We start from the raw sequence: 144179 nt of genomic DNA, 5'->3' as shown, positions 1-144179 counted from the left end.
CAACAAAGGAAGGGGTTGCATGTTTTTTTTTAAACTTAGATCCTGCCCACTGCTGATTCCTACATCTTTGCACAGCGGCCATTGCCCCCGCTTTCCTGTTGAGAGGTTGACTTTAATGACAACGTTTCTACTGAGTAAAGCTGCAGTAGCCCAGACTGCAAGCGTTCTACCATCCAACCATTATTCAGCATGGCTATGTGGAAATCTGGAGAAGGAAAAGTTAGCAATTAAAACAAATTAGTTCCTTCAAGACGCTGTGAAAATAAATCACAGACTCACTTCAATCAACAGCTGTTTAGAAACGTTCTTATGAAATAATTGGTGAATAACTACTATTTGATGTGATTAGCCAAATGGGTGCAATTGCTTTGGAATATAGCTAACAATAAGTAACAAGTGTGAATCTCACATTCAAAACTTTGTGCTAACTGGCTGTGAGAGAAGAGAATCGCCTGTATCTGTATGTATGTTAACACATAATTCATAACTGGATTTTATGGTGGTGATGGAGAGTAGGAAGTGTGGAGCCAATTTTCATCCTAAGTTATTTCAGCTTCCTGGCATCACTCCAGCAATTGGGGCTGTTCTTACCTTTCTGGTGTTGTTTTATTCGATGTGATTTTAGTCCTCAGAATTACCCTCAAAAAATGATATCAGAACAATACAGAAGTACAGCAGAGGTTACGTCAGACAACCACAGAATTGTTGTTGCACAGAAGGAGACCATTTGACCCATCATGTCTGCACCGGATCTCCAAATGAACATCATGACTTAGTGCCATGCCCCTGCCTTTTCCCTGCACCCCTGCATTTTCTGCACGGTAGCACAGTGGTCGCTGAAGCTTCACAGCGCTAGGGTCCCAGGTTTGATTCCCGGCTTGGTTCATTGTCTGTGAGGAGTCTGCACATTCTCCCCATATCTGCGTGGGTTTCCTCCGGGTGCTCCGGTTTCCTCCAATAAGTCCCGAAAGACGTGCTGTTAGGTAATTTGGACATTCTGAATTCTCCCTCTGTGTATCCGAACATGTGCCGGAATGTGGCAGCTAGGGAATTTTCACAGTAACTTCATTGCAGTGTTAATGTAAGCCTACTTGTGACACTAATAAAGATTGTTATTATTATAAGTAATCATATAATGCCGCCTTGAATGCCTTGACTGAACCTGCCTTCACCACACTTCCAGGCAGTTCATTCCCCGCCTGAACCACTCGTTGTGTTCAAAGTTTTTTCTCACATCACATTTGCTTCTTTTGCAAATCACCTTAAATCTGTGTCCTCTCGTCTTGATCCTTTTACGACGAGGAACAGTTTCTCTGTCCAGCCCCCTCATGATTTAGAAACATCACAGAAAGAATAGGGCCAACCTGTCATGTCAGTAGTTGGCTCTTCAACTGCCTTCTCAAAGGTTATTTAGTTTCTTTTTTCCCAAAATCCTTTTACATTCTCCCTGTCCAGTACTTAACTATTTGACATTTTATAGTTCCTGTCTCAATAGCCACTTTTGACAACCATTCTATATTCTAATTCTTCAGCAATCATTTGTTAATGAATATGATTATTCACTGAAGCAACTCCGTGTTACTGTTCATTGGTTCTGTGTGTTCTTGTGTGGCTGATGAGTCCGATCTTAGAACCGCATCATCGACCGCACACTTGGCAGGTGTTTCTGGGAGCTGGGATGGGTCCTTGAACTCTTGATCACTGGTATCTCACCTCAGGCTCCTGCTCTAGGCCTTCTCTTGCCGTCAGGTGTCCTCAAAGAATTGTGTCCCATAAATCAGGAGGTTCTGCCAAGAAGGTCTCTTTTGAGCAAAGGTCTCCCAGGCATTAATGCCAACATGGAGAGGTTGGAAAGTTTTCTGTTCATCCTGCAGATGATATCAGAGTGGGAAGCTTGCTCTTGAAGATGAAGGATGGTGGCAATGAAGATGGAGAAAAGGATGGTGGCGATGACACATCCCTGCCTGACTCCAGCCTTGATTTTGAAGGTTTCTATCTTATTTCCAGCGATAAGGACTGTCACTGACATCTTGTCATGGAGGAGTCAGAGGACGTTGATGAATTGTTTGGACAGCCGGTCTTTGACAGCGTCTTCAATAGCACTTCCCAATTGACTGAGTCAAAAGCGTTGGTCAGATCGATTAAGGGCATGGAGAGTGGTTTATCTGACTCCTGGCATTTCACTTGAAGTTGCCAAGCAGTGACAGTCATGTCCGTTGTTCAATGGTTTGGTCATAAACCACACTGGCTTTCCGGAAGGATTTCTTCAGAGACTAGAAGAAGTCAGCTAGCGAGGATTCAGGCAATCGACTGTCCAGTGACTGAGAGTAGGGAGGTGCCTCGGTAGTTCCCACAGTCCGCTTTTTCTCCTTTCTTGAAGATAGAGGCGATGACGGCATTCCTGAGCAAAGCAGGACTTTTTTCTCTGTCCCAGATTTTCAGCAACAGCTGATGGAGAGGACGGGTGATCTCTTCTCCTTCAAGTTTGAAAATCTCCACTGAGATCCCATCCACACCTATGGTTTTTCTACTCTTCCTGTTTTTAATGGCGGTTTTCACTTCGTCCATGCCTGATGGGGAGTTGGAGGCTCCCCTGTGGGGGCCAGAATAGGTCGTGCCCGAGCCCTGTTCACGCCACTGTGAAACGCGACGGCGTTCACGATGGCGCTGGCACTTAGTCCTGGGAGCGCAAAATCCCGCCCATTGTTGGAAGTTCGCTAGCATGAATGACTCTTGAAACCGCTCATCCCTGATCTTTTTCGGAGCTGCTTCTTCATCTTCTGCTGCCTCTGGTGAAGTTTGCAGAACATAGAGGAGCAGATGAGCCAGTGGGCTGACCAGCAGTCATCTGCACTGGTCATCACTTTGGTGATGAGGGGTCCTTTTGGCCTTGGGATCGGATGATGATGAAGTTGATCATGTGCCAGTGCTTTGATTGTGGATGCCTCCAGGAAGTCTTGAACTTGCCTTTTTGGCAGAACAGTGTGTTAGTGATGACAAGTTGGTGTTCCATGCACTTTGCGGGCAGGAGAACCATGTTGGAGTTGCAATTCTCAATTCCTTCACTTGCGCTGGTTTCTTTCCAGATTTTGGAGCCCTTTCCAACCCTGGTGTTGAAGTCCCCAAGGAGATGATCTTACCTTCCTCAGGAATGTTGGAGAGTATGGTGTCCACGGTGGATGTAGGATCTCTTATTTTTCTCCCAAAAATAAGGTAACCAGTCGAGTTGATTGTAGGTGCCCAAAACACAGCAACACAGTGGTTAGCACTGTTGCTTCACAGCACTAGGGTCCCAAGTTCAATTCCTGGCTTGGGTGATTATCTGTGCAGAGTCTGTACGTTCTCCCCATGTCTGCGTGGATTTTCTCCGGGTGCTGTTTTCCTCCCACAAGTCCCAAAAGACGTGCTGTTAGGTAATTTGGACATTCTGAATTCTCCCTCCATGTACCTAAACCTGAATGTGACAAAAAGGGGCTTTTCACAGTAACTTCATTGCAGTATTAATGTCAGTGTTGTGACAATAAAGATGATTATTATTATTGCTAATATTCACTTAATACAGTTGCATAAGAAATGAATCAAAATTTAGATGAAAATAATACTTGTCAAGAGATAACAAAAAAATCATTAAAACATAAACATAAAAAAAGTAAAGAAAATACTTTTAAAAAAATGTAATTTCAACAGATGCTTCAAGAATTTCAGAAGGCTGTAATTCTCCTCAAAAATTATTAAGGAAATCCTTATCTATAGTTTAGTCCCTTACTAAATTTGCATTGGTTCTAACTCTCAGCTGAGACCCCCTGATTCGTTCAGAAAGGTGTCAATCACTCAACGGGTGATTAGTTAATTAGACATTAATCACTTCCGCAAGATTAATTAATAGTTCCCCGACAGTACAGTTTCCCATGCGCTTTCTCACGGTTAAAGCCACTAGCTTTACTTTGTTATTGGATTGTTGCAATTTTCTATATGTGTCTTCAGTAATAACCATAATAATAATCTTTATTATCAAGACAAGTAAGCTTACATTAACACTGCAATGAAGTTACTGTGAAAAACCCCTAGTCACCACACTGTCCGCCTGTTCGGGTACACTGAAGGAAAATTCAGAATATCTAATTCACCTAACGGCACAACTTTCAGAATTTGTGGGAGGAAACCGGAGCACCCGGAAGAAACCCACGCAGACACGGGGAGAATGTGCAGACTGCGCACAAACATGACCCAAGCCGGGAATTGGACATGAGACCCTGGCACTGTGAAGCAACAGTGCTAACCACTGTGATACCATGCCACCTTCGGAACATTGTTAGCATCTGCAGACATGACCTTGAGGGTTCAATATTTCACTCATTTTTTACAACATTGATTGTACTTTTTTGCAGACTCAGTATTTCTGGAAATCATTTGATTTCCCAGATGAATTCAGTTGATTTCTTAAAGGGCGCCAAACAATTAATAAATCCAACAGTGCAGCAAAAGTCTTCTTTGGACTCATCACTGGCATCAAGGGTTGGGGCATGGGTACTCCTGACCGTTGCCTGCTGGTTCTTGCCAAGTTGTAGACGGACGGTCATAAGGTGCTCGTTGATGCCAACAGTGAGCTCCAAGTTAACCAATATGTTCTTGATGGTGAATCCAACTCCATGCATCCTGGGCTGATCCTCGGGGTTTCTTCTCCAGAAGAAGGTGGAACCACCGCCATCTTCCCTCAACTGCCCTTTACCTGCTCTTCAGATCTCTTACAGGGCAGCAACGTCAAAGTTGAAGTGCCTGAGTTCATGGCAACAAAGACAGTTCTCCGTTCCAGTCGATTGTTTTGCTAATTGTCCATGAGGGTTCGCACATTCCAGGTTTCAAAATTCAGTATGACTTGTATTTTCTGACCGCAGGTTATGAGCCGGGTATACGGTGTTCCAACCTGGGTGGGGATGGAACATATTATTTTCAGGCACAATTTCTAGCCCTTTCTGCATCCGGGATGAGCAGAGTGGATCCTGAAGAGGGCTGCTCAGTCATGACGAAAGCTGCCAAAATGCTCTCCTATTCCTATTCCAAAAGCGATATGACTGACTCAAACCCCACCACTTACTTGCTGGTCTGAAGCTAGGGACTTCCAGATCTCACAGTTCTATCCCTGTCACCTCTCGCCGATCGCCACAGGACTTGTCTGTGTTGGGGGGAGTGTTGGTTTCCTCAAGATAGACACCAGGGTGTGAGACATCTTTTAACATGGGTATGCCGTTGCACATCAGCAGACACACTGTCCTTGACAGAGGGTAGGTCCAGTTCCAGTGGCAAGGGAACCTCGACAACTGGGGATCTCCCAACTGCAGCAGCCTTTATCCACCATCACAGCAATTAGAACATAGAACATAGAACGATACAGCGCAGTACAGGCCCTTCGGCCCTTGATGTTGCACCGACATGGGAAGTCAAAAGCTAAAGGCCATCTAACCTACACTATGCCCTTATCATCCATATGCTTATCCAATAAATTTTTAAATGCCCTCAATGTTGGCGTGTTCACTACTGTTGCAGGTAGGGCATTCCACGGCCTCACCACTCTTTGCGTAAAAAACCCACCTCTGACCTCTGTCCTATATCTATTACCCCTCAATTTAAGGCTATGTCCCCTCGTGCTAGCCACCTCCATCTGCGGGAGAAGGCTCTCGCTGTCCACCCTATCTAACTCTCTGATCATTTTGTATGCCTCTATTAAGTCACCTCTTAACCTTCTTCTCTCTAACGAAAACAACCTCAAGTCCATCAGCCTTTCCTCATAAGATTTTCCCTCCATACCAGGCAACATCCTGGTAAATCTCCTCTGCACCCGTTCCAAAGCTTCCATGTCCTTCCTATAATGAGGCGACCAGAACTGTACGCAATACTCCAAATGCGGCCGTACTAGAGTTTTGTACAACTGCAACATGACCTCATGGCTCCGGAACTCAATCCCTCCACCAATAAAGGCCAACACACCATAGGCCTTCTTCACAACCCTATCAACCTGGGTGGCAACTTTCAGGGATCTATGTACATGGACACCGAGATCCCTCTGCTCATCCACACTACCAAGAATTTTACCATTAGCCAAATATTCCGCATTTCTGTTATTCTTTCCAAAGTGAATCACCTCACACTTCTCCACATTAAACTCCATTTGCCACCTCTCAGCCCAGCTCTGCAGCTTATCTATGTCCCTCTGTAACCTGCAACATCCTTCCGCACTGTCTACAACTCCACCGACTTTAGTGTCGTCTGCAAATTTACTCACCCATCCTTCTGCGCCCTCCTCTAGGTCATTTATAAAAATGACAAACAGCAACGGCCCCAGAACAGATCCTTGTGGTACGCCACTCGTAACTGAACTCCATTCTGAACATTTCCCATCAACTACCACTCTCTGTCTTCTTTCAACTAGCCAATTTCTGATCCACATCTCTAAATCACCCTCAATCCCCAGCCTCCGTATTTTCTGCAATAGCCGACCGTGGGGAACCTTATCAAACGCTTTACTGAAATCCATATACACCACAATTTATTGGATAAGCATATGGATGATAAGGGCATAGTGTAGGTTAGATGGCCTTTAGCTTTTGACTTCCCATGTCGGTGCAACATCAAGGGCCGAAGGGCCTGTACTGCGCTGTATCGTTCTATGTTCTATGTTCTAATTGCTGTGATGGTGGATAAAGGCTGCTCTACCCTCGTCTACCTGTTCAGTCACCTTCTCAAAGAACTCGATAAGGTTTGTGAGGCATGACCTACCCTTCACAAAACCATGCTGACTGTCCCTAATCATATTATTCCTATCTAGATGATTATAAATCGTATCTTTTATAATCCTCTCCAAGACTTTACCCACCACAGACGTTAGGCTCACCGGCCTATAGTTACCGGGGTTATCTCTACTCCCCTTCTTGAACAAAGGGACCACATTTGCTATCCTCCAGTCCTCTGGCACTATTCCTGTAGCCAATGATGACCTAAAAATCAAAGCCAAAGGCTCAGCAATCTCTTCCCTGGCTTCCCAGAGAATCCTAGGATAAATCCCATCCGGTCCCGGGGACTTATCTATTTTCACCTTGTCCAGAATTGCCAACACTTCTTCCCTACGCACCTCAATGCCATCTATTCTAATAGCCTGGGTCTCAGCATTCTCCTCCACAATATTATCTTTTTCTTGAGTGAATACTGACGAAAAGTATTCATTTAGTATCTCGCTTATCTCCTCAGCCTCCACACACAACTTCCTACCACTGTCCTTGACTGGCCCTACTCTTACCCTAGTCATTCTTTTATTCCTGACATACCTATAGAAAGCTTTTGGGTTTTCCTTGATCCTACCTGCCAAAGACTTCTCATGTCCCCTCCTTGCTCGTCTCAGCTCTCTCTTTAGATCCTTCCTCGCTTCCTTGTAACTATCAAGCGCCCCAACTGAAACTTCATGCCTCATCTTCACATAGGCCTCCTTCTTCCTCTTAACAAGAGATTCCACTTCTTTGGTAAACCACAGTTCCCTCGCTCGACCCCTTCCTCCCTGCCTGACTGGTACGTACTTACCAAGAACATGCAATAGCTGTTCCTTGAACAAGCTCCACATATCCAGTGTGCCCAACCCTTGCAGCCTACTTCTCCAACCAACACATCCTAAGTCATGTCTAATGGCATCATAATTGCCCTTCCCCCAGCTATAACTCTTGCCCTGCGGGGTATACTTATCCCTTTCCATCACTAACGTAAAGGTCACCGAATTGTGGTCACTGTTTCCAAAGTGCTCACCTACCTCCAGATCTAACACCTGGCCTAGTTCATTACCCAAAACCTCGCCTCTTGTTGGCCTGTCAACATATTGTGTCAGGAAACCCTCCTGCACACATTGTACAAAGAATGACCCATCTAATGTACTCAAACTATATCTTTTCCAGTCAATATTTGGAAAGTTAAAGTCTCCCATAACAACTACCCTGTTACTTTCGCTCTTTTCCAGAATCATCTTCGCCATCCTTTCCTCTACATCCCTAGAACTATTAGGTGGCCTATAGAAAACTCCCAACAGGGTGACCTCTCCTTTCCTGTTTCTAACCTCAGCCCATACTACCTCAGAAGAAGAGTCCCCATCTAGCATCCTTTCCGCCACCGTAATACTGTCCTTGACTAGCAGCGCCACACCTCCCCCTCTTTTGCCCCCTTCTCTGAGCTTACTAAAACACCTAAACCCCGGAACCTGCAACAACCATTCCTGTCCCTGCTCTATCCATGTCTCTGAAATGGCCACAACATCGAAGTCCCAGGTACCAACCCATGCTGCCAGTTCCCCTACCTTATTTCGTATACTCCTGGCATTGAAGTAGACACACTTCAAACCACCTACCTGAACACTGGCACCCTCCTGCGAAGTCAAATCTGTGCTCCTGACCTCTATACTCTCAATCTTCCGTACCCCAAAACTACAATCCAGGTTCCCATGCCCCTGCTGAATTAGTTTAAACCCCCCCAAAGAGCACTAACAAATCTCCCCCCCAGGATATTGGTGCCCCTCAGGTTCAGATGTAGACCATCCTGTCTATAGAGGTCCCACCTTGCCCAGAAAGAGCCCCAGTTATCCAGAAATCTGAATCCCTCCCGCCTGCACCATCCCTGTAGCCACGTGTTTAATTGCTCTCTCTCCCTATTCCTCATCTCACTATCACGTGGCACGGGCAACAACCCAGAGATAACAACTCTGTTTATTCTCGCTCTGAGCTTCCATCCTAGCTCCCTAAAGGCCTGCCTGACATCCTTGTCCCCTTTCCTACCTATGTCGTTAGTGCCAATGTGGACTACGACTTGGGGCTGCTCCCCCTCCCCCTTAAGGACCCGGAAAACACGATCCGAGACATCACGTACCCTTGAACCTGGGAGGCAACATACCAAACGTGAGTCTCTCTCGCTCCCACAAAATCTCCTATCTGTGCCCCTGACTATTGAGTCCCCAATTACTAATGTTCTACTCCTTTCCCCCCTTCCCTTCTGAGCAACAGGGACAGACTCCGTGCCAGAGGCCCGTACCCCATGGCTTACCCCTGGTAAATCGTCCCCCCCCACAAGCATCCAAAACAGTATACTTGTTACTCAGGGGAACGACCGCAGGGGGTCCCTGCACTGACTGCTTCTTTCCAGTCCCTCTTACAGTTACCCATCTATCTCCAGTCTTTGGTGTAACTACTTCCCTGAAGCTCCTATCTATGACCCCCTCTGCCTCCCGAATGATCCGAAGTTCATCCAGCTCAAGCTCCAGGTCCCTAACACGGTTTTTGAGGAGCTGGAGTTGGGTGCACTTCCCACAGATGAAATCAGCAGGGACACTGACGGCGTCCCTCACCTCAAACATTCTGCAGGAGGAGCATTGTACTGCCTTCCCTGACATCACCTCTAGATTTAAAAAAAACAAGAAAAAGAAAAAGAAAGGAAGAGCTTACCTGATATTACCTCAAACCCTGCTCCCGCTGAAAGGTAAGCAAATTTAAAGGCACTCACTCACCTTCACGACAGGCCCCTGCTCCCGCTTCCCAACCACCGTGGGGTGGGGGGGTTGGTTAGAGGAGGAGGTAAGGTGGGAAACACTCACAAAGTGTTTCGGGTTTAACTGTCACTTGCCAACAGCCTCTCCACAAACCACCTTCAACTTAGGCTGACCGCACTGCACGTATGCAAATTTCCCCAGAACAGCTGATCAGTAGCTCTGCTCTGCTGCCCTCTGCTGGATGATTGCCTTCACTCAAACTCCTCGGGTCTCCTTCGCAGATTCACCTTCAACTTAGGCTGACCGCACTGCACGTATGCAAATTTCCCCAGAACAGCTGATCAGTAGCTCTGCTCTGCTGCCCTCTGCTGGATGATTGCCTTCACTCAAACTCCTCGGGTCTCCTTCGCAGATTCACCTTCAACTTAGGCTGACCGCACTGCACGTATGCAAATTTCCCCAGAACAGCTGATCAGTAGCTCTGCTCTGCTGCCCTCTGCTGGATGATTGCCTTCACTCAAACTCCTCAGGTCTCCTTCGCAGATTCACCTTCAACTTAGGCTGACCGCACTGCACGTATGCAAATTTCCCCAGAACAGCTGATCAGTAGCTCTGCTCTGCTGCCCTCTGCTGGATGATATTGATATCATATGAGTATCTTCCGCCTGATCCAATGTTGAGTTGTTTTGGATTGCGCTTTCTCTGGTTCCTCCCCTCCGACGTTACTGTCATGGGCGACCTGTCAGGAGCTTAAGACTCCAGAAGGCTCTGCTGGAGTCAGTGGAACATTCAACCCTCCCCACCACGCAAAGTAGCAATCTAAGGAAAGGATATTCTAATTACCCTTTGTGTAAAAAATGTCTTCCACCTTCTCAATTTGTCCTTCCAATGATAATCCTTTGCCTACTTTCATTGGTTAACAATTTGCCAACCAGTGTAAACGAGACCTCACCATTTTGCCTTTTCAAAGCTTTCTGACCTAGAAAACACAGGTCTTTACTTAATTTTCCAGTTAAAAAAAAGCTCCAACTGTTCAAGCCTTTCTACATAACTCTAAACCACTCATTCCTTGTATAATTTTACACAATCCTCACTGAATTCTTTCCATATGGTCTTGAACGAATGGTCAGAATGGTTTGCTCTACTCCAACTGTGGCCTAACATATTTCTCGTAAAATTTGGACTGAAAATTTCAATTCTTTTCATGCCTCTCTCCACGGTACTTCATTATGTAACTTGTACACAGATAACTGTGTGGAAAGTATCCGTGACATCCCTACTTCATTTGAAATTCTCATTGCAATGTTAAGCCTATAATTTTGAATTTCAAAGTCCCCAGCACCACGCAATAACATCAGGCAATCTAGATTTAACCCACCCAACCCCACCTGCACACACATACACAAAAACACGTCTCACTGTTTCCTGAGTTCCCAATGAATGGCGTGAGATTACAGAGCCATTGCATTCTGAGTCTTGCCAGGAACCACAATGAAATCATCACCATAGGCTCTAGATACAAGAACATAACAGTTTTTGCTGACCAGAGCGAATAGGGAAGCTCCAGTTCTATTGCCGTCACCATTTTATCGTGAAGAACATCCATTGAGAATAAACACCAAGAGAATATTTATCAGGACAGAATAAATCAATATCACAGAGTCCGTTTTTGAAAGCTTACCTTACAAATAATTGGACTGAATCAACAATACTTTCCAATTAATTCTTTCATAAAATTTATTTCAATTATATTGTATTTTACTCTCCAGATTCCTCAGAAATTGTTCATTTCATTACATAACGAGAAGTATGGAGTGAACTGGCAATGCGGGTTTTTGTATATACTGTGGAAAGTAGGAGCATAGTCGCTGGTTATGTGGGCCACATGATACACTTTATGCTAACCCTGCCCAAGATAGCTTGAACCTGACAATCAGCTGCCCATGAAAAGAAAACATTCATGAACAAGGCTGTATTCAAACCCAGAATAGTAAAGTGAGCTTGGCAACAGAAAACAAATTCCATTTTTGAAATACAAAACTTAACTGTAGCTGTTTCAATAAAATAAATTTAGATCTAAACTTTTTAAAATAAATTTAGAGTACTCAATTTGTTTTTCTAATTAAGGGGCAATTTAGCTTGGCCAATCCACCTAATTTTGCACATCTTTGGGCGGTGAAACCCACACAGACACGGGGAGAATGTGCAAACTCCGCATGGACAGTGATCTGGGGCCAGGATCGAACCCAGATCCTCAGCGCGGCAGGCAGCAGTGCTAACCACTGCGCCACCATGCCACCCTAAAACCTAAGCATATTAAGTAAAATTTAATAGTAAATTTGATGGTCCCAATTGTGGCCGGAAAGCCGGGGTCACCCCACCATGACCCTTTCCAAGAGTCTCAATGCAATTTTATCCCATCCTGCATGGGGTCAGGGCTTCTGTTTCTTTAAGAACAAAGAATCTACCTTTAAGAACTGCCAGCCAATTAGAGGGCCAGCAGCTCTTCAGTCCCAGTAGTGCCACCAGGAGCGATGGCCACTACTGCCACTTGCCAGCCAGGGCAAGCGTCAAGGGAGGAGGCCCCAGAACCCAGGAAAGTGTCAAGCTGCCAGAACCAATCAGGCAGGCCATGGCTAATGAGTGGGGATGATCATTGTTGAGAGCAGGGAAGGGTATTCCAGTGGGGGCAACCCTTATTACCAAAAGGGCCCTTCATGGGCCACTGGGGAGCTTATTAGAGCGCATAAAGAGGCCACCAGTTTTTAATGAGTGGCCACCCTTTGTGACATAGAGCACTGCCAGTGCTTCGGGCAGGAAAGCCATTCTCCCAAACCTGACTGAATTTCTGGCAGTCAGAAAGGTGATAGGCTCTCCAAATCTTCCCCCACCAGGGGTGGAAATCCCACCCCAGCCACCCCGGAGCTGCTGGGAAATCTCCACAGCAGGATGTGAGGGTACAGGAGGGGTGCCTTTCAGCAGCCTTCCCCTTTCCAATGCTTGGTCCCTCAATCAGGAACTTGACAACAAGTCACTCCCCCTTGGAGCAAGCGAACCCACCAGGATAAGTCCCCTCATCAGCCTCTGGTCCTTGAGTGGGCATTAATTGCTCACTTGAGGGCATCAATTGGCTCTAGGGAAAACCGCCCAAGAGTCTTCTCACTCTGGACTTAATTGAGACAGTGGCGATGGAATCCCATCTGACACCCTCCCACCCAATTAATGTCCCCCGATGCTGCCAAAATAGCCTCAGGGGCAGACATTAAATTTATCCCAGAGTGAAAATATTTAAATCAGCCCTATAGGACAGGAGCTTAAAATATACAAAACCTATTGGTTTGGGATGACTAAATCTGTGAGTGTAGCAATGTGCCTACAATATCAACAATCCCTTATTCCCAGTTGTGTCTTCACTATTCGATCTATTCATACAAAATGTATTGCACTACTGGGTCTGCTTCAGAAGAATCTGAGAGGCCTCAGAAGTGAAATGAACCCAGTAATTTACTGTTGCCGCTGTGATATTCTACTTATTGTACATCGTTGCTATTTAAGTCTTTGATGTTTTACTTGTTAGATTTTATGGTTCAATTTTGATGTAGTGACATTAATGGTTGTGGTTCCCATGGTGACAGGCCGTCAGGGTCTCTCTTATGGCCATGAAAATAAGGTCCAGAATGAGAAAGGTCTTTCAGCCGATCAAGCTTTTCGCATCAAGAATCGCCGTATCAGGCACCTCCCCCCACCCCTCTGTAGAATTATCCTTTGACACTACATTCCGCTCTCACCTTGGTGAAGGGGGGAACAAAAATCAGCCACTGCCCTAATTCAGATTGATGTTTCCTTGACTTTGTCACATCACCATGCAATGACTGCCAGCTACTGAAGGAAGTTTGTTGTGCAAAACATTTATAGGTTGCCCACCATGTGCACTGGTTTCAGTTTGCCTAGAGGTGTATTATCTTCATTTGAATTCTACCTGTCGCACCTATTAAACAAACAAGGATTTTATTTAAATATGGATTACAAGATAGTAAGTCGAGAAGAAAGATTAACACCGACTGCAAATGGAGGACACTGGATGGTACAAATGATCTCTCCATCTCTCTACATTTCCCCCTCTCTCTCTGCCTCACTCTCTTCCTCTCTCATGTAGGATTTTTGGTAATGTATGCTCTTGGGTGCATGATGGGAAAATCAGTCAAATAACAAACAAGTGCTTGAGCAAACTGAAATGGTTCAATTGCGAGTAACCTCCAGTTCTCTGCGACAGGACGTCAGGCATACTAAATCTTTTGGAAATGGGGACACAAGATAAAAGCATACATGCAGGAATGAATGGAAATAATAATCTTTATCAGTGTCACTAATAGGCTTACATTAACACTGCAACAAAGTTACCATGAAATGTGCAGTGAGAAGCGATTGCCATAAACGAGGATGATTGTGGATGATTGGTTAAGGGTGGAGGATGGGCTGTGAACGGAAAAGTGTCCAAGAGGAAGAAAGAGAAGAAGGGAAGAGGAAGGAAAGGACTTTGTGGTCGCAAACTCCTCTGTCCCATATTAAAAAGGGAAGTATATGATCCGAATGATGCTGTGTATTGCCTCCTAATGTATGTTAATCTCGGCTTTATAACAATTAAATGTTACTGCCACAGCCTTTCCTTGTCATATCTATCCCTGACCAAGACCTAAAGGGGCAAATCTTGCACTCACCTCACTGTCGTGCATTCGTCCCGCGATGAAATATAATAATTACACACCTGCTGTTTGACTGAGCTGCTGAAAATCTCAACAACCTAAACTGTCCACCAATTTTTGAACTAGGAAAACATTTTGCTCTATGTGTGCGGGCGGTCCGCGTTAGGCAAGCTGCCGATGCGGGGCACTATTTCGGGGGTCCACGTCCGCGGGCTGAGTCTGCCATGGAGCACAGCGCGGCCTCTGACCCGGAGGTGCAGGGGGGGGGGGGGGGGGGGGGGCATTGGCAGCTGGAGCTGCAAGCTCCACGACAGCTGCCTGCTAGCCCCCTGCAAGGCTGTGAATCTATGGCCTTTTGACGCCAGTTTTCCTGGCGTAAAAGACCACAGTGTTCACAATGGTGTAGTCCCAATGACATAGTCCCAAAACGGAGAATCCAGCCCCAGTTCTCTCATTCAATAGTTATCCTTCACCCGCTGCTAATCTGACCACAGCATTTAAAAAAAAAACATAAATGTACAGCTGGTGTCTGCTAGAAGTTTAGCAGTGCTGGGTTAATGTGGGGCAAGGAGTGGAAAGCGATTCAGTGTGTCATGAGCATGGTCAGGTATTTAAAAGAAAGCCGCATAAGGAGGTGAACTGCCTGTATGTGTAACTATCACTTCCATCTAAAAGCTGAACCGCCGTTTGGCCTGGCTGGCTCCATAAGCCTCACTGCCTGAAGGATCACTGTGTTAGATCTTGTCCTTTATGTTTTCCATGCCTCATGCATCACTGAGGTAGAGAGCATATTAGCAATCAACATGCTCACTGACAGCTGCTGCTCACAAAAATTGGATTCAAACTGAGAAAAAACACGTTACAAAATTAGCATTAGGTATACATTTTATATATATGTATATACATATATATATAGTATAAAATATAACCAATACTCTAGTGAACTGTGAAAACAGCATTAATGGATGTATAACACATTTTATTAAGACACCCCCTGTGGGACTGAATCAAGGTATGTAGTTGCTACAGGAGCATTCCATCAGGAACAGGCTCCCAGACATTCATATCACTAATACAGTGATCCTGAGGCAAACCTTGAGCATAATTCAATGGAGTCACTCTTACTGTGTCGACAGCTACATTTGTGTTATATGAGAAAAAGTCTGACATACACTAGGATTGTGAATTATTCATGAGTGCATTACACCATGGATATCTAGCAGTGACTACAAAGCAGTAATCTAATGGAGAGATTTGGATTGTATCATAAACCAAAAGACAAAGTTCAAGCAATTTAGAACCATCATTGGAATCCCCAAGATATCCTTCTGAGTAATTTTTAGTTGAATTTATACAATTGATGTACAATTGATGTTAGGGCATGATTTGATTCAGTTTGCGGTTTAATTTTTCACCAAAGGCCACTATTAATATGAATTTTCCTGGCCCTGTGATACTGAGCTGGGAGGAGGGGTGGGGGAAAATAGGGGCAGCCATATTGGGATGGCTCCTTGCCACATTTCCACCAGCAGGGAACTTTAGAACATAGAACAGTACAGCACAGAACAGGCCCTTCGGCCCTCGATGTTGTGCCGAGCCATGATCACCCTACTCAAACCCACGTATCCACCCTATACCCGTAACCCAACAACCCCCCCCTTAACCTTACTTTTTAGGACACTACGGGCAATTTAGCATGGCCAATCCACCTAACCCGCACATCTTTGGACTGTGGGAGGAAACCGGAGCACCCGGAGGAAACCCACGCACACACGGGGAGGACGTGCAGACTGTGACCCAGCCGGGAATCGAACCTGGGACCCTGGAGCTGTGAAGCATTTATGCTAACCACCATGCTACCGTGCTGCCCAACTTTGCCAGTGAAGACCTGGGAAATGGATGAGTTGCTCACTCACGAAGCCTCCAATTCACAGTGATTCTGGAGCCTCACCAGACTTTTGCTTCCGACAGAGCAGCAGGGGCTGCCTGCTCAAGGGAGGTGACCTTACTGTGACAGGCTGAGGTACCACCAAAGCCAAAGACTCCATGCCCCAATGCCAGGGCCAAGGCAGGAAAGGCTGCCTCCTTTGCCCACCCTGTGAATTTTTGACTTACCTCAATACTGTCGAGGGAACTTCCATTTTGAGGGACACCTGCAGGCTCAAAAGCAACCTGCCCTGCAGGGACTCAAGAGCTAGCCCTTTGAGTGGATCAGCAGCATCAAGAGGAACTGTTGCCATCTGTAAATGCTCAATGAGTTCAGAGGTGGATAACCAGGACGCTGCCTCCAGGAATATTGCTGAGCTGGGCCTGATTCCAGCAAGCCCAGACTCAAAACACCCATTTTGTCCCAAGGTCCGGGTTCCAATCCCCCAAGAATATCCAGTCACTCAGTCATTGTACTCATTATATCAGTGATGTTTGAGGAAACACAGACAGAATGACAAGAGAGAAGATCAGAAAATAAAAGAAGGAAGAGGCCATTCGGCCCATCGAGCTTGCGCTGCCATTCATTATGATCATGGCTGATCATCAAGCTCAACACCCTGATCCTGCCTTCCCCCCATATCCCTTGATCCCTTTAGCCCCAAGAGCTATATCTAATTCCTTCTTCAAATAACACAATGTTTTGGCATTAACTACTTTCTGTGGTAGCAAATTCCACAGATTCACCACTTTGTAGGTGAAGATATTTCTCTTCACCGTACTCCTAAAAGGTTTACTCCTTATCCTCAAACTATGACCGCTAGTTCTGGACTCCTTCACCATCGGGAGCATGATGTGCATTGCGATTTGGCGTCAAATTGGCACCTGCCGCGATTTGGCATCATAACTGATTCTCCGCCCAATCGCCTTTCCCGATTTTGTCATCGGAGAACGGCGAATCCCGCCCAATACATTTAGTTCCCTCATCCAAATCATTAATATATATGGAAACAGTTGGGGTCCGAGCACAGATCCATGCGGTATCCCACTAGTCACTGCCTGCTATCAGAAAAATACCCATTTATTCCAACTTTTTGCTTCCTGTCTGCTAACCAGCTTTCTATGCATCTCAAGGCACTATCTGTAGTCCCATCTGCTTTACACTTTACATATTAAACTGCTTTGTGAAACCTTGTTGAAAGCCTTCTGAAAGTCTAAATAAATCACATCCACCGGTTCTCCCAGGTCAACTCTACTAGGTGTGACATGATGAATGGCCAAGCAGCCTGGCTCCCAAAGGGGAGCAGACTAGCCTTGGTTAAAATGCCTTCATGAAAACAGATGAAGTCAGATGTGGCCATCACCAACACAGGATATTTTTACACATCAAAGCCATCTTTCTCTGATTACCTTCAATCAAAATGCCACACATCCATTGTACACGTGGATCAGACTCTAACCAGGCCGAGATTTTCACCATGACAGTGGGTTTCTCTGTCAGAGCAAAAGTGCCCAAAAATAAGAAGCCAAGCTCATGAATACAACACTTCCATTTTCAAGGAGGCATAAATGGGTGTGGGGGTTCACAATTCGCGTATGCATTGTTCATGGAGGCAGGTAATTTTAACAATTTAAAAAGGGCCTAACCTCTTTCAAAGGGGACCTGACCACCCCCCAAAGGCTTCCTGTGACCCAATCTAAATGGGTTCCTTGCCTCTCCAAAGGGGAAACCAGGTTATCCAAAAAATGCACAAAGTTCAACCCTGCTCTTACTGGGTCTACACTGCACACTTCAGGTTTCACACACCTGCAATACCCATCCGAGATGCCAAGAGAGAATATCAGACCAAACTAGAGTCACAGACTAGCATTACAGAACGTTGGCGGTTGTGGCAAGGTCTTAACAACATAATGGGATACAAAGCGAAGCCAAGCAGTATCTCCAGCAGCAGCGCACCCTTCCCCAATGAACTCAATGCATTCTATGCTCTGTTCAAGCAGGAAACCATCAAATCACTGTCAACTGCCCCAGCAGTCCATAATACACCCATATCCACCATCACAGCTTCCAGAGTCAGATTGGCCTTCCTGAAAGTGAACCCTTGGAAAGTGACGGGTCCGGACGGGGTCCCTGGTCATGCACTCAGAGCCTGAATGGATCAGCTGGCAGATGTGTTCGCGGACATCTTTAACCTGTCCCTACTCTATTCCGAGGTCCCCATCTGCTTCAAGAAGACCACCATCATACTGGTGCCAAAAAAGAACCATGTAACTTGCCTCAATGACTACCGCCCGGTGGCCCTGACTTCAGTTGTAATGAAGTGCTTTGAGAGGTTGGTCATGAAACGCATCACCTCCATACTCCCAGAATGCCTTGATCCACTGCAATTTGCATACTGCCACAACCGGTCCAGAGCAGATGCCATCTTCCTGGCCCGACACTCAACCCTAGAGCATATCGACAACAAGGACGCATACATCAGACTCCTATTTATTGACTACAGCTCCGCCTTCAACACCACAATACCAGCCAAGCTCATATCATGAGCTCCAAATCCTCGGACTTGGTTCCTCACTCTGCAAATAGATCCTCGACTTTCTGACCCACAGACCACAATCAGTAAGAATAAACAACAACACCTCCTCCACAATACTCCTCAAAACCGGGGCCCCGCAAGGCTGTGTACTTCGCCCTCTACTATACTTTCTGCACACACACGACTGCATGGCAAAATTTGGTTCCAATTCCATCTCCATGTTTGCTGATAATACGACCATAATGGGCCGGATCTCGAATAACGACAAGTCAGAATATAGGAGGGAGATAGAGAACCTGGAGGAGTAGTGTAGTGACACCAGTCTATCCCTCAATACCAGCAAAACTTAAGAGCTGGTCATTGACTTCAGGAAGCAAAGTACTGTACACACCCCTGTCAGCATCAATGGGGCCAAGGTGGAGATGATTAGCAGCTTCAAATTCCTAGGGGTGCATAGCTCAAAAGTCTGTACTGCTCCACCCACGTCGACGCTACCACCAAGAAGGCACAACAGCACCTGTACTTCCTCAGGAAACTAAGGAAATTTGGCATGTCCACATTAACTCTTACCAACTTTTACAGATGCACTATAGAAAGCATCCTATCTGACTGCATCACAGCCTGGTATGGCAACTGCTCAGCCCAAGACTGCAAGAAACTTCAGAGAGTCGTGAACACAGCCCAGTCCATCATACAAACCTGCCTTCCATCCATTGACTCCATCTACACTTCCCGCTGCCTGTGGAAACCAGGCACCACAATCGAAGACCCCTCCCATCCGGCTTACTCACTTCCAACTTCTTCCATCGGGCAGGAGATACAAAAATCTGAGAACACGCACGAACAGTCTCAAAAACAGCTTCTTCCCACTGTTACCAGATTCCTAAACGACCCTCTTATGGACTGACCTGATTAACAGTACCAGTTCCAGAGCCTTGAGGCATGCCTTCCATCCCATCCACCCCTGAACCGAGCATTCTCTTCACTATTTTTGGGTCACTTGCCATGATGTCTAATATAGCCCATGACCCACATCAAAAAAGCTGACATAACCACAGCCATTTTTAAAAGTCAGGTTTGCAGAGCTTGGAATTCTTCTAACTTTGGGCAGCAGACTAACAGATGAAAATCCATGCCAACATTTTCCATTGATCCTGCATTGAGTTTCTACCTTTATCTCCTGCTTATGTGGGCCTAGAAAACCTGTGGAACTGATTTTATCGTCAGCAGATTTCAGAGAATTCTATTACTGTCCTTCAAGTCCAGAAAATCTCAATGTATAAATATACACTTGGCAGCGAATGTGAACTATTTTCAGACTTTTTTTTATCATCCCCTAAATGCCAGATAAATCTGCTCCAAGGATCCTGCACTACTAACTATAAAAATGTAACTATGTCGCACATGGAGAGGCTTTGTTAAAAAAAAGCACGAAGCAAATAAAGGCCCAACACCACACTATTTTCATTTCACCCATCATTACCACTACCACATAAAGCAGGCAACACACTCTTTTGTCCATATTCAAACTCCTTGTTCCCCTCTCCAAACCACAGTGGAAACTCTCTAACAGGATTACAGAGAGGAATTTAAAAAAACATGCCACTATTTTTAACACACAGGCTTTCATTTGTAAAATTTGACCCAAGATGGAACTTTGCAACTTCTGCCAATTCTTGTTTTGTGCTTCTGGACAGAACACAAATAAAAATCTTGTTGATCCATTTGGGTACCGGGATGGGCGTCGGAAGCTAGAAAGATGGTAGGATTGATAGTTTTGAAGGATGCGATCCAATGAACTGAAGGGCCGGCTTCATCCAGGTATATTTGTTGATTCTACAAAGTGATCCTTCTGTAACCTCTAACTTTCAATTTCACCAGCTTTACAATCATTTTGGACTCTCCCTGTCTAATCATCAAAACTTCTATCACGGTTCTTCATAAATTCCCTTCTTGTTTCTCCTAAGGTCCAAAACATCTCCATTGCATTGAAACCTACGCTGCTCATTCCAATTCTAATTTTCTTCCTGCACCTAATGATGCACTAAGGCAGATTTTGTCTTTTTCCATAGATAGTAATTCCCAGAACAGGTCGGGGTCTGATGTCAAAGACTTTGGTGCACCATTAGCATCAAGCATGGCTGACCAGATGTTTCTCCCTCTCTTACTGCCACTCATTGGCATATTTGGAAGGGTTTGTAGGTTGACCAACAACCTGTTTGTCCATGTTATAAATGCACCTTCCTTCGCCATCAAGACCTAGGGTAGGACCCGAACCGAGAGCTTCTAGTTTAGAGGCAGGGACACTACATACTGCACCACAAAACCCAGCTGACTAACTGCTGTCTAATCAAAATCATAACTATCCAGTAACTGAGAACTATAGATTCTCTCAAATTCTCCATTCTACTTAGCATAATCCAAGCTTGGTGACATCTACTGCTTTATTGACCTCTTCTTCTTATCTGCTACCCTTTTCAGTAAAATGGCTACGGCGTTCCAAGTCTCTTGAATCAAAAATAAGAATTTTATTCACGCCATCAGAAGAGACCGATCGTCAGTAACAGCCAAGATCTTGGCTGTTTACTGGCGGCGGTATTCTATCTTCCCACCAGTTTCTCAATGAGATTTCCCATTCAAGCTACCCTATGCTGCCAGGAAACCCATGGTTGCGGTGGTCCAAAGGATGAGTTTTAATAAATAGAAAACTCCGACACGGTCCACTGATCTCGGCATCCAAACTGACTCCATTCCTGACACACACAGCTCCAATACAGCAACACAATTTGGGAAATCTCGCTTAAATATCTCTAAGTTGACAAGGTTAACTTTCTAGTGAAACAGGTTTAGAAACACCGATACAAATAGAAAGGTCATCTTCAAATGAAGAAATAGGGCTGGATTCTCCGCTTTGCGATGTTGGAGGCGAAAATCGTGATTAGGCAGAAAATTGCGTGAAATGGAAAAAAGAATTTTGCGCCCAGCGCCAATTACCCTGCCATGCTCCGGTCCCTCGCTGGCGGCAATATCAAGCCCCTCGCCAGCGGATGAATGCAAAACCGTCATTTGCAAGGATTTTTATATCATTAACGCTTGGACACTACATCCTCCACACCTCTGTGGTGCTCCTCCCTTCTTAGGCAGAAGATTTGTGAGTGCGAATTGTGCAGGTTTTTACAAGTCGGGCCTGGGTACCATGGCTGCGGAGGGGGAGCGGGAGACAAAAAATCCTTTCAAAAATCATCAATAATTGTCAAATTTGCTGAGAGAAAGGCTTCCCCGGGCAGTAGTGGTGAACAACATGGTGTCAAATCCATGGACTCAGGGTGTCTCCCTCGGGATCGGGGTAGCCTGACTCAGATCGCCATTGCTGCAATACATGTTTTAAATGCTCAATTTGGGGTTACTTACAGCTCCTGGCTGCTCACAATGCTGAGTGCTGCCGGTGTTCTTTGAATGCTCAGAGAGCCTCTGGTCATCTGGGAGTCCTACGAGGCCACCCCTCCGGACACTCTCATACCCCAGCTGTTTCATCAAGGGGATGGGCATGACCAAGCTCAATAAGGAGCCCTGCTGGTGTTGGCATTCCTCCGAAGGGCTGCCCACTGCAGAGGAATCAGGGGATCAGCAGAGCTTACCCCAACCAGAGAACACCTGTGCCGTGGCCTTTGGAACCCTCCCTGGTTGTCTGCTCCTTTCAGGGCAGAGACCCCATCAGTGACCCCCACCCCTCAGGATCACCAACTATCTCCTCCAGGTGAGGCTAACAGCGCTGACTGTCTCTGCCACAACCTCCCTGGTGCTGTTCAGGAGTGCGGGCTTGAGTCTGCAGCCCACCCTGGAAAATAGGGTATCCCTCCTCTCCTCACTGGTATGGGACTGTGGATCCACCTCAGACTCCCAGCTACAGGGGGGCGTGACCTCTTGAGGCATCTTCATCGCTGCACTGAGTATGTGATAAGTGAAGCGCTTAATAACAGCTCCAGCTAACAGATTCTTGGCCGTGAACTCCAGCCCCAGCGGTTACAATGCCCGCTAGGCCGGGAATTGCTCTGAATTCGTACCGGCAGAATGCTGGCTCATTTGCATGTCCTCACTGGCTTACAGAATAGCACCCCCAACAGGAATGAGAATCGCACGCTATTCAGTCCCTGCGGCAACACTTACTTTATCAGAAGATGCGTGCCATTAATTGGCAGTTACCAATACCAGAATTATATTTTAAGGTGAACTGACGGTTCGAAGCAGGTGGCTGTCAAACAAAAATGGCCATGAGCTCAAGGTTTCAGTATGTTTTTCTAAAAACCCACAAAGTTTGTGAAGATCAAAAGTTAGCTGGGAAAATGCTCAATTTGCAGTTTGCTTGACTCAAAACAATTCTCAATAAGCAGTCACATGGAAAAATTCTTGTTAGCCTGTCTCACATTACAAAAGCCACTGATGTGTGCTGACATGAATCATTTTTTTTTCAAAATTTCTTTTTCATTTAAAAGGGTAAAATGGATGTTTCGACAGAACTATCAACTTGGATTTTCCGCAGAGCCGGTCAACGTCCTTCTGAGAGAGCCGTTCTGCATCCAGGCCACGACATTGATAAATTTCCTCCTCTAAACAAATCAATAAAACTCTCTCTATCTACTCTAAGCTGCGCTACTCCAGCAGGGCTGGTAATTACATTGTCAAACTACTGTTTCACACTGATTGACTGTAACCCTCTTTCCTTGCTGGCATTTGATTGGCAGCTAGTTTATGCTGCTTCTTGCTGATTGGCAGCTGTTTTAACTAATGCCAAAGGCAACAGTTAAATTCCCCAATCTGTAACAGCCATCCGAGCCAGTTCTGTCACTCAGAAAGAATTCTGGGAACCTCTGTCATATTAACATATCAAAGTGATTGTCTGACAAGCTGGCTATAGGTCTTTGTGATCAACTTTAACTTGGGGACTGCTGCGGAATGTTCCAGACTTTTCCTCAAAAACATATTCAAGTGAAGTTTGAAATACAGCTGAAATGTTTTAACATTATTTACTTAATGATTTTCTTTTGTGATAGGAAAACAAAAAAAAAAAGTTAGTATGAATTATTGTTTTCATTACAGAGTCCCAGAGGACTGATGTCAATTCGAACTAAATTAAAAGCAGCCATTGGAAAAAAAACTTTACTCTCTCACACAGTTTTGGCAAACATTACAAATCCATTAAGTGGAGATAATCGTGTATCCTTTCAATGTTTTAAAGGAATGGAATTACAAAATAATTTTAGCTGGCAAATGAAAAAATTTGTAATTTCAATTGGATCGGATTTTTGCTACTGAGCGTGTAGCCCGAGTTGGAAACTTTTCCGAGTTTGGAAGACCTGCCTCGGTTTGAGCAGCCCTAATTCATGCAATTTTCACTCCGGGGAGCCAGGTGCAGGACGGAGTCAGGTCCTCTAACCCTGGAAGCAGAACCTAAGCAGCCAGAGAGACGGGTAACTGCCGAGGTAGGCTGGGTAGAAGGCAGCCTTAGTTCTCAACTTTGTCCTACTTGTAATAAAAGCAGTTAGGCCCTCTAGCCCTCGCCCCCCCCCCCCCCACCACCACACACACTCCACCAACAACTGATGACCCATCAGACCCCTATGCTAACTCATGCCCCTTTCAAGCCCATTGACCCAGTGATGAGGTCATTATGACCAATATGACCAACGTAAAATGAGCTCAGCATGGATTCCATTTAACAAGTGAAGTGAATAGATGGCTTTGCGTGATTGACATATTTAAATGGTTATAATAAATTGTCATGATGAGATGTTTTTTCTCAGCAATTCCATACTTACCATTGTTATTGTTTCTGTGGCCTGTTGGCTGTGTACATAATGGATAGTGGGTGAATGGCACGGCAGCACGGTAGCATTGTGGATAGCACAATTGCTTCACAGCTCCAGGGTCCCAGGTTTGATTCCGGCTTGGGTCACTGTCTGTGCGGAGTCTGCACATCCTCCCCGTGTGTGCGTGGGCTTCCTCCGGGTGCTCCGGTTTCCTCCCACAGTCCAAGGATGTGCAGGTTAGGTGGATTGGCCATGCTAAATTGCCTAGTGTCCAAAATTACCCTTAGTGTTGAGTGGGGTTACTGGATTATGGGGATAGGGTGGAGGTGTTGACCATGGGCAGGGTGCTCTTTCCAAGAGCCGGTGCAGACTCGATGGGCTGAATGGCCTCCTTCTGCACTGTAAATTCTATGATAATCTATGAATGCCTACCCCCACAATGGAACCAAGCTGGTCAGGAATGCAAGCTGTAGGCTTGCTGGTGAAAAGTGCTAGTACCAGGAATGAGGGCAGGAATCCCAGGATTAGATCCCCTTTCACCATACTAAATGACTCCGGGTTATCCTGATTCCTCAAAAATCTGGCCCTGTGTCTGTCTTAGAACATTTAAACTCCATTTGTGATCTTTGTATCAACTGTATTTTTGGAGGATTGCGACAAAATCTGTGATAGATTAGAATTACTGCAGCCAATCATGGTCCTGCAAAATTTTGTTCTATTGGACCTTTTGCACTTACCCTTCCATAACATGGCCTTAAATGACTGACGTTTCCTTAGGACAGTAGTTTAGTGAAGTCCCGAGTACGTTCCAATAATTCGGAATTTAACTGACACTTTTAATCATTTTTAAGTTTTCCTATGTTAATACATGGTTGCATAAATAAAGCAAACAACTAAAAGGATTTGAAGTAATGACTAAAATGAACTCTTTCCACATTAAGATGCAATGCATCCTATGTACAGATGTGAAGATAGAAGGCTATTTTGTGAAAATAAACAGACAGCTAATGTAACATCGATGGGGAGTGGCCACAGCATCTAATAAGAAAGGCTATAAAGTGTGAGCAGAAGGGTAGGATTAGATTGAGTCTACTTCGAAGAAAAAATTTACTATATCCTGCCTTTCACATCTTCAGGATATCACAACAGTTAGGTAGCTTTTGATGTGTAGTCACTGATGAAAAGTATGGGAAATGTAGCAGCCAATTTAAGCACAGCAAAGTTGAACTAACAGCAATTAAATAATGGCCAGATTGTGACTTTTCATTAAATGTTGACCAGGGGACCAGGGAGAAATCCTATGCTGTTCTTCAAAAAAAAGTAATAATAATAATAATCTTTATTGTCAAAAGTAGGCTTACATTGCAATGAAGCTACTGTGAAAAGCCCCTAGACGCCACATTCCGGCGCCTGTTCGGGTACACAGAGGGAGAATTCAGAATTTCCAAATTACCTAACTGCACATCATTCGGGACTAGTGGGAGGAAACCGGAGCACCCAGAAGAAACCCACGCAGACACAGGGAGAACAGACAATGACCCAGCCGGGAATCGAACCTAGGACCCTGGCGCTGTGAAGGCACAATGCTATCCACTGTGCCCATGGGATCTCAGCAGTGCCATGGGATCTCAGTAGGGAGAGGAAACTTAGCTTAACAACCCACTCAAAAGATAACCTCAGCACGGCACACAAGTTTCAGGCTAGATTTTGTGCTTAAATCCACAACTCAAAGCCACAACTTTCTGAATCAAGAGGGAAGAATGTGACTACGGAACCAAGGCCCACACATTGAGTGGAAAAAAATCATGTTCTGATTCCATGATTCTGTGACCTGCAGCTGGACTCGGTCAAACACAGATACATGTACATTCCAGTGATGAGGTGCTGCCTTTCTGCCTATTTGTGTTTGCAGTACAACAACAACTGGCGTTTACTTGATGGCTTTAATAACATGCTATATTGCCCCGAGGCGTTTCACAGGAGAGTTAGCAGCAAGATTTGACTCTGGGTCATGTAATATATTTGATTAGCCCATAAGCTTGGTCAAAGAGGTAGATTTGTGTCTTAAAGAAAGAAAGAGAGGTAAAGAGTTGGAGAGACTTTGGGAGGGAATTCCTTATCCTGGGACCTAGGCAGCTGAAGGCACGGTCGTCAATGGTAGATTCATTAGAATTGGGGTTGCTCAAGTGGTCAGAGTTAGATGATCCCGATATCTTGAATGGTTGTGGGGTGGGAAAAAGTTACAGAGGTAGGAGGGATGAGGCCCTGAAGAGATTTGAATGTAAGGATGAAAAATTTAAAATCGAGGTATTGATTGACCATGCAGGCCAACAAGTACAGAGGTGATAGGTAAATGGGACTTGGTGTAAGGAAGAATTTGGGCAACAGATTTCGACAACTAAAGGTTATGGAGGTTAGAATTTGAGAGACTGACCAGGGGTGCACTGGAATAGTCAGGTCGGGTGGTAACAAAGGGTTTTGGTAGCAGATGAGCTGAGACAGAATGAAGTCGGGCAATGGTATGGAGCTGTAAATAAATGATCTTGGTGTCGACATAGATATGAGCCGGGATTCTCCGATCCCGCGGTGGGTCGGATAATCTTTGGGGGGGGGGGGGGGCACAAGAATCGCGCCACGCCACTCCAACACCAGGCAGCCGAGTCCCTGGCATCACTTCTTCGGTGCCCGTGGGGTCGCCGCCACGCCGGTCGGGGGCCGTTGAAAGCACCCCTCCCCGCCGATTCTCCGCGCCTCGGCGGCTGAGTGCCCGCTGAGTTCGGCCGAGTCCCGCCAGCGTAGGTTACGTATGGTACTACCCGGCGGGACCTTGGATTTCTGGCTGTTGGGGTCGACCTGTTGGGGGTGCGGGGTGATCCGACTCCGGGGGGGGGGGCCACAATCGGGGCATACCGATCGATGGGCGGGCTAATACCTTGGGGGGCCTATGTTCCTCCACGCCGGGCCCTTGTAGCGCTCTATCATATTGCCCGGGGACCGGCGTGGAGACGGGAACCCACGCGCGTACGCGGACCCGCGCCGGTTGTGGCGCGCCGGCTTTCAAGTGCCGGAGCAGTGGACACCACTCCGGCGCCGTACTAGCCCCCGAGGAAGGGGTGAATACCTGGCCCTGGAGACCCATTGACGCCGGAGGGGCTCACGCCACTTTTGACGCCGGCATCAGAACTTGGCCATGAGATCGGAGAATCCCGGCCATGGTCAGAAGCTTATCTCAGAGTCAAATCTGACACCAAGATTGTGAACAGTCTGGTTTCATCTCAGACAGTTGCCAGGAGGGAGAGATGGAGTCAGTAACCAAGGAACAGAATACAAACCACAACCTCCCCACTATTTAACTTGAGGCAACATCTGGTCACCCGATACTGAATGTCAGATAAGCAGTTTGATAATTGAGTCAAGAAAGATGGCGGTGAGGTGTACAGGTCCACAGGTCACTAAAAGTGGCAACACAGATGGAGAATGTAGTCAAGAAGGCATACAACATGCTTGCCTTCATTGGCCGGGACATTGAGTATGAAAATTGGCAAGTCATTTCGCAGCTGTATAGAACCTTAGTTAGGCCACACTTGGAGTATAGTGTTCAATTCTGCTGGCCACACTACCAGAAGGATGTGGAGGCTTTAGAGAGGGTGCAGAAGAGATTTACTAGGATATTGCCTGGTATGGAGGGCATTAGCTATGAGGAGAGGTTGAATAAACTCGGTTTGTTCTCACTGGAACGACGGACGTTGAGGGGCAACTTGATTGAGGTCTACAAAATTATGAGAGGCATAGACAGAGTGGATAGTCAGAGGTTTTTTCCCAGGGTAGAGGGGTCAATTACTAGGGGGTATAGGTTTAAGGTGTGAGGGGCAAGGTTTAGAGGAGATGTACGAGGCAAGTTTTTTACACAGAGGGTAGTGGGTGCCTGGAACTCACTGCCAGGTAAGGTGGTGGAAGCAGGGACGATAGTGACATTTAAGGGGCATCTTCACAAATACATGAATAGGATGGGAATACCCTGGAAGTGTAGAAGATTTTAGTTTCGACGGGCAGCATGGTCGGCGCAGGCTTGGAGGGCCAAAGAGCCTGTTCCTGTGCTGTACTTTCTTTGTTCTCTTTGTTCTTTGAGGTAGGACTGGGTATTTTTAATATACATGTGAAAACTAAAGTGTGTTTTCAGGTGAGAGCAGCATGGAGATGAAAAATAGGAAGGGACAAGGGTAGATCCTTGAGGATATGAGTGGCAATTGTGTAAAAGTGGGAAGTGAAGCCATTGCATGTGATACTTGAAGTGTTGGCTAGTCTTGAGAGATGAACAGACACTTCCAACACTGATGAAGGTTCAACTCAATTTTATTAACTAACTTCTAACTAACTAACACACGATGGCTGTGGGTCTAAATGATGCTAACTTAAACTAGAGACCTAAGCCTTGTCCGAACCAGTTGATTCTCTCAGCACGTGGTGTGAGTCTGTGCTGGGCTGGATGAGTTCTTGTTACACTCAGAGGCAGCACCCAGAATGAGCGGGAACCGTGGTGCCCTCTGCCTTTATAGTGTGTGTATTCTAACTGGTGATTGGCTGCGGTGTTTGTACATGTTGATTGGTCCCTGTGTGTGTCCATCAGTGTGTGTCTGCACCATGATATATTGGTGTATATTATGACAATACTCTGGCTACAATTAGACAGAGGAAGTGATGGTAGTCCCACACAACCAGTGGAGAGGCATTGGAGGAGAATGGTGAGGTCAACTGTGTCAAAGGCTAGGGTGGCACAATGGCGCAGTGGTTAGCACTGCTGCCTCACGGCGCTGAGGATCTCCCCAGCCCCGGGTCATTGTCCTTGTGGAGTTTGCGCATTCTCTCTGTTTTTGCGTGAGTCACACCCCCACAACCCAAAGATGTGCAGGGTAGGTGGATTGGCCACACTGAATTGCCCCTTAATTGATAAAAAATGAATTGGGTTATCTAAATTTATTTTTTATAAACTGTGTCAAAGGCTGCAGACTGCTCAAGAGGGATGAGAAAGGAAAGTTTAATTTTGTCACAGCCATGCAAGGTTTCATTTGTGACTTTGCAGAAAACCATTCTGTCTCTGTGGCTGGGATGGATACCTGGTTGGAAGTGTTCTAGATGGAGTTCGAGGAAAAAATGGGCACAGATTTGGGAGGAAACAGCATGTTGAAGGACTCTTGAGAAGAAAGAAAGGTTGGAGATGCAGTGGTAGTTTGCAAGGATGGTGGGGTCAAGGGTTGTCATTTTTTTAATGAGATGGAGGATGATGGCATATTTAAAGGAGAGTGACAGCACTCAGAGCGAGAGAGAAGTGTTAACATATTAGCTAACACATGGGACCAAGAGAAGGCATGTGCTCTGTCATTTACTGTGAATTGGGTCAGGGTAGCAAAAGGTGGGGCTCATGGAGCGGTGAGGGCATGAGCAGAGAAAAGAAAGAAAGATGTTAGTTCATGGAGGAATGTTAGTGAAGGTCTGGCTGGATGCGCGAGCTGAGAGAAGGAAGGCAGGAGTAGATGATCAGATAGTCTTGATCTTCGTATCAAAGATATCTGTGAGCTCTTCACATTGACTGTTGGAAGTAGAATTGGAAAAGACAGAGGAGAAGTATTTAGGAAAACAATTTGCCATAGAGAAGTCCAAGAATTACTTCAAAACCCAAGGTTCTATCCACTGCAATAAAGCATTGCACCTGTGGGACACCAACTTATCCTTTTTTTAGCTTCCTTTCCCCGTTTACATCGATCAGTTTGGTACCAGACTTTCAGCTGATCCCATTCACAATGCACAAAATGTATTTGTATGTCCCACTGTTACTTTGGTCTGAGTCAGGTTACCTCATTATGCCATTTCCAAACCATCTGTGAGTCACAAGTGAGTGAAAATAGGTTTGTGCAAACAACTCTCTCCCACTGGTTTCCTGGGCAGTGCACCTGATGTGACTGATTTCATAAAATCTGACAAACGTATTGCTCTGGAGAGACACCTGCGCGCATGCTCTGGGCCATTTAGGGCAAGAACACGACACTGAATTTATATTACGATATCACCCATGCAATAGGAATGATGTCAAGCATCAAAACAGAAGGAAAGTTCTATTTTGCTAAATTACCTAATTATGTACCTCAGCTCATAAACTGAATTGTGATTTATCCTGCTCTAGGAGGACTCTGAAAATGTAAGACTGTTTACTGCATCACTGCTAGATATTTCTCAAAGTACAACACATTATTATAACCACCCCATATGGCCCTCTGAGCCTAGGATGTGACCTGCCCACAAGGGCCTCAGATTCGGGATAACAAATACATGTGAGGCCCTATTTTACCCTTAAATGTTGCCCATTTATCTCAGCTAGGTCTGACTGTTCCTCAATTGACAAACTATTGACCGCACATGGTCTAATTTCTATCAGCAGAGGGCCCACTCAAAGTTTTGGGCCCAGGCGTCTGGAGGAATCAGCAAAAACCTGAATGATGGAATCTGAAGTTGCTGATGATTGTTTTTTCAATGCTGCCCATACATATCCAGGTGGTTACAAATACCAGATTGTCTGCAGCCAACGACATCTTGACCTTGTTACAATGCACCACCACATGGCAGAGCGAGGTGGGGGAATGAGAGGATCTTGAAATAAAAACAGAAAATTATGAGAGTGTTGGGAACCCTTCATCAGAATTGAGGAAACATACAAATGAAATAGGTTTTGAGCTAATGAAAGTGGGCAGGGAAGGTCTGTGATAGGGTGGAGGGCACAAGAGAATAAATAGCTGTGGTGAATGTATTACAGCTACCATTCACCATTGTATTGCATTCCACTGTATTGTATTATGTTGATGCCCCTGTGATCTCCGCCTATGGCTCCGCCCCCTCGGAGGAGGTATATAGTAGGCGGCTATCAGTACAGAGCAGTCGCAGGCAGGCACAGATCTAGCTGATTAAAACCACTGTTCACTTCTACTAATTGTCTCATGTGAATTGATGGTCCCATCAATTTAATCAGCTAAGATATCGCTATGGAAGCCGCCCTCAAACCTGATCGACTGGAACTCGAGCCACAGGCTGCTGAAGCCAAAGGAATCTTTTCGCACTGGCTCCACTGCTTTGAGGCCTCCTCGCATCCTCCTCCTCGCCCACCATCACCGAGGAACAGAAGCTGAGTCTCCCCCACGCCCAGGTGGGCCACCGAATCTCCGTATTAATCGAGGAAGCGACCACATACGCAGACGCGGTCGTGATCCTGAAAAGACTTTACGTGAGGCTGGAGGAATACCTACACGTGTGAGGGCACTCACTCGAAACTGCAACTACAAGGACGTCACGGCCTCGCAGCATACGGAACTCGCCATCTGGGACACCTATGTAGCTGGAGTCTGGTCCAACTATGTAAGTCAGCGCCTGCTCGAAAAGGGCACCCTCGACCTAGAAGAGATGGTAAAACTATCCACCTCCTTAGAAGTAACTTTTCAAAGCTGAAATGTTTTCCATTCCGACCACGCGGGTCCCTCGTGTTCACCCGACCCGAGATTGTCCCAGCCCTGTGCCGCGCGGCTGCCTGCCCAACCGGGGGAGCCGTCTTGCTATTTCTTCAGCCAGAACTAGCACCTCAGGCAGTGTTGCCCGGCCCGGAACGATGGCTGCAGTGACTGCGGCAAGGAAGGACATTTTGCCAAAGTCCGCTTGGCCCGACTCAAAGCTCCTAAATTGCAGGTCCGAATCACAGACTCACAGTCCCGCAGACCCCGCAGCGTGGCTGCATGCCTGCCAGTACCGCCCCCTTCCGACCCGCCATCCGCCTCGTGCCATCTGTGGGGGCCGCTATCTTCAACTCCGTCTGACACGTGCGACTCATGGGGACCGCCATCTTGGCCGTCGTCTTCAACCCAGCCCGCCATGTGAGACTCATGGGGGCCGTCATTTTGGCCGCCATCTTCAACGCCACACGACACGTCCAACCGATGGGGGCCGCCATCTCCAACTCCGCCCGACACGTGCGACCGACGGAGGCCGCCATCTTGGGATCACCCCGCTACTTCCGACCATGCCGGCTACCTGCAGCTCGGCGCTGTCACCCTCGACTAGTCACGGCCCAAGCACCTCAGGAACTCGATGATGACCGTCCGGGTCAATGGGAACGAAAGTCCTTGTCTGTTTCACTCTGGAGCACGGGGAGCTTCATACATCCAAACATGGTAAGGCGCTGCTCTCTCAAGATTTCCCCCCATCCCAAACAATCTCCAACGCTTCCGGATCACATTCGGTGCAGATCCGGGGGTACTGTGTCTCGAACCTCGCGATACAGGGCGCTGAGTACGCCAATTTTAAACTCTATGTCCTTCCCCACTCTGCGCTCCCCTCCTGTTAGGACTGGATTTCCAATGTAACCTCCGAAGCCTGACCCTGAAGTTCGGTGGACCTCTACCCCTTCTCACCGTATGTAGCCTCGCGACCCTTAAGGTTGCCTCGCCCTCGCTCTTCACAAACCTCACCCCCGACTGTAAATCCAACGCCACCAGGAGCAGACGGTGCAGTGCTCAGGACAGGACTTTTATCAAGTCAGAGGTCCAGCGGCTCCTGAGGGAGGGGATTATCGAGGCCAGTAACAGCCCCTAGAGAGGCCAATTGGTGGTCATCAGGTCCGGGAAAAAGAACCGGATTGTTGTCGACTACAGCCAGACCATAAATCATTACATGCAACTCGATGCCTACCCCGTCCCCCGCATAGCGGACATGGTAAACCAGATTGCACACTACCGGGTTTTCTCCACGGTAGACCTGAACTCCGCATACCATCTGCCTGGAAGACTGCCACTCCACTGCCTTTGAGGCAGACGGCCGCCTCTTCCACTTCCTCAGGGTCCCCTTCATCGTCACCAATGGGGTCTCGGTGTTCCAAAGAATGATGGACCAAATGGTTGATGAGTACGGGCTGCGGGCCACGTTCCCGTACTTGTATAACGTCACCATCTGCGGCCAAGATGAGCAGGAGCACAACGTCAACATTCAGAAGTTTCTCCAAACCACCCAAGCCCTTAATCTCAACTACAACAAGGAGAAATGCGTTTCCGCACAGCCCGACTAGCCATCCTCGGCTATGTCGTGTAAAACGGGGTCCTAGGGCCTGACCCAGATCGCATGCGCCCCCTCCTGCAACTCCTCCTCTCCCACTGCCCCAAGGCCCTGAAGAGATGCCTCCGGTTCTTTTCATATTACGCCCAGTGGGTCCCCAACTATGCGGACAAAGCAAGCCCACTTATCAAAGCCGCCATCTTCCCCCTGACAACTGAGGCACGCCTGGCCTTCAGCAGCCGCCAGGACGACATCACCAAAGCCACGATGCATGCGGTGGACGTGTCCATCCCCTTCCAGGTGGAGAGCGATGCATCAGATGTCGCCCTGGCCCCCACCCTTAACCAGGCAGGCAGGCCAGTGGCCTTTTTTTCCCGTACCCTCAACGCCTCTGAGATTTGACACTCCTCAGTCAAAAAAGAAGTTCAAGCCATTGTGGAAGCTGTGCGGCACTGGAGCACTACCTCGCTGGTAGGAGGTTCACCCTCGTCACCGACCAACAGTCGGTAGCCTTTATGTTCAACAACACACAGCGGGGCAAGATCAAGAACGATAAGATCTTGAGGTGGAGGATCGAACTTTCCACCTATAACTACGATATTGTTATTGTCCGGGGAAGCAAGGGCATTGCCTTGAGCAGCACTACCAGCTAGAACCCCCGGGGGAACGGACAGGTGGAGAGGGAGAACGCGACGGTATGGAAGACCGTCCTCCTGGCCCTATGGTCTAGGAATCTCCCAGTTTCCCGCTGGCAGGAGGTCCTCCCCAACGCGCTCCACTCCATTAGGTCGCTCCTTTGCACAGCCACAAACCAGACCCCCATGACTGCCTATTTGTCTTCCCCACGAAATCCAGCTCTGGGGTCTCGCTTCAGTTCTGGCTGACGACCGAGGCCTGTCCTCCTCCGGAAGCACGTGAGGTGCTATAAGTCCGACCTCCTGGTTGAGAGGGTCTAGTTCCTTCATGCCGACCCTCAGTATGCCTACGTGGCGCACCACGACGGCCAACAAGATACAGTCTCCCTCCGGGACCTGGCACCCGCCAGTTCCCCTGCGACCACCACCTACCCCCCCCACCCTACACCGGACACCATCCCCGCCCCTACATGGCCTACAACCCCCTCCCCCCATCGCCCATCTACAGTGATGAAGCTCCAGACGACACGCTCCCGGAGTCAACAAGCCCAACACCCATGCCCGCAGCGCCGAGTTCAACACCCGTGCCCGCAGTGAAGCCGGAGCTGAGGCGATCACGGAGAATGATCAAGGCGCCAGACAGACCTGATCTGTGAGCCCACTTCACCCCCACCGGACTTCAATTTTTTTAACAGGGGGTGAATGTGGTGAATGTATTACTGCTACCATTCACCATTGTGTTGCATTCCACTGTATTATGTTGATGCACTTGTGGGCTCCGCCTATGGCTCCGCACCCTCGGGGGAGGTATATAGATCTGCAGCCTGTAGGCGGCTCTCAGTACAGAGCAATCGCAAGCAGGCACAGATCTAGCTGATTAAAACCACTGTACACTTCTACTCATTGTCTCGTGTGAATTGATGGATGCATCAATGGCAAAAGCTTTTGCATTAGAGAAACAAAATGCATGTCCGAATGGGGTGTGAACGGCTGGATAGCAGCTGTCTGAATGCAAAGTGAAGGACTGAAAAAAAACACGAGCTGGGTTATGATCTAAAATTGTTAAATTCAATGTCGAGTTTGTTTATTCCATTTCTCATTTCATTTGAAATACAGTTGATATACAAGGACTCAGAAAGACTCAGGGTGCTATAAAGAGTAGTCCCATAAATATATGGGAGGGATCCTTGATGTCAACCTCTGACAAATTTGTGATTGCTATTCTGACAAAAGGATATGTAAATGAAGAAGAATAAATTTGGATAAGTTTAGTATTCACTTAGCACTGGGACTGCGGCGCTGAGGACCCGGGTTCGAATCCCGGCCCTGGGTCACTGTCCGTGTGGAGTTTGCACATTCTCCCCATGTCTGCGTGGGTTTCACCCCCACAACCCAAAGATGTGCAGGTTAGGTGGATTGGCCACGCTAAATTGCCACTTAATTGGAAAAAAATAATTGGCTACTCTAAATTTAAAAAAAAAAGTTTAGTATTCAATATACATTCAAACTTTGTCACACTATAGGCATGACAGTGGGCAGTACGATGATGCAGTGGTTAGCAATGCTGCCTCAGGCGCTGAGGTCGCAGGTTCAAATCCCGGCTCTGGGTCACTGTCCGTGTAGAATTTGCACATTCTCCCCGTGTCTGCGTGCGTTTCGCCTCCACAACGCAAATATGTGCAGAGTAGGTGGATTAGCCATGCTAAATTGACCCTTAATTGGAAAAAATGCATTGGGTACAAATTGTAGGCATGACATCACACTAGTAGCATCATCTTACCTTATTAGAATGCGTCTCTCTCCACAAGAAATACTGATTCAACCACAGGCCACTCAAGTTGCATACATGATCAATGAAATGGTAAATTACCATGCAGTGAGAGTATGGCATTATGAGGGGCTAGAAATTTGACTCCATATGGCAACATTTCAGGGATGTGAACCTTTCCATAAAGGTAACCTGTGCCTTTGCCTTGATTGGTGCAAGTCTGCTGCTCCCCTTCATGTGACCCTAAGATGTAATGGGTCTGGAGTTTGAAGGGTTAATTCTTAAGAAAGTTAAACTTCCTGCTTAAAATGGGAAGAGTTCACATTGCTTTGACAGAGTACAGTATTACATTTTGTCACAGACTTGCATGATAATCAAAGCAGAAGAACCTACTTCAACCCAACTAAGTCAATCCATGTGATAGTTAAAAACAGATCTAACAATCATTCCAAAACATACTAGTGGGATCTTAGCGTAAAAGCAGAAGTACCTCATATAAAAAGTGGAATATTATGAGATCCTTAGGTTTTTGCATTTGTTTTAACTTTCTGACCATCCACCAGTGGTGATATTCTTATATCTACACCCTTGAAATCATGTACAAGTTATTATTCAGGACTTTCGTGATATCACAGCTGAATACAGTATAGTTTTGGTTTCCACATTTAAAGAAAAATATACTTGTATTGGAAGCAGCTATGCAAAGTTACCAGAAAGGTCCACTAGAGTGGTCTTTGCGCTGAGAGAGTTGTTCTATAAGAGGCGAAGTAAACTGGGCCTATTCTGTCTGGAGCCTGCAAGAATGAGAGGTGATCTCATTGAAGCTTACAAGATCCTAAAGGGCTTGACAGGATAGAAACCGAAAGGTTATTTCCACTGGCTGGGGAATCTGGAGCACAGGAGCACAGTCTCAAGATAAGGGGATAATCATTTAGGACTGAGACGAGGAGAAATTTCTTGGAGGGATATGCAGAGTGAGCAGAAAAGTGGAGTTGAAAGCCAAGATCAGCCATTATAGTATTGAATAGTGGAGCAAGCTCAATGAGCCTTATGGTCGACTCCTGTTTCTATCTTTTGTCTTCTCTCCTATTCCTTAGTTCTTCCACATATGGGGTATAGGTCTGATATGATTTAATCAAATTCACAAAATCGATCAAATTTTACCAGCATGTTTTTCAAGGCCAAAAGACCTTTTGAAAGTAAACTCTTCTGCTGAATTCTGAAAGCTGTCTTTCACAGATAGAAGCGACCTAAGAAAGGTAGGAACATCGCGACCATTTGGTAATGTGTAGATCCATGGTTCAATTGTCCAATACAGGGTAGCCATTTTGAACAGCTCGAAGTGTAAATCTGAGAACAGGCAAAACCAATGAAGCCTCTGAGAATAGTATTTGAGGGAGTTAAGCAACTGACTATGGGAAAGAGATGAGGAAAGCCTGACCATGCCGTATGTGTAAAGGGCTATAGCCAAACATGGAATGTGGAAGGGCTTTTACCCTATGGTTTGAAGAAAGAACAAAATGCAGCATTGGACGTTTTATTAAAAGCTTGTTCTGGACAATAGATTCTGGATAATCGGGCCTTGCCAATATAACAACCTAGGGCAACACTGAAAGAGTACATAAAAGATGTGGTAAAGGGATAATCTGGGCTGCGGTTAGTAGGAGGTGTCCTGGCCAGTCACCTTACCCATGTGCAGCTCTAGTCAAACATTGGTTGTTACATGTATAGTTATCCTTGTATCTTTACTGGTATACTGCTTGCATTGTAGTCATTTTTTTACAATTTACTTTGTTTTTTTAATAAATCATGAGTATTGAATATGTCTTGAAGAAACAATCAAATCTTATAGATGGAATTTGTTGGTCCTGAATAATTTCTCTTAATTCACAGGTACGAATAATAAACCTATAGATTCCAGAGGTGAGGTTCTGTATCTACCCTGTTTCTTTGACATCAAGGTGTTTTGATAACTTCCCCCAATGAAGAATTTTGTAGTCAAGCACAGCACTACAATGAAACCATTCAACCAAAACGGCCTGAACCACTTGTAATGTATTGGCAAGCCGTCCCGTCAATAGATTGAAAATTCAAACACTGCTGATTAACCAGTTGACTGGATGAGCATCTTTATGTGTAGCCAGATAGGAGAAAGGGACCAGCTGTGAGGCTCCTGGCCAAACACTTCTCTACCTCCTCTGTTACTCTTGGAAATGGTTCCACACAATTAGCGAAGAAAGAGAGCTGCCCATTGTGCTTTAAACCTACAATGGGTGGGAGTTTCCGGCAGTGGAGGCGGCTCGCCATTGACCGCCGGTGGGATCTTCGGGTTCTGCCGATGTCCATGGAATGTTGTGTGCCTCATCTGTGCCGCCACTGGGGAACCCACCAGAGGGGCCCGCTTACAGCGCGACCAGAAGATCTCACCGGTGGGAAGGGCTGGAAAATTCCTCCATATTTCACAGACAGAATGCATGTTCTCTCTTACTTCCCACAATCAATTAGTTTTATAACGGAAAGGAGTGTGTATTCCAATTCAATAATTCAGCAGCAAGCTTTCATGAGTTTGAAGTACAGAAGGTGATTTATTCTTACACACTTGCCTCGATCTCATACACGAACGCTCACATAAAGTTTGGATATAAATCAGTTTGTCCTCTCTTAATGCTGACTCACTTAAAGCCATTTCACTTTAACATCATTAGTAAGGACCGTGTGGAGGTTCCACATTCTCCCCGTGTTTTCATGGGTTTCACCGCCATAACCCAAAGATGTGCAGGGTAGGAGGATTGGCCACACTAAATTGCCCCTTAATTGGAAAAAATGAATTGGGTACTCTAAATTTATTTTTAAAAACATGATTATGAAGATAAAGTTGCCATAGTCCCAGATGACCATAGGCTGCTTTCCCCTTTGAGAGGGAGAGTTGACTGGTGGTGATTTAACCTAATGATCACCACACCTCAAGCGAGGGGAAAAGTTGAGAAGGCGGGCTTTCATGAATAACCTCAGCCAGTAAGGGACATAGGTCAACGTCCCACCCCAAGCGGAAGTGAAGAAGGCACTTGGCAAATTGTACACTGCTATAAATAACAATGAAACAGAACACCCAGAGGCCTTGTTCATCGTGGCCAGCAACTTCAGTCAGGCCAACCTCAAGAGTGTAACTGCTAAATTTCCACCAACACCATCTCCTGTCCCACCAGGGGCGGCAAAACTCTCGACCACTGCTACACAAAAGTCAAGGGCGCCTCCAGATCCATCTCCCAACTGCACTTCGGAAAATCAGACCATAAGAACATAAGAACTAGGAGCAGGTGTAGGCCATCTGGCCCCTCAAGCCTGCTCCGCCATACAATGAGATCATGGCTGACCTTTGGTTAACTCAGCTCCACTTTCCGGCCCGAACACCATAACCCTTAATCCCTTTATTCTTCAAAAAACTATCTAATCTTTATCTTAAAAACATTTAATGAAGGAGCCTCAACTGCTTCACGGGCAAGGAATTCCATAGATTCACAACTCTTTGGGTGAAGAAGTTCCTCTCAAGCTCAGTCCTAAATCTACTTCCCCTTATTTTGAGGCTATGCCCCCTAGTTCTGCTTTCACCCGCCAGTGGGAACAACCTGCCCACATCTATCCTATCTATTCCCTTCATAATTTTACATGTTTCTATAAGATCCTCCCCCCGCATCATTCTAAATTCCAACGAGTACAGTCCCAGTCTATTCAACCTCTCCTCGTAATCCAACCCCTTCAGGTCTGGGATTAATCTAGTGAATCTCCTCTGCACACCCTCCAGTGCCAATACGTCCTTTCTCAGGTAAAGAGACCAAAACTGAACACAATACTCCAGGTGTGGCCTCACTAACACCTTATACAATTTCAGCATAACCTCCCTAGTCTTAAACTCCATCCCTCTAGCAATGGAGGACAAAACTCCATTTTCCTTCTTAATCACCTGTTGCACCTCTAAACCAACTTTTTGCGACTCATGCACTCGCACACCCAGGTCTCTGCACAGCAGCATGTTTTGATATTTTATCATTTAAATAATAATCCCTTTTGCTGTTATTCCTACCAAAATGGATAACCTCACATTTGTCAACATTGTATTCCATCTGCCATACCCTAGCCCATTCACTTAACCTATCCAAATCCCTCTGCAGACTTCCGGTACCCTCTACACTTTTTGCTTTACCACTCACCTTAGTGTCATCTGCAAACTTGGACACATTGCCTTTGGTCCCCAACTCCAAATCATCTATGTAATAAGATGGTGCTCCTTCTCCCAGCATACAAGCAGAAACAGAAGCGGGAGAATCCAGTTAAGAAGGTGAGGGCAGCGCGGTGGCATAGTGGTTAGCATTGCTGCCTACGGCGCTGAGGACCTGGGTTCGAATCCCGGCTCTGGGTCACTGTCCGTGAGAAGTTTGCACATTCTCCCCCTGTCTGCGTGAGTTTCACCCCCGCAACCCAAAAGATGTGCAGGATAGGCCATGATAAATTGTCCCTTAATTGGAAATAATAATTGGGTACTCTAAATTTATTTTAAAAAAAAGAAGGTTGTGCAGTTCAGGTCCGAGGCAACAGAAAAGCTCCTAAATGACTACTTGGAGTCATGGACTTGTCCATATTTAACAACTCAGTTCATACTAAATGAGTATGCCATCACCGTCACAGACTTTATCAGCGAGTGTGTAGAAGACTGCATGCCAATGAAGGTAGTACGTACGTTCGCTAACCAGAAACCATGGCTTAATCAGGAGATTGACTCCCTAATGAAGGCCAGCCCTGAGGCATTTAAAGCAGGCAACACTGAACTATACAGAAATCCAGGTCCGACCTCCGCAAAGTTATTAGGGATTCCAAGAGACAATATCAGACCAATATAGTCACAGAGTAACGTCACGGTCCCTTGTCGGTTGTGACAACATGATGGGCTACAAAGTGCAGCCAAGTAGAATCCCCGCTGCAGCGCACCCCTCACCAATGAACTTAATGCATTCTATGCTTGGTTCAATCAGGAAGCCATTAAACCACTGTCAACTGCCCCAGCATCCTCGGACACACCTACCGTCACAGTGTCCAAAATCAGATTGGCCTTCTTGAAAGTGAACCTTGGAAAGTGACGTGTCCTGACGGGGTCTCTGGTCGTGCACTCAAATACCGTGTGGACCAGCTGACAGAAGTGTTTGTGGACATCTTCAACCTCTTCCTACTCCATTTCCAGATCCTTACCTGCTTCAAGATGACCACCATTATACTGGTGCCAAAGAAGCACCAGGTAACATGCCTCAGTGAATAACGTCTGGTGGCCTTGACACTGATCATTATGAAGTGCTTCGAGAGGTTGGTCATGAGGCACATCAACTCCATACTCCCTGAATGCCTAAATCCACTGCAATTCGTATACCGCCACAACCGGTCCCTACACTCATCCCTGGAACATCTCAACAACAAGGACTCCTACGTCAGACTCCTATTTATTGACTGCAGCTCTGCTTTCAAGCTCATATAAAAGCTCCAAAACGTAGGACTTGGCTCCTCACTCTGCAACTGGACCTTGACTTTCTGACCCACAGACCAGTGTTCTTCAAAGTCGGGGGCGCGACCCGCAGGTGGGTCGCAGGCGGGTGTTGGGAGGGTCGCGGAGCCATCACCCACGACGCTCCCGATCGCGCAAATCCCCGCGCAGCAGCGGGCTTTTCATAACGCCGACTGCAAGTGGCCAGGAACAGGACAAAAAAAAAATCTGCAGCATTGCGCATGCACGTATGATGATCGGTGCGCATCATGCGCTTTCCGCGAACATGTAAAAAAATTTTTTTCCCGCATTGTGCATGCGTGCACGATGATCGGCGCACATCATGCGCATTCCACGAACATGTCAAAAAAAATTTGGCTGCAGTGCGCGATGATCGGTGCGCATGCGCAAATCGGGCACGCATGCGCAGTGCAGCCGCTAATTTTTTAAACGGTTGCAACTTTTTATTTTACATGTTCTGTATTGGTTTTTATTCATTTATTCATTGATTTTATTCATTTAATTTTAATTTTTTTCATTTACTTTATTCATTTTTTTTTTACAAGTTTGGGGGGGTTTTATTCATTTTTTCATTTATTTTAGTTTACAAGTTCGGGGGGGGTTAATTTATTTTTTCATTTATTTTTCTCATTTTTGTTTTACAAGTTCGGTGGGGGGGGGGGGGATTTATTTGTTAAAACTTTACAGGAAAAAAATTCAGAACTTTGGACAGATGGAGACTCCATACTTTCAGACACTGGAAGGCTTCACCTTCATCCAACAGGTTCCATTGGAGGAGCGTGTACGCGGGCCAAAGGGACCCAAAACCATTTCCTCCACTTTTGTCAGCAGCAAACAAAGTAAGAGAAAATGATGGGTCACTCAGGTCGGCCGGGTTGGGTCCCGAAGGTTGGCCGGTTGATAAAAATGGGTCCCCGGAAAAAAAGTTTGAAGAACACTGGCATAGACCACAATCAGTGTGGATAAACAACAACACCTCCTCCATGATAGTCCTCAATATTGGGGTCCCACAAGGCTGCGTACTTAGCCCCCTCCTATACTCCCTATACACACACAACTGTGTGGCAAAATTTGACTCCAACTCCATCTACAGGTTTGCTGATGACATGACCACAGTGGGTCGGATCTCAAACAACAATGAGTCAGAATACAGTAGGGAGATAGAGAACCTAGTGGAGTGGTGTAATAACAATAATCTCTCCCTCAATGTCAGCAAAACTAAAGAGCTGGTCATTGACTTCAGTAAGCAAAGTATCATACACACCCCTGTCGCCATCAATGCTGCCGAGGTGAAGGTGGTTAACAGTTTCAGGTGGGCACAACATCAATAATCTATCCTGGTCCACCCACAGCAATACTACGACCAAGAAAGCCCAACAGCGCCTATACTTACTCAGGAAAATAAGGTAATTCAGCATGTCCATATTGACTCTTAGCAATTCTTGCAGATATACCATCAAAAGGATCCTATCTGGCTGCATCACAGCCTGGTATGGCAACTGCTCCGTCCAAGACCGTAAGAAACTACAGAGAGTCGTGAACACAGCCCAGTCCATCAAGCGAACCTGCCTCCCATCCATTGACTCTGTCCACACCTCCCACTGCCTTGGGAAAGCGGGCAGCATAATCAACGACCCCTCCCACCTGAATTATCCACTCTTCCAACTTCTTCCATCGGGTAGGAGATGCAAACGTCTGAGAACAGGCACTAACAGATTCCAAAACCAGCTTCTTACCCGCTGTTACCAGACTCCTGAATGATCCTCTTATGGACTGATCTGATCTCTTACATAGATGCATACAAAGATACATAGAAGATAGGAACAGGAGGCCCTTTGAGCCTGCTCTGACATTCATCACGATCATGGCTGATCATCCAACTCAATAGCCTAATCCTGATTTATCCCCATAGCCTTTGGTCCCACTTTCCCCGTGCCTCTTGAATATGTTCAAAGTTTTAGCTGTGGTAATCAATTCCATGGACTCACCACTCTTTGTGTGAAGAAATGTCTCCTTATATCTGTCTGAAATGGTAAACCCTGAATCCTCAGACTGTGACCCCTGGTTCTGGACACACCGATCATTGGTAACATCTTCCCTGTATCCCCCCTGTCTAGTCCCCTTAAAATTCTATAAGTCTCTATGAGATCCCCCCCTCATTCTTCTGAACTCCAGTGAGAACAATACCAACTTAGTCAATGTCTCCTCATATGACAGTCCCGCCATCCCTGGAATCAGTCTGGTAAACTTTCGCTGCACATCCTCAAGAGCAAGAACATCCTTCCTCAGAGAAGGAGACCGAAACTGGACACAGCAGTCCAGGTGTTGCCTCACCAAGGCCCTGTATAATTGCAGCAACACATCCCTGCTTTTATACTCGAAACCTCTCACAATGAAGACCAACATACCATTAGCCTTCTTTACCGCCTGCTGCACCTGGATGCTTACCTTCAGCGACTGGTGCACAAGGACACCCAGGTCCCGCTGCACACTCCCCTCTCCCAATTTACAACCATTCAAGTAGTAATCTGCCTTCCTGTTTTTGCTTCCAAAGTGAAAATTCTCACTTATCCAAATTATACTGCATCTGCCATTGGTTTGCCCACTCACCCAACCTGTCCAGATAATGCTGTAGGATCCCTGCATCCTTGTCCCAATTGACCTTCATGCCTAACTTGGTATCATCTGCAAACTTTGAGATGTTACATTTTATTCCATCATCCAAATCATATATATATATATATGTATTGTGAATAGCTGAGGTCCCAGCACCGATCCCTGTGGTACCCCACTGATTACTGCCTGCCAATATGAAAAGGACCCATTAATCCCTACTCTTTGTTTCCTCTCTACCGACCAGTTTTCTATTAACCTCAATACATTTCCCCCAATCCCATGTGCTTTAATTTTGCACAATAATCTCTTATGCGGGACATTGTCAAATGCCTTCTGAAAGTCCAAATATACCACATCGACTGGCTCCTCCTTGTCAACTGTACTGGTTACATCTTCAAAGAATTCCAACAGATTTGTCAAGCATGATTTTCCCTTCATAAATCCACGCTGACTCTGACTGATCCTGCCACTCCTTTCTAAATGTTCTGCTATAAAGTCCTTGATAATGGATTCAAACGTTTTCCCCACTACCGATGTCAGGCTTACTGGTCTATAATTCCCTGCTTTCTCTCTATCTCCCTTTTTGAATATCGGAGTGACGTGAGCTACCCTCCAATCTGAAGGGACAATTCCAGAGTCTATAGAATCCCAGAAGATGAACACTGTTGTGTCCACTATTTCCAGAGCCACCTCCTTAAGCACTCTGGGATGCAGACTCTCAGGCCCTGGGGATTTATCCGCCCTCAATCCCATCAATTTTCCTAGCACCATTTCTGTACTAATGTTGATCTCCCTCAGTTCTTCCCTCTCACCAAACCTTTCATTCTCCAGCATTTCTGGGATCTGATTTGTGTCCTCTTTTGTGAAGACAGAACCAAAGTATGTATTTAATTTCTCAGCCATTTCTTTGTCCCTTATTGTTTCTGTTTGTCAGGGGCCTAAATTGGATTTACCAATCTCTTTCTCTTCACATATCTATAGAAACTCTTATTGTCAGTCTTTATGTTCCCTGCAAATTTCCTATCATTCTGTACTTGCCCCTTCTTAATCAATCCCTTCATCCTTCTTTGATGAATTCTAAACTGCTCCCAATCCTCAGATATATTATTTTTCTTGGTCAATCTGTATGTTTCTTCCTTGTTTTGGATACTATTTCTAATTTCTAAAAGCCCTCTTGCCTCCTTTGCTTTTCTGCCAGACAGGAATGAACAGTTGCTGTAGTTCCCCAATGCGTTCCTTTGCCATTGTCTATCCACTGTCATCCCTTTAAGTAACTCTCCCCAATCTATCAAGGCCAACTCACCTCTTACATCTTCATAGTTCCCTTTATTAAGATTCAGCACCCTAGTCTCCGAATCAACTACTTCACTCTCCATCTTGGTAAAAAGATTCTATCCTGTTATGGTCGCTCATCCCCATACATCCCTTCATATGTCTTCACACATCTTCTCTATTGAATAGTACTGTGCTCTTGTGCACTTCACCCGATGCCTGTGTCTATGTATTTACATGTTTGCCCTATAGTTGTTTTCATGTGCAGAATGATCTGTCCAGACTGTACGCAGAACAATACTCTTCACTATACCTTGGTACACGTGACAATAAACAAGTCCAATCCAATCCAAATTAACCCGCTTTAACATCATTAATGAAATTCTGTGAGTATATACATTTAATGTTGCCAGTTTCACTTTAAAATTGTTTGCCACACACTTCCTCATCTATGGCTTGTCTGCATGCATAATCTTTCCCACAGCACTTCTACTCTCACGCTCTGACTCTCTTCCCACCACACACCACCCCACCCCTGCCGCAACACTTGCTTCCTGGCATTATTCTTCAGCCTACTTCCAACCCAGGTCTTGCATCCCACTCTCTGTTCTTACCAGGGTCTTTTTCAGCTGCTCTGTTCCTGGCATCGCTGCTGACGTTCATTCTGAATTGAAGCTCTCGGCTCCACCTAATGGCTGAATTTAGTTGGTGCAGGTAGTCCCAGGAGTGTCCTGCACCAACCAACATCTGCCACTAGATGAGTATACCTTTTTAAAATTATCTCATGGATCATTCTATTTATTTTATAATAATGCTTTATTTTATTTTCCAAGTTTTTTCAGCTCAGACGGCTTAGTACTGAAAATGTACGAGACAGTATTTACACTTGTATATATTTTTTTCTGGGCGACAGAACTTAACTCTGGCTTTAACACTGATTCCTATGAGAACCCACAAATCACTTAAAGTCATTTCAAATAAAGTCATGATTTCAGGAACGCAAGCACAACTTTAAGTGATGACTCCCTGTAAAGATTGTGCACTTTTACAGATTACTATTACTTAAACCTCTGGCTTATGTGTATTGGTTTCCCATGTGGTAGGCTTGTGGTTTCTTGAATGAATTCAATTATTTAATGTTGAAGTGAAGATCTTGTAAAAGGCAAAGGGTTCTCAGCAATCTGTGGGAATTTATTGTCGTCAAGTGCCGAGGAGAGTGATTCTCAGCTGAACTTTAAGGTTAAGTATTTTGGCTGCTTGATGACTTGCAGCTCATTTCAGATTCTGATTTTCAGACTGGCTGACAGCTCAGCTTGGTCTGCTGGGTGCCAGGTAATAAGGGTGCAATGCTTGAACCCAGTTTCAATCACATGACTGCTGGGTTAACACTTCTGAGGCCTACAAGCCTGGTTTCGATGGGGGAGGCAATTGTAACACAATGGGAAGTTGATTGTGCCCATCGCGTTTTGGTCTTTCCTTTTGTCTATTGTGAAACATGAAGCCAAGCAATCTGGAAACGCCATAGTCTTTAGATTTTGGTCCATCCTTAAGCAGTGATATGTGTGAATTACACAGGTGGATGAGAGATACCCTCACCAAAGTCCATACCTAGATAGGTATTTGCCAGACTCTTGATAATGTCTGCAATCCGAATAGCAAAAGACACATGATATGCAGCAGCCAGGTTAACAGCTTGTTTCTCTCTAATTTTTAAACGTATTGACTGAGGGTTCATAAGATGACAGCCTTTTACTGGGCATGACAATAACAACATACATTTATGTGACAGCTTCAACATAGTAAAGCATTCTAAGATATTTCACAGGAGAGTTAGACCGATAAAAATGTAGAACAATTTATAGCACAGAAGGAGGACATTTAGCCCATTAGCTTGTGGTCTGTAGCCCTGGAGGTTAAGGCATTTCAAGTCCATATCTAAATGTTTTAAATGTGATGAAGGTTAATGTCTCCATCACCCTTCCATACCCCACCCCCACAACTCTCTGACTATTTAGAAACAGTGGCAAGGTTGAAAGAGGTTGCAGTGTGCTAGAACTTTGTGTCATCAGTGATAGTTGGTACAATGTTTGAAGGTGCGCTGCCAAAACAGAAAGCAAGCCAATTGACCGAATGTCTGTCATTGGCCATCCATTATGGTGGGCCATTTGGAAAATCAGAATACCGTCAGACTCAATATGGTTTTATGAAAGGGAAATTATGTTTGACAACTGTACTAGAGTTCTTTGAGGATATAACAAACAGGGTGGATAAAGGGGAACTGGTATATATATTTCATTTGGATTTCCAAAAGGCATTTGATAAGGTGCTACATTAAAAGTTACTACACAAGTTAAGAGTTTATGATACTGGGGGTAATATGTTCGTGCAGATAGTGGATTGGCTAAATTAAAGGAAATATAAAGTCGGGAACAATCTGTCATCTTCAGGTTGGAAGACTGTAACTAATGGAGTGCTGCTGGGATCAGAACTGGAGCCTCAACTATTTACAATCTATAGAATTATTTGGTTGAAGTTTAGTGTAGCCCAATTTGCTGATGATACAGCGATCGGCAGGAGAGCAAGTTGTGTGGAGCATGTATTGAGTCTGCAAAAGGTTATGGATAGTTTAAGTGAGTGGTCAATTTTTTGGCAAATAGAGTATAATGTCGGAAAATGTGAGGTTATCCACTTTGGCAGGAGGATAAAAAAGCAGAATATTATTTAAATGGAGTAGGACTTCAGAATGCTATGGTACTGGGGGATCTCGAATGGCAGAATGACCTACCCCCGCTCTTATTTGTTTTGATCTTATGATTTGAGTTGTATATTCACTGTCCACCATCATCACAATGGGATGTGACAGAAGTGTGGAGCTTTGATGTGTTCCGTCGGTTGTGGGATCATTTTGCTTTGTCTATCACATGCTGCTTCCACTGTTTAGCCTGCAAGTAGCCCTGGCTTCACAAGGTTGGCACCTCATTTCTAGTTATGCCCACTGACATCCTGACACTCCTAAACTCCTCATTGCTTCATAGAATCCATAGAATTCCAAAAGTGCAGAGGGACGCCATTCAGCCGATCGAGTCCGCACCGGCTCTTGCTCTGATAGAGCTCCCCACCCAGGCCCAAACCCACGCTTCTATCCCTGTAACCCCACATAACATTTGGGCAATATTAGCATGGCCAATCCATCTAACCTGCACATCTTTGGACTGTGGGAGGAAACCGGAGCATCCGGAGGAAACCCATGCAGACACGGGGAGAAAGTGCAAAATCCAACCAGTCACCCAAGGTGGAAAATGTTTCTAAGCTCTATCCATACAGATTCTGCATTGTTGGAGCTAATATCCTCCCTCACTATTGTTTTAATTTCCTCCTTGATCAGCAATGCAACCCGACTGCCTTTTCCTTTTTGTCTGTCTTTGCTAAATACTGAATACCCCTGGACATTTAGGTCCCATCCCTGGTCACCCTGCCATCATGTCTCCATAATCCCAACTATGTCATACCGGCTCACGTCTATTTGTGCGATTAGTTCATCGACTTTATTGCAAATGCTCCTCGCGTTAAGATACAAAGCTTTTAAGTTTAGTTCAACTTAGTTCCACTCCCAATATTTTTCACTGTGGCCCTGTTTGAATCTGGTTCTTGGTTTATCTGCTGACAACTTTTCTGTCGTTTGTTTTTGCCCTTATTTCCTCCTCCTCTGACTTCTTGTATAGGTCCCCCCCGCGCCCCCCGCCATATTAGTTCAAATCTTCCCCAACCACTCTAGCAAATCCTCCCCTTAGGACATCCGTCCTGGTCCTGCCTAGGTGTAAACCATCCAGTTTGTACTGGTCCTACCTTCCTCAGAACCGATTCCAGTGCCCCAGGAATTTATCCGATATATCCTCCTATTTCTACTCTGACTAGCATGTGGCACTGGTAGTAATCCTGAAATCACTACCTTAGAGGTCCAACTTCTCAACTTTCTTCCTAACTCTCTACATTCTGCTATTAGGACCTCATCCTTTTTTTACCCAGGTCATTGGTACTGATGTGTACCACAATCACTGGCTGTTCACCCTCCCCTCCAGAATGTCCAGCAACCGCTCTGAGACATCCTTGATGCTAGCACCAGGGAGGCAACATACCATCCTGGAGTTTCGTTTGCGGCCGCAGAAGCACCTATCAATTCCCCTTACAATTGAATCCCCTGTAACTATTGCATTCTCACACTTTTTATTCCACCGCTCTGCGGCAGAACCAACCGTGGTGCAACAAATTTGGCTGCTGCTGCATTTCCCTGAGGGGTCATTCCCCTCAACAATACACAAAGCGCTATATCTGTTTTGCAGGGGAATGGCCACAGGAGATTCCTGCACTGCCTGTCTAGTTCTCTTGTTCTGCCTGGTGGTCACCAATTCCCTTCCTCCCTGTGGAGTCTGAGCTTGCAGTGGGACCACCTCTCTATATGTGCTTTCCACGACACTCTGCACTTTGCGGATGCTCCACAGTCTCCCCAGCCACCACTCCAGCTCTGAAACTCAGGCTTCCAGGATCTGCAGCTGGAGACACTTCCTGCAAACATGCTGGTCCCGGGCACTGGAAATGTTCCCAGCCTCCCACATGGAGCAAGAGGAACAAACCAAGACTTTGAGATCTCCTGCCATGATATAACCCTTTAAATTAAACATTTAGAAGACGCTTAATATCAGATTATATCCAATTCTCTAGAGTCCTTCTTTCTTTGTCCTCGTAACTACCAATTATAGCCCTTGCAGATTATAAACCACAGAATTAATTTTCAAAATGTAAAAGTGATAGAAGTTGTAAAGGCTTACCGACCTTACCCACTACTTAACAATCAGGACTCTTTCTTTTATACCCTTGTCCCAGTTTCACCTAACTCCCTGTATTTACCCAACTCCGAAAGCACTCTCAACCAACCAGCACTCAGTGCAGGCATAATTTGGGGGCTTGGGTCTGGGAAACTTCGGAACATAGATGGTGAGATTTGGATAACAGTATAAATTAAAAAGAGACACCTGGTTTGTAGTGATATAACAGGATAGCTCTAGAAGCTGCTAAGGAGTTTCTTCAGGTGGACGACTTATCTCACTCTTATTTACAAGAGCTTAGAAAGGGCAAGTTAGTTGAATTGGTAAGTGAGTTATAAATGGAGGTTAGAGCTAGGAAGGTGGAGGCAATTGAAATGATTTCTCAACGTTTAAATTTGAAAGAGATGCTCGGAGGTCCATGAGGTAGTGTAGCATCAAGGACATTTTCGGGTGGGGACGTAAGCTGGAGAGAATTTAGTTGCAGTTAGAGCATGAAAGGGAAAAGGAATAGAAATTAAGATGCAACAGAAGGAAAGGGAGCTGAAGCAAAAAGAAAGAGCAAAAGAAATAGAGATGGAAATGAGGAGGTTGGAATTAGAAAGAGAGGAAAAAGTAAAAGAGAAATTAGAAATCAGTGGGGAGCTGCCAGAAAGTAGAGGGGAGTTTGTTCTTAGAATGGAACACAGTGGTGATATGTTTAAATTTATGCAGGCCCCACCAAAATTCAAAGAGAAGGAGGTAGAAATGTTTTTATGGCTTTTGAGAAAATAGAAACTCAAATGGAGTGGCCAAGAGAAAAGTGGACATTAACCATGCAGAGTAACTAGGGAGGCACAGGATGTTTATGCTTCCCTGTCAGAAAGGGTGTCTACGACGAGGTGAAAAATTCTATTCTGAATGCAAATAAATTGGTTCCCGAAGCATATAGATAAAAGTTTTGGAATTTAAGGAGATAACCGGTACGATATATGCCGACTTCGAATGGGTTAAGCACAACACTTTTGATAGATGGGTACAAGCATTGGGAGTTGCAACTCCCTCTGAGGCTCCAAGCGAGATATTTCTCTTGGAGGAATTCAAGAATTCCCTCCTTTATATAATAAGAACCCATGTTGGCAACCTAGACTGCCAGACAGGCAGCAATTCTGGCTTCCGATTATCAGCTAATCCATAAATTTAAACCTTTTTTCCATTATCCCCATGATTTTGAAAAGGATAAGAAGTGAGAGAGTGAGAGGAAGGCAGGCACCCAAGGTAAAGAATGATAGCTGGAAATGTTCTGAGATCTTCACTTCAGACATGAAGGAAGGTACAGAGGGTGGAGGTGAGAGTTGAAAGCCCAGGTGTTACCATTGTAACAAGGTAGGACACATTTGTCCAGCATGTTGGAAGTTCCAAGGCAAGCCCATGTGATTTGTGGGAGTTCAGGAGGAGGATTCTGAAAAGGAAAAGTTTTGAAATTTAAGGAGATACCCGGTACAGACGTATGTCGACTTTGAATGGGTTAAGCACAACACTTTTGACAGATGGGTACAAGCATTGGGAGTTGCAACTACCTATGAGGGTCCGAGCGAGGTATTTCTCTTGGAGGAATTTAAGAATTCTCTACTTTATATAATAAGAACCCATGTTGGCAACCAAAGGGTCTTCCAGACTACCAGGCAGGCAACAATTCTAGCTTACGATTATCAGCTAATCCATAAATTTAAACCATTTTTCCATTATCCCCATAATTGCAGACTGTAGCTTTAACTAGACTTAGGAGATTTGAAGTAAACACTGCTGTGGGAGCAGGTGTAAGGAATGAGGTAGATGAGAGATATGCTGGGTTTGTGTCTAAGGGGAAGATCATCCCATTTTTCTCAACTGATGTAGCCAAGCCCATAACTATCTTAAGGGACACAGGTCCTATTGAAATTGTTGTACTGGAGAAGGATTTTGTTTTCCCTCCAGGGAGCTCAATGAAGGATAAGTTATTAGTGAATGGGATAAGTGGAGATGACATCCCAGTTCCAATGTATAAAATACAATTGGAGTGCGATTTAGTGTCAGGCCCAGTAGTTGTTGGCGTGATTAAGAAATTCCCAGTATGTTTGCCCTAGCAACCAAAGCCTGGTGATCACCCTACGAGACGCAAACAGCTGGAAGGGCATCCAAAGGGGAGGCAGAGAGCACAGAGTCTCACTCTATGCGGATGAACTTCTCTACATCTTGGAACCACAGGAAGGACTGAGAGCACTCATACAGATCCTGAAAGAGTTTGGAACCTTCTCGGATTACAAACATTTTTTAAAATTTTAGATTAGCCAATTATTTTTTTTCCCAATTAAGGGGCAATTTAGCGTGGCCAATCCACCTAACCTGCACATGTTTGGGTTGTGGGGGTGAAACCCACACAGACATGGGGAGAGTTTGCAAACTCCACACGGACAGTGACCCAGGGCCGGGATTCAAACCCAGGTCCTGAGCGTCGCAGTCCCAGTGCTAACCACTGCGCCGCATGCCGCCCTTCGGATTACAAACTTAACCTGGGCAAGAGCAAGGCATTCCTGGTGAACCCAAACAGGGGAGGGTCGGAGCTGGAGGGACTCCCATTCAAACTAGCCCAAAACAAATTCCGCTACCTTGGGATCCAAATAGCCAGGGACTGGACTCAGATCCACAAGTGGAATCTGACCAGCTGGCGGAGGAAGTCAAAAAGGACCTGCAAAGGTGGGACGTGCAACGGCTCTCCCTGGCGGGGAGGGTGTAGACAATCAAAATGAACGTTCTGCCGAGACTCCTCTTCCTGTTTAGATCCATACCAATCTTCATCCCCAAGGCCTTTTTCCAAAATATAGAAGGAATGATCATGACCTTTATGTTGGGGGGGGGGGGGTGGTAAGAACCTGAGAATCCCCAAATCAACACTGCAAAGGAGAAAAGATAGGAGTGGCCTGGCCTTACCAAACCTTCAATATTACCGCTGGGAAGCTACGGCATAAAGAGTTAGGGGATGGATATTTAAATCTAATACGGAATGGGTGCAGATGGAGGAGGCCTCTTGCAAGAGGAGGTCTCGCCACGGCAGCACTCCCATCCTCGCCGACGAAGTACACATCCTGTCCAATGGTGGTAGCCACACTAAGGACATGGAATTAAATGCGGCAGCATTTCGGTCTGACCGAGATGTCTCCCACGGCCCCCATCTGCGAAAACCACAAGTTCTCACCAGACATGCTAGACACCATCTTCAAAATTGGGGACACGATGGGGGGACACTGACAGTCAGGGACTTTTACATAGAAAACAGACTGGAGACACTGGGAGAACTGACGGGAGAACAGACAATATCGACAGCACAGGAACCTAGGTACCTACAAGTAAAGCACTTTCTCCACAAGTAGACAATAGGGTACCCCAGGGCCCCTGAGACCACACTACTAGAGAACCTGATAAACACGGACAGTAAGGAAAGGGGAAACTGCAGGAAAATGTACCAACAGCTACTGGACAGGGCTCAAATGCCATTGGAGAGGCCAGATGGAAATAGGGAGACGAACTGGGGACTGGTGGGCTTCATATACAACTCCACGTACTCCTGTACAAGGCTCAGCCTTATGCAGTTCAAAGTGGTGCACAGAGTGCACCTAACCAGGACCCGAGTGAAAAGGTTCTTCCCGGAGGTGGAGGATAAGTGTAAACGGTGCCAGAGAGGACTAGCCAACCACACCCACATGTTTTGGGCCTGTCCCAAACTTGAAGGGTTCTGGGCAGCCTTCTCCGAGGCAATGTCTATGGGTGAGGGGTGAGGGTGGAGCCATGCCCAAGAGTGGCAATCTTCGGGGTATCTGAACAGCCAGAGCTACACATGAGGAAGAGGGCCAATGCCCTAGTTGTCGCTTTCCTAATCACAGGCCGGAGAATCCTGCTCGGCTGGCAATCAGCAGTACCACCCCTTGCTGCATTTTGGCTGGCAGACGTGGTGGACATTTTCCACTTACAGAAGATCAAATGCACCATCCGAGAGTTGGAAGAACACTTCCTGAAAGCATGGGGACAATTCGTCGACCTGTTCCAAGACCTATTCGAAGTCAACAGTGACTAGAGGAAAAAGTGAAAGATAGGAGAAGACAGACAGGAACACACAACTCTGGTGGGAGGGGGGGAGGAAGAGAGGAGGGAACTTGGGGGAACTGAGTAGAGCAGCACAGAAGTACGGGGGGGGGAGGGGGTTCCGTCCCCATTCCCCCCCCAAACCCGCAAGGCACTCACAGCAGAAAGCACAAAGGGAAGAAGTGGGGGAAAAGGGGAGATCAGGGGAGGGGAGAAGGGAAGGGGGGAAGGAAGGCACACCAAGACAGAAGATGCCAAGATGTATATAACAACCACACATACTGTAAATATTAAACATAAATTACAACTGTAAAAATTGAAAATACCAATAAAAGTATATACTTTGTTTAATTCAAAGTGATTTGGCAGGAGTGAAGGTTATAGCTTCAGCCATGATAACAGAGAGTTCCAAGGAATTACTGCAGATAGCACATGAGATAATAAGGCACGGGAGAATTAGGAATACTCATTGGGCATTAAATTTGTCAAGAAAATAAATGTTGACAGACGTTGATAACATATCAAATGACAATGGTAGCGAATGTGACCCTGCTGATACTGAGGGATTTATCTGCACGAGAATGATTCCTCACAGAGATTTGACAGAGTAAAATCTAGTTGAGGACCAGATTCTAAGAATTCTAAGACCGAAGGTGACTATAAGAAAGAGGAGTCTGAATTTAATCATAATGGCAGTGATGGAACATCAGACGAGAGTTCTGAATCCAATTTCAGTTTTGATTATGAAGTAATGATAAACAGCTGTTACCTAATAGACCTGTCACTCAAGGATCTTGAACAGATGGCACGAGATTCTTCCAAAGGTAGGAATGAAGACAGCAAAATCGGAAGAAGAAAGTGACTTGGACTTTTCTAAAAGTATTTGGTACAGCCTCTTGCAACACCAGGTTAAAGTCCAACAGGTTTGTTTTGAATCACTAGCTTTCAGAGCACTGCTCCTTCCTCAGGTGAATGAAGAGGTAAGTTCCAGAAACACATATATAGGCAATCTCTGCAAGACGTGCCAGATCATCAACATGCGTACCACCATTACACATGAGAATACCACCCACCAAATACGCGGTACATACTAGTGCGACTTGGCCAACGTTGTCTACCTCATACACTGCAGGAAAGGATGTCCCAAAGCGTGGGACATTGGCGAGACCATGCAGATGCTGCGACAACGGATGAACGGACATCAAGCAACAATCGCCAGGCAGGAATGTTCCCTTCTAGTTGGGGAACACTTCAGCAGTCAAGGACATTCAGCTTCTGATCTTCGGGTAAGCATTCTACAAGGCGGCCTTCAGGACGCGCGACAACTGGGAATCACCGAGCATAATTTTATAGCAAAATTCTGCACACTTGAGTACGGCCTCAACCGGGACCTTGGATTCATGACGCATTACCTTCACCCCCCACCATCTGGCCTGGGCTTGCAAAATCCTACCAACTGTCCTGGCTTGAGACAATTCACACCTCTTTAACCTGTGATTATCACTCTCTCCAGGGACTCCGTCTGGACCTGTATACTTAATCACCTGCAAAGACTCGCATTCAAAGGATCGTCTTGCATTTTTGACTTTGTCTATATATATGTTCCTGGAACTTACCTCTTCATTCACCTGAGGAAGGAGCAGTGCTCTGAAAGCTAGTGATTCGAAACAAATCTGTTGGACTTTAACCTGGTGTTGTAGGACTTCTTACTGTGCTCACCCCAGTCCAACGCCGGCATCTCCACATCTTGCAGTAAATACATTGCAATTCCCTTTGGGTGCAACTATTTCCCAGAGCACGTCGGCTTTGAAGGAAAATATACATGATAGCGTGGCATCTGTTCGGATGAGGAAACGATGAGCACTTTGTCGGCACAGGCTTGGAGGGCCGAAGGGCCTCTTCCTGTGCTGTACTTTTCTTTGCTCTTTGAAAGCAAGGACAGTTAAGTGATTCCAAGCCAACAGCTGGTTAACCCACGTCCCTTTAAAAGTCCACTGTGCCTCTTCAAGGTAGAGGAAGCAAATAACAAAGAAGATGAAATAAACAGTAATCAATTCCTTTTGAAAATATAAAGAAAGGTAGGTGGATAATCATATGGTGCTTCTGCCACAGCATTTGTGAACAACCAGAAAGTTCATAGGGCCAATAATTTTCCCTCCTCTGATATTGAAAGTAAAAAAGAACAGTTGAAACCTGGAAAGCACACATTGTGTACGTCTGTGTTGAGTGGAGATATGAGTTGTGATTACAAAGGCTCTGATGAGGTAAAAGCTGTAAAGCAAAGAATTGTGTATATGCAGCCAATCAACTCCGTGGAGATTGAACCCTCAGCTGCACTTGTCACGAAAGGAACCATGTGAAGAAAAAAAGAGAATGTAAAGCTGGAGGGGTTGAAGAATGTTTATTGGTTAAAAATGAACAAAATGTTTCCCTCAGCATTCACAATACTGCTTGTAGTTTGGCAGTGGAAGAATGGTTAAACATTCATTGGACAATCAGAAAAGACTGATTGCATTACACAAGAGACAGAAAGAGACAAATATAATAAAGATATTGAAAGAGTATGGACAGGGTTACAGGGAGACAGCTGGGGGAACTCTTAACTAATCATGATGTAGACATAAGAAACTCTGAACAAATAAAGTCACATCTGTCTTGACTAAAACCGTGGAAAGTGGCTCAGTTAGAGACTGAAATACAATGCATGTTGGACATATTGCAGAAATAAGTGAAACTGCTGTGGCCGACGAACACCAAGTAATAATAATCTTTATTATTGTCACAAGTAGGCTTACATTAACACTGCAATGAAGTTACTGTGAAAATCCCCCTGTTGCCACACTCTGGCGCCTGTTCGGGTACGCTGAGGGAGAATTCAGAATGTCCAATTCACCTAACAAGCAAATCTTTCAAAACTTGTGGGAGGAAACTGGAGCATCCGGAGGAAACCCACGCAGACACGGGAAGAACATGCAGACTCCACACAGACAATGACCCAAGCCGGGAATCGAACCTGGGACCTTTGCACTGTGAGGCAACATAGCTAACCACTGTGCCACCGTGTCACCCAATAACTTTGGGATATTAAAGGCCATGTCAGTGGACGCACCAGTGCTGGATGTCGCAGACTTTTCCAGACCATTTAAAATGACCACAGATGCAAGTGACCTTGGCGTAGGCGCAGTGTGACTGCAGGAATAGAGAGGCCAGTGGGATATTTTTCCAAAACAAGATTTGTGCCAAAGTAGGTATTCCACCATTGAAAAGAAATCCTTAGCCTTGCTACCAGCCCTTCAGCACTTTGAAGTATATGTCTGACATGACAATAAACAAAGATTGGTTTACACAGACCATAATCCACTTGCATCTATAGAGAAGTTTAAAACCTGGAACGCAAGGTTATTCCATTGGAGGCCATTCTTATATCAATTTAATGTTTAAATTGTACATGTTCTGGAAAGGATAGTGTAATTGCAGATGCTTTGTCATGCATTTAAGGGCTGACTAGTTACCCATGCAGAGACTAGGAAGGGACCTTGTATAATGGGGATAGATTGGATGGATATGTATTTGTGATTACATCTTGCATTCCTGATACTAAAACATCCATGCCCTGAAGTTTCATTATTTTAGTTAGAAGGCATGAAAAGGTCCTTCCTGTTTATTTCCTGTTTATTCCCTTATTTCCACTTTCTTTTATTTTGCCATTACATTTTTGATCCATGGATGATTAATGAGCATGCGTCTTTAAGGCAAGTGACCTGTATCTTTCATTCAAGCTGAAGAATCCAGAAGGCTGTGCTGGTTTAAGCTGGAGCTGCAGACTGGTCAGCACCAGTGAGAGAGATGAGATGGGACTCAGTTTGATTGATTGGCTGGTGGCCAAAATATTCGGCCTAAAAGGCTGTGCTCGGCCCGGTCACAGGTGGTGATTGGATCCTATACCACTGGGTAGCTTTTCAGAGTCCCAGGGTTTCAGTTTGACTCCTGGCAGCAGAAAAACAAAGAGAACCTCCAGAAAGGCTGTGTTTCTGAGCTGGCAGAAAGCCTGGATAAACTATTTACAGGAGAACCATTATGGGCTGTGCAAGCAAAATCCAGACAGAACCTGCTATATTTATCCAGAAGGTTTGTGAATACTGCATTTCTAAACTACAGAGGACTTGAATGAATGAATCTATAGAGAGGGTCATATAGGCTGCAAACCAAAGACTTTAATCTGCAAGCTTGCTGTGAAGAAAAGTGTGCTAAAAACCATCATCTGAAACAAAGACTCTTTCTTCCCTCCATTTATGATTTTTTTACCCCTTTCCACCCCTCTGTGTTTTGTCTGTCTTGTGTATGTGTGTGAAGGGTAGGGCATGTTAAAGTAGGGATTAGGAATTAGCTTACAGTTAACCAGTTGTATTTGCTGCATATTTCATGAGAATTATTGGTTCATTGACTTGTATTGTGACTCTAGGGCATGTGGGCTGAAATTGACTGCACACACTCGTCCAGGGTGTCATAACAATGACTAATGGTTGATGTTCTACTGGATGTCAGGGAGCCTGATGAATCAGGTGCAGTGAAAGGTGCTGTGTTACAGATGAGAGACAATCCATTTGTTATATATATATATATAAATCAGATGTATGAAAGTCTCTGGCCATCAAACATCCACATCCTCTCTTCACCCTCTCTCTGTTCAAGGTAAAAGCTTTCTCCTCTGAGCTAATCAGCCTAATTCTGAACCTCAACATCAGCATACATCAAAACAAGCAGTCTGTACATGAAATACACCAATGATTTGTTGCAACTATTTACCAAAACATAATTAGCCTCTCTCACCTTGAAACCAAGCAAGTTTCCCACAGTCCGACTTCCGGTGGCGGCGATGCTTGAGTGAGCCGCACATTCGGCGGGCTCTCACTCCGGCGGGGCTTTAGGGCTGATTCCCCGCGATAGCGGGACTACGGAGCGGCAAAAAGGCGGCCGCGAAAGTGCTGGAGAGCGGGCTGCAATCGATGGAACGTGGGAGGCCAGGAGGTAGAGGAAGAGAGAGAGAAAGAGACAGAGGCAAGGAGCAGAGGAAACTGACCTGAAACTTAAGATGGCGGACACACGGACCTTTCTTGCTCCAGGAGAAGAAAAACAGTTTTGGAGTCGCTGAAGCATAGAACATAGAACATAGAACAGTACAGCACAGAACAGGCCCTTCGGCCCTCGATGTTGTGCTGAGCAATGATCATCCTACTCAAACCCACATATCCACCCTGTACCCGTAACCCAACAACCCCCCCCCCCCCCCCCATTAACCTTACCTTTTTTAGGACACTATGGGCAATTTAGCATGGCCAATCCACCTAACCCGCACATCTTTGGACTGTGGGAGGAAACCGGAGCACCCGGAGGAAACCCACGCACACACGGGGAGGACGTGCAGACTCCGCACAGACAATGACCCAGCCGGGAATCGAACCTGGGACCCTGGAGCTGTGAAGCATTTATGCTAACCACCATGCTACCGTGCTGCCCGACAAGCAGGACAACTTGGACCCACTTCAGATGCTCAAGAGGTAAAAGTTAAGGAGCTGGGAGAAGGAAGGCGGCAGCGAAAGTGCTGGGGAGCGGGCTGCGGCACATGGAACAGCGGGAGTCCAGAAGGCAGAAGATAAAGCAGAAAAAGGGACAGAGGCAAGGACCTGAAGAAAATTACCTGGGACCGAAGATGGCGGACACACGGACCCCGGACTCAGCAATCCAGCAGGCGCTGGATAACATGCTCCAGGTAATGAAGTCCAGTTTTGAAGCGCTGAAGCGGGACAGCTTGGACCCAATCCAGAAAGCGGTGGATCAGCTGAACCAGAGGCTGGATGTGCAGGATGTTAAAGTTAAGGAGCTGGAAGAGGCGGTGGAGGAGCAGGCGGATGCGCAGACGGTTGCGGCGCTAGAGGTTGACGGGCTGAAAGAGCGGCAGAGAAGACTGCTGGACAGAGTGGAGGAGCTGGAGAATAGAGCCCGCAGGAACAACCTGAGGATTGTCGGCCTCCCGGAGGGGGCTGAGGGAGCTGATGCCGCAGCGTTTGTAGCAGACCTGTTGAAGCAGCTGATGGGGGCCGAAGCCTTTCCGCGACCGCCGGAGCTGGAGGGGGCACACAGAGTGCAGGCGAGGCAGGGGCGGCAGGGCAGAACCCCCCGCCCAATGGTGATTAGGTTCCACAGGTTCGTGGACAAGGAGCGGGTGCTGCGGTGGGCAAAGAGCGCCAGGAGCAGCGCGTGGAACAATAGTGTCCTCCGCATTTACCAGGACCTAAGCCAGGAGGTGGCTCGGCGGCGAGCAGCCTTTAAGAATGTCAAGGAGGTGCTGTTCAAGAAGCACGTGAAGTTTGGTCTGCTGTTCCCGGCTCGCCTATGGGTCACGCACCAGGGTTAACACCACTACTTCTCCGAGCCCGAAGAAGCGATGGATTTTGCGAGGGATCAGGGGCTGGTCCCGAAAAGAGGCCCCACGGACGCGAATTAGGGCCCGAGGATTACCGTGGGAAGGTACGCCGAATGGGCCTGGACTGCTGTTCAACGGTTTGCTGGGCCAAAGATGCCAAGCGGAACATTTGGGACTCTTTCCTTTGTTCATGGACATTGGTTTTTTCTCATGGGTTTTTTTTTGTTGTTTTTTCCTCTTTTTTCTGTTTTTTCCTTTTTGGGCAGATTTGTACTTTTTGTGCAGCTCGCGGAAGACACTGGAGCTGGCTTGCTCCAGTGGGTTGGAGAGGGGGATGGGGCACTGGGGAGTGGGGAGGAGGACGGGGAAACAATGGGAATGAGACAGGAAGGCGCCAGAGTGTTGAGTTACCGGGCTAGCAGATTGGCTAGTCAAGGGAGTCAGGTGGGGGGGGGGGGGGGGGGGGAGATCACAGCCAGTGGATGGCAGGGGCGGGGGTATCGGGGGATGTGGTTGGGAGGGGGGGGGGGGGGTTGTTCTGCTGACGTGGGAGGGACTTGAAATAGGCACTGGAAAGGAGGTTGAGGGTGGAGGCAGCGAAAGGGCGGGCCAGGAATGGCTCGACGCACGGGCCAGGTGTCGGTCCGAGAAAGGCTATGGCTGACCGGCGTGGTGGGGGGGGTGGGTTGTGCCCCCTAACCAGGCTGATCACCTGGAACGTCAGAGGACTGAATGGGCCGGTTAAGAGGGCGCGGGTGTTTGCGCACTTGCGGGCTCTGAGGGCGGACGTAAATATGTTGCAGGAGACACATCTGAAAGTGTCTGACCAGACCAGGCTAAGGAAGGGCTGGATTAGCCAGGTCTTCCACTCGGACTTGGACTCGAAGTCCAGAGGGGTGGCAATCATGTTCAACAAGCGCGTGCAATTTGAGGCGGAGGGCATATCCGCAGACAGGGGGGGCAGATACCTGATGGTACGGGGCAGATTGGAGGGGAGAAGAGTGGTGCTGGTGAATATATATGCCCCGAACTGGGATGATGTGGACTTCATTAAAAGAGTGCTGGGGAAGATCCCGGACTTGGATTCTCGCAGGCTAATAATGGGAGGGGACTTTAACATGGTCCTTGACCCGGCTTTGGATCGGTCGTGTCCCAGAACGGGTAGACTCTCAGCAATGGCAAGGGAGCTGAAAGGGTTTATGGAGTAAATGGGGGCAGTGGACCCCTGGAGAGATAGACAGCCGATAGGGAGGGGCTACTCGTTTTACTCGCACGTCCATAAAGTATATTCTAGGATAGATTTCTTCGTACTAAGCAGGGATTGTATAGGGGAGGTAAAGAACACGAATACTCGGCAATTACTATCTCAGACCATGCCCCGCATTGGGTGGACCTGCAGATCGGGGGGGGGGGGGGGGGGGGGGGGGGGGGAGCTACCAACGCCCGCAATAGAGGCTAAACGTGGGACTGCTGTCGGAGGAGGGGATCTGCGAGAGGCTTCGGAGGTGTATGCAAAATTACTTGCAGGTGAATGACACGGGGGAGGTCTCAGCGGCGACCCTGTGGGAGGCGCTAAAGGCAGTAGTGCGGGGGGAGATGATTTCAATTGGGGCCCACAGAGCCAAGGCAGACAGGGCAGAGATGGATAGATTGGTCAGGGAAATGGGTCGTATAGATGAAGAGCATGCAGAGTCCCCGGGGGAGGTTTTACTCAGGGAGAGGCAGAGACTACAGGCGGAACTGGGGGCACTATCCACGAGTAGGGCCGTGGAACAGCTTAGGAAGGCGAGGGGCGTGGTGTACGAGCATGGGGAAAAGGCTAGCAGACTGTTAGCGCAGCAGCTCAGGAGGAGGGAGGCGGCCAGGGAAATAGGTCGAGTGAGGGATGGGGGGGGGGGGGGGCGCAAAGTGGAGGACCCGGCAGGATTGAATAAGGTATTCCGGGACTTCTATGGCAAGCTGCATACTTCGGAGCCGCCGGAAGAACCGGAGGAGATGAAAAGGTTTCTGGACGGGTTAACCTTCCCAACAGTAGGTGGGGGGGCGAGTGGATGAGCTGGGGGCCCCGATTAGAGTGGAGGAGGTATTGGGGGGCCTAAAGGCAGTCGGGGAAGTCCCCGGGGCCGGATGGATACCCAGTAGAGTTCTATAGGAAGTTTTCTGAGCTGGTGGGCCCGGTTTTGGTGAGGGTTTTCAATGAGGCAAGGGACAGAGGGACCCTGCTGCCAACAATGTCGCAAGCCACTATATCACTGATATTGAAGCGGGGTAAAGACCCGGAGGCGTGCGGGTCCTACAGGCCAATCTCCCTGATTAATGTTGACGCCAAGCTCCTGGCAAAGGTACTGGCGGTTAGAATGGAGGATTGCGTACCGGAGGTGATTGGGGAGGACCAAACTGGGTTCGTGAAAGGTAGGCAGCTGGCGGCCAACCTGAGAAGATTACTTAATGTGATAATGATGCCCCCGGCGGGTAGGGAGGTGGAGGTAGTGGTGGCAATGGACGCTGAGAATGGACCGGGTGGAGTGGGACTATCTATGGGAGGTGCTCGGACAGTTTGGGTTACATAGAACATAGAACATAGAACATAGAACAGTACAGCACAGAACAGGCCCTTCGGCCCTCGATGTTGTGCCGAACAATGATCACCCCACTTAAACCCACGTAACCCGTATACCCGTAACCGAACAATCCCCCCATTAACCTTACACTGCGGGCAATTTAGCATGGCCAATCCACCTAACCCGCACATCTTTGGACTGTGGGAGGAAACCGGAGCACCCGGAGGAAACCCACGCGCACACGGGGAGGACGTGCAGACTCCACACAGACAGTGACCCAGCCAGGAATCGAACCTGGGACCCTGGAGCTGTGAAGCATTGATGCTAACCACCATGCTACCGTGAGGCCCTAACAGTTCGGGGAGGGATTGGTGGATTGGATCAAATTATTATATCAGGCCCCGAGGGCCAGCGTCAGGACCAACAGAGAAGTGTCGGAGCACTTTAGGTTGTACCGAGGGACCAGACAGGGCTGCCCGCTCTCCCCGCTGCTGTTTGCGCTGACCATAGAGCCGCTGGCGATTGCGCTGAGAGCCGCAGAGGGATGGAAGGGGATGGTGAGGGGCGGGGTAGAACATAGGGTCTCTCTTTACGCAGACAACCTGCTCCTGTACGTGTCGGACCCAGTGGCCGGGATGGGAAGTATACTGGGAATGCTGAGGAAGTTCGGCCAGTTCTCAGGATACAAATTAAATACGGCCAAGAGTGAAATGTTTGTGGTACAGGCAAGGGGCCAGGAGAACAGATTGAGAGGGCTACCGTTTAGGCTGGGTGAGGAAAATTTCCGGTATTTGGGAATCCAGGTGGCACGAGACTGGGGCAGGCTGCACAAGTTAAATTTGGCCAGGGTGGTGGAGCAAATGAAGGGAGAGTTTCGGAGATGGGATGCACTCCCGCTGTCGCTGGCAGGGTGGGTGCAGACGGTAAAGATGACAATCCTCCCTAGATTTCTGTTTATTTCTCAGTGCCTCCCGATTTTTATCCCACAGTCCTTCTTCAAAAGAGTTAACAGGATGATCATGAGCTTTGTCTGGGCGGTAAAATCCCCGCGGGTGAAGAAGGCGATGCTGGAGAGGAACCGCAGCGAGGGAGGGCTGGCTTTGCCAAGTCTGATTAATTATTACTGGGCGGCCAACATCGCTATGATAAGGAAGTGGATGGTGGGTACGGGGTCTATTTGGGAGCGGGTGGAGGCGGCTTTGTGCAGGGGCTCCAGCTTGGCAGCCCTGGTCACGGCTCCTCTACCGCTGCCGCCGGCCAAGTTCACCACCAGCCCGGTAGTGGTGGCGACCCTGTGGATATGGGGCCAGTGGAGGAGGCATGTAGGGGAGATGTCTGTCTGTCTGTCTGGGCGCCAATCTGCGACAACCATCAGTTTGCCCCCGGGAGTATTCATGGGGAGTTTCGAGTATGGCGGCGGGCGGGGGTGGGAAGGGTGGGTGATATGTTCAGGGAGCTTTGCGTGTTTGAGGAGCTTGGAGGAGAAATTTGGGTTGGTAAGGGGAAATGATTTTAGGTACCTACAGTTGCGGGACTTTGGTCGTAGACAGGTCCCATCTTTCCCACGCCTCCCGCCAATGGGGATCCTAGACAGAACAGGCTGTGGGCAGAGGCCCTGAGTAGGGTAAATTCGACCGCGACATGTGCTAGGCTCGGGCTGATTCAATTTAAGGTCATTCACCGGGCCCATATGGCGGTGGCTCGGATGAGCAAATTCTTTGGGATAGAGGACAAATGCGCTAGGTGCGCGGGAGGACCAGCGAACCACGTTCACATGTTTCGGGCATGCCCTAAGCTGAGGGGGTACTGGGAGGGATTTGCGGGGATCATGTCCCGGGTGCTCAAAACAAGGGTGGTGATGAGTCCAGGGGTGTCAATTTTTGGCGTTTCGGAAGACCCGGGAGTCCAGGGGGATAAAGAGGCCGATTTTTTAGAACAGTACAGCACAGAACAGGCCCTTCAGCCCTCGATGTTGTACCGAGCAATGATCACCCTACTCTAGCCCACGTATCCACCCTATACCAGTAACCCAACAACCCCCATTAACCTTATTTTTTAGGACACTAAGGGCAATTTTGCCTGGCCAATCCACCTAACCCGCACATCTTTGGACTGTGGGAGGAAACCGGAGCACCCGGAGGAAACCCACGCACACACGGGGAGGACGTGCAGACTCCGCACAGACAGTGACCCAGCCGGGAATCGAACCTGGGACCCTGGAGCTGTGAAGCATTGATGCTAACCACCATGCTACCGTGCTGCCCAGTTTTGGTCTTTGCTTCCCTGATAGCCCGGCGACGAATACTATTGGCGTGGAGGGACTCAAAGCCTCCGAAGACTGGGTTGTGGCTTGCGGACATGTCGAGTTTCCTGGGTATGGAAAAAATTAAGTTCGCCTTGAGGGGATCTGTACAGGGGCTCGCCCGGAGGTGGCAACCATTCATTGACTTCTTTGCGGGAGAGTGAGCGTCAGCAGGGTGTGGGGGGGGGGGGGGGGGGGGGGGGGTGGGTAGAGTAGAGTAGAGTAGGAGGGAAAATATGGCGGGTAGTACCGGTGGGAGAGGAGCGGGCTTGTGCAATATGTTACGATTGAAGTATTGAAAGTACATGGATGTTTGCACGTTTTTGCCATTTTTGCTTTCTTTCTGTTGATGTCTGTAACTGTTTACAAAGTCAAAAACTACCTCAATAAAATTGTTTATTTTTTAAAAAAAGTTTCCCACAGTCCTATACTACCATTTATTGTATTTCCCGCCTTATGGGGTGGTGTCTGAGGTGATGATACCGCTTGCAAATATTATAAGCCCTTCAGGATGGAAGTAACCATTCTGTATCACACCTCCACCCGTCCCCCAGTCCTGTGATGGCGGACATGAAACAGATTCTTTGTCATGGCTCCTTCTCACCCTGATTCTGCAAAGGTGAAAGGTTCTGCATGGTGCTGATATGCTCGTCTTCATGAAGAAAAGCAGCCTCCAAGGCATGAGCTTCTCCACTGGCACTGAGAGCAAGAATCTGGTTACCGGTAACCAGTGGAAAAAATAATTCTACAAAATTAGAAATGGCCTATATCCCATGGAGAAGGTCAACAAGTTTCCTCAAGCCCTGCTGGCATGCTACCCTGTATACGTTGCAAACTGGTCGACATGGACATCTCCACTCACTTTCAGACGTTCATTCAAAACTTTACCACTCTGTAGACTCGGTTCTGCCATGCAATACACTGAAGAACAATGTCGAACTACTGTTCTCGGAAATATAGACGTGCTTCTCTGTGAATCAGTTATCTGCCATATTAGTCACCTAAAGCACCCTAAATCCTGCTGACTCACTGAGGTGATTAAACCTCTACCGATACAAAATGAGATCCAGCCATATGCACAGCCTCCCATTTCCACATGAACTGTGTTGCTGCATATGTCTGCTTCCTTAGTATCCCAACTATTGCATCAATCCTCTTGTTTAATGTGGGCCATCAGCAACTCTTGGTCAGCCTACGAAAGGTTTCTTATTCAGCTCCATCCATTTCAGCACCTATTCCAAGAATCTTTTCAGTCTGTTAACTTTTTAAATGATTTCATCCTTTGTTCAAATTTCTGGGTTCCTCTGTGTTCCTCTGGTGAATCTGGCAGTCTGCCTGTGGCATCAGCATAATTTAAATCAGCAATTATCTGCCTATTCTGTTGAAAATTGCCATAACTCTTTCAGTGTGTCTCAAAAGTGCTTAAAGAAGACTTCCAGTGGCGGCGATGTCGTAGGAAGCCGCACATTTGGGAGCTCCCGTTTCAAACGGACTTTTCGGCTCTTTTTGGAGCCCAAAACGGAATTTTACGACGTCTCCCGATGGGAGAAGGTGTGCTGATTGACTTTCTCCGCATTTCATGACCCGAACTCGGAGTGGAAAGGGGGAAAAAGCGGCAGCAGCTCCCCAGAAAAAACGGGGGAAGGAATCCAAGATGGCGGCCGGCGGAGCTCCAGAGGAGTGGAAGCAGTGGGCGCAGGAGCAGCAAGCTGCTCTCCTGCGCTGTTTTGCAGATTTCAAGGCTGAGGTACTGAGCTCTCTGCAGGAAACGAACAAAAGGCTCTCAGAGATTCAGACGACCCAGGGTGCTGCCATCAAGGCGTTGCAGACGCAGGCCACTGAACGAGAGGAGGAGGCAGGACCGCTTCGAGGAGCTTGATCACTGCATGAGGTGGAAAAATCTGAGGATCTTGGGCCTTGCGGAGGGGCTGAAGGGGTCGGATCTGACAACTTACGTGGCTACGATGCTGAACTCGCTAGTGGGGGCCGGATCTTTCCATCTGCCCCTGGAGCTGGAGGGAGCCCACAGGGTACTGGCCAGGAGGCCTAAGGAGAATGAACCCCCGCGTGCGGTGCTGGTGAGGTTCCACCGGTTCAGTGATCGGGAGTGTGTGCTGCGCTGGACCAAGAAGGTGAAGAGCAGCAACTGGGAGAATGCGGAAGTACGGATCTACCAGGATTGGAGTGCAGAGGTGGCTAAGCGGCGGTCAGGGTTTAATCGAACGAAAGAGATGCTCTACAAGAAGAAGATAAAGTTCGGAATGTTGCAGCCTGCGCGCCTGTGGGAAACTTATTTGGACCGGCATTATTATTTTGATTCCCTGGAGGAGGCGTGGGCCTTCGTACGGACGGAGAAACTGGACTCGAACTAGGGGTTGGGGGTTGTGGGGTCGGTTGTAATACTTTATTGCTGGTTTCTGCTGTTGCTGTGTTCTCCTTTTCTGTACTTTTATAATTTTGATATAGTTATTTATTGGGGTGTTGTTCTGTTTTTTGTTGTGGGGCATTGTTGGAGTTTTGTATAGAACATAGAACAGTACAGCACAGAACAGGCCCTTCGGCCCTCGATGTTGTGCCGAGCAATGATCACCCTACTCAAACCCACGTATCCACCCTATACCTGTAACCCCCCCCCTTAACCTTACTTTTTAGGACACTACGGGCAATCCATCTAACCCGCACATCTTTGGACTGTGGGAGGAAACCGGAGCACCCGGAGGAAACCCACGCACACACGGGGAGGACGTGCAGACTCCACATAGACAGTGACCCAGCCGGGAATCGAACCTGGGACCCTGGAGCTGTGAAGCATTTATGCTAACCACCATGCTACCGTATCTTGCGCGGGGGAGGGGGGGGGGGTTGGGGGGTTTGTTGTATTCTATGTCGGGTTGGGGGGTATTGAGTGGTGCTGGTATTTGGGAGCTGCGTCAGAAGGGTGTGGTGGGGCAATGCGAAAGCACGGGCTTTCCTCTGGTTTCCCGCGCTAGGGGTGGGGGGTGGAGACGATGACGGGGGGAGGCGGGGCCTTAACTGGTTCTTCCCAGCGCTGGAGCAGTGCCTGGAGGAGGGATAGGATGGGGGATGATCCCACTTTGGGAGGGGTCGAGTTTTTGTCGGGAGTTTCCGGGGTCAGCAGAAGTTAACTGACCCACGGAAGTACAATGGAGGACGGTTCGCGGAGGGGGGGAAAGGGGAATACCGGGTTGCTGCTGGCAGGGTCAGGAAGGAGCTGGTGGGGGCTGGGGGGACAGAGGTGAGGTGTTGTCGCTGTGGAGACTGGGTCGGGCGGGGGGTGCTGGCCTGGGGCGGGCAGTCGACGGGCTATGGGTAGTCGACGGGGCAGGGGGCGGGACACCCTCTGATCCGATTGGTCGCCTGGAATGCGAGAGGATTAAATGGGCCGGTGAAGCGGTCGAGGGTATTTGCTCATCTGAGGGGGCTAAAGGCAGATGTGGCAATGCTTCAGGAGACCCACCTGAAGGTGGCGGACCAGGTCCGCCTGAGGAAGGGGTGGGTGGGGCAGGTTTTCCACTCTGGGTTGGATGTGAAGAACCGGGGAGTGGCGATTCTGGTGGGGAAAAATGTGTCGTTTGAGGCATCTGAGGTGGTGGCGGATAAGGGGGGTAGGTATGTTATGGTTAGGGGCAGGCTACAGGGAGAGAAGGTGGTACTTGCTAGTGTGTATGCCCCAAATTGGGACAATGCGGGCTTTATGAGGCGTATGCTGGGACGGGTCCCGGATCTAGAGGCGGGAGGTCTGATCATGGGGGGGGGGGACTTCAATACGGTGTTGGATCCTTCACTGGATCGGTCCAGCTCTAGGACGGGTAGGAGGCCGGCGGCGGCCAAGGTACTGAGAGGGTTTATGGACCAGATGGGAGGGGTGGATCCATGGAGGTTTGTGAGGCCGAGGGCACGGGAGTACTCTTTCTTCTCCCACGTACATAGGGTCTACTCTCGGATAGACTTCTTCGTGGTGAGTAGGGGACTGATTCCGAGAGTGGAGGAGGCCGAGTATTCGGCCATTGCAATCTCCGACCACGCTCCGCATTGGATAGAGTTGGAGATGGGGGAGGTGCGGGACCAGCGCCCGTTGTGGCGGTTGGATGTGGGGTTGTTGGCGGAGGAGGAGGTGTGTAGGAGGGTCCGGGCAAGTATTGAGGGGTACCTCGAGGTGAATGATACGGGGGAGGTCCAGGTGGGGATGGTCTGAGAAGCCCTGAAGGCAGTGATTCGTGGGAAGCTGATATCCATCCGGGCACACAGGGAGAGGAGCGAGAGGAGTGAGAGGGATAGACTGGTGGGAAAGATGCTGGAGGTAGACAGGAGGTACGCAGAGGCACAAGAGGAGGGACTGTTGGGGGAGAGGCGCAGCCTGCAGGCTAAATTTGATTTGCTGACCACTAGAAAGGCGGAGGCACAGTGGAGGGAGGCACAAGGGGCAGTGTACGAACATGGTGAAAAGGCGAGTAGGATGCTGGCTCATCAGCTCCGCAAGCGGGATGCGGCTAAGGAAATTGCTGGAGTGAGAGACAAGAGTGGGAATGTGGTGCGGAAGGGGGTAGAGGTGAATGAGGTCTTCAAGGACTTTTACGGGGAACTGTACCAGTCGGAGCCAACGGTGGAGAGGAGGGGAATGGAGAGTTTCCTCGACGGGCTTTCTTTCCCAAAGGTGCAGGAGGAGCAGGTGGAGGGGTTGGGGGTGCCGATTGAGCTGGAGGAGCTGGTTAAGGGGATCGGGCAGATGCAGTCAGGGAAGGCGCCTGGGCCGGATGGGTCCCGGTGGAATTTTATAAAATGTTTGTGGACCTAGTGGGCCCCTTGCTGGTGTGGACACTTAATGGAGCGTGGGAAGGGGGGACTTTTCCCCTGACGATGTCACGGGCACTGATTTCGTTAATCTTAATGAGGGACAAGGACCCCCAGCAGTGTGGTTCATACAGGCCCATTATCTCTCCATAATGTGGATGCCAAGGTGCTGGCAAAAATCCTGGCCACCAGGATAGAGGACTGTGTGCCAGGGGTTGTACACGAGGACCAGACAGGGTTTGTGAAGGGAAGGCAGCTGAACACGAATGTGCAGAGATTGTTGAATGTCATCATGATGCCGGCGATGGAGGGGGAGGCTGAGATAGTGGTGGCGCTGGATGCAGAGAAGGCCTTTGATAGAGTGGAGTGGGGGTACTTATGGGAGGTGTTGGGGAGGTTTGGATTTGGTGAAGGGTTTATTAGATGGGTGAGGCTGCTATATGAGGCCCCGATGGCGTGTGTGGCCACGAATGGGAGGAGGTTGAAGTACTTCCGGCTTTACCGAGGGACCAGGCAGGGTTGCCCCCTGTCCCCCTTGTTGTTTGCATTGGCAATCGAGCCGTTGGCGATTGCGTTGATGGATTCAGGGAGGTGGAGAGGTTTGGTGCGAGGTTGGGAGGAACATAGGGTGTCATTGTATGCCGATGACCTGTTACTGTATGTGGCGGACCCGGTGGGAGGGATGCCGGGGGTGATGGAGCTGCTGGCTGAGTTTGGGACCTTTTCAGGCTATAAACTAAATTTAGGCAAGAGTGAGGTGTTTGTGGTGCACCCTGGGGACCAGGAGGAAGGAATTGGTAGGCTCCCGCTTAGGAGGGCAGGGGAGAGTTTTAGGTACCTGGGGGTGCAGGTGGCCAGGGATTGGGGGACTCTTCACAAGCATAATTGCACTAGGCTTGTGGATCAGATGGTGGAGGAGTTCAAGAGGTGGGATATGCTGCCATTGTCGTTGGCGGGGAGGGTGCAGTCCGTCAAAATGACGGTGCTTCCGAGGTTCTTGTTCCTCTTTCAGTGCCTGCCCATCTTCATCCCCAGGGCCTTCTTTAGGAGAGTGACTAGCAGTATTTTGACCTTTCCCGTACCAGCCTCCCCGGACAGGCGCCGGAATGTGGCGACTAGGGGCTTTTCGCAGTAACTTCATTGAAGCCTACTCGTGACAATAAGCGATTTTCATTTCATTTCATTCGTGTGGGCACATGGGACTCCGAGAGTGAAGAAGGTTTTCCTGGAGCGAGGGAGGGATAGAGGCGGGTTGGCGCTGCCCAACCTTTTGGGTTACGATTGGGCGGCCAATGTGTCAATGGTGCATAAATGGGTGATGGAGGGGGGAGGGGTGGCGTGGAAAAGAATGGAGATGGCGTCATGTAGAGGTACGAGCCTGGGTGCCTTGGCAACGGCGCCGTTGCTGCTCTCTCCTAAGAGGTATACCACGAGCCCAGTGGTAGCGGCGACCCTAAGAATCTGGGGACAGTGGAGACGGCATCGGGGGGAAACAGGGGGCTCGATGGAGGCTTCATTAGGTGGAAATCATCGGTTCGTCCCGGGGAACACTGATGGGGCATTTAGGGGGTGGCAAAGGGTGGGCATCAGTAAACTGAGGGACCTGTTTATTGGCGGGAGGTTTGCGGGCCTGGGGGAACTGGAAGATAAATTTGGGCTCCCCCAAGGGAACATGTTCAGATACTTACAGGTAAAGGCGACAGGTAGAGGAGATCCCTTTGCTGCCCTCGCGGGGGGGCGATGGACAGAGTGCTTTCGGGGGTGTGGGTCGGAGAGGGGAAGGTGTCTGACATTTATAAGGTAATGCAGGAGGTGGAGGAGTCGTCAGTGGAGGAGCTGAAGGCTAAATGGGAGGGGGAACTTGGGGAGCAGATAGAGGACGGGACTTGGGCGGATGCCTTGGAGAGGGTCAACTCTTCCTCTTCATGTGCGAGGCTTAGTCTCATCCAATTTAAGGTGCTGCATCGGGCCCATATGTCTGTGACTCGGATGAGTAGGTTCTTTGGGGGTGAGGACAGGTGCACCAGATGTTCGGGGAGTCCTGCGAACCACGGCCATATGTTCTGGGCATGCCCGGCACTGGAGGGATTCTGGAAGGGGGTGGCGGGGACGGTGTCGAGGGTGGTTGGATCCAGGGTCAAACCAGGGTGGGGACTCGCGATTTTTGGAGTTGCGGCGAAGCCAGGAGTGCAGGAGGCGAAAGAGGCCGGTGTTTTGGCCTTTGCGTCCCTAGTAGCCCGACGGAGGATCTTGCTGCAGTGGAAGGATGCGAGGCCCCCAAGTGTGGAGACCTGGATCAGTGACATGGCGGGATTTATAAAATTGGAGAGGGTCAAATTTGCCCTGAGAGGATCAATACAAGGGTTCTATAAACGTGGCAGCCTTTTCTGGAGTTCCTGGCTCAAAGATAGGTATCTTGGTCAAGAGCAGCAGCAACCCGGGTTGGGGGGGGGGGGGGGGGGGGGGGGGGTGGGGGGGAGAGAGAGAGAGAGAGAGGGGGGGGGAAGGGTTTCTTATTGTAGTTTCTATATTTCTTTCCCTATGGTTATGTAACTTAACATTGTGTTAATTTAAGTTGTTGTTAATATATTGTGTCGTTCATTGAGGAGGGGCGAATGTTTATGATTGCTATTATTATTGTTATTGTTGGTATTTTATCATGGTTAGATGTTGTATAAATACAAAATTTTTCAATAAAATTTTTTTTTAAAAAAGTGCTTAAAGAAATTACATTGACCATCCGCCATGCTGGGCTTGGGTCTGGGGTGCCTTTCCCTTAAGAGGTGAGGTGAGGTGGGGGGGCTCAAGGGCACTGGAAGAGGTAAATTACAATGGGGTGGGGGAGTGGCAGAGGCCTCAGTGGGGTCGCTGCGGGAGGGTGATGTCAGAAGATCAGGGCTGCCTTTAAACATTGATCTGTGAGTACACTTCCTCGCCAGTGCAGGAAATTGTGTAAGTACAGCCTCGATGGGGAATTCCTCGCTGAGGCCAAACAAACGGCAAAGTGGCAGCACGGTAGCATTGTGGATAGCACAATTGCTTCACAGCTCCAGGGTCCCAGGTTCGATTCCGGCTTGGGTCACTGTGCGGAGTCTGCACATCCTCCCCGTGTGTGCGTGGGTTTCCTCCGGGTGCTCCGGTTTCCTCCCACAGTCCAAAGATGTGCAGGTTAGGTGGATTGGCCATGATAAATTGCCCTTAGTGTCCAAAATTGCCCTTAGTGTTGGGTGGGGTTACTGGGTTATGGGGATAGGGTGGAGGTGTTGACCTTGAGTAGGGTGTTCTTTCCAGGAGCCGGTGCAGACTCGATGGGCCGAATGGTCTCCTTCTGCACTGTAAATTCTATGATCTATAATTCTATGAATAGCGGGGCGTTTCTCAGCACTGCAGCGGACAAGAAACACCCCGTTTAACATGCCCAACAGTGCACACTCTGTTTTTTTCCTGTTGAATCACACCTGTTATCTGGAAGGATCTGGTTACAAAAGAATGCAAGGCAGAAGTAGTTTTTACTGGTACCATATTGTTCTCCTGGTGGAATGGATTACAGGTCTTCAGCCAACAGCTCACACATTTTGCCAACTCACCTCTGACTGAGAAAAAACTGTGATTTTCTACATCACTGACATTAAGAAAAATCTAAGACGTTCCTGATCAGTCATGTGAATGTCTAAGGAAGGAAACAAATAATTTCTGCGATCTCTCCAACCATGTTAGCCTTTTCCACATCCTTACCCACCTTTTCAAAACTTGGAAATAGAATGTGTACTGCTAATTTTGACAGTCATATGGCGTCCATTTTAATTAGGATCAAGTTTGGAAAAGATGCTGAAGAAAATGAAACAATATTGTCCGTCACTTGGCTACCAAACCTTCTATAAATACAGTGGGGGAGGGACACGGGGGAGGCTAGGGGGTAGTTAAGTGGGAATGGTGGATTTGAGTAGCAGAGTGGTGATCTCTGGAGGGGGAGGGTTCGATCCAAAGTGGTTGGGGGGGAAGACAGAGGGCAAGGTCAGTCTGGGAGTCGGGACCCTGGAACAGTTCCTACAGATTGGAGGGTGTGATGATAGGTAGACTATCATCAGTATATAATATGAGTAGATCATCATCATCTGTATATGTATCATAAGTTATATGTTTTACTGTTGTAGTTCTGATATCCGATCAGCAGTTGGTGCGAGTATGCAGGCACGTGGCCTGGACGCACCATATGTTCCATGGCAAGGTGTTAGTAAGGAGTTCATGGCAGTTGCATATTAGAGTAACTCTGTAGTATCTTAGTGTAAATTAGTGTTGGACCATTATTTCCAATTGTATTAATCTTGGACATTGTAGTAATCCTTTCGAGTAGTTTTATAAATAAATAGTTTTGTTGTAAAAAAAGTCTAATGTTCATTGTTAACATAACCACATCAAGATTCAACATCAGCATAATCAAAGAACATTACAGAGGGTAGCTACAGTAACCCCACTACTAGAAAAGGTAGATTGAAAGAAAACAGGGAACTATAGACCAGAAAGCCTGATGTCGGTACTGGGGAAATTCTAGAATCCATTATCAAGGATTTCATAAACGAGTACTTGGAATACAGTGGCAGGATCAGACAGACAGCATGGATTTATGAAAGGGAAATCATGCTTGATAAATCTACTGGAATTCTTTGAGGATGTAACTGATAGAGTTGGGGAAGAGGAACCAGTTTATTAGGGCTTTCAGGAGGCTTTAGACAACGTTCGGCATGAGAGATTAGCATCTAAAATTAAAATGCATGGAATTAGGAATAGTTTATTTAGATGGCGAGAAAACTGGTTGGCAGACAGGAAACAAAGAATAGGAATAAATGGGTCTTTTTCCAAATGGCAGGCAATCAGTGACTAGTGGTGATGTGGAGATGCCGGCGTTGGACTGGGGTGGGCACAGTAAGAAGTCTTACAACACCAGGTTAAAGTCCAACAGGTTTGTTTCAAACACTAGCTTTCGGAGCACTGCTCCTTCCTCGGGTGAATGAAGAGGTAGTGACTAGTGGGGCACTGCAGGGGTACTCTCTGGGACTCTGGCTATTTACAATATAGGGTCTGGTTTAGCACAGTGGGCTAAACAGTTGGCTTGTAATGCACAACAAGGCCAACAGTGCAGCTTCAATTCCCGTACCGGCCTCCCTGAACAGGTGCCGGAATGTAACGACTAGGGACTTTTCACAGTAACTTAATTGAAGCGTACTTGTGACAATGAGCAATTATTTTTATTATATATATTCATGATTTAGATGAGGGAATAAAATGCAATATCTACAAATTTGCAGATGATGCAAAGCTGGGTGAAGGGTGAGCTGTGAGGAGGATGCAGAGATCTTTCAGTGTGATTTGGACAAGTAGAGTGAGTGGGCAAATGAATGGCAGATACAGTACAATGTGAATAAATGTGAGGTTATCCACTGGGATAGAAAAATCAGGAAGGCAGATTATTAGCTGAATGGCCATAAATTGGGAGAGAGGGAATGTGCAACGAGACCTGGGTGTCCTGGTACACAAGCCCCTGAAGGTAAACATGCAGGTGCAGCAGGCGGTAAAGAGAGCAAATGATACGTTGGCCTGCATAGCAAGATAATTCAAGTACAGAAGCAGGAATGTGTTGCTGCAATTATACAGGGCCTTGGTGAGGCTACACCTGGAATATTGTGCGCAGTTTTGATCTCCTTATCTGAGGAAGGATATTCTTACTATAGAGGGAGTGCAGCAAAGGTTTAGCAGACTGATTCCTGGGATGGCGGGGCTGACATATGAGGAGATATTGAGTCAGTTCGAATGATATTCCCTGGAGTTCAGAATAATGGCAGGGGGATCTCAGAGAAACCGATAAAATTCTAACAGGACCAGACGGGGTCGATGCAAGTAGGATGTTCCCGATGGTGGAGGTGTTGTCAGGTGGATGTACCTTTAAGAAATGCGTATTTATCAAATAGCTGCAGTGATGTCAGAGTGTGGGTGGAGCTGGCCTGTCTGTCTTTCACTTTCATTTTGAGCTGGCAGCTGCATTGTGTTTTTTGGTTTCATTTTCAGAATTGGAGAGCTGCATTCACAGCAAGAAGTTATGTTATGATCTCTCTCTGCAATCTAAAGATCACTTGATGATTTCAAAGTAATACCTGTTTCTGTAGAGAATTTAAACCTGCTGTCTTTATTTTAAAAGGGTTTAACTTGGGGATGTTGTTTGGAAAGTTATCAAGGGTTATCTATACTGTATCTTTTGGAGGGGATGGTCAGGATTGGTAATTGATAAACTGTTTACTGTGTGTTTATAAAATGTTAACTGGATTCATAGAATAAACATTGTTTTGCTTTCAACATACTATAGCTCTCTGTTGCATCACACTGTAAAGTAGGCCCTTGTGCTCCCCATAACCAAAATCTATTTAAAGATGTGGGTCAGGTGAACTCCATGATATACTTTGGTGTTCTCTAAACCCTGACCCATAATAGTGTCCAGGACCAGGTGTCACAATCTGGGTATATGGAGTAGACCATTTAAGACAGAGATGAGGAAACATTTGTGCACCCAGAGAATGGCCAGCCTGTAGAATTTGCTCCCAGAGAAAGCAGTTCAGGCCAAAGCACTATGTTTTCAAGAAGCAGTTAGATGTAGCTTTTCGGGCAAAGGGGATCAAAGGATATAGAGGGGAAGGTGGGATTGGGCTATTGAGTTGGATGATCAGCCATAATCATAATGAATGCCGTAGCAGGCTCAAAGGACAAAATGGCCTCCCCCTGCTCATATTTTCTATGTTACTGTGCTTTTATGGTCCGTATTGTACCGGGAGGGGGGGATTGGGTCGGGCTAAGGTGGGGGTGGGTTTGGGGAGAGAGAAGGTTCTGTCGGGCCGGGAGCATTGGGCCAGGTTTGGGGTGGGGTTGAGATGGAGGATTAGGTGGGGGGAATCAAGGCAGTGGGGGGGAGGGGGGGGAGGGTCAGGCGAGAGGGGAGGCAGACATGTCGGGAGTAGTCAGGCAGGGGAGGGATATGGTCGGAACAGGCTGGAGAGAGTGATCGAGGCAGGGGGAGGCAGGTTAGGTCGGGGGTCGTGTGGTGGGTCCACTGGGGGATCATGTGTGTGGGGGTTATGTCCTGTGCAAGGCTCAGTCAGGATGTTTAAAAAATTACTCGGGAGTTAGAAGTGATTTTTTTTCCCTCAAACTCTTTCAGAGTAACTATCAGGGTAAAACTGGCAGAATCATCCAAAATTAGTAGTTATATCGCTTCTGTTGGATGATTCCCAGCCCAGCGCAATTGTCCAGAGGAACTTAGCACTTCTGGGCAATTGCTGGATAAACCCTTTCACGGGAACTTCTTAGAGGGATTACCCAGCGCATCTTTGGCGTACCCTTTAAATGCGATGCTGGGGAACCAGGAAGTCATGGGCCATTATTTCAAGCTTATGTAGCAGCTTTTCATATGGAACTTCATGAAATGGTTTCCAAATACAATATGTCAAGTACCTTATTTAACGTTCACTTGGGATTTATCATTGCTGCCTCAAGGAATCGAGGTCCCAGGTTCAATCCCGGCTCTGGGTCACTGTCCGTGTGGAGTTTGCACATTCTCCCCATGTCTGTGTGGGTTTCGCCCCCACAACCCAAAGATGTGCAGGGTAGATGGATTGGCAACGCTAAATTGCCCCTTAATTGGTCAAAATTAATTGGGTACTCTAAATTTATTTTAAAATAAATAAATAAAAATAAACAATCACTTGGGATGTCACCCTCTGAATATTCACAAAGAAGGATCTTTCTTTTCTTGATGTTATGTGTGGCACAGTGGTTGGCACTGCTGCCTCACAGCACCAGGGAGCCCAGTTTAATTCTGGACTTGGGTGACTCTGTGTGGAGTTTGCACTTTCTACCCATGTCTGCATGGATTTCCTCTGGATGTTCCGGTTTCCTCCCAGTCCAAAGATGCGCAGGTTAGGTGGATTGGCGATGAGAAAATTGCCCTTTAGTGTTCAGGGGTGTGCAGGTTATGTCAGGTTGTAGGGATAGGTTGGGGAAGTGGAACTAGGGAGAGTGCTCTTTCAGAAGGTCAGTGCAGACTCGATGGGCCAAATGGCCTCCTTCTGCATTCTAGGGATTCTATGGTTTTCTGTGGGTTGTTAATTATATATCACCTCTGTATAATTAAATGCAGGTGGAGATCATTGAATGGATTTTCAGTTGATGTAAAGAAACTTACTGAAGCTGTGTTGTAGTGGAGTTAGGAGGTGTATGTTTGTAAATTTTCACTCTGCAAATAAATTTTCGACTCTAGATTTACTTTCTGGACTGAAACATCTATTTTCCCATACTAAGCTATTTTAATTTTGACCTTTTGTGTCTTTGTTCCTAATGATCAATTTAACTATTTTATTAATTGTTAACATAAAATCAATTGCTCTGGGTTTTTGTTAGCACCATTCTGGGAAATTAATATAATGTTAGGTTGGTTCCAATGCAATGAGACCTCCCTTTTCCACGAATATTCATTTGATGCTGTCCAACACTACACGTTACTCAGAAATGTTTCTGCAGTGAAGATTGCTTTGAAAGAAGCTGGGAAGTCATATTTCCCATCAAAATATAGTTTGTCGGTATAACATAATTTCTGAATGGTTTATTAGATTATCACACAGATGTGTGACGTACTCTGGAAGGTTGAGTTCCATTTAATTTATTAATTCTTTTTCCAAATCATGCTTCTGTGCAACACTTTGGGCAAAATTAGGTTGATTGGTTGAGGTTCTATTGCCCCATATCTTTCAAATGGCCAGAAATAGAATGTATGTTAACCTTTTCACCATGACAGGGTTATATGGAGATTTAAACCTTTAAGTTCCTTAAGTTCCTCTTGCATCCTTCTAAATAGAATATTAATTTACAGATTGTATGCAAATATCAAGATATATAAATTTAGTGTACATTTTTTGAGGAATTCAACTACTGACTGTTGCAAAGAAGAATGGAACAATTACAGAGAATTTAATTGTAATAGAATTGTAATAGAAAAAATCTAGGCATAATTCTTTTGGGGTAAATTCCAGCAAAAGACCACCAGAATATCTGGCAGTAATTAGTTTGAATTTTTCTCTTTTGAATGTGATCAGTCCAGTTTCTCACTGTGTTAATCGAGGAATAAAAAAACAATTTTGGACTCAACATATGCTTCAAAAATAATTATTTAAACTAACCAAATGCATGCCAAACTACATAGCGCGTCCTATGGCAAAACTGTCGGTGCAGTCTCGATGGGCCGAATGGCCTCCTACTGCACTGTATGTTCTCTGTATCTATATACATCATTTGAGATTGTGAAAATTGTGTTTTAAAAATAAATTATGGCCCAATAATTATGTGTTAGAGAAAACCTAATAAAGTTGATCAGTCTGAATTTGTGCATTCGGGTGCAGCTGGATAGACTATTTGCTCAACTGAATAACCCTGCATGACAAAGTTATATGTGTCTGCCTTCATCCTGTATAATGCAAGGCTGATTCTGTGGTCCCACGTTCAAAGTTGAGGAAGCAATTAGGAAGGCTAATGGTATGTTAGCCTTCACCAGAAGAGGATTTCAGAACAGGAATAGTGAAGTATTGCGTCAAATTTATAGAACCTTGGTTAGATTGTACCTTAAGTACAATGTGCAGTTTTGGTTCCATTATCTTAGGGAGGATATTATTGCCACAGAGGGACTGCACCATTCCCAGGATGGCGGGACTGACCTCTGCAGAGATTGGCTCTATATTTCCCAGAGTTTCAAAGAATAAGTGGTGCTCTCATTGAAACTAGAAAACGCTTAAAGGGATAGACAGGATAGATGCAGATAAGATGCTTCTGCTGGTTGGGGAGTGTAGGACCAAGGGGCACAATTTCAAAATAAGGGGGAATCCACTTGAGGACCAAGATGAGGAGAAATGTTTTATTCAGAGCATTGTGAAACTTTGGAATTCTTTATCCCAGAGGGCTGCGGAAGTTCAGTCATAGCGTATGTTTAAAGCAGAGATGAACAGACTTCTAAATAGTGTGGGGAAAAAATAATTAAAGTGGATGATCAGCCATGATTGTATTGAATGGCAGAGCAGGCTCGATGGACTGAATTGCCTCGTTCTGCTGCGATGTTTCTGTGAAGTTATGCTCAAAGGGTGTGAAGATTGGAGTTAGGGCTACAATATCGAATATAGGATTGTGCAAGCCCATTCTCCCTGCAAGGGAATGAGACAAAAGAGAAAGCGATTCAGAGAAGCAGCATAATTATCTGTAAAGCAGGATTCTATACTGTAAAATTATGGGCGCGATTCTCCGACCCCCCCACGCCGGGTGGGAGAATCGCGGGAGAGCCGGGCGATTCCCACCACACCGCCCTGACACCCGCACGCGATTCTCCCACCCCCCAAAACGGCGTGCCGCGTTTCACGACAGGCCGCTTGGAGAATTGCTGCTCACTGTTTCTAACAGGTGAGCGGCGATTCTCTGGCCCAGATGGGCCGAGCGGCCTGCCCAATCCGACGGGTTCACGCCAGCGCCAACCACACCTAGTCGCTGCTGGTGTGAACAGCGCACGAACGCTGCGTGTGCGGCCTGTGTGGGGAGAGGGAGAATCGAGCACCAGGTGGGTGCTCAGTAGGGGTCTTGCCCGCGATCGGTGCCCACCGATCGGCGGGACGGCGTCGCTAAAGGACGCACTCTTTATCCTCTGCCGCCCCACAAGATCAATCCTCCATGTCTTGCGGGGCGCCCGCGGGGAGGATGGCAACCGCGCATGCGTAGGTTGGCGCCGGCCAACCTGCGCATGCGCGGGTGACATCATTTAAGCGCCACCAGCCATGACATTTAGGCGGTGCCACTCCTAGCCCCCTGGGGGCGGGAGAATAGGGGGCGAGGAGCGGCCTCCGATGCCTGAGTGAAACACTCCGGTTTTCACTCCGGCGTCGGCACTTTGTCTCCCGTTGGGAGAATTTCACCCTATATGTTTAAAAATTGTAACAGTCACAATTCCATCTTAACCTTGATGGGAGATCCGCAGAATCATCAAAGAGTGGGCATAAATTACCATTTAAAACATTATTCTAGGGTTTCCACTCATCTGTGTAGACATAGGCATGTTATTAGTTGAATAACTGTTTAACATGTTTCAATGCCAGATGATAACATGCCGTAGAAATTACAGTACAGAAGGAGGCCATTTTGCCATCGAGTCTGCACGTCCCTTGGAAAGAGCACCCTACACAAGCCCACACCTCCACCCTATCGCCATAACCCAATAACCCCACCTAACCTCGTTGGACACTAAGGGCAATTTTATCATGGCCAATCCACCTAATCTTTGGACTGTGGGAGGAAACCGGAGCACCTGGAGGAAACTCACACAGACATGGGGAGAACGTGCAGACTCCGCAGTGCCCCAAGACGGGAATCGAACCTCGGACCCTGTAGCTGTGAAGCAACCATGCTAACCACTGTGCTACCGTGCCACCCAAATATTTGTCTTATATTTCCACTGAGATGAACTCTGCATTATAAATCTATACTGAAGTCTTTATAGAATCATAGACTCCCTACAGTAAAGTCTGCCCCGGTCCTCTGAAAGAGCACCCTACCGATGTCCACTCTACCTTTCTACCCTTGTAACCCTACCTAACCTTCAGACACAAAGGGGCAATCCACCTAACCATTACACCTTTGGGAGGGAACCAGAGCATCTGAAGGAAGCCCTCACAGACACAGGGAGAACGTGCAAACTCAACATCGATCGTCATCCTAGGCCGTAATCGAACCTGGGTCCCTGGTGCTGTGAGACAGCAGTGCTAAACACTGCCACCCAGTTTACAATTGCTGATGCTTCTTTAAATTCAAATGGCAAGCAGTCAAAATCTTTGATGCTAATCATCAGTGGAATTCAGTAATGTCGGACTCACATAAAGCTCTGTGTAACAAGTGTGTTTCATGGAGGCACAACTATACTATCATAATTAGCTACATCCCCAGGGAGAAACCAAAGAGATATCAGGACAGAAGTGAAAAAAGGACAGAGCTAAGAAAAGAAGGCGCCACATATTTGAATTGCATTGGTGGTTGCCTGTGTTCACATGACCGCATCGGACAGAGAAAGCCCCTTTTTGTTGGAATGAACTGGAAGGCCCATGGAATTTGGGGGGTATTTATAAATTATGGCCAAAGCATAGACATTGGGCTGGACTTTTGAAGAGTCAGGGAGATTCCGCAGATATGGTGCAGCACTGTGGCACAGTGGTTAGCAATGCGGCCTCACACGCCAGGGACCTGGGTTCAATTCCGGCCTTGGGTGATTGCCTGTGTGGAGTTTGCACTTTCTCCCCAAGCCTACGTGGGTGCTCCGGTTTCCTCGAAGATTACAAAGATGTGCAGGTTAGGTGGATTGGCTATGATATGGTTGCCCCTTCATGTCCAGGGGTGTGCGGGTTAGGTGGGTTTACAGGGCAGGAGCCTGGTTAGGGTGCTCCTTCAGAGGGCCAGTGCAGACTCGATGGGCTGTATGGTCACCTGCCCTAAGAATTCTACGCTTCAATGATTTAAAAATGGTGGTCAGGACTCAATGCCGGAAATCCCTACCCCATTCCTGAGTTTTCCGGTTTTCACCAAGACTTTTTAATGGGAGGAAGGCTGGTTCAGGGTGTGAGCCTGAACCTCAACCTGGCCAGCTTGCTAGGATGGGCACTTCCTCCACAATCTTCATGGAGTCAGGTCAGTTTTCCAGAACTATATATTTATTAAAATATTAAACACTCAATAGCATATTAGAACACTTGCGCCAGTAAAATACCAGCAAATGCAATTGTTATGCGTGTGTTGATTCTTCCGATATCGGTGACCTAAATGTTAATGTTTGCTGCGGGAGCACAATCAGCGGGACTGGACGTGGATGTGAAACCCGCTCCCACTCTCCATCCGTTCCCGACAGAGATTTCACGATGTGGAGATGCCGGCTTTGGACTGGGGTGAGCACAATAAGAAGTCTTACAACACGAAGTTAAAGTCCAACAGGTTTGTTTCAAATCACTAGCTTTCAGAGCACTGCTCCGAAGAGATTGCTTAAAAAAGAAGCTGAATTCTCACAGTTTGACTGACAAGAACAAGACACAAGTACAAGAAATCAGAGGGAAAAAGCACATACAAAAAAAATTATACTGCAAGAGAAAGTTGAAAGGATCCATATTATTATCCTGCTATTTGGTGCTGCTTCATCCCCACCCATCCACCACCCCCAAACAAAGAAACAAAGAAAGGCTTTGACAAAGGGTCATCTATCTGGACTCCAAACATTTCTCTCTTTTCTCTCCCTCCAGATGCTGCCAGACCTGCTGAGATTTTCCCGCATTTTCTCTCTGTTAAAACATTTATTTGGCCACCAGAATTTGAGATAATTCAAGATATCATCTATGATATCCTTTTATTAATTTAATACTTCATGAGGGTCAATCTACTGTTAAATGGGTGAGATATTACAACTGTTAAGACTCAGCCGCAAATGTAGTGACAGCCAACAAAACATTACTACAATGGTAAACTATTTCAACTTATATTATAAAACAATTGTGTTGAGGATTTTTTAAAAAACACCAGCGGCTATAACTTTCCAGTAGCTGGAATGTGCCAAGACCTTTTCAACAAGTGGGCTCGTAAAAGAGTTACTGTAACCAAAATCCACTCAACATTTTACATTTAATTGAGTATATACCATAGTTATGATGTACAATGAAATGTACTGAAATAAAAATAAACTCACAAATCATTTCAGCTTTGATTGATTTGTAATGTAACATGGTACTTTTGTAGACGCTCGTGACATTAAAATTAAACAGAATTCAGTCTGAGCCACCAACTTGTTATTTTTCAGATGGGGTGTTTCATCTGAAAAGCATGTTTCTGAGTAGCTTGTCCACTCAAGCATTACATAAACAGGTTTCAACTGTAGAAGTGACAGGAGTCCTGTTCTTGTTTTTATGAAACTTCCTATGTGGGAATTGCCCAGCACAGTCCGTTTAAACCTTTGAACTCTATTTTTGTTTGGTCGGTAAGAGAATTGAGGGCTATTCTCAAATTAATACACAAAAGTTAATCAGGCATTCAAACCAAGGTCTTTGTTTTATCTCCGACTGACCAGGTTAACTGAAATTGGAAAAGACGGAATGAGAGAAAATGAGGAAAGGGGGTATAGATTAATAGCTGCCACATGCGAACAGAAGTTTGTTCATAAGCGTAATACAGAAAGGTAAATTGGACAAGAATGGGAATGTGATTGAACTGCTATGTTTAAAATCATTCTCTCTCCCGCAGTTTGTGAGCAAATCTGTTTGAATCCTGCTAACAGCCTTTCTCATCCAGCAGTAATCCACTGGAATTCATTTCTTTGATTTCAGCTCACCCAAACCAAATAAACGTTCCCTAAAGTGTCTATTTTTAGTGAAAACAAACACACACTTAGAATCTACAACAATGCCACATTGAAACTGCTATGTAACCACTTCTAAAATCAGAATCTACAATCTGGGGTTATTTTGGGTGAGTGGCACTTTTCAGAGAGTTTGAAATGTATTGTTAATGAAGGGAAGCCTGCATTTAGCCAGATGACATGGAATGTTAAAAGGAGATAGTGTACTAATGTTGTTCCATTGTTTGAGTTTTAGAAAATAGCTGTTACGAGACAACGGGAAACAATAAGTATATGTAGAATCCCTCAACAGTTACATCTGTATGCTGTTAAATGGCTGGACTGGTTGCAGCACCTTATCTTTATTTTCTAGTAACTGGCCACAGACAATTCATTTTCCCTCAGCCATCGTCTAATCAGACTATCATACAACAATCCTCCAATATTAGGATATGATTTAAGAAAACTAGTTTCCCACAGCCTTAAATTAGCGTTTCTGTTGAAAATTAGCCTTGTGCGGTACCCATGTTTCCTTACTATGTACAGCACATTCCATACATCAGGTCGGTTAGTTCAATTGGTTGGATGGCTGGTTTGTGATGCAGAGCGACGGCAACAGCTTGGGTTCTATACTCATACCGGCTGAGTTACCATTAACACAGCAATCAAGTTACTGTGAAAAGCCCCTCATCACCATATTTCGGTGCCGTTTCGGGAACACAGAGGGAGAATTCAGAATGTCCAAATTACCTAACAGCAAGAATTTCGGGAGTTGTGGGAAGAAAAAGAGCACCCGAAGGAAACCCTCGCAGGCACGGGAGATCGTGCAGACTCCACACAGTGAATCAAGCCGGGAATCGAACCTGGGACCCTGGCACTGTGAAGCAACAGTGCTAACCACTGTGCTACCGTTCCACCTCTAACCCTCGCCTGAGGTGGGATGGCCAGTGAAATCACCACTAGTCAGCTCCCTCTCAAAGGGGAGGGCAGCCTATTGTCCTCTGGGACTATGGCAGCTTTCATTTTAAGGACCGGTTTAGCTTAGTTGGCTGGATAGCCGGTTTGTGATGCAGAACAAGGCCAAAAGCATGGGTTCAATTCCTATACCGGCTGAGATTATTCATAAAGGCCTACCTTCTTAACTTTGCCCTCACCTGAGGTGAGGTGATCCTCAGGTTAAATCATCACCAGAAAGCTATCCCTCTCGAAGAGGAAACAGCCTATGGTCATCGAGGACTATTGTGACTTTGTGATACGCACATCATTATTAAATTTCACCTTCCATTGTTAGGTCCACTGCATATTTTAACAAATGGACTCTATGATTTCTGAATGAATTTGTATTGTTTCTGAGTTGGGTTATGATGAAAATTGTAAACCATAGTGGTCCCAACATACTACTCCATATGTATATATATCATGGAAAGCGATATAAGCTAACATGTGATATAGTTGTTGGAGCAATATTGGTCAGCACGTGTATAGATGAGATGTCTTGAATCTTCTTATTTTTTAATGAAGAATCCTTCATCCATCCCGGGATTTCCCACCTCTGGAATTCTTCCCTGACATAACTCCTCAAGCAATTGCACATTTCCGCACTTTTTATCCATTCCGAATTGACCGCAAGTCTACTTTGAGTTTAATCAATAGCTTTTTTATGAACCATATGGAATTCCTTTTGGAGGTTTAGATATGCTGTGGTGATAAGATTCTCCACAATCCATTTAGGTTGTTATTTCCTCTATGACACACAAAACTTCTCTATTGAATGCTACTACACTCCGAGTGCTTCACTCGCTGCCTGTGTCTATGTATTCACATTGTGTAATTATCGTATGTTCTATGTTTTTTCATGTATGGAACAATCTGTCTGGACTGTACACAGAACAATCCTTTCACTGTACACGTGACAATAAATCAAATCCAAATCCAGATATTAATGCGGTTGATCAGATGAGATATTTCCCTGACTGCTGTTTACTCGCTTATCCGTTTAAAAGACAAAGTATCCTGAAGTTCACTCCTGAAATAATTAATATTGTTTTGCATGAAATGGAAGTAAGGCTAATGGGGTCTGTAATTATCTGGCTATTTTGCCACCCTTTTTGTAAAAGGTACCCCTGCTGGTTTGTTTCCAAGTTTGTTTCCCTAGTATCCATTAACACCTGAATAGTAGAGCCTGATAAACCCCCTCCACACTCAACACTGAGACAATCAACACCTATACCCAGTGCTCTGTTTGTTTTGAGGCCTTGTGGCCTGTTTAATACTTTTTTCCCATTCATGGGTTATGTGTATCGCTGGCAAGGTCAGAATTTATTGTCCATCCTGCCTTCCATGTAATTTAAATTGATTTAACTAATGAAGAATTTTAAAAGACAGAGTAGACTTGACACTCAGTGTGTCATATCAAGATAAGGCAGAAACTAACAAAGCCAATATAATGCTGAGCTATAGTAGAATATGGCAAAGTCAAACCGTACAATGATCAGACCACACCATGTGTATTGCAGCCAGTGTGGCTACCAAGTCCCAAGGCCTTTGGCTTTTCATTCTAGAAAGGAGGCGTCTGAGAGGTTATCTTCTATATGATACAATAGTTAAGGGAATCAAAAGATAAATCTTGAACATTACTTGAAACAGAACAGGACAAGTAGACACAGACTAGAAAATTGTAAATTTAGGATTGAAAATGGAGATTCTACTTCACATACAGAGTGATCAAAGATATAGACTACACCTCCAGATAGGGCAGGAGAGATTTAAACAATCCCTACCATCAGTTACAGAGCGATTGAATATTGCCGTTGTTACTCTGGACAGATGTTTTGAATGGTCTTCCTCACCCATATTTGTCTTATGAAACTTTGCATTCCCATAACTATACCATGCTAATAATTTTAACATTTTAATTTCAGAACATGCCTTACGCCCCACTTTCAATCTAGCCAGAGTTAAAATCACTGATTCCGTCCACAGGGCAATGTCTTACCATTCAGAATCAGGCTGCTTGGTTTGAATTTCAAACAATGTTTGGCGGTTAACTGTCAGTGACCATCAACTGATGCTTTCTCCATGGCAATGTCTCTTCCAATCATAGTCCACTTGCCAACTAAACAGCAGTCTAAAGTTGATGTTTCCCCTGACATTGGTATTCTTGAGATTGAAAATGAAAATCGCTTATTGTCACGAGTAGGCTTCAATGAAGTTACTGTGAAAAGCCCCTAGTCGCCACATTCTAGCGCCTGTCCGGGGAGGCTGGTACGGGAATCGAACCGTGCTGCTGGCCTGCTTGGTCTGCTTTAAAAGCCAGCGATTTAGCTCAGTGAGCTAAACCAGCCCCTGGTTGTCCTGATGCGTGCAAGATGACAAACTTTGACAAAATATCTTTCTTCAGCAATCATCACGTTCTGTACTACAAAAGACTATTTGTGCGGCACAGTGGTTAACACTGCTCCCTCCCAGCAGCAGGGATCGGGGTTCAATTCCGACTTTGGGTTACTGTGTGGCGTTTGTACGTTCTCCCTATGTTTGTGTGCGTTTCCTCCGTGAGGTCCGGTTTCCTCCCACCATCCAAAGATGTGCAGGTTAGGTGGATCGGCCATGACAACAACAACAATAATAATAATAATCTTTATTAGTGTCACAAGTAGGCTTACATTAACACTGCAATGAAGTTACTGTGAAAAATACCCAGTTGCCACATTCCGGCGTCTGTTCGGATACATTGAGGGAGAATTCGGCTGTTCAATTCACCTAACAAGCATGTCTTTCAGGACTTGTGGTAGAAAACCGAAGCACCCGGAGGAAATCCACGCAGACACGGGGAGAATATCGGGGGCATTGTGGATAGCACAATTGCTTCACAGCTCCAGGGTCCCAGGTTCGATTCCGGCTAGGGTCACTGTCTGTGCGGAGTCTGCACATCCTCCCCGTTTGTGCGTGGGTTTCCTCCGGGTGCTCCGGTTTCCTCCCACAGTCCAAAGATGTGCAGGTTAGGTGGATTGGCCATGATAAATTGCCCTTAGTGTCCAAAATTGCCCTTAGTGTTGGGTGGGGTTACTGGGTTATGGGGATAGGGTGGAGGTGTTGACCTTGGGTAGGGTGCTCTTTCCAAGAACCGGTGCAGACTTGATGGGCCGAATGGCCTCCTGCTGCACTGTAAATTCTACGATAAAAAAAAATGCAGACTCTGCACAAACAGTGATCCAAGCCAGGAATCAAACCTGGGACCCTGGCGCTTTGAAGCAACAGTGCAACAATGTGCTACCGTGCCACCTTCAAGGTGACACTGGTTGTGCTGGAGCAGGCACATACAGCTTATGGGTTGGCTAGTGCTAGAGGCACCTAGGGGGGTGGCCTGGGGCAACACCTCCGCAACCCATAGCCCTAAATTGACAGTGGGCTATTAGCGGCGTGTGCAGCTGCATGGCTGTGGTAATGGTGTTCCATGCCCGTCCACCCCAACCCCACAGCGCACCTCCTGGCCAGCCGTGCTACTCCCCTCGGCCCTGGCAGAATCCCCCCGGCCAGCGGCACACTGTCCGAAAACTATGGCGATGTTGGACACTTTCCATACCCCCTCTCCCTCTCCCTCTGGTTTCACAATTTTTAATAGCACAAGTTAACCGTGCCATTGGGAATTTGGCCCGTCGGAGGGACAGCATCGTGGAGGCCACGGAGAATACCGGGTCGGGCCCACTAATGACATGCAAATGGTGTTTAAGTGCGTTCTGGACCGCATTGACGGAGAATAGCGGTTTGCCATCAAATCGGCACCCGTTGCGATTTTAGCGTCAGAGCCTATTCTCCGCCCAATCACATTCTGTGATTTCAGCAACAGCCAACAGAGAACCGCCCAGGTTATCTCTGTCTTTGACGATGCAACTTAATCTATTCAATGAAAATGGAATCAGTTTCAAGCAGATTGTACCACATTCTTTCACTCGTAACCCAGCTGCAGTCTATTCTTTATATTTTCAAACAGGTCATATTATTCCCATAGTCAGTGAAATTGATGAGAACATCTCAAACTGTAAAATATTTTTCATCAAAGGCCAAATCAAGTACTTGCCTGACATGCTCCCTTTGATTTTATTAATTATATAAATAGATTAAAATCTAGTGGACTAAGGTATCAGCAGTTGCGTTGATATAATATTTATGCTTTGTTATAATTTCACCCGAAATTCTATTTACCCAGAGGTGGTTAAACCTTAGGTTTCCACTTGCAGCAAGGAACCACACCACATTATCTTAGATCACTTCCCATGGTGTTGTATACTAAATAATTTACATATTCAGTAGTATGTCAATCACTGGGTGAGATTCTCCACTCTGGTTTAGCTCAGTGGGCTAAAATCAAAGGGAGCTGGTTTGTGATGCAGAACAAGGCCAGCAGCGCGGGTTCAATTGCTGTACCAGCTGAGAATTCTGAATTCTCCCTCTGTGTACCCGAACAGGTGACGCATGTGGTGACTAGGGGCTTTTGACATAACTTTATTGCAGTGTTAAAGTAAGCCTACTTGTGACAATAAAGGTTACTTACATTTGGGTGACTATTTTCTCCCATGGGAGGGGAATCACACCTGATTTGCGCTCCGCAAATCAGGAAGGGATTCCCAATCATTAGACCGAGGGGATCCCGCTATTGGTCCACCATTTTGACCGAGTGGTCCGACAGTGAGGTCCCGCAACTGGCCAACATCCCCCTCCACCCCACCTTTCACATTGCAAGTCAGCCCCCCACTCCTGGAGTCAAGTATGGGGGGGCGGGAAGAGACCTGACCCCCCCCCCCCCCCAGAGACCCCTAATAGGGGGACCCCCACAGAAACTCCCCAAATAGGTGCCCCTTCACAGAGACTTCCTCAAAACTGGGACCCCTCACAGAGACCCCCTAAATATTAGGAATGAGAAAGCAGTAACCTATGTTTAAACCGCTTAGATCCTTGAGCTGCAAGCCATTCATTTGTTGCCCTTAGTGTGCTGTGATTGACAGCTTCCACACACACATAGCTGTGAGCCTTGCTTCACTCATCTTTTTCATGGTTCAGTAACTCAGAAGTGCTGTAACCACAATCTTTACAAACATCTACCACATCAAAGACCATTAAGTGCTGTCAGTTCCCAGTTGAGCACTTCAAAATCACTCAAGTGTAAAGGGTCAGAGCACATTATTTAGGGGGTCTCTTGGGGGGGGTTCTCTTTATTTAGGGGCTCTCTGGGAGAGGGTGGGTGGCCAGGTCTGTCATTGTGAGGGGGAGCGTGATGCTTGGATGGTCTTTGGGGGCAACTCCCTTAAAAGTGTTACCCCCTTGGCCCACAGCGAGGCCCACCACGTCAGGGCCATGCTGGGAAATACTAGTAGTAATCTGCCGCGATTCCCAGCCCAGAGGACCGGAGAATCGCGCGGACCCAGAGAATATGGTGCCCAGCCCTCTTGTGCACAGGCAAGAACCCCAATTCTGTCGCCAGTGGGGGGCCGGAGCGGACACCAATCCAGTGCCTCATGTCACAGCATTAGTTTTCACATGTATGCTGATTACATCCAACTCTACCTCACTGTATGATATCATGGTTATGTTGTAATTCACCGACTGACCACTAGGAGTCTCATTAGTATATAAGTGAATGTTAGAGTCAGGTGACCTCAGACTGACTAGTGCTTGTGCATGTTAATACTGTTATTCATCTGTTGTTTGTATAGATTTGACCCACTGTTAATGTCAATAAATCATTTATAGCATTAGCTACAATATAAATCAGGTCATCCGACAAGAACATTAAGCTCACCACCACGTTTCTTGACTCCTGCGCTCTCACTAAATTATGAGAAAGCTTGGACTGGTCCTAATGCAGCCTGTGGTGGTGAGAATCATTTCAGGCAGTCCCACTTAATTTCAGGAGAGGACCCCCATCAGTCTCCTAGCAGCAGATAAACCTCCACAAATTAAGCCGGAGGATGGAAAGGGCTGACACGGGATTCCAGGCAACCATTAATGAGCCAGTTGACACCCACTAACCCTGAGCGCATGGTAATTTAGCGGTGACTCAGTGATTAAATGGAGGCGGCATGGGCTTCCCATGCCCTCAGAAGGCCACCCAACAAAACCTGTTGGCTTTGCCAGCGGGCTTTGCCAGCAGCCTGCTGGAAGGGTGGAAGAGTGGTTCCTTGTAGTCAGGCAGCTTGTGCCCAATCGAGGGACGAAGCATCGGAAACTACCACCTGCTGAAAGCCAACCCCTGTATTTGCTTCCGACTCCCCTCACTTGCCCTGTCTTGTGAGGCACCCTCCCCCAACCCCCATTTTGCCATCACTCGCCTTTGAGCTGGGTTCTCTTGTTGATCCTCGGACTGGGGTGGATGCATTGCTGCCAGCAGCCACACTCCCACAGGTGCTACAGTCAATTCATAGAACCCCTGTAGAATCCCTACAGTGCAGAAGGAGGCCATTCGGCCCATCGAGTCTGCACTGACCCTCTAAAAGAGCCCCTTACCTGAGCCCACTCCCCCGCTCTATTCCTGTAACCCCACCTAACCTGCATATCTTTGGACCTAAGGGACAAATCTAGCATGTCCAACCCACCTAACCTGCACTTCTTTTGACTGTAGGAGTAAATTCGAGCATCGAGAGGAAACACATGCAGACATGGGGAGAATGCGCAACTCCACACAGACAGTCACTCAAGGCTGGATTGGAACCTGGGTCTCTGGTGTGGTGCAGCAGCTGTGCTAAACACTGTACCACCATGCAGAGAGGCTTCTGATTGGCTGGCAGCTCATGGTGGGTGGAACTTCCATCGCTGGGAACCTCAATCATGGGAAATGCCACATGGTAGTCACAAGTACCTGAAAGGCACTTGATTCTGTCAGACCTCACTGCCAGTGCTTCACTGCCAGTTCTCTGAGCTGTGGACGAGGTGTCCCTTAGAATTCTGGCCCTTCTCTGACATCCTGTATTGGATGAACAGCAATTTGCTCCAATTAAATATTGGAAAGGTTGAAGTGATCCTCTTTGGTTCCTGTCACAAACAGTTCCCTAGTCACCAACTTCAGCTTTCTCCCTGGCATCTGTCTGACGCTGAATCAGGCTGATTTCACCCTTGGTGTCATATTTTGGCTCAAGGTGAGCTTCCAGCCACATAACCACACTACTAACATTGCTCAACATAACCCTTCCCCAGATACATCTGCTGCTGAAACTCTCATTCTTACCAGTGATGATGGTGTAGTAAATTATATACCTAGTAATTCATACTGTGTTGTATTACATGTATTGTGTCCTTGTGGGCTCTGTATATGAGCCGTTGCGCGGCTCTGCCCATAGGGGGAGATGAGGAGTTTGTACTGGGCTCCACCCTTGCCTCCACCCATGGCTCCGCCCATGGCTCCTCCCACTAACCGGAAGTATAAAGCACTGCAGTCGTAAGCATGCTCTCAGTTCATCTCGTCGCAGGCAGGTTCTGTTGTAAGACTATTAAAACCACTGTTCACTTCCAATCACGTGTTTTGTGAATTGATGATCACATCTTGAAGAAAACTACTATGGAATCAGCCCTCAAACCTGACCGACTAGAACTCGACCGGCAGGCTGCAGAGGCGAAAGAAATCTTTCTACACTGGCTACCTGGCTGAATCAAGCACTTCAGAAACTACGGAGGAGCAGAAACTCAGCCTACTGCACGCAAGGCTGAGCCATCGTATCTCTACTCAACTTAACTGTACTACCTCGTATACGGAGGCTCTGGCCATGCTCGACCGAATATACATGCGGCCCATCAACGAGGTCTACGCGCGCCACATTTTTACGACCTGCCGCCAGCACCCCGCGGAGTCGCTGGAAGACTTTCTGCGGGATTTAAAAACCCTAGCTCGGGACTGCAATTATCAGGTTGTAACAGCCACCCAACATATGGAACTCACTGTCCATGATGGAAACGTGGCAGGGCTCAGGTCCAACTATGTGCGCCAGCGATTGCTTGAGAAAGGGGCCCAGAACTTGGAGGACACTGTAGAGTTAGCTACAACCATGGAGGTCTCATTCCGCAGCCTCACCTCGTTCCCCACGGACCAAGCGACCCCATCATGGGCCCCCGACCAGCGACAGCCCCAGGCCTGCGCCGCGCGGCCATCCACCCACTATGCAGCACCAGTGTGCCATTTTTGTGGGCAGCCCCAACACCCATGGCAGCACTGCCCGGCCCGCAAAGCAACCTGCAGCAGCTGCAGTCGCAAAGGACACTATGCCCGGGTATGCCTGGCGAAGAAAACTCCTACTCCAAACTCTCCTGCAGCCCAGAGCACTCGCTTCCCAAACTCACAGGCCCGCAGGCCCCGTAACGCAGCATGCCTGTATGCCGACTCCACCCCCACCCGACATGTGCGACTCATGGGGGCAGCCATCTTGGCAACCCTCCTCCACGCAGCCGGCCACGTGCGACTCATGGGGGCCACCATCTTGGATGCCATCTTCCTCGCCGCCCGCCACGTGCGATCCATGGGGGCGGCCATCTTGGGCTCCATCCTCTCCAACCTCTGAAACTCATCTCGAAGACTACGACCTCAGCGGACAGTCATCACGGAGCCACTCCAGCACAGCTGATAGAGACGCCGACTACCCGCAACTCAGCGTGGTCACTTTGGACCAGTCGCGTCCGAAACACCTCCGGAACTCTATGATGACCATTAAAATCAACGGGTACAGGATACCGTGCCTCTTTGACTCCGGGAGCACCGAGAGCTTCGTACAACCAGAACTGGTAAGATGCTGTTCGCTCTCTATCTTCCCTGCACGGCAAACTATCTCCCTCGCCTCGGGCTCACACTCTGTTCACATCCAAGGGCGCACCGTCGCGACCCTAACGATTCAGGGCGCCAGCTACTCGAACTTCCAGCTGTACGTACTCCCCGAACTCTGCGCCCCACTCTTACTGGGACTCGACTTACAGTGTAACCTCAAAAGCCTCACACTCAGCTTCGTCGGTCCCCTACCTCCACTCACTATCTGCAGTCTAGCGACGCTAAAAATCGACCCCCCTCCACTCTTTGTTAACCTCACTCCGGACTGCAAACCCGCAGCCACTCACAGCGGGTGGTGTAGCCTACAGGACAGGGTGTTTATCAGAACCGAGGTCCAGAGGCTCCTACGTGAGGGGGTCATAGAGGCCAGTAACAGCCCCTGGAGAGCTCAGGTGGTGGTCGTCAAGACCGGGGAAAAATTCCGAATGGTAGTGGACTATAGCCAAACCATTAACCGGTTCACGCTCCTCGATGCGTACCCCCTCCCCAGGATTGCAGACATGGTGAATCGGATCGCACAGTACCGCATCTTCTCCACAGTGGATCTGAAGTCTGCATACCACCAGCTCCCAATCCGCCCGGATGATCGTCACTACACGGTATTCGAGGCTGATGGCCGCCTCTTCCATTTCCTCCGGGTTCCCTTTGGTGTCACAAATGGGGTCTCGGTGTTCCAACGAGCAATGGACCGAATGGTGGACCAGTACGGGCTGCGGGCCACGTTTCCGTACTTGGATAACGTCACCATCTGCGGCCATAATCAGCAGGACCATGACGCCAATCTCCATCGATTCCTCCAAACTGCCCAGAAACTTAACCTCACGTATAACACGGAGAAATGCGTTTCCCGCACTACCAGGCTAGCCATCCTCGGCTATGTCCTGGGCCCCGACCCGGACCGTAAGCGCCCCCTCTTACAACTCCCTCTCCCTCATTGTCCCAGGGCCCTCAAGAGGTGCCTGGGAGTTTCTTGTATTATGCCCAGTGGGTCCCTCAGTATGCAGACAAAGCCCCGCCCACTATTTAAGGCCACACTCTTTCCTCTGTCAGCTGAGGCCCACCAGGCCTTCACCTGCATCAAGGAGGACATGCGGGCGGTGGATGAATCCGTCCCCTTCCAGGTGGATAGCGACGCCTCAGAGGTCGCTCTCACAGCCACTCTAAATCAGGCAGGGAGACCAGTCGCCTTTTTCTCCCAAACCCTCTCCGCTTCGGAACTTCGACACTCCTCGGTAGAAAAAGAAGCACATGCCATCGTGGAAGCTATACGACACTGGAGCACTACCTCACAGGTAGGAGGTTCACCCTCATCACCGACCAAAGATCGGTTGCCTTCATGTTTGACAACTAACAAAGGGGCAAAATTAAAAATGATAAAATCCTGCGGTGGAGGATCGAACTCTCCACGTACAATTATGATATTATGTATTGACTAGGGAAGCTCAACAAGCCCCCAGATGCCCTGTCCCGCGGCACGTACGCCAGCGCGCAAGACGACCGTCTGAAAGCTATCCACAATGACCTCTGCCACCCGGGGGTCACCCGGCTTGCCCACTACGTCAAAGCCCGAAATCTGCCTTTCTCCACCGAGGAGGTAAAAGCTATCACCAGGGTTTGCCCAATCTACGCGGAGTGCAAATCGCTCTTCTATAGACCAGACAAGGCCCACCTGGTAAAGGCCTCCCGGCCCTTTGAACGCCTGAGCATCGATTTCAAAGGACCACTCCCCTCGACCAATCGAAACGTGTACTTTCTGAACGTCATCGATGAGTTCTCCCGCTTCCCGTTTGCCATCCCGTGCCCCGATATGACCTCCCACACAGTCATCAAAGCTCTGCACAGTATCTTCACCCTGTTCGGTTTCCCCAGCTACGTACACAGCGACAGGGGTTCGTCCTTTATGAGCGACAAGCTGCGCCAGTACCTGCTCGGCAAGGGCATCGCCTCGAGCAGGACTACCAGCTACAACCCCAGGGGGAACGGGAAGGTGGAGAGGGAGAACGCGACGGTCTGGAAGACCGTCCTACTGACCCTACGGTCCAGGAATCTCCCGACCTCCCATTGGCAGGAAGTCCTCCCCGATGCGCTCTATGCTATTAGGTCCCTCCTATGCACCGCCACCAACCAGACCCCTCACGAGCGGCTATTTGTTTTTTCTAGGGGCACTACCACGGGGTTTCGCTCCCAGCTTGGTTGAAGACACTGGGCCCGGTTCTCCTCCGGAAGCACGTCCGGCCACACAAAACTGATCCACTCGTAGAAAGAGTGCTCCTACTCCACTCGAACCCCCAATACGCTTTCATCGAATACCCTGACGGCCATCAGGACACTGTTTCCCTCCGGGACCTGGTGCCTGCAGGATCCAACTCCACCACCACTACCGCCGAGGTACCCCTCACACTACACCCCACCAACCCTCCACGCCCTGCGCCCCCGCACCTATAGGTTCACTGCCCATGCTCCACGCCCCCGCGCCTATAGTTTTCCTGCTCCCCCTGTCGCCCGTCGCACCAGTCGGGTACGAAGCTCGTACCTAATCACCCCTGGAGTCCACCATCGTACCCTCGCCGACCGCCCCTACCCAGCCACCCAAAGAGGCTGCAACCCCGGTGCTTCGCCGATCCCAAAGGACAACTCGGCCACCGGACCGGCTCAATTTGTAGACCCATCACCGTCGCCGGACTTGATTTTTTACAGGGGGTGAATTGAGTGAATTATATACCTAGTAATTCACACTGTGTTGTATTACATGTATTGTGTTCTCGTGGGCTCTGTATACGAGCCGTTGCACGGCTCTGCCCAAAGGGGGAGATGAAGAGTTTGTACTGGGCTCCACCCTTGGCCCCACCCATGGCTCCGCCCATGGCTCCTCCCACTAACCGGAAGTATAAAGCACTGCAGTCGTAAGCCTGCTCTCAGTTCATCTCGTCGCAGGCAGGCTCTGTTGTAAGACTATTAAAACCACTGTTCACTTCCAATTACGTGTCCTGTGAATTGATGGTCACATCAGATGAGTAGGTGGCGGTCACCGCGGGGTGTTGTGGTGAAAATGGGAAAATATTTCACCAGCAATGCTGCAGCCATTAAGGTAGTGCTACACAGGAAAGTCAAGGCGACACATTAAACAGGCACAAAGTGAATGTACAATGTGATTAATTTACATTTCTATGCAGTATGGTGTTATTTCTTTTATGACTTTGGTTTGGAATATATTCTGAGTTGGCTTTGATTTTTGTATTGTGGCAAATTGGATGTTGTGATGGTCAGTGGCAGAGGGAAGTTAAGTTATGGGACTATTGCTGAATGGGGGATTAAGGTGGCGGTTACTGGTACCACACTCCAATGTATCCATCATAGATAGCCCAAGCAGAGAGGAGTTATTTAAGGTTATCTCTCTTCATTATCATCCTCCATTTCCTCTTCCTACTCTTATTCATCCTCCTCTTCATCCTGCACTTCAGATGCTCACGATATAATTGGCGGAAAGGGCTGCCCCCTCATGACGATTAAGCAGACCAGGTCAAATCTTGATAAACTTTCTGCAAAGTACTGCAGAGCTCCTTTGAGGAGGTGCAGGCAGCAAAAGTGAAGTTTCAGAACCCCAATTGCCTGCTCCATCACATTTTGTGCAGCAGCATCACTTGACATAAGCCTGCTGTGCTCATATGTACATAGATTGAACACCAAAGTTATGAATCATATCAGCAGCAGATAGCTGTTGTTCTGAAGCGCCCTCTAGGTGGGTACTGAGCAAGGGGAAGCCCTTTTGGTTCTGGTATAAAGAAGGGTTGCCATACAGGCCTGCAAAACAATGTGCATGCTGTCTATGGGTCCCTACAGCTTTAGTGAAGTCACATGCTCATCTTGTCTGCTTCTTTCTAGCAAGATGAAAAACAATTTACTTAACTCTCATTAACTAGAGTCTCATTTACCCCCCTTACATAATATGTCAAAAATATCTCAAACTCTAGCCTGGAAAGGAAGGTTTATCACCACAGTCATCTTCACAGACATTGCAGTTCCAGTCAAGTGACAAATTTTGTCTTGGATGATGTCGGGGTTATTGAATATTGTTGGAACTGGACTCACCCAGGCAAGTGGAGAGTATTCGATCTTGTAAGTGTTGGACAGGCTTTGGGGAGCCAGGAATTGAGTTACTCACTACTGGATACCTAGCTCCTGACCTGTTCTTGCAGCCACAGTTAACCAAATTCTCTGCCTCGCAACACCGCAAATGTGCGAATCTTGATCGGATGGCGGCATGATAGCACAGTAGGTAGCACTGTTACTCCATAGCTCCAGGGTCCCAGGTTCGATTCCCGGCTTGGGTCACTGTCTGTTTGGAGTCTGCACATTCTCCCTGTGTCTGCGTGGGTTTCCTCCGGGTGCTCTGGTTTCCTCCCAAGAGTCCCAAAAGATGTGCTTGTTAGGTGAATTGGACATTATGAATTCTCCCTCTGGGCGCCTTGGCTGCTGAAGAAGAGAGAAGGTAAGCTAAGTTTCAAAAAATGTTTAAAATCGTAGCACTTGCTGGAGGGTGGTGGCCAGGGGTAGGAAGGGGTTGGTGACAGCTCCGTGTATTTGGGGTGTTCCCCTCAGGATCGGGTTAGCCGAGTTTGGACCGCAATTGTTGCAGTATTTGTTTTAAACGCACCTATTTGATACAAGTTACAGGTCCCTGCTGCTCACTCTGCTGACTGCTCACTGTCCTGTAAATGTTCACCGAGCCTTTGGTAATTTGGGAACCCACCAAGGCCACGCCTCTGGAAAAGCTCAGACCCCAGCTGACCCATCAACGGATGGACGTGGCCAAGCTCAATCAGTGACACACCAGCGGCTGCCACTCCTCAGTGCCCTCATCAGAAGCGCAACCCCACTGCAGGGGATTAGCAGAGTTCACCCCAAACAAAGGACACATGCATCTTGGCATTTGGCACCCTACCTGGCACACTGCCCCTCTCAGGGCAGAGGCTTCACTAGCAGCTAGTCCACTCTGCAGGACTACCAGCTGGCTCCAAGCCCTGCCTGCAACACTGCTCTCCTGCTCCTATCCATCCTGCCCCCGGTCAGGTTGTTACAACCTGTGTGTCACACCCAGGACCCACATCACACTGCAACTATGTTCCCAACAGATGCACACTTCCCTTCCTCCCCTCCATCTGTAGGACCTGCCCACACAAACCCTGAAGCGTGAGGGTAATTGGTGGCACATGGTGACCCTCTGCACCTCGCTTCCAGGTGCCAGGGCCAATTTAGCTCACTTGGCTAGACAGCTGGTTCGTGATGCAGAGCAAGGTCAGAAGCATGGGTTCAATTCCCATACTGGCTGAGGTTATTCTTGAAGGCCAGCTTTCCCACCCTTGCCCGTTGCCTGACGTGTGGTGATCCTCAGGTTAAATCACCAGTCAGCTTTTCCCTGCGAAGGCAGTCTATGGTCATCTGGGACTATGGTGACTTTATCTTTAGCTCCTTATTAAAGGGGTCTCAGGGCGGGGGGGGGGGGGGGGGGGCAGCAGGGCTTCTCCCTATTTGGGGTCTCTTGGGGTATTCCCCTTTGTATTCATCACCATGCATAAATTTCCATGGAAAAGGATACTGAATTGCTTCCCAATTTCTGCTCCCAGGCGGAACATAAATCGGTAGCAATTCTCCTTCGATGGGAAAACATAGGGAATGATTCCCTGTTGCCTGATGCTGAAATCAGGAAACGCAATTGGATGGAGTATAGGTTCCGACACCAAAATTGTGGAGGGTGCCGATTTGACAGCAAATCGCAGTTCTCCTTCACCTCAACAGTGGTGTCAATGTGGTCAGGAACACACATACAGGAGATACCGTTTGCATATCATTAGTGGATTTGACCCGGTATTCTCTGGGGCCTCCGCGACTCGCCGCCTCCGATGGGCCAAGTTTCCGACTTGTGCTTTTAAAAACCATGAAAGCGGCGTCATGGTTGATGAGGGAGAGAGAGGAGGTAGGACACAGAGAGGCGCGACTGAGGATTTCCAGGTCGGACACTGGCCAGGCTGGCTGGGATGAGGGGGACCCTACCAGAGCCAGTGGGGGGTAAGGGGGTTAGCGGGAACAGGCCGGGTTGTCGAGCGGACACCCCCCCCCCCCCCCCCCCCCCCCCCACGGGGCAGTGGCCAGTCATAGACTGCCATTGCCACGGCCTGCAAGGCAGCCACCTTGCTGCGCACCCCACTGAACACCCACCTTGGCCCCTGGTTCTGCAGAGGGACACCAGCCTTATGGGTGCCCCAACCCCTGTATCCCACCCTCTATCATACCACTCCACCCGAATGCCACCTGGTGGTGGGGAATCAGGCGGCCCACCCAGGACAATGCCCCTGTTGTGGTCATGGAGTGTACCGCTGGCAAGGGCAGTGCCAGCCAATGGTACCCTTGGCATTAGGTACAGGATCCCGGGCCAAAGGCCCCCATGGTGTCAGCCACCGACGGGGCCAGGGGTGCCGCGTCTGGGGGGTGGGGGTGAGGGGGAGAACATGTGGGGGCAGAGCCCGCAGAGACAACTGGTGCCACCATGTAGCCTATTGGACCTGGTTGGGCATGAGGGTACTCACCATGCTAACATGTCGGCCTTTCACCACTGTGGGCAATGGATATTGGCATTCAACCAGCAATGGTGATATTCCTGGTAGTCACTGCAGCCCTGGGGGATTCTATGCTGCTGTAGGAACTGCAGCTGCTCAAGGAGGAGGAAGCTGCAGCAGCAGAGTGTGGCCCAGCAGAGCGTGCAGCAGAGGAACAGGAGGCAGCCGCCCAGGATGAAGAGCCAGCCACCCAATAGGCCGAGGAATAGTATGTGCCATGGAGGCACCACATGAAGTCTCGTGTGTACCAGCAGAGCCTGTCATTCGAAGACCTGCTGTCTACTGTGCTGGGCACTGTTGCTTCACAGCTTCAAAGCTTCACAGCTTCACAGCTCCAGGGTCCCAGTTTCGATCCCTGGCTTGGCTCACTTTGAAGTCTGCACATTCTCCCCATGTCTGCGTGGGTTTCCTCCCACAAGTCCCAAAAGATGTGCTTATTTGATGAATTGGACATTCGGAATTCTCCCCCTGTGTACCCGAACAAGCACCGGAATGTGGCGACTAGGGGCTTTTCACTTCATTGCAGTGTTAATATATGCCAGCTAAGCAGGGAGACAGTGTGACATTCCAGCCAGATCATGGCACACTTGGCACCACGAGCGTATGGGGGAGGGCATCGGCTCCTGGTGACTGTCAAGGTGACGGTTGCCTTGAACGTCTAGCCACGGGGTCTTTTGAAGCATCAAGTGGGGACCTATCCAGGATCTCACAAACCTCGGTGCATCCGTGCCATCTCGGAGGCCCTATAATGCCCATGCGGCTCAATACATCCATTTCAATGTGGACCGAGCCCACTGAGCCCACCAGGACCCCTGGGCAACGGGGTTCACTGTCATGGCCAACGCCCGAAATCCAGGGGTGATTGACAGGATGCATGTCCCCCTAAAATCACCTGCAGATGACAGGCCGCTCTACACAAACTGAAAGGGGTTCCACTCGATGAACATGCAGCTGATATGTGACCATCGGCTGCGCATCCTACACATCGGCATCCGATACCCAGGCAGTGTGCACAATGCTTACATCCTTGCACACTCAACTATTCCTGACATGTTCGAGATGCCTGCCCTCGCCACTCCTGGGCGACAGGGGCTATCCGCTGCGCTGATGCCTATCTGGAGGCCACAGACCGACGCCAAGACCCGCTACAATGACGCCCGTTCCGCAACCAGGAGAATGATGGAACTTGCTTCGGCCTCCTGAAAATGCGCTTCAGGTGCCTAGATCGCTCTGGAGGGTCAGTCCAGTATGACGCTGAGAGGGTCGTTTGAGAGGCCGTTTTGTGGCAGCCTGCTGCGTCCTCCATAATGTCGCTTAGCAGATGGGTGATTTGCTGGAGGAGGAGGATTAATGCCTGTCCTCCTCCGATGAGGAGGATGCAGAGGAGGGGGAGGATGGGTAGGACATGGGGCCAGTGAGGCACGGGAGACCATACGATGTGTGCCCCTGGGCGATGTGCACAGGACGCTCTGATCGCCTCCAGGTACACCGACAAGGTGAGGGGGAGGAAATTGGCCAGGAGCACAGACACCACATCCCACCCCCACCACCCCCTGCCTGCAACCAGCTCTGTGATACATACCTGCCGCACTACAGGGCCCTGGGTTGGCAGTAACACCATGTTTGATCCATTGGATGAGCTCTGGGGCTCCATATCATTTGAAAACGTCTGACTCCTGCCCACTGTAACACTTTCCACCATCCACCTGGGTGATCCCTGCATGTGAGCTGGACATTCCATTACAGTCGCATCGAATCCCTGGGTGACAGTGGTGGGAACGGTCGGGAGGGGGCGCGGAGAGAATGGGCAGTCCAGGCCAACCACCGCACCATTCCCCCGCACCCCCTCCATGGCCAGTCCAGTCCTGCCCACCCTTCAAACCCATGTAACAGAGTACCAAGGCAGGTTGTGTCAGGGTTATCAGGTGTTAATGCTACAATTTATATACAGATTAGTTCCCTGTCCCCTATAACTAAACTGCCCTGCACCCCTGCCAACTTAACTGGTGTCTAATTTTCCAGCCTTACCATAAGACCATAAGACATAGGAGCAGAATTAGGCCATTTGGCCCATCGAGTCTGCTCCGCCATGCAACCATGGCTGATATTTTCTCATCCCCATTCTCCTGCCTTCTCCCTATAACCCCTGATCCCCTTATTAATCAAGAACCTATCTATCTCTGTCTTAAAGACACTCAGTGATTTGGCCTCCACAGCCTTCTGCGGCAGAGTTCCACAGATTCACCACCCTCTGACTGAAGAAATTCCTCCTTATCTCTGTTTTAAAGGATCGTCCCTTTCGTCTGAGATGGTGTCCTCTGGTTCTACTTTTTCCGACAAGTGGAAACATCCTCTCCACGTCCACCCTACCCAGGCCTCACAGTATCCTGTAAGTTTCGATAAGATCCCCTCTCATCCTTCTAAACTCCAACGAGTACAGATCCAGAGTACTCAACCATTCCTCGTACGACAAGTTGTTCATTCCAGGGATCATTCTTGTGAACCTCCTCTGGACCCTTTCCAAGGCCAGCACATCCTTCCTTAGATACGGGGCCCAAAACTGCTCCCGATACTCCATATGAGGTCTGACCAGAGCCTTATACAGCCTCAGAACTGCATCCCTGGTCTTGTATTCTAGCCATCTTGACATGAATGCTAGCATTGCAATTGCCTTCTTAACTGCCGACTGAACCAGCACGTTAACCTTAAGAGAATCGTGAACAAGGACTCCCAAGTTCCTTTGTGCTTCTGATTTCCTAAGCATTTCCCCATTTAGAAAATAGTCTATGCCTAATTTCCTCCTTCCAAAGTGAATAGCCTCACACTTTTCCACATTGTATTTCATTTGCCACTTCATTGCCCACTCTTTCTCCCTTAAGGTGCCCACTGGCCCCCGGGCTACTCCATGGGACAGGGGTGCAAGCGGAGCTATCCCCTGAGGCGTATCGGTGCTGGATGCACCTTATTTGCGACTGGCACTCAGGAGGTAGACGAGCTGCAGGTGCACATACACATTACAATCCCCACACTCATCCCAGCCAACAAGATGGCACTGGTTGCACTGCAGCGTGCCCATACAGCGGAGAGGTCAGCTGGGGCCAGAGGACACCTAGGAGAGGTGGCCTGTGGGGACATCCATACGACCTGTGGCACTAAGTTCACAGTGGGCAGTCAGCAGCGTACGCAGCTGCATGGCTGGCTTGCAGGCAGTGGCAATGGGGTTCCGGGCCCGTCCACCCCAACCCCTCAGCCCACTTCCTGGCTACCCCCCCCGCTACTCCCCCCCACCCCCCCCCCCCCCCCCCCCCCCCCCCCCCCCCCGGCCCTGGCAGAAGCTCCCCAGTGAGCAGCGCAACTGTCAGCCAACTATGGAAATGTTGGATCCTTTCCATATCCCCCCCTCTCTCCGACATCAGCCAAGATGCCCGTTTCATGATTTCTAAAAGCACAAGTGAACCACGCCGTTGGGAATTCGGCCCATTGGAGGCGGAGAATCACGGAAGCCCAGGATAGTGGGTCAGGCCCACTAATGATATGCAAACGATGTTTACTGTACATTAGTTCCAGAACGCATTGGCACCTCTGTCGAGGCAACGGAGAATTGCGATTTGGTGTCAAATCGCGCCCGCCAATGATTTCGGCGTCAGAAGCGATTCTCCGCCCAATCGCATTTCCCGATTTGGCGTTGGCTGACGGAGAATCCCGCCCATGGTCCCTGAAACGGAGAATCCCACCCCGGATTTTTTATGTCTGGTTCCTTTGCATTTTTCCACAGCTGCAGGCCAGAGAATGCAACTGGAACTGCTCTACGAGAGTGCACCTGCAGAGCATAGTGACAGCACTGCTTTCAACTGACCTAAATTACCACAGTTAGAGAAGGCTGGGAAAAGAATGAACGGTGATCCCAGATTGCATTTGAAACCTCCTTATATTTACTTCTTTGACCCTTTGATCGCCTGGCATGCTTTTTTGTACTTTTTCCATTCCCTGCTCAACCCTATTTATGGGACTCTCTCCCGAAGCATCTCAAACTTTGCACCATTTTCGACCCCTTGAAGAATCCCCTCAAAACACATCAGGGTCAATCTGAACTACCCTGCTCTCCAAGAGGAAATAAGGCAGGAGAAGTTCAAATCCGGCGAGGAATTTACCAACTCCATTCCCACTCCAATTCTGCCAATTTGGCCGCCCCCTTCTATTCTTTTTTTTTTAAATTTAGATTACCCAATTATTTTTTCCAATTAAGGGGCAATTTAGCGTGGCCAATCCACCTACTCTGCACATTTTTGGGTTGTGGGGGCGAAACCCACGCAGACACGGGGAGAATGTGCAAACTCCACACGGACAGTGACCCAGAGCCGGGATCGAACCTGGGACCTCAGCGCCGTGAGGCGGTTGTGCTAACCACTAGGCCACCGTGCTGCCCTTGGCCGCCCCTTCTAAGTCTAATGAAGGTTTGACAAGGGGTAGGGAGCTACGCGGCTCCCAAAAATTGGGTTGACCCATTAAATCTTCTAATGAGTCTGACATCCTCTGATTTAGCCTACTTTTCAGACTTAATCCTGGGCATCAAGTTTCCAGGGCCTCATGAAAACTGACAGCTGAAGAGGATATTGGGGGGGGGGGGGGGGGGGGTGCATGAACACAGTTTTGGAGAAAACTCTAAGTGCTTCCTCCTGGTCACCCAAGATTCCATCCATCAGATCATCTCCTGAATCGGGGGTCAGATTGAATCCCAAGCCTCTATGTATTCCTAGACGTTTCTTGAAGAAACTTTGCCATCACCTCTACCACCAGTACCTACCCCTCCTCCACCCCCATAACACCCCGTTAAGCTCCAAGTCTCCCTATTTATCCACAACTCTGTCTATTTCCATTAAATGAATGCTCCTATTCCCTGCAGTTTCTTTAGCCACAATGTATTACTGCTCACTTATCCACAGCCAGTGGAACCTACCACCTGTCTACTCAATCCACAAACATGCCCATGTTTATTTGAAACCTTTTGCAGGCTTTCTCACTATTTGTTAAACTCCCTCCATTGGTGTCTTTTGTACAGTCCAGGTTTGCTCTCCCACGATCATATCAAAATCATCGCTTCAATCCTCCTGCAAACTTAATCAGTGACCATTTCATAGAATCCCTACAGTGCAGAAGGAGTCCATTCGGCCCATTGAGTCTGAAAGATCATCCTACCAACCCCACTTCTCCATCCTATCCCCCGTAACCCCACCTAACCTTACACATCTTTGAATACTAAGGGGCAATTTAGCATGGCCAATCCACCTAACCTGCACATCTTTGGACTGTAGGAGGAAACCGGAGCACCCTGAGGAAACCCACAGGAAAGAGCAAACTCCACACAGACAGTCACCTAAGGCCGGAATTGAACCTGGGTCCCTGGCGTTGTGAGGCAGCAGTGCTAACCACTGTGCCTTTTACCCAAACTTTGAATCAATTTTATCCATATTATTACATTTCTTAATACATTACCCATGGCTTTTTTCCAAACAAGCTTTTCGTGTAACACCTTATCAAACATTTTCTGAAAATCTATACGCACTACAGTTCTGCATTCCCTTTATCTAGCCAATCAATTGTCTCTTCAAATAAAACCTCCATTAAACTTGGGAAGCATAATTTGCCCTTGACAAATATACAATGGCTGTCCTTTATTAACACACACATTTGCAAATGCTCACTAATTTGATTTCAAATTATGGATTCTAAGAGTTTGCCCACAACCACACATTCATCCTGCACAATTAGATTCCCTTCTCTTTGATTTACTGAACTGAGTCTTTGAGATGCAAAATATATATGGATTAAAGGAAGAGCCAGGCTGAGGAAGCCAAATGACCTCTTCTCATTCCATATTTTCCGAGTGTCTCTTTTCAATTGGACTCTATGAGTGTCCTCACCTTTTTAGGTTCTGCACAAATATTCCCCACATTAGAGTCTCACATGGGAGATGACAAATACTCTGATATTAAAACATAGACTGCTGATGCCTATAGGAGATTCATTGCTTGCAGCAATAATTTGAAATCAGGGCCCCTTTAAGATTATTTGACAGCCCTCAGCCTTCGAGAAATTCACATAACATTTCCTTTCTATCAGATGAGTCTGTCAAAATATTTGTGAGTCAACAACTTCCTGCTTATTTTTTCCCAATATACCATCATTAGTTACAATGCGATATAAATAGCTTGCAATAAGCAGTGAGGAAACCAGACAACACACACTCGAGGTCAGAAAATGCTATGGGAGGCTGATTCCTATTCATTTCTTCGCACATTTTCTGGCAATCACGACAAAGACTCCGACTTTAGCGAAGATTATTCAATTGACAAATATTTCTAGTTAAAAGTATTTGTTGGTCAGGAATTAACAATCATGAGTAGGGTGTTGGTTATGACTGAAATATGTACACCAACAATGTTTAATAAAGTATGATCATCTACATTCCTTGAAGTGCTTTTAAAGAAGAGTCACCGCCTATCCTCTTTTCAGTAACCATTCCCAAAAGATTAGAATTAACATTGAACAAAGATTTTTTTTTAATTCAAAGAAGTGAAGGATGCTAAACAGTGACTGCTGGTGGCATTCATTAGATTCAGTAGTTGGCAGGGGCTCTTGAGATCAGCAGTGTGTGAACATGGAATTAAAATATATTGCAAAATAACGAGTTTGCTGCAGCACCCCGGTTATTAATTGTCCGTGGTGGTCACTCAGCATCCTCACACTCGACTTCCCTTCTCCTCCTGAGGGAATCATCAACACTCTTCAAAGAAAGCTATTTTTAAAATGAAGAAACGGCACTGCAATTAAACGTCTTTTCCTAATTTGTTCCATTTTGGTATCAGTCAAGTTAAAAGAACAAACTTTACCTTTTACGCCTCTGTAAAATAAACTGTTAGGTAATAAAAGCAGGAAATGCTGGAAATATGTGGCAGGCCAGTCAGAGAAACGTACTCGGCAGATGCTGCCTGGCCCCTGAGTATTTCCAATAATTTTTGCTTTTATTTAAGATTTCCAGCATTTTCAGTGGTTGTCTTTTGCAAAACCATTTGGCAACTAGGACAGCCTGCTTCCTGAACAAACTGAAAATCTCCAATATTATAAAGCTGAGTATAATTCAGCATGGTAAGGCAAGCAGTAGAAGAAACAATGGGTGGGATTCTCCGTTGCCTGACGGCGATATCGTAATCGGCGATCAGGCGGAGAATCGACACTGACGCCCAAATCGGGGCGGGTGCCGGTTTGACGCTGGTCAGCCATGCTCTACCCCATCAGAAATGGCATACTTGTGCTGCAATCGGCAGGCCCTCCTATGATGCTCCACCCCCGATGGCCCGAGTTCCCGACAGCGCGGGACACGTTTGGTCTCAGCGGCCGGGACCCCAGTGTGGCAGCTGCGGACTGTGTCCAGCACCGCCACACTCGGCCAGGATCCAAGCCGCTGGCCACGGAGGCTTTTGCGAGGGCTGGGAGGACTGTGGAGTGTGGCCAGGGGTTAGCCTGTGGGGCCGTGGATGGCGGGTCGGGTCAGCGCATGGCCAGTACCTTGCTGTTTGGCCTGACCCCTGCAGATAATCGGCGTGCACATGCGCGGCCCGGGACCCGGTCATTCTCCGGCCATTTTCGACGCGGGAACCGAGAGTTTCACCCGGCACTGCTGCTAGCCGCTCACCGGTCCCAGAATTGGTGAGGGGTGGGTGCCGACTTTCCGGTCATAGAACTCCCGTGAATTCTCCATTCAAGCCGGCACTTAGCCGCTGAAACAGAGAATCCAGCCCAACATATCTGTATCAAGAATGATGTGTTACAAAATGGTATTGGAGGTTAATGAATACCATTAATCAGGCCATCAGCTGCTGATATTTGTACATAGATTTCTTGAAGGGCAGCACGGTAGCACAGTGATTAGCACAGTTGCTTCACAGCTCCAGGGTCACAGGTTCAATTCCTGGCTTGAGTCGGCACGCTCCCCACGTGTATGCGTGGGTTTCCTCCGGGTGCTCCAGTTTCCTCCCACAGTCCAAAGATGTGCAGGTTAGGTGGATTGGCCATGATAAATTGCTCTTGGTGTCCAAAAAATGTTGGCTGGGGTTACGGGGATAGGGTGGAGGTCTGGGCTTAAGTTGGGTGCTCTTTCCAAGAGCCAGTGCAGACTCAATGGGCCGAATGGCCTCCTTCTGCACTCTAAATTCTATGATTCTCTGATTGAATCGATATGATATAAATGATATAGAACATAGAACATAGAATTTACAGTACAGAAGGAGGCCATTCGGCCCATCGGGTCTGCACCAGCTCCTGGAAAGAGCACCCTACCCAAGGTTAACACCTCCACCCTATCCCCATAACCCAGTAACCCCACCCAACACTAAGGGCAATTTTGGACACTAAGGGCAATTTATCATAGCCAATCCACCTAACCTGCACATCTTTGGACCGTGGGAGGAAACCGGAGCACCTGGAGGAAACCCACGCACACACGGGGAGAATGTGCAGACTCCGCACAGACAGTGACCCAAGCCGGAATCGAACCTGGGACCCTGGAGCTGTGAAGCGATTGTGCTATCCACAATGCTGCCGTGCTGCCCTATGATATGATTCATCTGCAAAGGAGCAGTGGATTGGTTAGAAGCAGTGAAATGCCACATTCTTGATGTGACATACAACCCTATCTAAAAACACAAAGATAGGTGATGGTATAATGAATACAGAAGTACCTCAAAAACTTGTGTCTAAGAGAAAAAGTTCATATACTGAAAATGAAACAAATGTTACTATCATTTTCATTTTCCCTTGTCATATTTTTCATTGTGAATTTTTATTTTCTGTTCCTTTTTCATCCGTCCAATATTTCTGTTAAGTTGGAAGCATTTATTTTTATGAATCAAAGCCTCTTTATTTCTTTACTGTATTTAATTTTCCTTCCTCTAATTTATTTCTTTACATTCTATTACTGCTTTACTTTTTCCTTCAGTTGTATTTTCCACTTCTGCTCTCAATTTATTTTCCTTTTTTTTCCAATGTTTTAATCGCCTTTCTTTGTTTCTGTCCTGTGATTCTTGAACTTTTTCTTCATCGTGTTATTCGTCTGACCTTGCTGTCACATTCACATCATTCCCAAAGGACTCCTCCACTTAAACGAAGGCAAATCTACAGCATTGGCGTTCCTCTCTGATGAGGCAGCTATGGTACAAGATCCAAGAGGCAGTGACTTTCAGTACTCAGATTTGTAATGAATAATGAGAGCGATCCCATTTATAAATTGAGGCTTTTGTAGAGATCCTCCATTCGGTACGCTCCTATCTTATTATAAAATTGGATCTGCAGTGGTTGGAGCCAGAGTAATACAAACAGCAGTCATCTGACTCATGCTCCGCCGCCTGCTAATTAGCACGGCTCCAATTCTACAGATCTAATTTGCTAATTCGGAAAATATGTCCCAAGATGAATGTTGCCCATGCAAAACACCAGGGTCTTTAAATATGAGTAAGGACAAATTTACATTAATTGCAAAAGAATAACAGTCTTTCAGGAACCTCAAAAAAATCTTAAGGCCAGATTGATGCACGCTTCTTCGAGTAACTCAGACACATCTACACACTGCATTCTGTATAAACATCTCCAGACAGAATTTCTGTACATACAGAATAGGAGCATAACTAGGCTATTCGGCCCTCAAGCTTGCTTCGCCATTCAGTAAGATCATGGCTGATCTGTTTGTGTTTCAAGTTCTACATTCTCATCCGCTCCCGATAACCTTTCATTCGCTTGCCTAACAAAAATCTGTCTACCTCTGCCTTAGAAATATCAATGACTCCACCTCCACTGCATTCTAAGGCAGAAAGTTCTCAAGTTGCACAACCTTCTGAGAGAAAATTTTTCTCTTGTCCTTTAAAGGCAACCCCCGAAGTTTAAAACAGTGCCGCCTAGCTCTGGACTCACCCACAAAAGCAAACATTATTTCCACCTTGTCAAGACCATTCGGGATCTTATGTATGTCAATCAAGTGATCCCTCACTCTTCTAAACACCAAGGGAAACAAGTCTGTCTAATTTCATTGTATGACAACCTCTCATCCCAGGTACCAATCTAGTAAACCTCTGAACCACCTCCCACCTTCCTTAAATAGACCAAAACTACACGCAGTATTCGGGATTTGGTCTCACATAAGCATAACGGGCGAAATTCTCCGACCCCCACGACGGGTCGGAGAATAGCGGGAGGGCCTTCCCGACATTTTTCCCGCCCTCCCGCTATTCTCCCCCACCCCCCCCCCCCCCCGCCCAACTCCCGACACGAATCGCTGCCGCCGTTTTTTTACGGCCGGCAGCAATTCACAGCTGTTCGATGGGCCGAAGTCCCAGTCCTTTACGCTGTTTTTACGAACGGGAAACAGACCTGGTCTGGCCGTTCGTAAAAACGGCGGGAACAACTCGCTTTTTATAACCATGGCACCGATTGGCACGGCAGTACCACGGCCGTGCCAAGGGTGCCATGTGCCCATGATCGGTGGGCACCGATCGTGGGCAGCGGGCCCGATGCCCGCGCACTATTTGTCCTTCCGCCGCCCCGCAGTATCCATTCGCGGGGCGGCTGAGGGGCATCCCGGCCCACGCATGCGCGGGTTTCGCGCAAATACGCGATGACGTCATCCGCGCATGCGCGGGTTGGAGTCTTCCAATCCGCGCATGCGCGGCTGACATCATATGACGCGTCAGCCGGCGCTAACGCCGGCAAGCGGGCTTAACGAAATTCGTTAAGCCCGTGATGCCGGAGCTTGCGGCGTCGGGCTGCTAGCCCCGACCGGGGACCAGAATCGGTTCCCGGTCGGGAAGGGGCGCGCTGGCGTCAAACCCGCCCGGGTTTGACGCCAGCCTTACGATTTTTCCCGTTTTGGGAGAATCGCGCCCAACATTCTTACTTCTTGGTTCCATTTCTCTCATCATAAAGGATAGCTTTCCATTAGCCTTCTTAATTACTTGCTGTATCTGAATACAAACATTTTGTGACTCATGTACTGGAACACCGAGATCCCTCTGCATCTTAAGAATTCTGTAGCTGTTCTCCATTAGCTATTCACTAAGATGTGACTATTTACTTATGAAGTTGGCCTAGAATTAAGCAGTTGTCTTCAGTATGACTCGAGCTTTAATGTAACATCAATGGAAGCAACAATGAAAATTTCCATTTTTAGATGTCCCAAACTGGACATTAAAAGTGAAGACAATTGAAAGGAGAGAAAAAGAACCTGAAGAGTAATACAATAGAGGTTGGCCTGCAATTGAACTTAGGCAAGTTGTTAATCATGCTCAATGAAATACTTTTGCAAACATTCTGCAATCAAAAAGAGTTAATACGTCAATTTTTAAAACAAGCAAAAATGGCAAAATAAATAAGAATAAGAAACAAGACAACCCCTGTACTTGATGAAGTGAAAATAACTATTAAAATATCTAATGCTTATCTTAATGAGCTAGGTAATTAGGCTGTAGCCTGGGGCCAGGAAATTTCCTTAAGTGAAAACATTCTAAGATAAAATAAATCCAAAGTCAAGCTGAAACCTCCAGAATTTTGTACAAACAAACCACGAGATGACAAATGCCCATATAAACACTGGACCACCCGCTGTGGACACACAGAGACCCTCCTGATCCAAGGGTGGGCTGGCACAGGCAGTTTACACCGGAGAATTTCTGCACTCTGTTTGTAAAGGGGCCATGTGAATTTTCGAGGCTGTTCACAAGCACACAGATTGCGAGCACTATGGGTGGGCACTGGGGGGGGGTCAAACGCAAAGAAAAGACAAAGATACAATCGTACACTCACTACCTACTGAGTGTGTGGCGGACAAGAACAGGAAAAGTGAAGGAATCATAAATGGTTTCATGGTGACATCATTTACACTGCAGTTGTCAGCCTTCAGCAGTGCCAACAATAACAGCTTGCATTTATGTAGCACCTTTATCATGGCAAAACATCCAAGGCACCGTGTAGGTTTCCTCATTTATTCTGCCTGACTGAGCCTCTGATTCATTTCCTAAGAAAATACTCTGAGCATACATACACAAAGGTCAAAATTTAAATGTTTAGAGTATAAGAAGTAGTATGCCTCGACATTTAAAGTGAGTTGGAGGAAGGGGTGACAGATGTTCCAAAAGCATCCCAGGGATCCACACAACATTTTTAATACTAGGGAGTCTCACACTACTTCTCTCCAGAGTCTCTTTGGCCCTAATGTTTTCTAATATAGAATGGTTAAAACAAGTGGACATCACCTCAAAATAGAGCTCAGCCACTCAGTGCTGACATCACAAAGCATTTGTTCACACTAAGGATAGTGGAAACCCCGAAACATTCTGATCCAGAGAGTAAGGCTGGCCACAACAATTGGAAGAGTTCAAAACTGAGATTGACAGACTTTTGTTTTTGTAACGGTATTAGAGTTACAGAATCAGGGTGGACAGGGAGCTAAGATACAGATCAGCCATGTTTTCAATGAATGACATAAAAGGTTTGAGGAGCTGAAAGTTTAATCCTATCGCCATAGGTTTGTACAACTTTAACAGCACTACAGAGCTTGATTCCAGAGTCAGTGTTAATGTAAACCGTACAACCCTGAAACATTACTTGTTACATTTGCTCGTCAGGCAGAACTACCATTTCTTAATTGATACAAATATTTAAAATGTTACACCTTTTGTTTTCGCCCAGCGCTAATCTGCTTTTCCCCATAGGAACTCAATCCTTCAGAAGCCACAATATGAGAGTTCAGCACATTGATAAACCAAAGCATGACATCGCAGACAGTAAGTTGTGAATTTGTGCAGCAAGCCTCAATCATTAGTCAAATTATTTGCAGGGGTACCTAGCAGAGGTGTGATGTTGCCCCAAAGACATGGAAGAAGTCTGTGTTTTAATAAATAGAGGCCAAGCAAACTAACCATCATCATGTGTACCTGCTCGTGGCCACTGTATTGTGGAGAAATTAATGACCCGCTAACAAAATTGTGTCTTTAAAAGCCACATGTTACCACAATTTAATTAGCAAAAGATTAATTATGGAGAAATCAGGCATCCTCCCGTTTTTCATTACATCAGAAATGTCACCCTCACGGCTAGTTAAGCTTAATTTCCTCACCATCAAGACGTTTTCATTTCTTCTCTGCCTTGCAATATGGTCTGAATGGAATGTACGGTTTGAGACTAAGACCCCTTCTACTCTCCCTTGCCCATCAATATACCTCAGCCCCAAATTCAAAATGGTGGCAAGGTAGCACAATGGTTAGCACTGCTGCTTCACAGCGCCAGGGTCCCAGGTTCGATTCCTGGCTTGGGTCACAGCCTGTGAGGAGTCTGCGTGTTCTCCCCGTGTCTGCGTGAGTTTCCTCTGGGTGCTCCGGTTTCCTCCCACAAGTCCCGAAAGATGTGCTTGTTAGGTGAATTGGACATTCTGAATTCTCCCTCTGTGTACCCGAACAGACGCCGGAATGTGGCCACTGGGGGATTTTCACTGTAACTTCATTGCAGTGTTAATGTAAGCCGATTGTCAGAATAATAAAGATTATTATTATAACAACCCTTGCTGTCCTGTCTGACACTTTCTACATACATAGCAAGTCTGCCATTTATTGACACATGAAGAACACAATCTTGTTATTGGAACTTAAGCCCACTGGGAACTGGATTCAAATTGTCCGAGCACAATTGAAAAAATATTTTTCCAGCAAGCAAACAGGAGAACCTCACCCTTCCACTCTCCTCTGGATTTTAAAACAAGCTTGAGGACGATACAAAGAGGTCACAAAGGGATATGGATAAATTAAGCCTGTGGGAACAACTTGGCAGATGGAGTATAATGTGATGTTGTCCCCTTTGGCAGGGAGACTAGAAAAACAGAATATTGTTTAAATGGAGGGAGATGCAAAATGCTGCAATGCAGAGGGATCTGAGTATCCTCATACATGAATCATAAAAAGTTAGGATGTAGGTACGAGGAATTAGGAATGCAAATGGATGTTGGCCTCCATTGCAAGGTGACTGAAGTATAAAAGTAGGGATGTCTTGCTGCAACAGCACAGGACACTGACCCGATGTGGCCCCGGTGAGTGCACTGTGTACAGTTTTAGCCTCCTTATTTAAGGAGGGATATACCTGCCTTGGAAGCAGATCTGAGAAGTTTCACTTGGCTCATTCCTGGGCAGATGAGATAATCTTATTAGAAAAAGTTGAGCAAGATTGACCTTCACTCACTGAAATTTTGAGGAACAAGGGGTCATATTATTGAAGCATTCTGAAGGAGATTAACAGGATAAATGCTGAAAGGATATTCCTCTATGGGGTAATCTAGAATGAGGAGCACAGCCTCGAGTGCAATCACACCCTTCCAATATGTTGCTGGCTGAAAAATGCCACACAGGTCCTCAGTTGATCCCTGGAAAGACCCAGAGACAACAAAATTGAGTGTTGCCATCACCTGCATGGCCATTGGCGTTGGAAGCCTCCAGCCTCACATGGCATCAGGTGTTCATGAAGAATGTTGCACATGTGACATACGGGTTCACTGGAAAATCGTAGGTATGTCCAGCACTGACTCTCACTCATTTGTAAGTAGGAGTTTCTTCAACAATAAGCCCTTGGTGTGGTAGGTCCCCCTGCTATCTGGCCCCTCCTCCTCAGCCTCCTGGTCATGCTCAGGCTCCCCCTGACCATGTCCCACTGAAAGTGCCTCCGCTGGAACTGTGCACGCTGACACTTCTCCTTCCTTTCCTACATTGAATGAGGACTCTGAAAAACGTGGCCTGCAGCCCTGGGCCCATTTGCACTTTTACCTTCTCTCTGAAGATAAATATTGAAGTCATCAATAGTTACAGGATACAGAAAGGGGAGCTGTGATTGAGAGACCTATGGAAGAAGTGTGGCTGCACAGCTTTGGGAGCCTTGATTGCATTGTACGTAATACAACCTTACCCCTGAGACTCCAGCACACGCATAGAGGTGAGTAACGTTGCATTCCAGAGATGTGACATCTGGAGCTCTGTTGGGGGGGGGATAAGTTGTGAATGAAATGTTTAAACCAAAATTGATCTGTTTTGGTTGAATCCTGCCATAACTTAAGTTCAAAGATCTACCAAAACCAATCCAGTGATGGCGAAGGTGATGGGCATGGTCCAAAAAAGAACACTGTTAGACGTTCATGGCAAAAATCCAGACGGCAAACCCCACATCACACAAAGGCCTGAGGTGATAGTACAGATTGGAGTTCTATTATGGTGACTCTGTGTGATCATTCCTCTGAGCTTGCAGTCATTAACATGAAGGACATCCTGATGTAGTAAAGATGAAGGAATTGGCACGGAATTATTTTCGGTGGCCAGGATTAGATGCTCAAATTGAAGAGGAAGTTGGTCAATGCCAACCTTATACAAATCTAAGGAACACTTCACCATTACAAACTTCACATCCTTGGGAATGGCCATGGCACAGAATACATGTCGATTCTACTGATCCACTGGAGAGTTACATGTTCTTAGTAATTGTGATTGCACTCGAAATGGTCAAAAGTAGCGATGGTGAAGTCAACAATGACTGAGCAGCTCATTGAGAAACAAGACAAAATATTTGAAGATTTGGAACACCAGAGGCTGGATTCTCCGATTCTTTGCCATAATTTTGCCCTCAGGAAATTTTGTCGGAGCTCCATAGTTGTTTAAAAACATTGATTCACACTTCTATTTTTAGGTAGAGGTCCACACAGTCTATTAAGACCTAAAAGACCATTAGATGTAGGAGCAGAAGTAGACCATTCGGCCCTTTGAGTCTGCTCTACCACTCAATGAGACCATGACTGATCTGATAATCCTCAACTCCACTTTCCGGTCTTATCCGCGTAACCCTTGGTTGTTTTACTGATTAAAAATCTGTTCACCTCAGTGTGGTAGAGCAACCACTTTAAAGGGCAGGATCACATGACCAGCTCAGGGCCGATCACATGGGAGCACGCAAACCCTGACCAATAGGGAGTTTGTGTGGGTCCCTGGAAGCAGGCCCCGGGCAGTGTGGACCAGGAAGCCGAGGTGTTAAGACCTGTTGTCTAGTGTTTTGTGCCTGTTATTTAACTGTCTTTGCCTTTGTTAACTGCCTTTGTTAACTGGAAGCCTCCACCTTATGTCTCGAGTCACCACACTCAGCCTTGAGCATACGTAACGACGCAGCCTCTACAGCCCTCTGTGATTAACAATTACACAGAATTACACTTCAACTTCACAGCTATCTTTCAAATGAAGTGAAATGTTTTTCAACTTCATCCTTTGTGAATTTAGGCACCAGGCAAAAACTGTTTGTAAAATCAAAGCTCGATTCCTCATTCGATTATTAACCTCTCTTTTGAAAATGAAAATCGCTCATTGTCACGGGTAGGCTTCAAATTAAGTTACTGTGAAAAGCCCCTAGTCGCCACATTCCGGCGCCTGTTCGGGGAGGCTGTTACGGGAATCGAACCGTGCTGCTGGCCTGCTTGGTCTGCTTTCAAAGCCAACGATTTAGCCCAGTGTGCTAAACAGCCCCGTTGTGCTCTGTGCCCTATGTTTTCTCAAGCCAGTCCATGCTCTCTGGCTTATTTTTCTTTGTGTGTGCATGTATGTGTGTGTGTAATTCGCGCCATATAGTGTGACCCCAACGTCATTAATTATGCAGTTGGGAATTTCCTGATGGATCAGCAGCAGGGCGGGCTGGATTAAACCCACCCAGCCATCATATCCAGGTGCCCAAATTCAATGATGCCTCACTGGCCGGCGTGTTCGGCGAAATGCACGACCTCTATCCAGAGGATGGGGAGGAGGCTGATCAGGGAGATGAAACTAGGATGGGAGGAACCCCTGGAGGGCTGTCAGTGCCCACGGTATACACCGGAGGATTGCCCTAGAGTGCAGGGAGTAGATTAATTACCTCATCTGCTTCGCTAAGGTAAGTGAATCCTCAACCGATCACACACACCGCACTAATTGGTACAGGGGACATGGGCCTCAGTGGCAACATGTTACGGTGATTGCTTCATAGCCTCATTGCAGGTGGAGAGGCCACGGTGGGTTCCTGACACTTCCACACAGGGCGCTCACACGCTGTCTGGGAGGGCAGGGTGGGTAAGTCATACAGTGAGGGCACCAGCAAGTACCGCTGGTGACATGCTTCTGTGGGCATTATCCTTCTCGTGTGCTGTCCCAGTACCCTCATGAACAACCTGCAATCCATCAGTTACATAGCGCATAATCCAGTGGGTTATTTGTGAGACGGAAAGCATGAGAAAGATACATGAAACCCAATTGGTTTCGACCCCACCTCCTCTCTTTGTGTGGGATAAGTTACCAATAGTTAATAAAAAGGGAACAGAAGTAAATCAAGAGGGGAATTGCCTCATTTCAAAGAGCTCACCGACTTCAAGGAGCAGGCAGCCCAGCTGGCAGGAGTGGAGTGGGACAGGGTGGAGTTGGGGAAAGTCAGGCAGAGGTGGCAGAGACCCTCAAAAAAGTGACTATGCGAGAGGGGAATGGGGCGCTCACCCTCCCTCCAAGTGTTCCTTCCCTTCAAGGAGTCAGACAGATGTCCTTGGGCACTAAAATGGAGGAGGAGCAGCAGTAGGACACCCCTGCAATTTCCATTCATGACGCTCTAAGGGTATCCAGCCTTTCCAAATCGGCCTTCCCTGTTACCCTTCAGTCTCATCCTGACTGTGATGACATGCATCAAACAATTCTGTATTTAATATTGTACACAACCTCCGGCCAGCAGGTGGCGGTGTAACTCTACCATGTGGCTCTGTGCTTTGAGGGAGTTGGGAGTAAGTTGTCCTGGTGGATAGACATATTTTGCAGTAGCTCTATAATAGTTAGTTAGTGTTAGTTGTTGTTATTTATTTATTCCAGTTACCTTTACCATGCAGTTGTTACATACTAAATTATTTAAACTAGATGTTTGTAGTGCATCATTCATATTGGCCAGTCTACAGAACATGACATGGTACCAAGAGTGATGATCGACCAAGAACAAAAAAATTCTACAACAATGCGAACAATTAAAGATAACTCCGAAGAAGAAAGAAAATGCAATTTGTTCACTTTTTTAAAAATATTTTTTATTCTCCTCGTTTTTCACATTTTCTCCCAAATTTACACTCAACAATAAACAATAATCAATAACAAATGCAATGCCAATCCCCATATCAATCATAATGATCCCATCCTCCCACCAAACCCCCAAACATTAGCCCACATGTTAACATAAACAAATGACAAAAAGGAATCAGGAATCACCCATAGTCACCATTAATACATACAGTCCCCCTCCCCCCCCCGAATGTTTGATGTAATCTAATTCTTGAAAGTGCATAATGAATAACGCCCATGAATCCTTCTCCACAGTTCAAATTTTTTTTTTATCAAACGTTTTATTAAGATATTTTTGGTATAGTATCAACAACATTATAAACAATATACATGAAACCATAAACATAGTGCAAGTCATTTACCTCCCATACAGGTAATGAACCTTATTAACCCCCTACTCTAATCTAAACTACTAACCCCTCCCCCCCCCCCCCCCCCCCCCCACGGTCTGCTGACGATTAATTTTCTGCAAAGAAGTCGACGAACGGTTGCCACCTCCGGGTGAACCCTAACAGTGACCCTCTCATGGCGAACTTGATTTTCTCCAAACAGAGAAAGCCAGCCATATCCGATAGCCAGGTCTCCGACTTTGGGGGCTTTGAGTCCCTCCAAGCTAATAGTATCCTCTCCGGGCTACCAGGGAAGTAAAGGTCAGAACGTCTGCCTCGTTCTCCTCCTGGATTCCCGGGTCTTCTGACACCCTGAAAATCGCCACCTCTGGACGCAGCGCCACCCTTGTTTTTAACACCGTGGACATGACATCCGCAAACCCCCGCCAAAATCCCCGAAGCTTTGGACATGTCCAAAACACATGGACATGGTTCGCTGGCCCTCCCACACATTTTGCGCATCTGTCCTCCACCCCAAAGAATCTGCTCATCCGGGCCACTGTCATGTGAGCCCAGTGAATAACCTTAAATTGTATCAGGCTGAGCCTGGCACATTAGAACAGTACAGCACAGAACAGGCCCTTCGGCCCTCGATGTTGTGCCGAGCAATGATCACCATACTCAAGCCCACGTATACCTATACCAGTAACCCAACAACCCCCATTAACCTTATTTTTTTAGGACACTAAGGACAATTTAGCCTGGCCAATCCACCTAACCCGCACATCTTTGGACTGTGGGAGGAAACCGGAGCACCCGGAGGAAACCCACGCACACACGGGGAGGATGTGCAGACTCCACACAGACAGTGACCCAGCCGGGAATCGAACCTGGGACCCTGGAGCTGTGAAGCATTTATGCTAACCACCATGCTACCGTGCTGCCCTATTCTACATGTTGTAGACGTGTTGACTATACTCAACGCGTCCACCCATAGATCATCCTCTATCTCACCTCCCAGCTCCTCCTCCCACTTGCGCTTCAGCTCCTCGGTCTGCGTCTCCTCTGACCCCATAAGTTCCTTGTAAATGTCCGAGTCGCTCCCTTCTCCTACCCACTCTCTGGAAACTACCCTGTCCTGAATCCCCCTTAGCGGTAGGAGCGGAAAGGTTGACACCTGTTTACGAAGGAAGTCTCGCACCTGCAGATACCTGAATTTGTTTCCCCTCGCCAACCCAAACTTCTCCTCCAACGCCCTCATACTCGGAAAGCTCCCCTCTATGAACACATCCCCCATCCTCTCAGTCCCCGCTCTCCGCCATAACTGGAAACCCCCCATCCATATTCCCCGGGGTAAACCGGTGATTATCACAGATTGGTGCTCAGACCGATGCTCCCACTGCTCCCACATGCCGCCTCCATTGGCCTCGAACTCTCAGGGCCGCCACCACCACTGGACTGGTGGAGTATTGTGCCGGCGGGAACGGCAGAGGCGCAGTTACTGATGCCCCCAAACTGGTGCCCTTACATGAAGCCGCCTCCATACGCACCAATGCCGACCCCTCCCTCACCACCCACTTCCTGATCATGACTATATTAGCCACCCAGTATTAGTTGCTAAAATGTGCGCCAGCCCGCCCTCTCCCCGACTCGCTGAAGCATTACCTTCCTTACTCGCGGAGTCTTGCCCGCCCAGACGAACCCGTGATCACTTTGTTGACCCACTTACAAAAGGACCGCGGAATAAAGATGGGTAGACACTGAAATACAAATAGGAATCTCGGGAGGGCCGTCTTCACCGTTTGCACCCTCCACAACGGAAGCGTGTCGCAATTCCAAAAATCGTCCTTCATTTGGTCCACCAGCCGGGCCAGATTCAATTTATGCAGCCGGTCCCATTCCTGCGCCACCTGGATGCCTAGGTACCTAAAGCATCCCTCCAGCTCTCCCAGTCACCTCTCCTGTCCCTTCGCCTAGACCACAAACATCTCACTCTTTCCCAATTAAGCTTATACCCTGAAAACTGGCCAAATTCCCCTAGAGTCCTCATGATTTCTTCCATCCCCTCTATTGGGTCCGAAACATATAGAAGCAGGTCATCCGCACAGAGCGAAACCCTGTGCTCCACACCAACACCACTCCCCCGCCTCCCCCCCTCCCCCGGACCAGTCCTCTCCAGCCCCTTGAGGCTCTCAGTGCAATTGCCAACGGCTCTATAGACAGCGCAAACAACAGTGGGGAGAGGGAGCAGCCCTGTCTCGTCCCCCTGTGCAGTCTACAATAGTCCAATGTTGTCCTATTCGTCTGTACACTTGCCACAGGAGCCTGATATAGTCGATAAAGCCCCACCCGAATCTGAACCGTCCCACTCTCTCTCACAGATAGTCCCATTCTACCCATCAAAAGCCTTTTCTGCATCTATTGCGATCACTACCTCCACCTCCCTACCTTCCGGGGGCATCATGATCACGTTTAACAACCTTCTTACATTGGCCACCAACTGCCTACCCTTAACAAACCCCGTCTGGTCCTCCCCAATAACGTCCGGAACACAATCCTCGATCCTGGAGGACAAAAATTTGGGCCAGCAACTCCGGGTTCTTGTCCACCTTAAGAATCAGCAAAATCGTTGCCTGTGACATCGTTGGGGACAGCACCCCTCTTTCCCTTGCCTCATTGAACATCCTCAACAACACTGGCCCCAGTATCCCCACGAACGTTTTATAAAACTCCACTGGGTGCCCGTCTGGACCCGAGGCCTTACCCAACTGCATGGGCCTTCAGACCCTCCACTATCTCTTCCAGCCCTTGGATTGATCGTTTAGGGCCCCCAGCCCTTCTACCCGCTCCCGTCCACCTTTGGGAAATTCAGTCCCTCCAAGAAGTGCCTCATCCCCTCCGGCCCCGTAGGGGGTTCCGACCTGTACAACCAACTGTAGAAATCCCTAAACGCCTTATTCACCCCTGCTGAATCTCCAACCAGGTTCCCATCTCCGTCATTTACTTTCCCTATCTCCCTCAGTTCAAATTTGACATTTTCAAGCATCAGCAATTCCAGCAGGTCCCCCCGCTACGCCAGGGCACAGGGTGGAGAGGTTGACCCTCACCCTAACAGGATCCGCCTTCGGGAGATCAACGAGGCAAAGGCTACAACATCTGCCTCCGGACTTGTTTCCAACCCTGGCTGGTCCGACACCCCGAATATGGCTTCCTGAGGGCCCAGGTCCAGTTTCATGTGCACCACTTTAGAGATTACCCTAAAAACCTCCTTCCAGTAATCCTCCAGCTTTGGACAGGACTAAAACATATGCCCCCACCCCCCGCAACATTCACGCACATCTACCCCCTCAAAGAGCCGCTCATCCTTGCCCTTGTAAGGTGTGCTCTATACATCACCTTCAGCTGTATCAGCCCCAACCTCGCACACGAGGTGGAGGCGTTCACACTCCGGAGCACCTCACACCAAAACCCCTCTTCCATATCCTCTCCCAACTCTTCCTCCCACTTTGCCTTGATCTCTTCCAGCGGCGCCTTCGCCTCTACGCAATTTGTTCACTAACCTTGTAAGCTACTGGCAACTGGTGCTCAATGTGCAGTAAAACCTCAAAGCCCAGGATGGAAGGCTTTAGATTACTGGTAGCATAAATGAGAATTGGTTGGTGTTTAAGCAGCAGTTCAAACACTATTTTACAGCCCTTGGTCTTCAGGTACAGCCCGACAAGAAGTATATCGCGTTTCTGCTCACTGTAGCAGGTCCCCAATCCATTGAAATTTTCAACACGTTTGTCTTCGAAAGTGAGGCAGATACCAAGAATGTCGACAAAGTTCTCGAGCAATTTGATCGGCATTGCTCTCCAAAAAAAAATGAAACCTTCAAGCACTATATATTTCACATGTGCACCCAGAACGCATGCCCGGCATTTGATTCTTTTCTAACCAACTTGCGGTTGAAGGCACAGTGGTGTAATTTGTCAGTTGTCAATGATCTGCGATCAGATCATATTCGAGATCTCCAATAATAAGGTATGCAAGAGGCTTCGCAAAAGAAACAGCTTCAACTCGAAAATGCTATCCAAATGTGTCACATTAGCGAGCTTGCAGCAAAGCAGATGAGCACAGTCAATTTCCGGCATTTTGGTGCAAAGGTAGAAGAGACGGCCAACGTCATTAGTGTGGTGACGCAGTCAAATTAAAAATGCAGTCCCAGCACAGGTGGCCATTCTGAAAGGCCGACGCGATCCGCCGTTTCATGCCAACGATATTTTCAAAAATGTATTTTATTACAAACATGTATCAAAACAGGTTACAGTGAAGAAACACTCCAGGAAACATGCTTCCCTGCAATCAACTATACAGTCTGTACAGATTTTTCCCCTTTTTCACCCTCCCCTATGACATACAGCCCCTCAAACACGGTCACAAACATCCCCCATCTTTCCTCAAACCCCCCTGAAAAGCCCCTTAACTCATACTTTATCTTCTCTAATCGCAGGAAATCATACAGGCCACCCAACCAAACCGCTACCACCGGAGGCGATGCCAACCACTACTCCAGCAACATTCGCAGCCATGTGACCAGAGAGGCGAAGACCAAGACATCAGCCTTCTTCCTCTCCATGAGCTCCAGCTTCTCTGAGACCCAAAATATTGCCACTAAAGGGTCCGGATCCAACTCCTCCTCCACTATCCTCGCTAAGACCGTGGACACTCCCGCCCAGAATCTTCCCAATTCCTCGCAACCCCAAACATGTGCGCGTGATTTTCTGGCCCCCTCCCACACCTCTCATGCTCATCTGCTACCCCCTGAAATAACCCACTCATTCTCACCCAAGTGATATGCATCCTTGAACTGCATTAGGCTCATCCTTGCACAAGAGGAGGTCCCGTTTACCCTTCGCAGTGCCTCAATCCATACTCACCAATTGATCTCCCCTCCCAACTCCGCTTTCTATTTCTCATTGATCTTGACCACCCGCTCGTCTCCCTGCTCCCCCAGCCACTTATATATATCCACAATTCTTCCCTGTCCTTCCACATCTGGAAGCAGCAGTCGCTTCAGAAGGCTGTATCCCGGCAACCTAGGGAACCCCCTCCAGACCTTTCGCGCAAAGCTCCAAACCTGCAGATATCCGAACTCACTCCCCCTCGGCAGCTGTACTCTCTCGCTTAGCTCCTCCAGACTGGCGAACCCTTCCTCCAAATACAGATCCCTCACCTTGACCAGCCCCACTTCCCTCCACCTCCTGTATACACTATCCATCCCCCCCGCCTGAAACTCATGATTCTCGCACAGCGACGTTAGCACAGACATCCCTTCCATCCTAAAATGCCTCAACTGATTCCATATCTTCACTGGGGACTGCACCACTGAGCTCCTTGAATACCTACTTGGAGCCATTGGTAATGCTGCCATCACCATAGCCCTCAAACTAGACCCCTTACAAGATTCCTCCTCCATCCTAACCCACTCTGTCCCTTCTCCATCCCACCACCGCCGCACTTTGTCCACATTCGCCGTCCAATAATAATAATGAAGCAATTTTGGCAATGCCAAGCACCCCTGCTGCCTCTGCCACTGTAACAGGGCCCATTTAATCCCAACGATGTGGCAAATGGCATTTGCCATGACAATGCCCAGCATTTGGAAAGGTATGCTCCAAATGTGAAAGAACAAATCATTTTGCTAGCCAATGTTTTTCTCGTCAAAAAGAGTAACAAACGAAAGCCATCAATACAGTTGATGAAGTGTGCCTCAAAGACATGTTCTTCATCGACATGATCTCTAGTGGGGACCAGTGTAGTCATTGCATGCAAAATGACAATGATGCAATGACAATTTGTAGCAACAGTGCAGTTAATGCAGAAACTCAAAAAAGATAAATGGACAAGTGCCATTAATGATAAGTGACACAGTAATAACTTTCAAATTCGACACAGGTGTGAGGGCCAACCTCATCAATTTGTCCGATGTCAAAAAGCTGAGAATTAAACCGCAAGTAGTCAACAAAACAGTATTCTTTAGACATTATAATAGAAATCAAATCATGTCGTTTAGAGCATGCTAGCTTGATGTCAATGTAAAAAACAGAATTTACACGTTGAAATTTTCCGTAGTGGCAGTGGAACATGAATCTCTGATAGGAGTAGAAGCGTGTGAGGAACTGTATCTAGTTAAACGGGTTTACAGTGCAGACAGCTCTGCAACAAGTCCACATGTCTCAGGAGACTTCATAATTAATGATTTTCCTGAAATTTTCCAAGGCACTTTACCTTATGTGGTAGTATGACTAGAGGTACTATGGTACCTGGGACTGTGAGCTACTATTGGTGGAGAAGCCTTGCTGCTCATTGGCCCAAGTGTTGCTTTCTCATTGGTCAAGACGAAGGTAGCTCCGCCCAATGAGGCGGGGTATAAGAACCCGTGTTTCCCAGCAGCCATCGTTCTTTCTGTACTCAAGCTGCTGGGGAAACATCTTGTAGATTAAAGCCTTCAATCCGGACTACTCCTTTGTTTCAGTGGTTATTGATCACGCATCACCTTACACGTACAAAATCCAATTAAAGGAGAATGCGAAGCCAGTGATTCATGCACTGAGACGTGTACGAGCTCCATTGAGAGACAAATCGAAGGTTGAGCTGGAGAGGATGACAGCTTTAGGCATCATTAAGTGCACAGAAGAACCTATAGACTGGGGTAAACTCTATGGTTTGTGTCAAGAAACATAATGGAGACTTACGAATCTGTGTGTACCCTAAAGATCTGAACCTCAACATTCAGAGAGAACATTACCCTCTACCAAAAAGGGAGGAAATAACATGCGAGATCGCAAGAGCAGCTTGTTTCAGTCAATTAGATGCGTCACAACCTTCTGGCAACTTAAATTAGATAGAGAAAACACACAGCTATGTACGTTCAACATACCCTTCAGAAGATATTGCATCTTAAGGTTGCCATTTGGCATAATTTCTGCTTCAGAGATTTTTCATCGTGCCATGGAGCACAAAGTTGAAAGGATTCCAGGAGTTTGAGTTTATGTGAATGACATAATCATTTGGGGATCAACATGGGAAAAACATGACAAACGCTTCTCAGGGTCCTGAGGAGCATTAAAAAAATGGCTTGAAGCTGAACAGGGGGAAATGTCAAATTGCTGTGCACGGTGTCACCTTCCTGGGAGACAAGCTCTCCGCAAAAGGCGTTCAGCCTGTTCAAGATAAAATAAGGGCAACCTTGCAGATGCCATATCCCTGGATAAAAAGTCATATTAAGAATGTTAGGGATGATAAATGTTGTGGGCAATTTCACTCCCAATCCTGCAGCTAAAATTGCACACCTTAGGGAAACTATAAAGAAAGATGCAACATTCCATTAGTCCACCAGCCATGAACTAGAATGGCAAGCATTGCAAGTTTCATTGACAACAGCGCCAGACCTAACATTTTTCGACCCAGCAAAAAAATACTAAATTCTCAACGGACTCATCAAAGGTAGGTTTGGGAGCAGTCCTACTCCAACAAGGTCTGGAAACAAACTGGTTTCTAGTAGCATACGCATCCAGATCAATGTCTGATACTGAATGCAGGTATTCGCAATTTGAAAAGGAATGCCTCGGCTGATTAATGGGCTCACAGAGTTCCATGCTTTTGTGAATGGCCTTCCATCGTTTGTAGTGGAAACTGACCACAAGCCATTGGTCGCTACAATTAAGAAAATTCTCAGCGAGATGTACCCAAGGATTCAGCGAATCATCATGAAGTTGCAACAATATGATTTTGAGCTGATTTATACACCGACCGGCTGGCATCTCATTGTTGTTGATACACTATCTAGAGCTGCAAGCATAGAGGAAACACACCAGTTGGATGAGGACGTGCAGGTCCATGTAAACCTGGTCGCTGAGTGTCTGCCAGTATCTGACAACAAGTCAAAGAAAAAATCACCAAAGACATGGGGCGGGATTCTCCAATAATGGGGCTATGTCCCCACGCCCATGAGGAAACGGGCACGAATCACTCTGGACATTTTTCTAGAAAGTCCAGAGTGATTCTCCGTTTTGAAGGGACTTGCAGGGCCCCGAAGTAGTCCACACAGCTCCAGCTGCCAATACGGGGCCCTGCACTTCCACGAATGGGTCAGCGCAATATGGCGGACCCATACAGCCCCCCCCCCCCCCCCCCCCCCCCCCCACAATCATGCTCGCCCGCTGATCGATGGGCCCCAATTGTGAGCCTGGCCGTCCTGGAGGCCTCCTCCCCCGGTGACGGATCCCCCCCCCCCACCAGGGTGGTCGCAGACTGGGTCCACAGCCGCCACTCCGAGCGCTCGCCGGGAGGAACCATGAGTGAAACATGCCGGCGGGAACTCGGCCAGCTGCCGGTGGAGAATTGCCGCGGGGGCCGCTTTCAATGGCTGCCGACCAGCACCGTGTCGACCGTGCGCACCCGACTGGCGGCGATTCTCTGGTTTGCGGGAAGGTGTGAGACCCGATAGCGGGTCTGACGCCCCATTCTCCGCCCCCATGCTGAGCACAATTTCGGGCGGAGGCTCAGAGAATCCTGCCCACAGTCTTGCAGAAGGTGAGAAAATATATCCACGAAGGATAGCCTAAAGGCTCCTGCTCAGGTTTTTATAATATATGAGCAGAGTTACGTGATGTGAATAGATTTTTGCTGCGGAAACAACAAATTGTGATTCCGCAGTCACGAAGGTCAATGATCCGAACAAAATTCCATGAAAGGCACCTGGGGACGGAAAAGTGCAAGCGTCAAGCCAGTGAGGCAGTTTATTGGCCAGGGATAAACCACAACATTGAAATGATGGTGGATAACTGTGAAACTTGTCAAAGGTTTCAATACAAACAAAGCAAAGAGCCGATGCATATGGGTGAGATAGTCACAACTCCATAGCAAAATGTTGGCATGGATCTCTTTCACTTTAATGGAAAAGGATACATCCTGGCCACAGACTACCTTTCTAACTATCTGGAGATAGCACAGCTGACGAATTCCACGGCCAGATGTGTCATTAAGAAAGTTAAAGAGATTTGTGCGCGTCACGAATATAATCATGAGTGACAATGGTCCAACTGTTTTGACAGTTATGAGTGGACAGACTTTGCACGGTAGTATGATTTCAAACACGTCACCTCGCTTCCTTTTTACCCTCAGTCGAATGGTACGGCTAAGGGCAATCACGTTGTTACATATCTCCGGAAACAAGCATTAGATAGCCGAGATGACACCTATCTCGTGCTCCTAAGTTATTATTCTGCATCACTAACCAATGCGCTTTCACCAGCTCAGTTGCTGATGAACAGGCAACTGAGAACAACCGTGCCCTATATTCCTCAAGAACCAGTGAACCATACATTGGAGAGGCAACTGATCTCTCAAAATAGGAGGCAAAAGGGATTTTTCGATAGATCAGCGAAAAGACTCCAACCATTACAGCCAGATGGCATGATCAGACTGGAAGATTCCAAAGGGAATGGATGGTTTAAGTATGCAAAGGTACTGTGACAGGCAGGTCCAAACTCATATGTCATCATCAGGGATAAAGGTATTGTCTTATGAAGGATCTGAAGAGCTCTGCTGAAAGTTCAGCAACCTTTCGTAATACAAACACAGAAAAAATAGGTAGCGGTCCTAAGAGAGCTGAAGAAGATACAATGCAGCATACAGAGCAACAAGATACAGACACAACAATACAAGAAGAATACCAAGCGGTATCCACAATTATAAAGGAAGATTAAGTAACTTCACAAGTTCAGCAGCCACTCAGAAGATCAACGAGTTTAGGATGTAAACTTGAGAGACTGAATTTGTGATGAACTATATATAGTTAAATGTTTTAAATTTATTATGCATATCATATTGAATTGTAAAAATTATTTAATCAATGTAAATAACTAAATTTTCCAAAGGAAAGGGGATGTGATGCTATGCAAAAAGCAATTCTGTATATGAACTTGTGCACGACCTCTGACCGGCAGTGTGGCAGTGTAACTCTACCATACGGCTCTGTGCCTGGGTGAATTGGGAGTAAGTCGTGCTGATGGATAGATGTATATTGCAGTAGCTCTATAATAGTTAGTGTTAGTAGTTTGTTATTTATTTATTCCAGTTATCTTTATCACGCAGTTGTTTTATAATAAATTGTTTAAACTAGATGTTCTGTAGTGCATCATTCATATTGGCCAATCTACAGAAAATGACACTGACCACAGAGGGAGAAGATGCCCCGCAGCAAGACAACTAAAGTAAGGCTGCACCCTCAAAATCTATGGTCTCCAGAGGGCGGCCTCCAAGGTCATCTAAGACAACAAGGCAAAGTGATCAGCAGGTTGCTTGCACCCCTGCTCCGGACACTGGGGGAAGAGAATGTAAGATAAAGAAGTTTTGATTTCACATTCTATATGTAGTTCACTTGTACTTTAATGAGATCTGAATTATAAATTTAGATTACCCAATTATTTTTTCCAATTAAGGGGCAATTTAGTGTGGCCAATCCACCTACTCTGCATATTTTTGGGTTGTGGGGGCGAAACCCACGCAGACACGGGGAGAATGTGCAAACTCCACACAGACAGTGACCCAGAGCCGGGATCGAACCTGGGACCTCAGCGCCGTGAGGCGGTTGTGCTAACCACTAGGCCACCGTGCTGCCCTGTAACATTCCTTATGAATCGAATAGGGTGGGATATAATCGAATACCTCTTCCCTTCCCTCGTCACTCACATCCTCCCCCCATAATCGTTGACACCCTCAGAAGTTTTATTTGATCTCCCCACCTTCACCCTTCAACCCTTCCCCATCATCTTCCTTCCCATGCAAGCGACTGTCATAGACCCCAACCTCCCAAAAAGCTACCCCATTACAATTGACATGCCCCAGCCCCCCACACTCATCCTGTTGACCACCAGAATCCGTATCATCTTCCACATCCCCTCCAACAACCCTCAGCGCCTCGTCAGCCCATCATCACCACACCGTCACACTCCATTGGCTCCTATGACCTACTTCTCTGTTTAAGTGTCACCATCTCATCCTATCACCGGCACCCAGAGTATGCCCCACAAACTCCTCCATGACTCTACAGATCCCTCCGTCTTAACCCCTGCCCCTCTTTCCCCCATGAGTCCATACGTCAACATCCCACCCTGTTCGTAATCACCTGCACAGCCCCCATGTTCCTTTACCTCTGCATAACAGCCCCCTACCTGCACTCCACACCACCACCCTCCCACTCCATACCACACCACCTACTCTACTACCCGTGCAGAATCTCTCTCTTTCACCTCTGCCATCTCCTGGATGCTACTGTGCAGAGAGGATCCACATGGTTGATGGCCCACCCATTCCCTGCTGCTCATGGTGTTCCAGGGTCCGGTTGCTGGAGGCCTCTATTTTACCTTCGAATCTCTGACCCTTTGCCATCTTCACGTAAGTGCCGATATGTACTCTGGACTGGCTTGATTCCCGCTGGTGGCACAGGCGGTCGGACGGTTGGGTGGTGGGGGTGGGGGAGGGGGCGGGGGGGGGGGGGGGGGGGGTGGTTGATGGGGAAGGGGGTGGAGGTTGGTGGGGAGGGGAGATTCAGGTTGGGCCTTCATCGTCATCATATTAATGCAAATTGGCCTGTGTTGGGAAGGCAACCTGCCATGCGATGGAACTTCTCTTCATCATTTTACACCAGAGGGCAAATCAATTTTTCAGTTCCTGCTGCATTTCACCCCCTGCCCACCATTAAGCCCACACAGAAGTGGGGTGGGATCTGGAAATTTCCACCCTCCCTTTTCTTTCAATCTTTCTTTCTCCCCTCTTTGTAACTTGTGCTGTTTCATTTCCATTTCTTTAACTCTTTCAAGTTCAATTGTTTTTTCATTTCTATTTCTTTTTCAAACTCAAGTTCCTTCATTTGCAACTGAATTCTGGCTAACTCTAGCTGGGTACACCAATTTAAGACTTTCCTTTTAATTGTAAATACTGAGAAATGTATTTAATCATGTTATCCTTATGACATCCTGCTTTAATTTCCGCAGTCAATTCATCTACAAACTCTCTTAGTGTGGACATACTCAGGGATTTCAAAAAAATCCACAATTACATCTTCTACTCCGAGAAAAGTTTTAGCAAGTCTGAGCCATTTTTGAGTTACAAATAGTGTAATGTTTTTTAGAAAATCCTGTCCCTTATGCCCAGCATCTTCATATATTGTTTTTTTAAATGTTTCACAGATCCCACTTAAATTCAAGGATTTTTGATTCTGCACTTTGCTACAATCCTAGCTGCCTGTACAATCATAGAATCGCTACAGTGAAGAAAGAAGTCATTCAGCTCATCGAGTCTGCACACACCCTCTGAAAAAGCACCCTGCCCAGGCCCTCACCCTATCCCCGTAACCCCACCAAATCCGCGCATTTTTGGACACTAAGGGGCAATTTTTTTTTCTCATGGCCAATTCACCTAACCTACACATCTTTGGACTGTGGACGGAAAATAGAGCACCCGGAGGAAACCCACGCAGACACGGGGAGGACGTGCAGACTCCACACAGTCACCCAAGGCCAGAATTGAACCCGGGTCCCTCGCACTGTGAGCCAGCAGTGCTAACCACTCTGCCACTGTAGAATCAATGGAGTCAAGTAACTGAACAAATTTGTAGGAGTCGGCTGATGAACTTTTAATGCAAAGAATTTTTTTAAATCAAAACAAGAAAATGAACTGTATTACAGCAGACAAAATGGTTGAAAAGATCTCAATAAAAATGCAAGAAGACTATTCAAATTCCCACTATTCATTTACCCCAGCGATACCTTTACAGACACCAGTAAAGAGTTACCACTAGCTTGATACAAAGGGACTTGGGACTTGCACATTTAGACAGTTTCCTTTTGGTAAGTTCCTGAGCATGCACTTGATACTTCTTGTCGAACTCTCCCCGAAAAAACAACTCACTTTTTCACCAATTGTGGAGGAAATAAATGAGTACCCTAAACTCAGTCTTCCTGGAGCACCTCTGCTAAAATGATCGCTTTACTGAATGCATTAACTGATTATTCAGGTAACTACTGTCCCACTAGCATTGCAGTTTTTCTTGTCAAAACGCTGACTTCTTTCTCTCAGACACACACACTGGGCGCTATTCTCCGCTTCCCACTCCGTGTGGGAGAATCGCGGGAGGGCCCCCTGACAAATTTCACGCCCCCCCTCGCGCCCCCCGCGATTATCCCCCCCCCCCCCAGCTCGGAAGAATCGGCGCTCGCCGTTTTTCACAGCGACCGGCGATTCTCCGACCCGGATGGGCCAAGCGGCCTGCCGTTCGTGACCGTTTCACGACGGCGGCAACCACACCTGGTCGCTGCCGTCGTGAAACGGGTGTGGTGATGCCCGTTTGGGGCTTGTAGGGGTCCTGGTGGGGAATGAGCGCCACGACAGTACTCGGGAGGGGACAGGCCCGCGATCGGTGCCCACTGATCGTCGGGCCGGCGTCTCAATCGGACGCACTATTTCCCCTCCGCCGCCCCGCAAGATCAAGCCGGTTCGATCGGTCAGCGTCGTGACGTCAGCCGCGCATGCGCGGGTTGGAGCCGGCCAACCTACGCATGCGTGGCTGACGTCATTAGGCGCGCCGGCCGCGTCATTCTCGGTGCGATGCCCCGGCAGCCGAGATTTACGGAGCGGCGCTCCTAGCCCCGCCGGGAGGGGAGAATAGGGGGCGAGGAGCGGCCTCCGAGGCCGTCGTGAAACTCGGCCGAGTTCACGACGGCCCTCCCGATTTTTCCCGGGAGCGGAGAATTCCACCCAGTGTACTCTCTCTCTCTCTCACTCTCCACTCCTGCCTTTTTCCATCTGTGTCACTGGATCACTGTTATTGGGCAACAGTAACGTTTGGTTTCCACCTTTTGCTTTGTTTCCTGAACCACTGAACTTTTAGCCCCATTAACTAATTTCTTTAAATTCACAGATTGTAAAACCTCATTAAGATGTTTATATACAAACAAACCCAAAAGACCTGAAACATTTCAGTTATAATCCAAATTCCGAGGCAGCAAGATTTGTTAAAATAATAGAAATTAAATTGAAACCATTTTTATCTTTTTTAACACACACATAAATTTCTGTACAATACTAAACTTATAGAACAGATTTTCTTTTCAGTTCATAGACACAGACTGTTTTTTGTTTAAATTTTTGAAGGGCTGACCACTTAGATAACTTGACAGCTTGATATTTCTATAACCCTTTTCTACCCTTTATGAGGATTTATGTCGAATCAAAAAATTGATAACTTAGTCACTGCAGAATATGGCCCTCATTCCAGCAAAAGTAGGGGGCTTGATTCTTGATTCTGGGGCTATGTTCCCACGCCGATGTGGGAACGGTGGCATTATACGACAGAAAAACTGGCGCAAAACGGCCACTGATTCCCCCTTTTTGCTGGGGGCTAGCAAGACGGCAGAGAAGAGCACCAGGCTCTAGCTGCTGATACACCCCGGAGAATTGCCGTGTCCAAGGCCGTGCATGAGCACCGCGGCGGCCTACTGCGGCCACGCTCTGCAACATGGCAAAGACCGCTCACGGACCCGGCCGGCGAAATAGTCCCCCCCTTCGGCCAGCTCACGCGCCCCAGACCACCCCGCACAGTGCCTCCAGCTCCGAATAATTTTCCCCCTTGCCCCGGATCGGCCCTCCCCCGACTGTGGCGGTGCTGGACTGAGTCCGCAGCCGCCATGCTGAGTTCCCGACAGGCGAGACCACACATGTCCCACGCCGTCTGCCCTCCAAGGGTTGGTGGCGGAGCATCAGGGGGCAGGCCTCAGGCAATGTCCTGAATACTCCTAGAGTACGCCGCTTTGGAGGGGGCAGAACATCACAAAAGCGGCACCACCCCCGATCTGGTCGGGAACTTGGATTCTCCGGCCATTCACCGAATGCGATTTCGGTGTCGGTAACAGGAGAATCCAGCCAGGGTTTCAGTACTGAGTTCAAATGGCATTGCTAAATTCAGGCTGGCCCCATGTCCAAGTCACATCCCACCCCATTTACCCTGCTGGCAAAATAGGACCGACTTGAAATAGGGGCAGGACTTACAGATTCAGGTTCCACAAGCCATTTTTAAAGATCCCTGGAGTTCCCGTGACCCTGCAAAACTTTAGACCTTGAATTCACCTTGGTGACTGACCTCTTTGTCCTCTGAAGGGCAATAATGATGCCCATTTTGCAATAATGACCAGAACTCTATACCGTACTCAAGATGCTGGGAATAACTATGACTCTGGTGTTTGACGATTTTTACCAGGGTCGGAACCTCCACGTTGGTGATCCTGGAAACATCCTCTTTGTGTGTGGATGTCTGTAACAGTGGACACTTCGGCTGTTGCTGTTGATTGGTTTCCTGAACATAAAGGGGATGGCTAATCCGACTGTTGCGAATCGTTATCCTTGGAAGATCTGCGGAATTATTAGGTGTATAAAAATGGCTAGCCCCTTCGGGTTGGAAATAGCCGGTTGGGAAGTGACCTGGTTAAACAACGTCCCCCGCAACTGTGTCTAGTGTGGCTGGTTGTTGCGATAAGTGTGCATGTTGCAGTGGTGCTTGTCCTAGAAGATTGGATTAGATGTTAAAGGTGCCTCCACCCAAATTGAGGAGGTAGAATTAAGACCTGCTAAGAGCTATTAAGGAACCCGTGTGATGCGACCATCAATTCAACCAGAGACACGAGTTGGAGTAAACTGTGGCTTTAATCGGCTTACAACTGAGCCTGCCTGCGACTATGCTGAACTGAAGGCGGACTGTAGGACCGCAGCACTTATACTTCCTGAAGGGGGTGGAGCCGAGGGCGGAGCCCTGTACATGCTCCTCATCTCCCCCTGTGGAGGGTGGAAGAGGCACAGGCTCGTTTAGAGCGTGTTGTGAAGGAGGATCGAGGCGAGGATGGTGAAAGCCCAAGATGATGCGTTCAAAGACTCCCCCCCCCCCCAGTTAAGTTTCCAAGTCATCGAAATCTAGATGAACAGCTCGGCGAGGCTGAGAAGTTACTGGAAGGTAGGAGCAGTCAGGAGAAGAAAGCAAGGTGTGTCAGTCTTTTTGAAAGTACTATTGAGATGATTAAGGAGAGCCAGCCAGTGAAGACAAAACAGAATCCCAAGAGGCGGAAGACTCAATTTGAAAGTAATAGCAAGAAAATCGCATGTAAGAAGCAGCTAGTATTTAAAATGGTGAGATTTAGAGCAGTCCAAACACTCTTTACTAAAGATCGTAGGAAGTTAGCTGAGCAAATTATGGGTGCCCCATCGATCCTGAAGTGCCCCTTCAGTATAACTGAGCTGGAGGAGAGCTTTAGGCAAAAATTGTCATCGCCAAATGACACAGAAAACCTAACAAGATTAGCGAGATATAAGGAGAGCAGGCAGTATGTCCCTCTAGCAGAGCCAATCACAGGGAGGTAATAGATGGAGCCCTCAGGTCGATAGATAAAAGCACGGCAGCCAGATCTGATGGCATGAAGGTTGAAGGTATCTTAGATATCCAGGCAGAGTATCAGGATAGATTTCCCAAATTGCTATCCCTGTGGTTAAAGTCAGGCTCCATACCATTGGCTTTGAAGAAGTCATAGTTTCAATCCCCAAGACAGAGGACGCTGAAATGTTGAAACTCATTGACAACTGAATCAATGGACATGTCACTGGACCCAGTGATATGATCGTCGACGCACTACAGGGGATAGAGCATTACAGAACAGGTGGGTTGTCTGCGTGGCCTTAAAGTCCTCCGATAAGTAGAAGAGTTTCTCAGGGGAAAGTATGGAGATGGGCAGGGATTGACAAAGTGGAGAGAGTTAAGCCACTGAACAGGTATGTGGAATGGAGGAAAGTGGAATTCACAAGGTAGTCATCCTTGCAATGCCAGGGTGTCGGTGTGTCATACTATAAGAATGCCGAGCTGTCTCATTCGTGGTTGAGGCTTCACTTTCACATCAAGCGTTCAATACTCATCAAGAGCCAAAAAGAACAAAGAAAAGTACAGCACAGGAACAGGCCCTTCGGCCCTCCAAGCCCGTGCCGACCATGCTGCCCGACTAAACTGCAATCTTCTACACTTCCTGGGTCCGTATCCCTCTATTCACGTCCTATTCATGTATTTGTCAAGATGCCCCTTAAATGTCACTATTGTCCCTGCTTCCACCACCTCCTCCGGCAGTGAGTTCCAGGTACCCACTACCCTCTGTGTAAAAAACTTGCCTCGTACATCTACTATAAACATTGCCCCTCGCACCTTAAACCTATGCCACCTAGTAATTGACCCCGCTACCCTGGGGAAAAGCCTCTGACTATCCACTCTGTCTATGCCCCTTATAATTTTGTAGACCTCTATCAGGTCGCCCCTCAACCGCCGTCGTTCCAGTGCGAACAAACCGAGTTTATTCAACCATTCCTCATAGCTAATGCCCTCCATACCAGGCAACATCCTGGTAAATCTCTTCTGCACCCTCTCTAAAGCCTCCACATCATTCTGGTAGTGTGGCAACCAGAATTAAACACTATACTCCAAGTGTGGCCTATCTAAGGTTCTATACAGCTGCAACATGACTTGCCAATTCTTATACTCAATGCCCCGGCCAATGAAGGAAAACATGCCGTATGCCTTCTTGACTACCTTCTCCACCTGTGTTGCTCCTTTCAGTGACCTGTGGACCTGTACACTTAGATCTCTCTGACTTTCAATACTCTTGAGGGTTCTACCATTCACTGTATATTCTGTATATTCACTGTATATTCCCTACCTGCATTAGACCTTCCAAAATGCATTACCTCACATTTGCTTTTACTCCGTTGTAATTTATATCCCACCAGGTGCACTCTGTCTAGAGGGCGGCAGATCAACATGTCGTAGATGCGAAGCCCCTTTTGAGTCATTGGCTCATATCTCCGTGGCGTGTCCTTCCGTGAAGAATCAAACGTCATAATAAAATTTGAGACAAGTTCCAAATTTTTTTCGCCAAATTTGTGTGGAGGTCGTACCTTGAACCAAAGCTAGTTGATCAGAAGGGAGGGCTTTGGAAACCGGACATGATCTTCATCAAGGTTGCGGTTGTCGATGTCACCGTCAGATGGGAACACAATAACCAATCATTGGAAAGAACGTGGGCGAAAGGCAGCATAAATATCAATACCTTCGCAAAGAGATTGTGGGATTGTCGGGAGGGTCCACTGTTAAAGTTTTTGGTTTCATAGTGGGGGCCAGATGGACATGGCTAAAAGAGAACAATAGTTCCTTCGTGTGCAGCGCTACAAGACTTTTGGCCAGCTAGTTTCACTACTGGCCCTGCCTTTAACTGTTGAACCACAGATTTTTGGGGATCAGTGAGTGGCAGGGTAGTTCAGGTTCCCGACAAGATGTCATCAAATGACATGGTAATGGACTTTAAAATCACCAAATCCCCAGTTGACGGTATGGTGAGTCAATTTTTCAACGTTTAAGTTGTTGGTTAAAGTCATTAAATCATTATTAAATATAATATTAATGTTAATTAGTTATTAAATATTTAAATTGTTGAATCTGTTAAATGATTGCATCATAAATGTTAATAGAGTTAATTATGAGTGTTAATTGTAATGTAAATTTTTAGTATTAAAACAACATGATCAAATGATGTTTAAAATGGGTCAGCTTTAAGACCACTAACCATGAATGGTAGCCCGGCTCCTAGTTGCTGCTAAGAGTGACAATCCTCGCTTGGTGAGTTTAGTACGGTAGGATGTCCATCTTTCGTTCTCCATATACCATTTTAGGAGATTGTCGTGGGTGAGCCACGTAAACACTCAAAAAGGACAACCCCGGTTGTTGTATACCACCAACCATATTTTTAAAAGTAATTGTCAGCCCATGAAGACTGGGCCAGAGATGAGGATTTAAAATCCTTCTCCTTGGTAGGCTGCCAGCCAAGGCGAATGAGCCCCACCTGCCCAGCACCAACTGGTTTTGAGGTACCCGTCATTCACATTCACATGATTTTTACGATTGGCAGTCGGATTCTTTGTGGGAGGAGGCATGGAAATTATAATTATTCCCTAAAAATAATTACTCAAATCCTTAAGCTATTAATATCTAATGAGTATGGTGGCAGTGCAGAAAGTCTCCATGGAAGAACTCTTGTGGATTATTAATTTGGTTTAGATAAGACAGAACTGACAAGTGTTATCATACCACTCACTGAAATGAACTGTTGATGCATATTACATGGGTGTTACCATGCTTGCATTTCATTACTTTGTGCCGGAATCCCAATATTTCATCAGGCCTGCTGCAGGGGTGGGGAAGGAGGGTGGCGAGTGTGGGAAGATGAAGGGGAAGGGAGGTAAACATGCGCAGAGCTTGTACAAGCCATCCTTATTCTGAAGCAGGACTACAAATCAATTTACTGTTAATCTAATTGAATGCATAGGAAGATCTTCTGTGGCATTGCTCGTGGTAGTCAGAGAGAGTGTGTAATTTTAAAAGAGTATAAAAATAGGACTAAATAACATAGCAGACAAGCTTCCTCAAATTAAACACATCCTGTGTTTTTCCATTTATTGACATAGATGTACTATAACAAGGGGCGCAATCTATCTGAAAAAAGAGTCCTTTCTGGGCGGGATTAGCAGGGCCCCGCTATCTAACGGCACTCTCGCTTTTTTAGTGCCAAGATAGGGAACCCCCCCCCCCCCACACACACACTGAGACCACACTCGGCGTAATTTCCAGCTCGCCAGAGCTCCTCCATGCCAGAAGAGATCCGGGTGTGATTTAAAAATATCATCCCGATTTCTCGAACCCCGCCCGAGGAAACGCCCGGAACCACCCCCCCCCCCCCCCAACTCAGCGATAATCGATTAATCCACCCCCCACCCCCACCCCACATCCCATCTAACATGGCAGGCCACCCCTGTGCCCGATCCTGACGTAGGAAAAATGCTACCATGGTACCTTGGCACTGCCAAATTAGCATCCTGGCAGTGCCACTGCCAGACTGGAAATGCCACCTGAAATCCTGGAAATGCTAGACTGGCACCTGGGTGGCACTGACAGAGTTCCAGGGTGGCACTTGCACTGTCAAGGGGCCTGAGTGGCACCAGCAGTGCCAGGGTGCCACCCTGCCCAGAGGCCGACCACACGGGGACCTTTGATGGACTGGGAAACCCCCCCCCCCCTCCCCCACCCGATACCGTTCCACCTGGTCCCTGTTTGTGGGGACCAGTACTGAATGGTGCCTGGCTGGGATCTCCTCAGCGAGGCCAATAGATGCCATTTGGATATTAGATCCTGCGCAAGCACGGCTTAGTGGGTTCTTAAATTCACTTGGCCTTGCAAGACAGATTGTGACTCTCGCGAGATCTAACCAGATCCATTGAGAATCCCGGGGGAGGCCTCTCCAGTGCCACCACATTCTACCTGCTGCCATTGAGTGCGTCGGTGTCAGGAGCAGATTTGGAAGAACTGGAGACCGCCATAGTCTCTTGGATTCAGGACCCAGGTTTGGCTCCAGCGCTGCCGCCTCCCTGACGGTGCCCATATGCCCATGGGAGATTCCATCGGACTGAGGGGCAGTTAGATTGAGCTCCAGAGGCCTTTGAGTCACCTGGCACTGCCAATCCTGGAAGCCCTCAGCCATGGTCGTCACAGACTGAACCATGCCTTGGACACTACCACTCAAGGCGCAGACGTCATGCTCCAGGTTTTTCACTACGGTTGCCACCCAAATAGTGTTGGCCTTGGTGCCACGCATTGTCGGCACCATCTACTGCTCCTGCGGCCTTTGGGACATCTCCAATCAGCCTTTCAGTCACTGGAATGCTGCAGGCAACCCCTCCAGAAACTCATATCTGTGTCCTATCATCTGTATCAGCTCTGGGAAAACCTTGTTGTGTCCTGAGATCCAGCAGACCTCCCACGGCTGACTCCCTTGGATTTTCCTGCCTTGGATGTGTATCAGCAACTATGTAGTGCTCACCACTTGTGAATCCTTCGCTTTTTAATTGTTTGAAACAGAAAATCAGGCAAAAGCTGTCTGTCAAAATGGATTGAAGATTGGGGGCAGTAACATTACAACTCTAGGAGATCCACTGAAGGGAGTGTTTCTTTGTAAATATTCAGACTTCCTTCAAACCACACCATGGTATCATGGGAAGTGTGGCTGTATTCTCATTTTTAAAACAATTAAGGGTAGAGTGAAGCCCATGATTGAAAATTGCACACCAGATTTGACCGGGCCATCCGCTGGTTACAACTGCAATGTTTCTACAATTGTGCCCTCGAAGCCTGTCCACTAATGTTGCTACCGAGGTGTGTGTCACTATGCTGATGAAAGGTTCAGAGATTGCTGTGACGTCTCGCCGGTGGTCTCCTCGAAGTTCTCCTCCAAGGTGGTCTCTTGGGAGGTGGGAGGAGCAGGTGGGATGGCCCGGCCTCATCAGATAGAGACAATGGATATGTGGTCAGTGAGAGAGGGAAAGATCATTTTTTCTGACTACTCGCAAGACAGGTCATCTGGGTGAAGGGATAGTGGATCCTCACCTCACTGGCTGAAGCCAACCTCACTGTTGGTGACTTCTGTCTCCTCAGCCTACCCCACAATTTCCAGGGCCCGTTCCTCATAGGAGAGTACACAAATCTCTGGGTCTCCGCCCCCGCCCTCCCCCCCCCCCCCCCCCCCCATCTTGGCCCGTTCCTGTTTATTATGGGCTACCTTCTCCTGCGTGAAGGGGTTATACTGGTGGGTGCCAGGCGGTTCTGAGGAACAAGCACCATGGGGGTTCCGAGGAACAAGCAGGTGCGAGGTGTGAGCCAGTGAATTGGGAGCGGGTTTGGGAATTTGAAGGATGGCAGGCGGATGCCAGAAGAGAGGTTGTGACTTAACCTTGCTGCTCATTGGAGGTTGGTTGGCTTCTTCCAAAATTGGTCGGCGGCCCTCCTCGTCATGCTGTCCGCACTGATACCTGCTACCCTGCTGGTGGTCCTCTGACCCCCTCTGGGGAACAGGATGGCCCACCTCTCATCCACAGCATCAAGATGCCTTGTTAGGTCGCCATCCCCAAAGCGAGGAGCAGGGCTGTGCTCTGCCGTGGTTTTGTGTTGACTAGGAGTGAGTAGCGAGGGAGTGCTTAAAAGTGGCTCTCCCTTGTTAGCGGCGAGCTGCTGAGGCATAAGTCGGGCCAGTAATGGCGAGAATCTCATGGGGGCACATTTTTGGCACTAAATGCCGTTGAAAATGGGCCGCAATCTCGCCAACACAGCATCGCGAAACACCCTGCTAAACATGACCAAAACCTTTGAAACTTTTCCGTTGAATCGCTCCCTACATTTATAAAGACATGGTGGGTCAAAAGGTTCAGAAGAACCAGGACAGTGAAGCAAGTTCGTAATCCACAAGAAGTCCTAAATTGTCAATGTCTCAAATAGCAAACTCCTCCTGCCTGTCCTCATGTGCTGCTCCCAGTTTAGAAATGTGGACATGAGGTGTGAATGTGAGTGACTAGCAGCTCAAAACCAAATAGCTCTGGCCAAGTGGGACTCATCAGCCTTGGCTGGCAGATTATCAAGAGAAAGATTTTAAATCCCCAGCTATGGGCCAAGTTTTCATGGGCTGGCAGTGCGGAAGAACACGGAGATTGCTGGGTAGCGATGGAGAAAGGCCAGCTGAGGCTCTCCAGCAAGGTTAGCAGTTCATCTACGAGAAGGACAATTCCCAATTAAAGCCGTCACCAAAGCATAAAGCAACTGACTGTAGGGTCTCTGAGAGCCGATGGTGGTCCACCTGAAGTTTTCAAAGATAAAGGAACTCACATGTTCCGGAAACTCACAAGCATCTTCTGCTGAATCTGAAACCAAGACCGGCAGAAGGCAGAGAGTGGGGACAAAGGGGTCTTTTTCAGGATGGCAGTCGATGACTAGTGGTGTTCCACTGGGGTCAGTGTTGGGACCACAGCTATTTACGATATGCATTAATGATCTGGAAGAAGGAACTGAGGACATTGTTGCTAAGTTTGCAGATGATACAAAGATATGCAGAGGGACAGATAGTGAATGTGCAGGTTCATGTGGTGGTTAGGAAGGCAGATGAAATTCATGTCAAGAGGGCTAGAATACAAGAGCAGGAATGTACTGTTGAGGCTGTACAAAGCTCTGGTCAGACCCCATTTGGAATATTGTGAGCAGTTTTGAGCCCTGTACCTAAGGAAGGATGTGCTGGCCTTGGAGAGGGTCTAGAGAAGGTTCACAAGAATGATCCCAGGAATGAAGAGCTTGTCATATGAAGAGCAGTTGAGGATTCTGGATCTGTACTCAATGGCATTTAGAAGGATGAGGGGGGGGATCTTATTGAAACTTCCAGGATACTGAGAGGCCCACATAGAGTGGACGTGGAGAAGATGTTTCCACTTGTAGGAAAAACTAGAACCCGAGGGCATAGCCTCAGACTGAAGGAACGTTCCTTTAAAATTGAGATGAAGAGGGATTTCTTCAGCCAGAGAGTGGTGAATCTGTGGATCTCTTTGCCACTGAAGGCTGTGGATGCTAAGTCACTGTGTCTTTAAGTCAGCGATAGATAGGTTCTTGATTAATAAGGGGACCAGAGATTACGGAGAGAAAGCAGGAGAATGGCTATGAGAAATATCAGCCATGATCGAACATCAGAGCAGACTCGATGGGTTCAATGGCCTAATTCTGCTCCTATATCTTAAGGTCTTATTGTGGCCCAAGATTACAAGGGTGCTTCCATAACTCACCTGCCCAAATGGAAGGGAAACAAGTTCATTTGTGACATTCATAGTGGTATTTCACTTCTCTCCACAAGAGTTATTCTCAACAGGAATGTCACTCATCCTGCAGACTTGATGTACCCAGAATCACATTGTGGCTTTTATGCTGGACATGGAATGGTCGACATGATTATTATAGTATGTCAAAATCAAGAAATGTTTTGCAAATAGAACAAGAACCTATACATGGGGCGGGATTCTCTGTTGGCTGAATCCAAAAATCGGGAAACGAGATTTGGCGGAGGATAGGTTCCGACACCAAAATTGTGGTGAGCCCCGATGCCAAATTGCAATTTTCCGTCACCTCGACAGCGGCGATAATGCGCTCCGGAATGCAGGTACAGTAATAATAATAATAATCACTTATTGTCACAAGTAGCCTTCAATGAAGTTACTGTGAAAAGCCCCTAGTCACCACATTCCGGCGCCTGTTCGGGGGGGCCGGTACGGGAATTGAACCCACGCTGCTGGCCTTGTTCTGCATTACAAGTCAGCTGTTTAGCCCATTGTGCTGAACCAGCCCCTTGGGTTTTTTATCTAGTAACAGTAAACACCGTTTGCATATCATTAGCAGGCCTTACCCAGTATTGTCCGG

Source organism: Scyliorhinus canicula, chromosome 6 (assembly GCF_902713615.1).
Source record: "Scyliorhinus canicula chromosome 6, sScyCan1.1, whole genome shotgun sequence".
Taxonomy (NCBI): Eukaryota; Metazoa; Chordata; class Chondrichthyes; order Carcharhiniformes; family Scyliorhinidae; genus Scyliorhinus; species Scyliorhinus canicula.
Note: the sequence above shows the minus strand (reverse complement) of the source record.